The 144,179-nt window shown below is 36.4% G+C and overlaps 1 protein-coding gene across 6 annotated transcripts; it reads right to left on the reverse strand.

The window, feature by feature from the left end:
- Positions 1-3,429: 3,429 nt before the first annotated feature.
- PCDH17 (protocadherin 17) lies at positions 3,430-95,886 on the reverse strand. Of its 6 annotated transcripts, none has more exons than XM_030962422.1 (6): positions 95,299-95,886; positions 90,563-94,069; positions 66,478-66,536; positions 66,151-66,320; positions 18,488-18,562; positions 3,430-10,575 (listed from the first exon to the last, which is right to left on the reverse strand). In XM_030962422.1, the coding sequence occupies exons 2-6, from the start codon at positions 93,188-93,190 to the stop codon at positions 9,893-9,895; spliced, it is 3,615 nt and encodes a 1,204-aa protein (XP_030818282.1). In that variant the 5' UTR covers positions 93,191-94,069; positions 95,299-95,886; the 3' UTR covers positions 3,430-9,892. The 6 variants fall into 6 exon arrangements, with proteins under 6 accessions (XP_030818282.1, XP_030818275.1, XP_030818256.1 ...); XM_030962415.1 differs by having other exon boundaries at positions 3,431-10,575; positions 66,151-66,323; positions 90,563-93,623; XM_030962396.1 differs by having other exon boundaries at positions 3,431-10,575; positions 66,151-66,323; positions 90,563-94,062.
- Positions 95,887-144,179: the final 48,293 nt, after the last annotated feature.

Consider the following 144,179-nt stretch of genomic DNA (forward strand, 5'->3'; position numbering starts at 1 on the left):
TGCTGGGGAGGCAGCACTGATGCTGTGCCAGGCCTGCTCAGCAGCAGCCAAAACACTGGTGTGTTTTTAGCACCTTTCTAGCTACCAGTGCAGAGCACAGCACTGTGAGGGCTGCTGTGGGGAAAATGAACAAACACATCTCAGCCAGACCAAATACCCTGGAACTTGCACTGATTTGTCTGGGAGAAGAGAGCTCTTCAAAAGTGTTTTTGTTCGCTGTTTCCAGTCTTGATGGAAAAGTTGTGTTTTCAAGAAAAGAAGAGTGTTCTTTGTCATTCTCAGATTGCTGTATTATTAACATCACTGAATAGAGTAATTGACAGATGTGTATAAGTGTTGCTAAAATGATTAAAAGCTCTGGAAATCATAACCTGTCAGTGTTCCCCGGGAAACAAAGACCTTTCCATCTGTTAGGGGACTCTGTAAAGGATTGTAATGAGTCACCTTTAAAATGACAGCTGTCACCCTTAGGATTTGAGCCTCAAAGGAAGTGGAAAAACATAAAGAAATACATATAAAATGTCAATCAAAATATCCTTAATTTGTTATTATTTTGATCACCTCACTCTGGGCAGGGTGTGATAACTTGTAATTTTTCTGTGATCTCTACTGTCTGGATTAGGTCCAAGTCAATAGGAAAGCAGTTATGTTTAGCAATGCTTTAGTTTGATAAAGCACCCTATCCCTGCATATGTCTTTGCACATTTTCTGTCACAGTCTTCACAATGAATAAAATTTTACAAGGATAATGGCATGGGATAGCAGTACATTTGAAAATTATTTCTGAGCTGTAGAAACCCAATAAAATGGAAACTGAGTGATGGAACTGAAGGATGTGAGGGGGTTAGAACTTTTAGTTCACTTGAAAAGATGGTATACTCTACATGTACCACTATACTTTCCCCTTTTATATTTGTTTTAGTAATTGTAAGTGGTTTGTCATTTCTCTGCTTGTGCCATTTTTCCTGTTTCTGATATGTTTTCTGAACTAAGGCAGGTGGAGTCATAACATTTTCTGTGAAATAAAATGCAAATTCTGTTATGCTAATGGACCACTAAGAACTGAATTAGATTAAGCAGTGGTGTTAAATCAGCAATTATACTGCTTTTTTTTTTTCATAGCAAGATTTCAGCAGAAATAAAATTCAGTGGTAGTCACCACTAAAGGAGAAAGCCTGGGGCTGTTGATGTGCTTTACTGAATTTAGTATACATTTTACCACTACTCAGACACAGTCTTTAAAACCAAGGATGCTGAGCAAAGTGCTTTGAGTCAGCTGGTAACACAGTATATTAATTACAGCTCATAATAACTTCCATTTTTACATAATTGTTGCATGGTTGTACATGTTATGCCAAATAAAATCCTCAATCTTGACTGGTGATTGTGATTAATATTTATGCTGCTGTTAAAAATGAGCATGCTTTTAGCTTCACCGATGCCGAAGATTTTCTGGATTATTTATAAAATGCTGCAAAAGTAGTAACTAAAGAAATTCCCAAACTTAGGAAACAGGTGGTTCTTCAAATAGAGCTCTGATTTTTTATCTGTCTGCAAGAAAGCATTCTCTGCTAACACACACAGGCATTGAACCAGTATTGGTCTTTCTCCAGACCACCCTTCAAGGCTTGGAAGTGTCAACTAGCATTTACTAGTATGCCTTATAAACACTCAGGATGAAGGAAATAAAGTGAATGAGGGGAGCTGGCATGCACTTACAAGAAGTTATGGGATTCAAGATTTGGCAGCTGCACCTGGTGGCTCCTTGCAGTTGCATGTTGTCATTGCCCATGGAAGCTTGAAATTTTTCCAGGCAGGAGGTGATGTGAACATCACCTTAGACTACAGGAATTGCTGGTTATCAGCAGAGCTGTCTCAGGTTTACATTCTTGATCCCACAGTAAGCTTGGCAAATCTCCATGAAAGCTTTTTGAACAAGAGTGTTTGAATCAGACGTCCTCCAATTGTTTGTACTTCTCCTCCTGTTGCCATAATATGATGGGCCCCTGACATTTCACCTCTGCTAAAGGGATAAGATGTAATAGGAACTGGATGTCTGCCTAAAGCATAGTATTCCTTTTCCTTCTCTATCTTGATTTCTACTGCCAGCCACATTAATAGTGCAGCTGCAATGGTTTTACAATTTAGGAGTGCACAGAAGGTTATTAATAGGTGCAGAAGTAGGAATCTTTTAAAAGAGATGATTCATTTGGAAATTAAAGGACTGACTGTGCTTGCTGTCATTATACAGGCTTTTTTTTTTTTTTTTTCCAAAAGTGGGTGTTCTTTTCCTTTAGGAGGATTGCTATGTCTTACTTTGACATATCCAAAATGATGTGGTAACAAAATTGACCTTCTATCCATATTGGATCCCTAAACAAGTCACCTAAACAGACTCTGCTAAGCTAACATTGGAGCACTGAGTGGCAGTGTGGCAGTGAGCTGGTATATATACCAGGGAGCTTGGTTCACTTGCACTGGCTGATGGAGGTGCAGAAAATTATTATGGAGGCATAATTACCAGCCTCTGGAGTATCTTCCAGAGGAAGACAGCACAAAAGAAACCTAGAGTCTGAGCAGAACCCTTATTGTGGTACTCTCCACCAGCACTACAATACTTAAACTGAGGCAGAGCCAAAGTGCTTTGAAGAAGCTTATCTTGTGGTCAAAGATAAAAGCTTATTAACAGTTGCTAATCTCTGTTCTAAATCTCTTATAATGTAACAGTACTATAGTGGTGCTAAAATAGTTTCACATGCATTCTTCTCTGCTGTATTTACTATATTCACATGGTATTCTACAAATCCTTATTAAATTATATAGGAGTGCTTATACTACCTTTGTTCTCAATTTAAAATGAGGCACAAGGGAATACAGAATCATTCATACAGCCAATGCATCTTCAAGCATAGAGACTCAAAGTGTATTCAGAGTAAATACAATTTCTTATCTGATCTAAGATGAGGTAAGTCCCTAAACATTTACTCATAATGAAATACCACTACTTTGAACTGCATTATAGTTAGAGGATGTTAAAAGTCTTAGTTTTCCAGAATACACATATCAGATTTTCTTTTCTCATAATTTCAGTATTAAAAATCCCCAAATAAATGATTTTTCACTGAAGATGAAAAGGCTATATGTTTAGTTATCAAGAAAAGATTCTTATTTAGAGCTGACTAGTTTATTGCAATACTCCTAATGAGATTCCCCATTGAACTCACAATAGTGAATGAAGAATTTGTTCATAAAAATATAAGTATTTTAATCAGAAAATAAAAATATTGCTTTAGTATAGTTCAGCAACTTTAATCAATTTTTAAATCACAGAATTTAAAGAAATAAATTGAGGTCTTATCTACAAATATTATTATGACTATTTTTTATTATATGATAAGTAGTGTGAAGACAAGAAATCTACTCTAAATTCTCTATATTGGATAAATTTTCAGTGTAAAGAATTTTAAATTGACATATAAAAAGAAAGCAGTGGTGACTAAGAGGGTCACTTGTAGAAATCATTACTGTATGCAGCATCATAATTGATGCCTGTTGTAAAATGCTTAAAAAATATATGCATGGAACATTATCCTGTAGACAGTAATAACAGAAATAGATGCAATTTCCTGATGGTCAGACACCTATGGTGTTTTTATTTCAATGCTGATACCAGTCTAGTGATCCATTTTTATAGCTCTCAAATCAAACCATTGAAAAGACTGTGTGGCTGTGTGTGACTGCCCTCACAAAGATGGAAAATGTACAGGTGTCGCAAAATGTAATTGCAAATTTGTTAAGAAGTATTTCTTGTTGCTGACATTTCTATACTGCTAGAGCAATCAATTGATTTCCAGATACAACTTCAGTGTTGCTTTTAATTTGGAAAATACTGAGGATTACTGGCCAACTCTTCCCCTAGTTCTTTGGTAGTAGTTCAGTAGGTGCACTATAATAAAATTTCCATAGAGTTAGTATTCAAAGTATCAAATAAAATATGTTTATAGAAATGGAATTTTCATTATTCCTTTCCTCCGTAATCAATATCTGAATCTGCTGCCCAATCATCTATGTTTCAAGCTAGTCCTATACTATTACCTCTTACCAAGATAAATTTCAGAATGTTTTCAGACATTTTCGAGTCTTGCCCAAATCAAAGGTATTATCTCAAATGTTAAGAACCTAAAGGGGGAAACCATATCAGAACACCATTTTCACAAAGTAACAAAGGGCCCAATATATGACTACTCTGTGTTTAGGAAAAAAATCTTCTTAAAAAAAATATTAGAAATAATTTGTGTCCCAGACAGAGAAAAACGTTTCCCCAAAATTTGAACTAAATGTTTTCATAAGCCAGGCATTATCGGGAACCATCAACAATAAATAACAAAGATGCTGTGCTCTTTTCCCTGAATCATAACATATGCATTATGGAGTATGCATCTTGGAAAATTCTTAGATGGCTCATTAATTCCCTGATCCATTTCTTCATGCACTACTGAAACTAAGGTGACCTTTCACAAATCAGACTATGCGTACAGCAGACAGTTGTCCTTTCTACTGGAGAAATTTCATTTTTTAGGGAAACATTACTAACTGAAGAAATAAGCTTTCAGCTGCCTTCATGTCTTAGACTCAATAAAGGATAAGGATAGGGTATTTATCCCATGAGTGAGCACCCTGAAGCAGTAATACGTGGTTGGCTTAAAGGAGATCTGAGAATCTCGGTTTGACGGACTGGCCACTTTCCAAATGAGAAATCAATGACTGTGTTCTGGGTAAAGAAAAGCCAGGATGGTTTATGACTTGTTCATCCATATACTGTGGATCCAGCCAAGCTCTGAATCACATACAGTTGAAGACAGTAAAAGTAACATCCCATGTCCAGTGAGGTCATTAGGAGCATAAGGTACATTCTGTCAGGACTCTGCACAGACAGAGACTTGCTAGAATTTAGAAATTAGCCTGTAGAAAGGCAGATATATGTAGCCAGAAAAAGGGGAGATAACCTTGTTGGGTTTCAGTGCCTGAGATGGGCAGCTAACTAGATGCAGGCTGGTTTTGTTTCTGGAGAGGAGACTTGCAAAAAAATATGAAATGGCTATAAAGTAATTCTGTCTGCAGGAATAGCACACACCTTTATAATACCTGTAGTGTTCTGAACAAACTGAAATTCTATTTAGCTGTCAAAAGCAATGCCTATATACTTAATTACTTTTAAAAAACAACAAAACAAACAAAACTCAAAAAACTCCCCACTGAAAAAGAAAACAACCGAAAAGTTCTGGTTTACAGGCTTTACACTATTGGGTATGTCATTGCTACAGTCACACAGAAGCAGACAGAGAGGGACACACATTTTGAGGGATTGATCATAATGCATCAAAATCTGATCATAATACATCAAAACCTGACTAAACAAAAGAGGTTAATGAAAGTGGTAAATTATAACAACAAACTCATAAAACCAAACATAGGACTGAGTAATATTTTTCCCAGCAATTTGTCATTGTTTACAGCAACATGAAAAAAATTACTCACACTCCTAAGAAAGACACAATTAAAAAGTTAAAAAGCAAAAACCAATTCCTTGCATTCTTCAGGTTGTCCTCCACTTCTATACTCAAGCAGTGTTTTGATCTCTCCTGCTAGGTTGACAATCTGTAAGAACTTACAGCCCCACCCCATTTATAATGTTTCTGGTGAACTCACACCAGTGTACTAAACCAAAATATCCTTTATTCAGCTCCATGTTTCTATGAGCAAATAACAGCCTGTAGGGAGTCAGTGCATCAGCTGCTTAAAAGATAAACCTACCCAGCTTGATGAAAACTTTTCTCCACTTTCCTGTTGAGAGAAAACGGTTACACATTTCTAATAAATGAAGCAGGAACTGTCATTTTTTTGGCAAACTGATAACTAGCTCTAACAGCCGCATTGCCACAAGTTGCTTTTCCAAAGTAATTACCATCAGGCTCCCTGTGGTATGCAGTGTTTAACACATTTCTTCTGTGTTAATGAATGCAAAAGCAGGCAACACCACTATTAGTAATCGCTTTTTATTCGTAGTCCTCATTTTCCAGATAGGTCACATTAAACACAGCCATTAAACAATAGCGGTTGAGAAAATCCATACAATGTATGCTGCTTTTGTTTGGTTTTTTTGTGTCATTCACCAGTCATTGGTGCAACTTTGAGCCATATGGGGAGACAGGGGCTGATAAATGAGAATGCCAACCTGTATCACAATTGGGCCAGAGAAGTCAAAACCTTAATCAGATTTCATTCAATTACACTTCAAGTCAACAAATCTTGATAGCCAAAACTCCCATTTAAATTAATGCAATAATAACTGCTGCCTGATGTCAAAAGAAAGCAATTAAACAATAATGAGTGGATGTATGTTACGCTAGGCTTCAGACTCCTCCTTGACCTCAGCAATTTCCTTTCCATTTGACAGCAAGCAACATGAAAGCTTGTTTGAATGGTGCATCTTGCTCCACTATGAACAAAGTTTGACTTCTAGGGGTAATTTGGATTAGGAAACCTCTATCCTTAAGTGGCAAATCACAGTTCAGGAGAATCTGTTTCCTGATAAATATGCCAATTGTATAAGGAACTCCCAATTGCTGGCTTTTTTAATTAAAAAAAAGATACAGAATGCCTTATTCACTATTCACAGTGTACAGTACAAATTTATTAGTTGCTTTACTTGCCTCCTTTAACTCTAACTTTCCTTTTATACTCTTGTGACAGATATTTCCTTCCAGTCTTATAAAGCATGTGTGTAAAAAATGAGAGAAATAACTCATAAACTTTATCTTTCATTCCTGCCTCTTTCTCCAAAAGTGATAGTAGAGATACCATGGAGAAAAAAACACTTTAAAATCTTTTGTGTGCAGTGTGTCCTTCACACACAATCATGTTAATTTTGACTGAACCAGCAAAACTCACATCGTATAAGCTCTGCTGGTTTACTGGTTCATTATGTATCCATTCGAAATTGTGAAATAAATTTTTTAACATGGGATAATCTTATACTGGGAAGCAGTATGCCAGAGTTCTACAAAACAAGGCAGTTGAAAGACAAATTAAATAAAAGCAAGATTTCCTAAACTCTTCTATAAAGCTGTGAGTCATGAATTCTGAATTACCTCAGAGTGGTAAATAAATAATCACTACTAAATACAGATAATGTGTTAAACAGCTAAAGCTAGTAAATCACTAGTGACAGAGAGCCTTAAGGTAAATTCCTCTTACATTGGCACAGCCCTTTCTCAGAATGTTGTGGTTTTTATGTCTTCAGAAACATACAATGAATTGTACAATTGGTTACTCAGTGTTAAAATCATTTATAAAATACACAAATCTCCATCACTTGACTGCATTTACATACTGGCGTAGATTTTGCTGAATAATGGATCTCACTGGCAGAGCTAAAGACTTGGTGCACAGACACTGAAGTGATGGGCACCACAGAAATACGTAGAAAAGACTGATCAAACAATAAGAATCCTCTCCACTATGGAATTTCAAGCTATCAAGCTATCAAGCAAAACCAATCTTGGGTCTCCTGGCCAAAAAAGAAAAAAAAAACCAAAACAAAATTATATAACACAGACAACACCACGTTTTAGATACATAAATTGTCCAAAACATGGAGAGTAGCTTGATAAGACATGTACAAGATCCTTCCTTTTGCATGTAATTGTAGACACTTTTTAACAGGAGCTAAAAGCAAACTGTCAGAATCGGTGTCTCCCAAAGACAATTCATTGTAGCACTGACTAGCTAAGATCACCATTTAAATGCAATCCCTAGACTAAAATAGGCTGTTGGGTCAACTTTTATTTTTGAACTGATAAAAAAACTATGGCTTGTGGTATTTCAGATTGCCAACCCCTTTAAAAAATGTTTTTATAGTACAGAATAAATTTAAGAAACCAAATTCATAGTTTTTAAACAATGTGCCATAGTGGTATTTCCAGCAGAGTATCTAAAGTATATAAGGGACAAATCCTGAGCTAAACATTTTATTCTTCTGCTTCTTCTTGTACTCCGTAAATTCATTTGTTCTTTTCCAAGTTTAATTCAATTTTGAAATTTTCAAATGCAATAAAAACATTCTTAAGAAACAATAATAAAAAGTAGAAACTATATCCCAAGTTCTTTTAAGTTATTCTGCAAATATTATTCAGATCAAGTGAAAACCTGACTAAAAACAGCCCCCAGAATAAGCAGTATTTATCTAGAACTGCAGTAAGCTATTGCACATTCTAAAGAATCAGATAAAATACTGCTCATGCCACATTGGCACTGACATAATTTTCAGCTCTATAAACTTAATATCAAAACTTTTAAAATGGTGGCATCTCTGAAGAATTCAATCAAATATCCTACATTGAACAGGCTGGCTGCATGTGTTGGGGGAAAAAAAAAAGCCAAACCCAAGGAGGTTCCAGATGTTGGTTCGAGTGTAATTTTCATTATTAAACATGGGCTTGCAATAGAAGCTTCTACAAGGACTTGCACATAACCATGACTGATGGATGCATTTGTAGGCCGTTCAGTTAGCTCCATCAGCTCACTCAAACATATTTTGAACAGATTATGTACTGCAGTACTTCGTAGACCATACATTAAACAAGAGACTTTGCTCTGAGGCGCTGCTTCCCATATTCCATGGGGAAAAGGAAGCAGGAAAAAACAAAACTCATAGAGTTTGACAGCTACTGAGGCAACACTTGCCATTTACAATATAAGCCCAAATATTTTTGCAACACAACTATATATTAATTTAATAAAATACACAATATAGCTCTTATACACTCAACAATTTGGCTCATATGCACTGAATCTGCAATAAATCAATAAAAATATGTCATTTGATGTAAACACACTGAATCTTCTTACATTTGCACATTTAAATGACCATGTGATTTTTGTGGATGTCTGACATTTTCACTTTCCTGAGCTATTTTAGTGTCCACAAATGAATAAAAAAGTGTTAATAATGTTAATTTATTTTCTGTATTACCGTTAAGGTAACTCTTTTTTTCCCCAAACCTTATTTCACTTCCTTTTCTTTTGTTTTTTAACTTATCACTAACTATTTATAGCTTTGTTGGACACTAAAATGCTAAATAGATATTAAAATCTTTTTTTTTTTCATTTTATCAAGTGAATTAGCTTATGTGTGTGCAGGACAAGATGGACTATATAATTTTACATTTAGCCTTAATATGATATGTAGTGTTTCATTAATGATGAGGATATGTTTTCTTGAATAATGATCTGGAATGGTTCTTTTTGTTTTATTGTTCTTTTTTTTTCTTTTTTTTCGTATTTCATATTTGTGGCAGATAACTTTGTACATAAATGTTTACCACAAATGAATGTTAATGTTTGGTGTCGCTTGGACTACTACAAGAACTCTTTATAGGACTTTCAGTAGAAGCCTGTGGTGGCTGCTGGAAATGCACCACAGATCAGCATTATTCAACCCTGTTTTTCTTGGGGTTTATACGTAAACAGTAAAGTCAGCATCAGCTATTGAGGACAGTCTTAGAGTATCAGACGTATTTCCATTCCATCTTTCTCACACCTTCCTATCAGATTGTCAAAATGGCACTGTCTTTACATCTTTCATTTTGTTCTTGGTGTACTTGACTCTGTCCTAATGAAAGTTTGGTCAAAATGAAACCAGTGTTATCTGTCAAAAAGAAAGAGCAGTGAAAAGAACATACTTGTGGGCACTTCAGATGTTCGCTAAAAGCCTTAAAGCAGCATTGGTCTTCCTTCATTCCTGTAATTCTGTTACAACCAGGGAATTTATTTATTTACTTTCAATCAGCAGAAGAGGAATGCAACTGCCAGCCTGTCCTTATTTTCCCCCTCACTTTCTGATGGCCACAGGGTCGCTTCCCCGACAGTCCTGCAAGAGCTTGTCTATTTCTCTCACAACTTCCTCGGCATCCACCGACTCCCTGCCTAGATCCCGGGCTGAACGGTCTAACTGCTCCAGAACAGAGTCCATCTCACTGGAGTCTCGGCTCACTCGGGAGTGCATGTCTGCAAAGGCCCTAGCCATCTGATCTGATGCAATGAAGGAAGAGTCCTTTGACTGTTTACTGGGCGATAGATACTGACTGTCAGTTGACAAGTACTGGCTGCTTGCTTCAGCCAAGGCTCCTGATTTCACTTCACAACCATCCAGTGGTCCTTTTGTTGAGGTGCAAGGCTCAATGCATGTCTTGGTTGGGCTGCTCGATGCTGAGGGAACCTCCTGAAGCAGAGGACTCAGGGCACGTTTGGCTTTTAAGTAAGGTTTAACATTGGCAATGAGAATAGTGTGCTCTCTCTTGTCTTTCCCAAATGTACAAAAAGTCTTTTTCCCAGTGGGATTCACAGTTTCATATGTCTCAGTCTCAACATTAGCTTCAACTGTGGGTACAAAGAGATTTGTGCGATAATCTGCATTCTCAGCCTGACTGGCTGCAGGGAACTGTGGCATCCAACACCTGTCAGAATGACCAAGCACTCTGCATTCATCTGTGCAGTTAACACATTCTTCTTGTTCTGCAAAACAAAGGAGAAAGAGAAAAAACTCTAATTATAAGTGGATTTATTTAGGCTAATGAATAGGCGATGATCATCATATGATGGGCTTACTTGACATCTGGTTTCTTAATTATGGAGAAAAAGAAGAAGTTGCAATTAAAATATTTCAGAAGGTTTGCACAAACCTGTTAGTTGAGACAATAGATTTATTTAACTCTGTTCTCCACATATTAAAGCATTCACATAGCCCAATGGAAGTATAAAGGGGTCATTAGAGACTCATTCTCAGTGGAATTGAGCTTCATCTGTAAAATAATCTGCTGTAGGAATCTTTTAGGCTTTATTCTGTAAAACTCATGCTAGAAAGGAGTGAACCGTACTTAGGGAACTCAAAAAGAATTATAAGGATTAATTTTTCAAATCAAATAACTGAGCAGTGACTGCCTTTCTGGAAATACAAACACTTCATAAAAATCAGCAAGCTGTTTTTTCGTTTTTGTCACCTCCATTTCATTTGTAATTGCTATGTTGTGTGACAGTCACAAAATAAAAAGGTTTTCTTGAAAAGCCTACTTTTCCTGCTGAGAACAGAGAACTAGAATCTTCCATCGGTATGCATTAAATATAAGCTTGTCAAAAAGCGCATATTGCAATTTTATTAGACATGAGTATGGATCATATAATCAGTTTTCTCCTTTTTTGTTTTGGTGCAACTAAGTGAAAATGGATTAGCTCAATACATACAATTTGGAAGAATGACAAATGGTGACACACTGTTTGAACTGATGATGTCTTCAGATAGGATTTCTATATCCTTATTTCTTTCAAAGAATATAGCTAAATGAGATTCCCTTGCTACACTTTTAGAACATAAGTTTTGGTACTTATTCTACAATTCAAAGAAAACTTTCTGGTTTAAAAACCTTGGCTTGAGTGTCATTTGCATTAAATATGTTACATTTGGGCCAATATTTACTGTCTTATAATTGTACTCACAACTCTAACCAACTATCAGGAAAAAGAAAAATAATAAATAGTATAAATCCTTTATCGTCTCTACGTTTCAGTTAACTATACATTGATCTTAATAATTTTTCTTTCACAAAATAGGCATATGGGTTCAATACTCATTTTTTGAGGAATTTAGTATTTAAAAACTGCATGGAATTCCAGTTAGACCAAAAACTGTTAGCATACCTTTAAATATAAGGATGAAACACACATACAGACATGCAGAACAAGTCTTCAGAAAAGCAGAACAAACATGTTGAGCCAAAGATGGGGAGAATATAAGCAATCATCATCTTTCAAAATTAGAAAATAAATTCCTAGTAATCGTATATGATCACCTGATTAATGAATGATTGCACTGCAGAAACATGACAAAAGAAACACCAAAGATGATCTAAGGGAATCCAAGCGTATAAATCATTTTTCACATTTCTAAAAAGATATGAATAAATAGGACTTTAATTAAACTAAAATTGTATTATGTCACAGTGATGTTAAACTGTGCTAATTTGCTCAGAACTGATAGCTGTTAGTGATACAGTAGTATGAAAAAGTGTCATTCTGTATATGAGCTCCCTTCCTTGAAGGCCTTAAAAATCTAAGTCTGGTGTAAACCCTGAAAAAATACTAAAAGCAAGTGAGAATTACATACAGGGACAAGAGAACAAAGTGATTGTTGAGGAAAAGGATGTAACATAGGGGCCTTAAACATGAAATTCATAGAGGTGAGCCAGCTTCAGCTGTGTATCTGGTAAAACCATGGAACATGTCTTTCTGGAAGATATATCAAAACATGGAAGACAGGGGGGTGATTAGACACAGACAACAAGGCTTCATTGAGGACAGATCGTGTCTGACTAATCTGTTGGCTTTCTAGGATGGGTTGAATGCATCAGTGGACACAGTAAAGTCTTTTGTAAGGCCTTTGATATGGTCAAATATTGATATGGCCACAATATTCTTGGTGTTAAATTGGAGACTGATGGATTTGATGATGGATTGTCAAATCAATAAGGTAGTGGCTGGATGGTCACATGCAAACAGCTGCAGTCAATGGCTCTATGTCCAAGTGGAAACCATAATGAGAGGTGTCCCTCCAGGGTCCACATTGGGGCCAACATTATTTATTATCTGCACTAATGAGATGGACAATGGGACTGAGTGCACCCTAGAATCACAACAAACTGAGTGGTGCATCTGGTTCGCTGGAGGGAAAGGATTCCATCAGAAGGACTGACAGGCTTGAGAGGTGGGGGCCACATGAATATAATGAAGTTCAACAAGTCCAAGTGCAAGGTCCTGCATCTGAGTTGGAGAAGTCAGTATCATTACAGAATGGTGGATGGACAGATTGAGAGCAGACCAGTTGAGAAGGATTGAGGCTACTGGTAGATGAAAAGTTGGACACGAGCCAGCAGCCTGTGCTCACAGCCCAGACAGCCAATTGTGTGTGTCCTGGGCTGCATAAACTAAAAGAAAGCATTAATCTGATTTCTTTTAGTTTGTACATGAGGTAGAAGCTCTTTGATATAAGAGTAGGGAGACACTGGAACAGATTCCCTTGAGAAATTGTCGATGTCCCATCACTTCAAAGTCAGGTTGGACAGGACCTTGAGCAACCTGATCTAGTGAGGGACATTCTTGCCCATGGTAGATATTTCAAGGTCCTTTCTATGCAAACCATTCAATGGTTGTATGATCTCCAAAGGAAACTAATCCACATGCTGGTTTTAGTATCCAATAAAAACTAAAATTATGATGAAAAGCAGGAGTAAAATAACCCCAACCTGAGGACTGTAACAAAGTGGCAGAACTGAAAAGATTTTGAGGAAGAAATTTAAGTTTGTTGTGTTTGATTTTACTTCACTTGAATGAGATGGCATTGGTATGCATAACCACAGAGACAACATATGTGTGGCAATTGCTCAATGAAATGGGAGCCATACAAATGAAGGACATAGCTATACACCTCATTCCACCCATTAGTTCACCTCCACTAAAGTTCTCTGTATCTAGTTTTCTGGAGTTTCTACAGCATCAAACAGCTGCTGCTTTAAGACAGCCAAGGGAAACTGCTACTCTCACTATCACCCTAAAAAAAAAAAATCCCCAAACAACAAAACTACCTCCTCCTGCTCCAAAAAAAAAATCACTCAGAAACATAAAACTCCGCAAAACAAACAAAACCAATGTATTTTTAAAAACACATTGGATCTTCCTGATCCTTCAGAGTAGACTTGCAGCAAGTTCAGCCTCTAACTTTTAATGTGGACTTACAGAAATAGGAGAAAAAGGGGCTTTCTTCAGGATTTTCCCTAACAGTATCTAAAGTTATTTTTTCTCTCATATAGACTTCATGAGAATTCTGAGTAAAAGATTTCTGGCACTTTTAAAAGTTTACCTAAACAACTAATCAGCTTTCCAACTAACTTTTATGTTGCAAGCTTAACTATCCTTTTATGGATATTTGTAAACAATTTTGTTGCTTTATAACAAAAGACAAAAATAAAACCCTGCTGCATGTTAGCTACCATAAAATGCTCAGAATTGCACAATCAATGGACCAGTACTTTTCTCTGCTTCTCTCTTTTCAATTACTCTGTCAGAGCAAGATTCCTCTTTGCTCTTTCCTTTCTCACAAAAAATCACCCAACATTACAATCTATTTCATTATACCACAAAAAAGCCATCTGTAGCAGGAAAATTCTTTCTGTCTTTCAGGTAGTAGCTCTATGTCATATTATCTTTAAAAAATTAAATAAATATTCATATATATATATATATATATATATATATATATATGTAATTCTCTGCTCTGTACATTGACAACACACATTTATACATCCATATATATATCTATATGAAATATAGAAGTAGAAAATTCTATTTTCACACTGACTCTTTCTAGAACTCAACTGAACTGTATTTCTTTTAAAAAATAAATATTCCCTGAACTAAGATTGAAACAAACAAGCTCAGATGAAAGGTAAAGTTCAGAGAAGTTCTCAGTCACTAGAAATAAGTACTGCAAACTTATTCAGTAGGTATTCTGTTCTGTGCCAAAAGCTATGCTTTGAGATTTTCAACACTCATTAGGTTAATTTATTACAACCAAGTTATGTTTGAAGATTTATATTTTTAGCTCTCACACACATGCATACACATACATTGGTATGAGGAAGGGTCTTTCACAGTGTTTAGATTATTCATTACTGCCAACAGAAATACAAACTTTGGTGGCAATCTCTAAGTAAAAGAGATATATGTCATATAGCATATATATGTTATGTATATATTGCATGCTCTATTTTCTTCCCCCTCTCATTTCCTGTATTTTAAAGCAGTTTTTATACTTGCATTCCTACTCACTGTATTGAATAACTTTCCATTTCTGCTCCCTGGACATGGCAGCAGTGACTGAATTAAATATGAAGCCAAAAAACAGCAAAAAATACACTGAATGACCTTGATTTGAAACCCACCTGCATTGCATGAGCTTTGTTCCTCTAGCCCTGAAAATCTCGGCCTTTGTATTTAATTCTTTAGTGTCACATCATAGGGAATGGATTTTGAGTATTGATTATCATACATTATAAGCTGCTTGTCTCACCATTAGCCTGTAATTTTGACTGCTACAGCTACCACACAGCGAAGAAAATCAAACAGGGATTTTTGTACTAGTAGCAGAAACTACAAACACGAAGTGAACTATCACCACCAAGGGCCAAATTAGTACATATGAGAAAATAGAATCAATTTAAAAGTAAATATATAAATATATATATGTAAAATAGGTTATATGCTGTGCTGTTCAGCAAGATGTGCTGGTAGAGTGATATGCACCATTAGTCTTTATCTCTGCGCTTGTCTCCCTCCCGTTGAAAATAAACCCTTAACAGTGCATGTGTGTACAATAAACAGCAGCAGTCTGGAGGTTTTCCCAACTCTCTGGAGCTTTAAGGGTAAACAGTCAGAAGTGCTTTATGCACTTAGGGGAGAACATACACTAAAATAGAACTGCTAAATTATCAGCTGCAGAAAGAAAAGGAAACAAGATATCTGTAAACAACAGTCGCCTAGATAGGAAACATATTCTGGATGGAAATTCAGAGGTGGTGTAGGATGAGAGTTATACTGGCAACATATAAAATGTAATGCAAGGTATGTATTTTGGCACAGCAGTAACTTATATATTTTATTCTATTAGTAGATGAGTTATATTTAATATCTGCCTTATATAGCAATTTAAGAGAAAAAGATTTTTTTATTGTGGTATCTACAATTTCCTACACTTTCTTTATAAATACTGAACAAAATTAATTGTGGGTACTGATTTCACCCTAAATATATTGCACTATGAAGGTAATTATTTAATGCTTTAGATAGATGGCTCTTTTCAATGGTTAAAACAGATATCTTATTTTGACTCACTAATTATATGAAATTCGCATAATGATAAAAAAGAGGAAGCTCAATATTTTTTTTTTTAAGCAGTAACTCAATGGAAAAATCAAATCAATAAATACATTTTTTTTTGCAATTTAACTGGTCCCTAATTATTTAAATTATACATGCATAGAAAGCAAAAAAGCAAATTTAAAGTAAACATCAGCATCCAAACAAGTCCAAGAAATATTTTATGTACTATACTTATGGGATGAAGAACATTATAGTCTATATTGAAGTACTCCATACAATTTAATACTAAATGTCAAGATTCCCATATATGGGAAATCAGAGTATAAATACATGTATATACACATATACATATATGCTTTTATATATATATTTATGTAAATAAATTAATCTATGTATATTTAAAGTCTGATTACCTCCATAAACAGGTCTGGATACATAAATAGGCATAGACTTAGACCTACAGCTACATCTATGCCATCCTATTCCTTACAAAACCTGTAAATTATTTTATCAAATTTTATTTGGAGTTAAACAAGGCAGACAGAGTAAGATCATTATAATTTATAAGATTTGAACTGATTGTCATTCAAGTGCATTCTTTCCTAAGAACTTCTCACTCACAAAATACTCAAAAATGTAGCTTTTTATTGCCATTTGTTCATCTACTAAAGACTAAATAAGAATATGCCTAGCTAAGTACATGACTAAATATTTTAAAATACCATTAGCTTTCATTGTTTTTAATTGTCCTAGGAAAGCATATCTTTCAGACATCCTTTTTTCTCTTTCAGTGGGGGATGTCTCGTTTTTTGCTATTGCATAAACACCTTCTTCTAACTGACTATTTTTTAAAATTCCTTTCTATGAATGTGGAAGATAAAAATAAGCCTTAATTGTCAGGGATGCTTCATAGGTTGATTCCATTGACTGAAATGACTATCAACTAACAGGTCCAAATAAAAAATAAACCAGAGGACCCATTTCAAAATATATGCTCCCTTATTTTTGAAAGCATGCAGTTCCACAATACCTCCACTCTTTAAATGCTCTATTCTTCATTGTGTTACAGTGAATAGTAAAGCACATCTTTGATGATCCTTTTTTTCACATAACAAAGATCTGTCTGTGAATGAATATATATACACTGACTTGTGCAGCAAACCAGCCTTGATGTTGTGAATTTTTGTTCATTATTGAAAGTATTTCCATTTAGAATTTACTCAGTTATGAAACAAAGTGTAAAATTCTCTGCAGCTTATATGTCCCTGGTCTAACCAAAAACACAGTATTCTTTACTCTGAGGGTGGTGATGTACTGGAACAGGTGGTCCCATTCCTGGAAGTGTCCAAGGCCAGGCTGGATGGGGTTTTGGGCAACCTGGTTTAGTGGATGGTGTCCCTGCCCATGACAGGGCAGTTGGAACTAGATGATCTTTAAGATCCTTTATACTCAAACCATTCCATGATTTTATTTAAAAAACCTCCACCAACACCAGTATGTGTTTTAGACTAATAAAATAATGCTATGCTTCATATTTTCAATACCTTAAATAGATATGAAAGATCTGTATTTTCTGTACATATGTGTAAGCAGATGGACAATAAATGCCACATAATATCTAACAGAGGATGTAATTAACTCCGCTTTTCAGAACTTCAGTAATTCCTAAAATATGACCAGAAAACCTTACAGAACTTACATTAAATGGTGGCTTACTTTTTTTTCTTTTTAATTGAGACAGGCAATAGCCTTTACTAAAGAACTAGAAAGGCTATAGGTAGATATTTATTACAGGAGACAAATAACGTGTGCTTTGGCATGTCCTAAACACCGGGTCTACATGACATTTCTATTGAGAACAATCATCTAAAGCACTACCTCTGTGGTTGGATTTCTGTTTAATTACAATTGATTTTGACATAAATGAGCAGAGATAAACAAATACTTCTATACTTCTCTTGCTGTTATTAAACAGAGCTGTCTCCTCTCTGAGTATTTATATTGGCTTGTCTGTTTAAAGGCTCCTTTCAGTCAGGCAAAGCAATTATGAAGCTCAGATTAGCAAAATAACTGGCAGTAGAACAAGAGTGGACTGCCACATTTGTAAACCTCTTGGATCTCATGTTTTTCTCCTGATATTATAAATACAAGTTTCTGAGGTTTATAATTCTTACCGTTTCCCACAGGTGGTGTTGGGTTTTTGTTTAGTTGGCTTTGTTTGCTTGTTTTCTAGATACAGGATAAAGACAATATATGTTTATATTGTTATGACATAAAACACTTCAAAAGCCATAGAAGCATGATGACCTATGGATTTAATTCTAGTTCACATTTGTCCCAGACAATAAATATTGGAGGAATATTTCAGGATTACAGGAAGCACTGTGGAAAATTTAAAACATTTCTTACAGAAGTATGATTTAATTAAATGATTACAATTTAATGACAATCACATATTTTTATTAAAAACAAAATAAGAGAAAGAAAATATTTGTGTTACCTGAAAATTTTCCATCCTCACAGCGGGCTGGTCCACAGATCCCAACAATGGGTCTTTGGCCTCTGCCTTGCTGTTCTGGAGGCAAATCAGACCTGTGAGTCACAGACAGGGATAGGCTCTGCTTCCAAAATTCACAGCAATGTCAAAACTTCCGCAGCAGATAAACAGCTTCTACCTGTGACCCAGACACAGCTCATGGCCCTTGAAATTTTCCCTAATTTTCTCAGTGGTACAAACCCACAATTCTATATTTGGCAGTGAACTGAAAATATCTAACTAGTAAAAGATATGTCTCATTTCTTCCTAATAGAGGAGAAAGAAGAAAATGGACACCCAATCTTGATTTCTGCTGTTTGCCTATAAGTTGGCTGGCCCTCACTCTAATTTACAGTGAAAAGATCATACAACAGTCATGAAATGGTCATTTTGGTCTCTTCCCCATCCCACATAAGAAAGTCGTCCTAGCACAGGGTCGCAGGCAGAAAATGTACAAAGGCTACATGTGCCAGTCCTGCACTTAGCTGAGAAGCTACTGGGAAACTTTGACACATTGATAGTTTTAAACTCTAAATCTTTGTTGTAGAGCCCCAAGCTGTTTCCTGAGAAAGAAGAAAAACTAAACTGCAGTAATTAACAGAAGAGGACAGCCTCGTGGATCTTTTAGAAAGCACATTTTCACTCTTGATCAAGGCAGTGCAAAAGATATTACAGTGGCATTGTTTCAGCACTAGCATCTACAAAAGCAATGATTCTTAAATCTGAAACTTAATTGAATTTGTGTAATCATTTGCACAATTTGCATGATATTCACATTCTTTTTACTAACTTTATTGTGAGCTAGTCATAATTATAGTATCAATGATTTCCATATCTAATTTGCAGCACTTAGTAAATGCTGCATATTGTAGTGTGTCAATGCTTATAATCTAGTCATTAACCAGGACCATTGTGAGCCTGCCTATACAAATATTAACAGATTGTATAGTTAGAGACAAAAGGTAACAAGTGATTATGACAAACAAAAGCAATGAATGGGAAGAAAAGACAACATTAATGAAAATATAATCATGCTGTTGACATTTCCTAAAAATACCAATATAAAAGCTCCATAATTTCAAGGAGATATCTCCATCTGTCAGACCATCAAGCCACCAGCGATGAGCTATATGTTACACCACTGAACTTTCCTTACCAATTGCCAATTATCTCAGCATACAAATCTTTAATTAGAAGGTACCAAGCTTTTTGCTTTGCAAGCTTGCCTCAAATTTGGATATGACAACTTGTTTACAGATATTGACTGAGGAGGGTGCCACTGAGGAGAGAGACGTGACAGGTTTCTGAAGAAATCTCTATGTTCTTTTGATGGCTCTGTTTACATCCTGACTGTAGGTAGACTCTGTTTAATGGAAGTCTGTCAGCCCCTGTGTAGGAGCCTGGCTTTGCCCGAAACAAAATCAGTCCAGTGACACTCTTCGAATGCCACCTGTTTTCCTTTGCAAAGTCTCATAAAAACAATTACAAAGGCTTCATGGATGCTGAACCACTCAAAATCTGAATGGTCGCTTTGGTGAAAGAGGGTATTTTTCCTCCCCATTCCTGCCAGTGTGCCTGGATTTACATTCAAAACCTCTTTCAACAGCCATAACGAGACCATGTGGGTTTTATACTGACAGATGGGAAAACCCTACTGGGTTATCATACCCTGCTTCAAGGGTTGCTGTTGTAAACAGGTCATATACTTTGGACTTCGCGGAAGGTTTACAATGCATCTGACAGAAGAGGAGGAAGAACACTTTTCATGTTGCTGCTCTCAGAAAAAACTTCAGGTTGTCTAGACATTGTAAGGACCTCTCACTTGGACATAGAGATACAGAAATATCTTCTTACAAAGGAAAGAAACTTTTAAGAGTTTCCTGTTGAGTCCTCCCCATGCTAAGTAATGTATTCATTATCATATGATTAGAGGGTCCCTCAGACTATTATTTAGAAGATTTCTGGTGTGTTGTTACCACTTTCCAAAGAGATTTGCAGAATGGGATTACCCTTGTGTCACTTTATGAAGAACCCAAATTCTCTTAGCAATTTAAGTTTCATAATGAAATCCTACTTAACTTTCTGCCTGGATAGTGCTCCAATTAGATCAATCAGAAAGGATAATTAAGGATGTCTTTTTCAAATCTGACTCTCTAAATATAACCAGTTTGGCAAAGAGAATTATACACGTAAACAGATTCAGTACCACATTTTCAGATTCTCCATGAACAGTGGATTAATTTCTGAAAGACACTTACTGAAGATATCTAAAGAATATTCATATCCTCCTTTTCCCAAATCCTTCATCAAGAACTCTAAGTTACAGATCACCTTCTTATATTTCAAGGATTGAGGAGATTATAGATATTAACACTACTAATACAGAAGAATTTCTCCTACTAGTTACTTTTATGTGCAGCAGTTCAGCTGCTCAACTGAGACTCACCTTTTTACTTGTCATCTTTCCATTTGTTATAGCTTCAATTTCTGAACTGATGTCAGACTACTTTGATGTGACAAAAGACAGCTTTAAGAAAAATTGTCATTTTGGGGAATTATTTCCAAAGGTGTTGTCATTATGTGCTCCTTGTTTTCACTAATATCTTCACATTTTAAGCCTGGTAACTACTGGAAGGTATTTTTCTGGCGTCTAGCAACCGCTAATCTGAGCCATGTTCTTACAAAAAGTGTATTCTAGTCTTGGAGATAGACTTAAAAGCTAATTACAGATATCACCACCAAGTAAGATGCAGTCAGGGTAATTTCTGTTAGCTGTGCCCTCAGCTTACTTATCTGAACACCCTACAAAGGAAATCAGCAGTGAGGCATTAGATAAGTTAAACACTGTTCTGGTAAAGCAAGTAAAAGATGCAGCTGCTAAATTTAAAGCTACGGAAGGATTCAGAATAAGCCAGTTAACATCAATCTATTGACATTCTTTAAGAAAATCTTTACTCTGTAGAGATGATGAAGATACTACACTCCTAGAAATGGGGAAAACCTGCTATAAAATGCAGTAAAACCTACTCTACGTATGGATCATTGTCAATTTTCTCAGGGTATTTAAAGCAATCTTTTAATTTACTGGAACTCAACACTATAATATTTACTTCATTTAGGGTTTAATGTATGCTTTACAGCATTATTTTAATGGGTCCCCCTCCTCCCAGGCTTATTGTTTTAATGGAGAAAAAAGGCAAGAGGCCTGTACAGTTATTATTAGCTTGAATTCTAATTATCACAGATAATGGAAGCAGAGAAATCTGAGCCCCAATATTTGCTGCATGATTCTTCAAAAACAGCCTCTGGGTTTCCTAATAAAAATTGTAACTTTGCTTTGTTTTTCTTTAAGAAGAAGAATTTCTTTAATTCCCAAGGAGACAAAAATAAAGCGCCATATCTGAAAGTAAGGCTCAGTCTGACCTTGAACAAATTCTGTAAGGAATTAAGGTGAGAAAAATTTTTCTTGTGGGAAAGAGAATCAAACTTTTTTGTTGTTGTTTTGTTTCCACCTGTTACACAGGTGCCTGTGCTAAGGTGCGGTACGTATACCACTTCTCAGGTACCTAAGAAACAGTCTAGCAGAGCTCTAAACTTATTTGTAAGCTCTCAAGTGACTCTGCAGTTCCAGCTGAAGATGGATACAAGGCAGCTAATTTGCTACCACCAAGGGAAAATGTTATAACATAAAAACATTCCCTCCCTTAGCTTCAAAACTGTCGAGTGTCTAGGGAGCCTGACTATTTGTAGAGCTGATACTATGCATATGCTTCCCCTGTAACTGTTACATGCATACATCTGGCATCTGTCTCTGTGTTAAACAGACTTAATTGTCCCCACTATTGCTGTGTAGAAACCCTCTAACCTAGATGGGTAATGTGAAAGAAATAAATGGAAGGGTTGAGATGAATTTTTTTTTTGTGGCATTGTTTTTGCATTATTGGCAAGATTTCCAATGAACTCTGTACTATGGCTATAATAAAAATATTTTAGTTGTGCCTTCTGTGAAAATTTGGGTAGACATTATGTTTTTGTCTTAGCATGACATTTGCACTTTGAACAGTCTTTTAATCAAATAGTGTTGTTTTAACTGGAAATCTTTTTTTCTATTTATTCTTCCTTTATTTTTTTCCTGTCTTGGTTGTTTATGACCTCTCTTTTATCCACATCAGACTTCAAAGCTTTTAATCATTTGCTAGACATAGCTGAACTGATTCTGAAGATATGCCATTTTTTTAGGTGTTATTGGGGTACTCTACGTGGTATTCCATTATTCACTGTTGCCAGCAGAGTCAAGACTCAGGCAAAGCACTTGATTTCAGATTTCAATATATTTTTAAAAGATCAAAGAGCATGGAAAATCTTGTTCTTTGGTTAGACAGACCATGCAGAACAGTAATATTCTGAAAGATGGAAGTAGCTGCATAATACTAATACTAAATTGAAGGCCTTTTGAAGCTACTTTAACCTTTGTGCTAATGTTCATCTCAAAATCCCCCAGCAAAGTAAAAAAATGCTTTTAATTGAGAAAACACACAGAAATGAGTTCTTCCTGTAAAATAAGAGGGGGAAATAAAACAAAAAAAAAGTTGCTGGTTTGACATCTGAAATTAGTCGTGATAGCAAAGATGAAATATCCTCATGGTGCTTCTTCTACTAAGATATATTTCTTTGAGCAAGACTGTAAAGCATAGACTTTCCTAATCCAACTGTACCTGCCCAAGTCTATTTAGAACTCAGAGGAAAGCTATTCCTACAGCTGAGATCTTCTGAAGAGCTTGACTTCCTCCTAGTATGTGCATTAAAACCTAGGAAATAGGAAGACAGGCCACAGGTTTTTCACCTCTCCTGTTAAAGTTTTACTATCATGCAACAAGCAAACTAGAGAGTGCTTCCATTTAAACTCCTGTTTAAGGGAGAGTTCTTGTCAGTCAAGGGACTGAATAAAAGCCCACAGGATGTAGATTCAGGTGCTGTATATTGGTTTCATCAGTGACATAGCAGCAGCTATAAACAGAGTAATTTCATTCAACAAACAGAGAAAGTCACATAATCTAATTTTTGACAACTCAAATTAGGCTAAAATTCTTATGTCATCTCTGGAGATTATGGAGAGGAATGGTTTCGGAGAGCCATTTAGAATGCCAGGGAAAAGATCCAGACCTAGAACACTTCACAGACAGGTCTATCTATCTTCACATGCACCGAGTTGATGTGCTGAAGTTGTCTTTGTCTGTGTTAGGGATATATATCAGCTGGTCTGCCTTTTCCTATAAGCTAAGCTTTCCAGCACTCAGAAAATTGTCTGCTTTGTGTCTAAGAGCCGAATATTTCCTAATGTAATGTGGGTGGGATTGAGATGTGTAACTCAGCAACATGAGTCTCCTTTTCCACAATGTGCTCCTAATGAACATTGTCCTACCATTGGTAAGAAAATAGTCCCTTTGCAAACTAATAGCTAAGTGATTCCATGCACACATAAATCCTGGGAAATCCACAGAATATTTGTCAGATCAAGTTTCATGGTATTTTTCCACTGAGCTATTTTCAGGAAAAAGTGAACAAATTTCCTTCTTCCCTTGTACTGTGATAGCATGCTTATAACAAGCTCCTGCTTTTTTTACAGAATTAAGACTTATGACAAATTGCTGCACTTTGAATGCCTGAAGGAACACATTGGGATCTGATGTTCTTCATTGAGGAAAATTGTAGCTGATCCAGACCCCTCTCGCAGTTGCAGCCCTGACTCCAAATTCGTATCAGGAGCATAGCAGGGAGTGACTTTGCTGATGTATAGATTCTTCCACAATTACAGAGGATATTTGACATGGTGTGAAGTGGCATTTTATTTTAATTCCAGAAATTTAGCAAGAGAAATCCAGATGAGATGATCAACTCTGCCTCCAGAGCAAGCCAGCTTAATGTTGCCAACTGAACCAGAACAGCATCCTGCCTCCTGAAGGAATCTGGGGGCAGAGCCAAATCTTCTGTCCAGCCATACCTTGCTTTTTGAAGCCCAGGCTCTGCTGGCTCACAGACCTAGCTGAATCCTAAACACAGCAGAGTACTGGACAACTTGTAAATCTATTGATAGAGAGCAGCATATTTGGAATTCCCACAAGTTGCTGATTCCATTCTCAGAAATCTCATCTGAAAATTTTTATTTTAAAGGCTGAGTGGGACTGAGCTCTTTCATTCATTAAATCTGTTGCTTTCAAAATCAGCCCAAGTATTCCTTCTTTAGATAAATTCTCAGTTAATATTTGGCATGTACTTTTTCATTCAACAATGTTAAGTTGGTATTTCTCAGAGAGCCAGACTATGATGATAAACAACTGTCAACACCTTTGTTCATAAAATACCAGTCACTGTCCTCTGAAAAACTAATAAACTTACTTAGCAGTTATTTTTTTATTTAAGCATAATCAAGGGGAAAACCAATGATGGTAATCCTGTATCTGCATTATCAAATGATCTTGTAAAATTTTACCACAGCTAGACTTAGATACTACAGCTTATTGGTCTTCATGATATACAAATAAATTCAATTCCAGCTTGATGTTACAAACTGTCTTCAATGAGTTCATTTGCAGTTCATTACACCTTCATTTCAAGAGGTTTTTTGGAGCCTTTACTCAACAGAGAAGTAAGACTAATATTCACAAGATACACTGAGATAGAATCTGTCAGGGTAGATATTTTCATGTTTAGAGCATGGGTTTTTTGTTAGGTAAGGGCTATTAAAAAGTAAATAATTATATTAAGAAAAAGTGGAACTAGTATGGGAAAATAAAGGGCAATTCTTTGTTAGTCTAAACACTGAATAAAAAGAAGGTCTTATGTAAGTCTGATTTTCAAAACAAAAAAAACAAAAGAGAAGAAATAATATATTAAATTTAAATGTTTATGTAAACCATCTTCCCTAAAGTTTCCTATGACTAATTCATTAGAAATTAATTTGTTTGAAATCTTTATTTGAAAAAGTCATATCTAAAGTAATATATTTATTTTGCTTACTGTGAAAATCTGTTTTATAAAACAATCAGCAAATGTTGTTCTGGAATGTAATTGCCTATTAGATTTCAAAGAGGTAATCAAAGAGGGGTAAAAATGCAGGATAAATGTTTTCACACAAAGAGGGATATGTATATTTCAGTCACTTTTTATTTTATGACTTTGGAGAAGAAAATGTAGCATTTTCTATAAGTTTTCGGTGTCCCAGTTAGCCTGCTCCAACTATGATGACAACATGCATCTTTGATGACATGGATGAATACATCTAAAATTCAAGGCTTCCTCCCAGCAAAACTGTAATCCAGTACAGAAGGTCAATGACAGCCTGCCTTTTAAGGCCAACTCTTTGTGAGTAGTAAAGCAGCATGTTTTGTTAGGAATTTTCCCTCTGCTTTGCTATCTGATTTCTGCAGGGACATGCATCTATTTACCACACTAAATTCTGTTGTTCATCATCTTTTGCATGTAACATATTCTTTATTCATTTACTAGAAGTAGACAAACAGAACTGGCTTTTTTGTCAGCAGTCTCCAAAGACATAGTCAATGCAGATCTAGCTAATCCCTCCTACTTATTGTTCAGCAATCAGTGTCTGCCAATAGGATTTGGGAATCCCAAAAGACAATGTTTAAAGGGAAGGGTTAAATTCAGCTTGTGTAATGCCATTCTCTGTTCATGGATAATTAATCATATTCAAGGAATCTGTTCCATGGAGGGACCAAAGGCTGCCAATTAAAATAAATTAAACTGGACAGACAGCCATTTGAGCGAGTGAGATTTCTGCCATGATTTGAAGCAACTTTATCAATAGTGAGAAGCTATGTTGGTAGAGACAGTTCTTTTAATTTGCTCCAAAGGCCCTCATATATCTTGCAGAAAGTTGCATTTGGGAGGTCTAGAGTTAAGCTCCCTGAGAAGCAAGGATATTAAGAGAAACCTGCTGGGGTACTTTATTTAACATTAAAGTGAATTTATCAGCTGCTCCCAACTTTTTGAGAGACTAATTGAATTATCAAAGGCTGCAATGGGAAATGTAAAGCCTTCTGAGAACAGATTTGTAATATAGATAAAATCCTTAGCTCATGCCATGTGATTATCTTAAAACGTAGAAACAACCCGGGTGCTAAAACACACCTGAATTTCAGATTTCTTTTGCCTGTGTAAAGCCTGCCTCTACCCACCAAAATTATGGGAAAAGTCAAATGTTTGGAACAGGAAAAAGACAAAATTATTTTAAAACATTTATTCTGTGTCCCCTATCAATGTGTTCAGGTGTGCTAGGTGGTCACTAGGGTAAGGTCTGTCAAATTTGTTGCTCAGCTGTTCACGGCATAAATTTTAATATTCCAGTTTTCAAAGGCTTTCAGAAAGAGTATGCAATATTCCTCATTTTCAGTGAGACCACACATGACTAAAATCAAAGATGAATTCATCATTTTCATGAACTTGGGCATATAATAGTGATGGAAAAACTGTTATTAGCCTAGACAATTATTTTGTCTGTGAAAGCTCAACCTTGTTTAAAATTTTGCAAGATAATTATCTGAAAATTTATTTTTATTTTTTAATTATGTCGCTTCCACATACATATTGGAGTGGAATTGTGGAACAGATCCTGGCAAAAGAGGCTAGTGCTTGGGAGTGTGTGAGTCTGAAAAAGTTAAGGACCAAAGGCCACTTATGGCGTCCAACTGACATTTTGCAAGTGATCACTTTCATATACATAAACAGTAATGTTCACAGGGATGTTGTTGGATTTATATCATAAAGCCAAAGCTTTTTCTACTATACCTAACTTATCATATGTTTCTCAAGTACTTAATTACCCTACTAGCAATTATAAAAATACCTATAAATGGAGAAAAAAAGCCATGTTAAAATTGAAACTATGAGTAAAGCTTTCAATACCTGCATGGCAGAACAAAAGATATACAACTAATTTTGCACCTGTTAGCCTCCTATGCTTCAATCAAGTGCAGTTACAACAACCTGGAGGAAAACACTGCATGAAGAGGTGAAAAGAGATGATTCTAAGAAGTGTGAATACAATTCTATATACATACTAAATTCAATTCAGAGTTCAAGGACATTTGTTAAAACGCTTTCTCTTACCAAGCAGCTTTAAAGGTATTTGAGAAAAAGCAGGTAAAGAATCACAAATAGAGGATAATTTAATAAGATGTTATAAGGCATTAGAAAGAACATATACTGTAATCTTATTCAATGATAAAAGTGCATCTTGTCCCATGAATACAACTGGTGATAATTGCAAGTAATTAATAACTATACCAAGAACCAACAGCTTATTTCTTATGCACAAAGCAAAGCAGTCTCAACACATGCTGTGTTGTTTGCATTGTCCCTTTTATGGAGACCTTTATTTATTTTTTTTTATCTCCCTTTTTATTTATCTCTCTTTTATGGAAACCCTTTTATTCATCACCCTGTTATGGAGACCTCTTAGAGAAGTGAAGAATCCATCATTCAGTAAAGTGGACCGGGGAGCAGATCAGGAGAATATCCCTACTTTTTTCTTCTAAATAGAAATATTCTGATTTTGAGAAGGGAGAGGTACAACAGCCCCCTGAATTCAATTAATGTGTATTCTTTCAATATATGCAAATCAAATGTCTTTCCAGAGTTCCAAGGGCCTCAGAAGTAAGTCTGCTTGTCCCTGATTTTTTGGGAGTCATTTCACTGACTATCACAGATTTCACAGAATATTCTGGGTTGAAAGGGACCCACAAGGATCTTTGAGTTCAATCCTTAAGTGAATGGCCTGTACATGGATTGAACCCAAAACATCTGCATTATTAGCACCATGTTCTGACCAACTTCACAAATCTTAGTGGCTCATGTCTTTTAACTTTCCATTCGTAACCAAAGAGAAATTGAACTTTTTCAAAATTTTGAATATTTTTTGCAAGGTTGGGTGGGGCTTTGAGCAACCTGGTCTAGTGCAAGGTTTCTCTGTCCCTGGCAGGGGGGTTGAAAGTAGATGGATCTGATCTTCAAGGTCCCTTCAAGCACAAGGTATTCTATGATTCCCTGATTCTATGCTGTTTGTCCCACTAAAATACATATTCGTGACAGTTGTGTCCTCCTTGAGCTGCTCCAAGGGGCTGTTAGTGTCTCCGTGCTTGGTTCTATTCCCTAGACTGGCTTCTGTTGCACTGCCTACAAAGATAATGTGGTTATAATATCACATAGTGCCATGAGCAGTGGAACTAATTAAAGCTTCTCTTCTGAAAACTTTTGTATTGACTAACATGTCTTGGAAGACACAGTCTGTTTGAAGCTTTCTAAGTAACTGAGGCTTTGTTAATGACTCTCTTCAGTCAAGAGGCTTTGGCATCTAATAATCTGTGACATCAGTTTTCCACTGATATTGAACACTTAAATAGTCCATTACAGCTGTCTATATCCACAAAATTCGTGGAAACTTACTTTTCAGTCCTATGTCCTTGGATAGATACTGGTTCAGAAGTTCTGGGTAATCAGGGAAATGTGCAGACACAGAATGTAATTTCATGGATTTATTACTAAAAACCCCTGAAAAAATATCTAAAAAAATCAGTTTATTCTTTTCATAACTGTTGTTGAAAGACTGATTTCCCTACATAAGATTTCTTTTTTTTCCTTGAATATCTGGAACAGACTTAGGAGATCATTAGTGGTACCATAAACTGTTTATTGGCCAAGTTTTTCAAATATGGCTAAGCAAATCAATGTAAAACATGTTTAAATGACTACTCATGGAGAAGCAGATCACCCTGATTATCCTGAAGAAAGCCACTAATTATTAGATTATCCTGAAACAATTTACCAAAATATCCAGGTTGACTCTGAACTAACTCAGCCACTTCCACTCAATGTGCAGAACTGTTCTGAACTGTTTACAGGTACACATATTTACACCTTGACAAGGAATGTCAGAGTTGCATAGCACCAGATTCTGCTCCTTGCCTGCCTCCAAGGAAGGTGTCCGTGAGTGAGATAGCATATGGAGTCCTACTTAGGAGAATCAACATCATGTGTAGGCCAATGTAGATATTTACAGTTGATCTAAATCCCTAATTAGGTGTATGAATATGGATCAAACTGGCACTCCAAATAACTAAATATAGATGTAGGTTACTGTCTTTTGGCAGAAATACTTGGTTCCCTACCCTAAATACAGTCTTCTGTAACAAGACACTTCACAAAGAATTTTGTCAGTGATTATGAGCAGAGCTGCAGAAGTGGCTTCCAATTGGTTTCTTTTTGTTTCTGTGTTAGGCAAAGTCCTATTTTGATTAATCACTCCTGCTACAAAACTGTACTATTTTTTTCATAGCAGTTTTCAAGAAAGCTGTCTTGAAATTTCTTGGAAGACATGCTCCAGCTTGTTGTGCCCATCTGTGTTACATCACGTAACAACACACTCACACATGATTAATGAAAACCATACCATCCTACACAAGTCAGGAACGAACTAATTTAATTCACTTAAAAATTCCTATCCCTTCCATAAGAAAAAAAAGGTCTCCTAGTGCTACTTCAAAAAGTGAAAAGATTGCAGATTAGCTTCTGTACTCACACTTGGAGCAAAGGACAAGAAAGAAATTTCAAGAGATAACAGGACAAAACTTAACCCCAAGAGGCCAACATATCAGATCAAAACCTAAGTATTAGTGGGAAGAAAAAACCAAAGCCTGAAGAAATGCTTCTGCTAAGAAGCAATTCCATCCTCCAGCGTGAACTATATTATAGACCTCCAGCCAACAATAAATATCACTTTTTGGATACACTTTTAATTAAGTACCATCCAAGATCAGTTCACCCAAGGAAGGAAAATTTATTAATAAAAATGTTCAGGCCAACAATCTTTAAACCTAGCAAGCTTAAGCATGCCATTTTCTACATGAGTAGAAAAAAAATCTTTTAAAATGTTGAATTTGTAATTGGTCAATATAAAGAATTCAAAGCACAAGCAAAAATTTACACGTATGTACATAACATGTGATGGCAAGCATGAAGTAAAGGGAATGCGAGGTATATACCTGCTTTGTCTAAAGGCAACATCCTATTAAAACCAAAATAAAATCAAAAAGGAACCTGTGATCCTAAAAAAAATATAGCCTGCCTCATAAAACATTTTAAGCTAAACTTTTAGTTTATCGAAATTGTGCTGGTTAAATTCAGCTGCATTAGATATGGCTTTGTTGGATTGTTTTGGATTTTTTTCCCCAACTGATATTAAACAAAACTAGAAAATAAAATGTTGTTTGTCTAATAAAAAGCTCTACACAAGATTGCATTTCAGCACATTTTAACTTGAAGACTGTTTTACCAACACTTGTTCTGTCATAAATATATAGCAAAATTACATGGCTCTAATCACTTCCATAATCTCTAGTAAAGAAGTAATTCTTCTTGCTGGGAAGAAAAAAAATGTAGCAAATTTTAAATGATGTTCAAAAGTGAGCTCTGGCTAAGGTCTAACTGAAGTTGTCCCACACATCCAGAGTTTTAGTCGAAAGGAGGTGGGCTGAAATAAAAATAGCAGGACTTTTTATCCTATGCACGTCTAGAGGATCTCCTTTTAGGAATAAATTTGGATATCTGTGGTGATGAACAGGAGAAATACCTTCTGAAAAGTATGTTTGCTTTAATGAAATACAAGCTATTGCCAAATATGTAAAAAAAAGTTATTAATAAATAATTTTATTTATATTTTATTCATCAGTCTTTTGTTTCTCATCTTGATCTTCTGTTTTTTCTGCCCATGTTTCTCTTATTCTGTTCCTTCTGCAAAATGTGTAATGTTCTATCAATGCTATTTAGAGAGCTGGCATATGGCTTTCTGAAGTCACCACAATTTTATTTTTTCATTGAGAAAAAAATATCCAAAACTAAAAATAAACCATAGAGTTAATCTCCAAATCTGAACAAAAACCTGAATGGTTACCACCTTTAGTTATTTTAGTTTGAATATTTTAATGAATTCTGGGGGTTTCCCTCACGAAGTAAAGATTAAATAAATTCATAATTGTATACTGACTGCAGCTACATGACAACAAATGAGAGTCAGTCACATTCACTCACACAAGCAGAAAGCAGTAACACTGTTTCAAGCTTTATGGTTTTGGTCAGGTACAGAATTTCTCTCAGCATGAACAGGCAGGTTGCAAATGAAAACTTTCTCATTGTCAGCTGAAATTTGTGTCTTTCAGTTAAGCAGGTAATAATAAGACAAAATATTTCATGCTTTAGCAAAAACTGCCTTTTCAATACATTTAGACTAGGTAGTAATGAGCTATATTGTTCAGGGTTTAATCTGTTAAGAAAACTGGGAAGTCATTCTTCTGCCCTGCTCTCAGGTATTAAGTCCGTACATCTTTTATGTTGACAGTTCAGCTTCAGGCTATAAAATAGAAGAACCTGTTCTACATCTACTATTTAAAACAAGGGCAGAAAAACTAAACCTCCATCAATCTGCCGTCTTTGTCTTATGGCTTATCTGTGGCAAAAAATGAATCATAAGAAAGATTTGTTCTGGTTCTACAGACAGATCCATCACCCTACCAGTACCCGTGAACCATGCATTCCTGAAGAGATTGGTGCTAATGGTGTAGCTGGGATTTTAAACCTAATATAACATCAAACTACTGCTATTCATTTGCAATCTGTAATAAGAATGTATTTAGAGAAAGCCCATGCACACAGCACACCCAAAGTAATATGGGTTCACATGGTCTTTTTTGTACATTTTTACTTCTTTCAAATAGCGCACTTTCTTTTAGACCTCTATCAGGACTAAAATGAGGACAGTGATACCATTTTAAACAGGTTTTTTATGCCCAAATCTCCTAAATGCAAAATTAATACAAATATGCAGTTTCTTCGCCAAATTATTTGTAAGGTCTTCAAAAAATAACTATCTATCAAGCTCTGAGATGTGATTTTTTAAGCTGCAACTTTTCCAAAAACAAACCCTACACATCTTTATAATCTCACATGTTAATTTTGGATCACAAGAGAAGACAGCTAACAGATGAAGTATTTGCTCACCTGAAAGAAGCAGATCAACAGACTGAAGTCTACTTGTGATGGTATGTAGGGTAAGGATAGCAAAGGAAAGCAAAGTCGGGAATGCTTGAAAAATAAAATATTTTTAGTTAACAAGAAGAAAATTAAACTTTGGAGAAAGGATTCATTTCACATCTGAATCCCTCTTCCAAAATGGTCGCTGATTTAATCTTAATCCTGTGAAAAGCCATGTCTGAAAAAGTGTGGAAGCAGCTGCAATAAAGGACACAATTCTTTCAGTCAAGGGCCACTGCAGAATGTATTCAGTGTACAAGGTCTATAAAAGTATAATTCTCACTCTCACAGATAACTCTGACTTTTACAGGCAATAATCAGGGTAAAATGAAGCATACAGTGTAGCAGTGATGCAAATGTTTAGTGTAGTGCCTATATGTAGTTTCAGACCCCTTTTTTAGATAGCTCTATCCACAAATTTCTTAATGCAGTCAGACCTGCTACCAGAAAATATCAACTAAGTGGAGAAAAAAAAATCAATACATTTTTAAAAACTTATAGTTCTGTTGGCTTTAAGACATGACACAAGTGTGAGAAACATAGAAAAGATACAAGTATAGTTTAATGGCATTTATTCTGTAAAGATTGTGAAAAATATATCTTGTATGGATTATCTGGATACTTGCAGAGGATGAAAAATACAGCTAATTACATAAGCTATCAACAACTTCCCATGAAAAGAGCTTATAGGGTTTCTGACCTGATATGATATTCATTTAATCTAATTTATGAAACTGCTTGAGGAAACATTCAGCTGCTTTCTTGAAAGACTGACTTGGGGATTATTGGAGCTGTATAATTGTTCAACTGATCAGACTTAAAAAGAAACATTTTGTTTTACATTAATCTTGCAGAAATGGGCAATGAATTTGAGAAATATATTGCTGTCTAAAAGTCATGCCAAAAAATGTCTAGCTGTGAGCAACCACAACTATTTTTTTTCCTAACAATCTCATTTTCTTATTTTCAATCTTTATTCAACATCTGTTTTCTCCCCTCCTCTGTAACATAATTATGCAGAAATCCAGCATAAAACAGGTTGAGCAGTTAATAACAGGCAGCTTAAACATTTTTTCCCATTGATGTACTGCAGATGTTTCCTTCTTCTTCTTTTTTACCTTTGGCTTCTCATCTAATTTGTATACATTTCTATCCTGATCTTGAATATGCTCTCATAACATATGGAAGCACCTGAAAGTAAGTCTGGAAAATGCACGTGTTTATAAAGCTTTTATTGGATATGTAGCACATTTAGCAGGAAAGCAGAATTTGTCCAGATAATGTTGAAGGAATTTGACTGAGATCAGTAGCCTGCCACAACAAGAAAGACTTCCAGACCTTTTAAAGATATTCTGTATAAAGGCTTGTAGTCTTTCAGTACATATCTATGTATATGTATTATTTTTCTAAGATAAATTTACTTTGCTTTTTTATTTGACATAAACTTATCTCAAAAGTAGCCATGGCTCCATGATAATTATTCCTCATTTTACAAACACTTCATTACAGTAATTAGAACTTAACATCTAGCTTAAATGAGATGGCAAAATCTTATACTGTCAGATATTAAAAACTTCCACTAAAATATAAGGGATCCTCCATGCAGAGGAACAGATAAAAGATGCTGTTTTCCCCTTAATTTCCAAAGGATATTCTTATTAGGATAAATAAAGGATTCTAATTTATCTGGAATAAAAAAAATGTTTAAACCTGTTGAGACTAACTTTGGAAAAAGTACTAAAATTCTAGGAAATCTTCAGTTCACAGAAAGGAAAACAAGAAGATGCAAATTACAAAAGACAATACTATGGATTTCATTTTATGTGGTACATGTAAATAAAACACAGTGAGTGTAATTGAATGTACAACCTATTGTAATTAGAAGATTCTAAATTCAGGTTCACATAAACACCGTAATTGGAATTATTCCTTCAATGTTGATTGAGTTTATATGAGATGAATCCTAGCAAGCCTGGTAAGGAAAAAAGTTTTCCCTGTGGGCTTAATAATGTGTAACTGCTCCTGCTTGAAAACTGAGGACTAGACAACTTAGGGTTTTTATTCATACTGTCACTGATTTAGTTCTATATTCTTGGTATTGAATATTTTCCATATATTCTGAATGCTTGTGCAAAAATGTTGGTTTTAACATTTTTCAGCCTGTCTGCTGCATGAATTTTTTACATTTATTTGCACTCCATATTTAATGTATTATATACAATATGGATGAGATACTACCCTTTGTTACTGAGACACCACATAATCTGATAGCTGCTGCTGAAGGAAAAATATTATTTGCTTTCATTTTTCTCACAAGGCATGATGAATAGTTAAAAATTAGCCCAGAAGACACATGTAAATTCCTAGTTTATCTATGAAACATTTATTCTTTAAGAGGTCAAAAACCTGCAGCTTCTAAACTGTTATTTCAAAGTAAGAGAGAAATTCTGCCATTGAGTAATGGCATACCTAGTAAAGTAAGTTTGACAAAGATGAATAAAAGGATGTTTCTTAACTAAATATGAGTTTTAAAGAAATCTGAAGCATTAGTATCTTTTTCAGGGGCAAAATTACATTTAGGAAATTTACAGATTATGAAATTATTTAATTTTCCTTTGTTTCTCTGAATGATGGCTAGTTTGTCTCCAAGGCAGAAATTTAACAATCATTTTCAACTTAAAAAGAAACCGCAAAGAACAAAAGACCAAACCCAGAAAATAAAATACCCAACGAAAACCAAACTCTAATTTCAAATGTCCCTTTTTCAAAAGGTAGGAAAAAACATTTGATATTTTTTAACACCTATCTAATGCTAGAAGCTGCTTTAATAATGAAAGATTACATGGATAGCTTTTGTAATGTGCCCAGTCAAGTTAGCCATAAATATGTGCATACAAAACAGAAAAATTCTTTTGTAATGCAAAATATTACTTTGTGAAAAAATATTATTTTCATGAAGGAGTTATTCAGTATACTTGAAAGGCCTATCTTGATAGTTGCACTTTTAAATTATCGAAGTTGCAGAAAACTCTTGTTGTTCCACATTGTCCTTGCCTGCCCCCAGCAAAGGAATCAAAGCAAAAGAGGAACACTGGAAGCAGAAGTATGTGGGAAGAAACTGAAAGACATCCTGCATCTGGCATATCCCAAAATTGCCCTAGAAATCTGCTTACAACTACCTGCCATGGACTGTGTTGAAACTTACAGTGCCCTTATGCACGCCTAGAAAATTTGGACTTTTAGAATTAATCCATCCAGACTGCGATTAAATGAAGTTTATTAGATTAACTGGGGGGTGGGGAGGGAAGGAAAGTGAGAAAGAGAAAATAAAAACCATGTAGCAGCATTTTCAGTACAAAAACAAAGAGCTCTTTCATATGGGATTGACAAGACTGTGCTGTGGTTTATGGTAGAGATTTTCTGCAAACAACCATCATACCTGAAGGAAGCCTACAAGATGGAGAGACAATTTGCAAAAGCATCTAATGACAGAGGAGGAAGAATTTCTTCAAACTGAAAGAGAGTAGCTGTAGATTAGATATTAGGAAGAAAATCTTCACTGTGAGGGTGGTGAGGCACTGACACAGGTTACCCAGAGAAGCTGTGGATGTCCCAAACCTGGAAGTGCTCAAGGACAGATTGGATAGGGCTCTGAGAAACCTGGTTCAGTGGCAGTGTCCCCGCCCATGGCAGGGGAGTTGGAAGTTTTATGATTTTTAAGAGCCATCGTAAACCATTTTATGATTTTGTGAAAAGTATATTTTACATGGGTTTAATTTGCCTGTTCTTTTATTTCCCTTCTCTTTCAATACATGAAAATCAAGATTTTTTCCTAGTATTCACCAACAGCAGAGCTTTTGTAATTGCTGTTAAATAATGTTTCTTGTAACCCAGTAAAAATATAATTATGACATATACACAAGATCACTGCAAGGTTCTACCAAGATATGATATTTCTCAGAATAATGTCTTCCTGTCTTTGTGGAGGGAATTTTTCCTGACTTTAAAATATGCTTTTTACAAAGTTGACAAGGCTTAGTTAAGGTTTGCTGATATTTAATTTAAATTCTTTTCAAATTTCAATATTTGTGCTGTTCTATGTATTCTGATAATTGCCTTCCTCCTCATGAGACCTGATTTGTTTTCTTACCTCTAGATTTCACCACTTTAGAGTTTTCTGACAATGTTGTCAAAGTTCCCAGGAAAAAAGTTTTATCTGGTGTCTGCTGCTTGAATCTCTAGTCTTGTAAATACAACATTCTGCGCAACACTGTTTTTACAATTTTAATATTATAAAATATGTATTTATATACAGAACAAGCTGTTCTGGTATGGTAATTTAAAATAACACTGCCCATTTATGACTCTTTTAATAAATAATAGAAAAATAAGCAAATTGATACGCTGTTTATAATTGAATCATGCAAGGTATGTATCTACCAAAAGTCTCAAACTTCAATATAGCTATTCACAAAAAAAAATAAAAGAAATTCATCCCTAAGTAAATGGTGATCCAAAAAGTCTGAATTATGCCCTTTGCAGCTCAGGAAGACAAATAATGTTGACTGGAAGGCAGCTGGTTCCAATCCTAGCTGGAACAGATATTCAAATAAGTCATCTCTCTTTTCTTTGCAAAATTAGTATTCTAAAAAATTCTGAGATTCACCAACTCTATCCAGTCATCTAAATCTTGAGTAAGCTCAAGAAGACATTAATTATATAAAAAAAAACCTTAGCAAACTTAATATTCTTGGAATCTCAGTCTGGACTTGGGTCAAGGATTAGGCTTGGCAGTACACTGGGTGTTGATCTAAAGAGAAAGATAAGACATTAATTATTCTTATACTTCTCTACTTCAATGTTGTTGAATATTGTCAACAATGAGATCTGTCTATCTTCCTCGATCTAGGGAGAATGTGCTATACCTTTATGTCAGAAATGAGCAATAGTACCTAATTAAGACCCACACTTGTGGTGAACAGTATAATTATCAGTGTACCTTCAGGTCTTACCTAAATATGATAGTTTGATCATATATCATGTATATCACCTGATATAATTCACATGATATGGACTAAAAAGTGAACAGCTTGCATTAGATGACAGCTTTTTCTGTCTTTATCTCAGGAAAATGATGCTACATTCACTGGGGAGATACGTGGAAAACATCAGCTTATGAAGGCATATTTACTAGTTCAGCAGAGCAAATGGTCTTAAAAGACTCACAAAGGTATTGTGAAACTCTCACAACTATATTCTAGTCTCCTGGGCTGAAATTCTACCAGTATAAAGAATAAAATAATCTGTGTTCTGGGAGGGCTACATTGCTTAGATATGTAAATTGAGAAGTTGCCCTTTTTATGCTCCCTACCTAGTCTGTGGAAAAAGAGAGGTTCTGTCAGAGAGAATTTCAGTATAAATCCTTAATATAGAAATTCAAACACTCTTTAAGTAAGCTCTCTCTCTCTTTTTTTTTTTTTCCTTTGTCTACCAAAACTTAGGAACAAGAATCTTTAACCTCACGAACTTCAAAAAAGCAAAATGCAACGCATCAATACTGGGAGATGCATGTATTGAGAGCAGCCCTGCTGAGAAGGACTTGGAGTTTCTGATGGATGAAAAAGTGGACATGACCCAGCCATGCGCACTCACAGCCCGGAAAGCCAATGGTATCCTGGGCTGCATCCTGGTAGCCTGTGGCCAGCAGGACAAAGGAGGACATTCTGTCCCTCTCATTCTGTCCCTCTGTCCCTACCCCACTCTCATGACACCCCACCTGGAGTGCTGTGTCCAGCTCTGTTATTCTCAGCACAAGAAAGACATGGACCTGTTAGAGAGGGTTTACAGGTGACCCCCAAAAAAGTCACAGAGCACCTCTCCTGTGAGGACAGGCTGAAAGAGTTGGGTCTGTTCAGCCTGCAAGAATAGAAGGCTATGGTGACATCTTACAGCAACCTATCAGTATTCATATGGGGGTTTATAAGAGAGATGGAGAAAGACTTTATACCAGGGCCTGTGGTGACAGAACCATGGTCCAATGGTTTTAAACTGAAAGAAGATAAATTCAGGTTAGATGTAAGGATTTTTTCACAACAAGGGTGTTGAGTCCTGCTTTTGTTAGAGAGGTTAGACTAGATGATCTATAAATGTCTTTCCCTACCCACATCATTCTACGATTCTCTGACTGCATATGTCATGTTTCTTACCATGCACTTTATTAGTACAAAGTTGTCACAAAGAACAGCCCATACAGCCTTGGCAACAAAACTGTCTCAGCCAAGGAGAAAGTGGGAGGCCCTTGGTCCAGTCTTCAGTTTTCTGTATGACATGACATAGTTCAACCACAACTACAAATTTTAATTAGAATTTGAGTCCTTTGGGACATAGACTACCAAAAATGCATTAATTCAATGATGCACTCAGCTGTTTTCTCCTTCTAGAGAGAAAATGAGAGAACTTAAGTCAAGAGCTTAATATACTGCTGGGAGGTACTCAAAGTGTGCTGTGATGAGTATCAACAGAATGAACAGAAATATCTAATACATAATAAAAGCAGTGTAGGAAAAGGTTGACTTTCAGACAACTACCTGCTCTTTTCTTGATAACTTGGACACATTATATATATAATGTGTGCACATTATATATATATATATATATATATATATATATATACATATACATATACATATAGGCCTGGATGCTTTTAAGTTACTGCATTTTGCCAGAACAAACAACAATACAAATCATGAGCATGAAATAACTAACATGAACACAACCAGCAACCAACCATCCTGCTGGATGGCAGCACACTGGAATGAACACAGCATGAAGATTATTGTATAAAAGATAAAGAATGAGGTGGATCACAGGGCGAAGTCACTGTTACACTCTTTTCTTGTTGGACTCTTGTTTTGAAGAGTAAATTTAAGAAGTAATATGAAAAAAACAAACCCAAAACCAAATCCTACCAAAACATTAAAAGATGGTTAGGGCAGAAAGGATTTGGGGCCATTAACCTTGACAGAGCTGTCTTTGCCTTAAGCAGTCTTTGTGCTTTTATAACGTAAGCCACCAATATTCATTTGGAGACTGAGATGAAAATACAACCACATTTCAGTCATGGACTAGTTCTCATGTTTTGTTAAATGACTAAGTTAGTCACAGACATAGACTTGCTTTCCTGATGAACTTTAACAGACAGTGCAATTATTCAAATATGAAAACACTATAGAATTTTTTTTTCTCATGTATTTCAGCAATTTAGGCTGTTTCCAGGGTGATATGTAATCATCTTCAAGTGTTTTGCCCTAATCTATACAGAACTGCCAAAAGTTGCAAAGTTAGACTTCTAAAATAAGAAAATCACATTATTGTAAACCAGGACAATAGAGTATGCACAATACTTACTGAAAATTAATAAAAAAGATTAGAAGCAATGTTTCTGTTTAGAGGGGAGTGTCGTGGTTTAACCCCACACGACAACTAAGCACCACTCTACTTTGCTCAGTCACTCCCCACTGCAGCAGCATGATGGAGACAATTGGAGAAAAAAAAAAGTGAGAAAATATGTGGGTTGAGATAAAAGCAGTTTAATGGGTCAGAAAATGAAAATGAATTGATATGTAATGCAGCTCCTCACCACTCAATGACTGGTGCCCAGCCAGTTCCTGAGCAGCAGCCCCTGGCCAGCTGTCCCCACAGTCTATATGCTGAGCATTCTGCCATACAGTATAGAATATCCACATGGCCACTTTGGGTCACCTGTCCTGGCTGCGCCCCTGCCCAACTTCTTGTATCCCTCCAGCCTTCTCCTTTGTGAGAAGCTGAAAAGTCCTTGATTTTGGGTAAGCACGACTTAGCAAAACTAAAAACATCAGTGTGTTATCAACATTATTCTCATACTAAAACCAAAACACAGCATAGCACCAGCTACTGGGAAGATAATGAACCCTTTCCAAGCCAAAAGCAGGACAGAGAGTCAAACTAATGGAATGAGGTTAGCCAGAAAAAATAAAAATAAGAAAGGTAAAACTGTGTAGGGAAAAGTGGTGAAAAGATTAAAAATACATACCTTATGCAAAATGAGACAAAAGGTGATCAAAAGGAAAAATGCTAATTATAAGATCAGAGGTAGAAACAACATACCCTAATTAAAATGTAATTAGAAGAAAAGTCAAATAACAAGGTGAAAAACAGTATGTGACTATCAGGAATGATTTAAAATAATAAATAAGAAAGATTGAAAAGGTGATACTGCAAGAAAAAGCTATGCAACTCCAAAACACACGAAAAACAGGGAATGTTAAAATGCTGGGGCAGAAATGTCATGATTGGATCAAAGGATTCTGGTAAAAGTCACACAAGTGTGAATAAGAATAATGATGAAGATAACTGTACAGATTTTTTAAAAAAAATAAAAGTCAGGAACTACAAACTGCTATGATGGAAAAAAAATAAAAAAATCACAGAAATAACAATTTGATCCACTTGAAAATACCACTAATATCTGTGCAATCTGACTAAATGTATATTTCTTAATACATATTTTAGTGCCCATCAATAGCAGATAAAGTATTATGCAGATATGAATGCATAATACTAACACAAACCTAAACCATTCAGCTGTATCACAAATAATAATTATCTGGGACACTAAAAGATCATGGCAAAAGCTAATCTAATAAGTCTTCCATTATCCTTTAATACTTTAAAACTGTGCCGTGAGCTAAACAGTTGTCAAAATTGAGTTCTGTTTACACCGAGCTGAGTATCAGTGAAACAGAGATCACTGCTGAGCTCTAATTACAAAAACAAATTGTTCTCTCTGTAATCGAGCTGCAAAGGTTAGTCTGCTTCTCCTTCTGCCTGTCCTCCACTCCCCCAACAGATTTGATGCTTATTGGAGACACAAAGATGGATGAAAGATCATATGTCATTTGTTGATCAGATAGGAATTGTATGAGAGGGGACAAAATACAACCCCCCCAGATAACACTGATTAGCTGCAGCCTTGTAGGGATGAGGTCACAGAGAGCCTGGTGACTACTTTAACCTGGATATAGTATTTCATTTTAACTCAGCTAATGGCATACTCCCTTTTCTCCAAAGTGCGGTGGCTACCAGATAAGTGCAGTTCTTGGCTATCCTCCTTCTGAAGGGAAGTACAGATGGCAGAATTTATCCAAAGAGGCACAGGGAGTATCCACTGCTCAGGTTCATATGGACTTCCATCCTCCATGATGTATATGTAAGAACTGCAGTTGTACACACTCCACCTTATGCAGACATGAGCTAGCTAAGCATTTGTGGAAAGCTGACTGGTGTGCAAGTCTGCATCAGGACTGAGGTCAAATTTTGTATGGTGAAGTTCTGCCCATATGAACGTTGAACACAAATGGAAGCAAGAGAGCTCACCAATTATTATGTCTTCTAAGTGTTTATTCATTCCTGACGGGAAGAGTTAAGGTTCTATTTGTTTTGCTGCAATAAAGTCTTACATTCATAGGCAGTTTGATATCCAGCTCCCCACTTCCCTCTTGCCAATAACTTTCTTTATCACAGTCTCAGGTTAGATAGTGTCTGGCACCAATACAGATTTTCATGTCTGAATATAAAATGCTGATTGTGTACTTATAGCCATGGTTTCCTGTGCGACCACATCTCTACGTATGCAATTCACTTGTTGAAAGCAATGCTATTACAATGCAACTAAATATAACACTGCTCCACAGCAGGTATCACTGTGGTGAGAATAGCCCATCACAGTCAGATGGTAAAAATTTGTTTTACACAAGCCAGTCTCTGCTTGTTCACTGTCAGAGAAAATACATTTTGCATCATCACTTACGTTGTTTTCCTTATCTGGCATGATAGCTACAATCTATATTTCTCAGCTCTGGGCCCCAAGGACTGAAAGTATCAAAGTAGAAGGAAAGAAAATATGCTAATAAAAATGCAGTACCAACCCATCTCATGAACAGAACCAGTCTCATCTTTGATTTCCAACATGCTTACAGCTCTTTCCAAGAGAGTTGCTAAATTACTACTTTAAAAAACAGAAAGTCGGCATGAGAAAAACTCTTATTTTATGAATAACTGCTACCTAATACACATAGCCTAGCTCAGGGAAGAATACTGTTTCATTATGGCTAGTATTCACTTTTGCATCTAGAAGTCAAATCAAAGGAAAGGTTCCTGAGAAACTTTATTATGATGGTAAATCGTACTATTCCTTTGAATGATGAATTGCTAGAATGAAAACAAAAACCAAAAAAAAAAGGCAATTAAATCTACTTAATTCAACATTCTACAAAACTCACCAGATTTAAAAATCTAAGGCTCATTTAAAGCAAATGGAGTGGGTCATTAACAGCTTATTGAAGATGTCAATCAACTGGAGATGTGGTAAGAATTTAAACACATGTAAGTACTGGCAGTCTTCATGCCTGATTTTTTTTCTTTTTGTTCTACTACGGAGAAAATGTCTTTCTTGCGTCCTGTTGGAACTAGAAACTCCTCCTAATGTAGATTTGTAAGTCATTCATAATGTATCTCCTTTAATACTACGGATGTTTAGAAACATCATGCCTTAGGAGCGGAATGTCTACTTACTTTATCTAGGCTAATTAAACAAAAATTTTTTTTGCTATTATGAAGTTCAGATTTTTAAGACATGTGACCAGGTGCGTTGCAATGGCATGTGTATTTTATTTGTAAAAAATTAACTTTATAGATTTAGAATCTTTAAAATTCTTTTAATTTGTTTGTGTGTAGTACAAGACTGAATTTTCTGCTGGGAAAATAATTATTTCACAGTAGTCATTTACAGTTTGCAGGAAAAATGCATTATTGTTTGATATACCTCTAAAAATTTTAAATGGTAGAAAAGAAAGTCATTACTCTGAAAAAAGTAAAAATTGAGCAGAAATCTGCACTACTTTCTCAGCCCGGATTGATGAAGTTTGGGGTATTTACTAACAAAATGGGACTTGTAATCTGGTTAGATCTGTAAAACAAACAAAAATCACTACATAATGAATAAGAGTGGAATTTCTAATATCTTATCTGTAAGTAAATTTTATAAATAAAATATGTACTTTTAAATGCAAAGTAATATATACACATTCATATTAAGAGTTTTATGTCTCATCATTTACACAATGATAGTTTCCATCTTGCTGTATATCTGGCTTGGTAACTGGAAAATCTAACCTACTGCTTAAACTTTAGGGCTATGCTTTTTTGCATATGCAGAATGAACATTCACTCATTCTGTGTGCCAAACAAGTAGCTTACATGAGAAAGATAAAAAAACCTCAAAAGTGCAGATAGTGTAATTAATTGGAAATTATCTTGCAACCGCTTGCCTATATGTAGCACAAATTATTATTCAAAGGGTGTGATTATTTTAGAAGACATAGGGAAATATTTTTCTTTTTTTTCTCTTGTGTTGCAGCAACTGTGGAAAAACACATAATAATCTCTGTGTCAAGATGTGCCTAGTTTCAGAAAGCTATTTAACCTGCACCAGGCTAAAGTGACTGCCCACTTCTTCATTTGCTCAGATGTTTTGATGATGATTTGCACAATTTTTTTACTCAAATGTGGAAAAAAATCCATGGCATTTGTTATCTTTTTGTTTAGCTTTAAGCAGTTTTGCAGTGTGGATTCACAATTTTTTGGGCTAGGAAATGTCCCTAGTGAGACCTACCTCCTGACTGAAGCAAGTTTCTCCTTTCTTTAGGCTGTGGTTTTATAATATGTAAAACTAAGCCGGATAATTCCTGCCTGGAATCTACTCATTGTTTCTACCTGGTTTCAATTTTACAGTGAGTAGGTTCAAGTGTCTAAAAGAACATTAAAAAAAAAAATTAGTTCACCTTCCTGAACCAACTTGCTGAGTGAACATAAGTCCTCTGGTTTTTTGAAATTCTCATCTAGAGAATGGAGAATGCATTGTATGGAACCAGGATGGTTAATTGATTTAAACCAGATAAAATTGTGAATGCAAGTTTCTAATTTTGAAGAGACTATGAAAGATCCCAACCTTGCTACCAGGATCTAATACTTATAGACAATCACTCGTATTTTTATTCCTCCTTTTAATGTTAAAAATTTCCTTCTTTTGAACACTAATGCCCTTCTAGCAATGATCCTTCCTGGGAGCACTAGTTGCAAGCTTGCCCACATGCATAACAAAGACAGAGTAAGTGGAGCTGCTATGGACCACAGATTCATGAATCCCAGTCTTATATCTTCTGGAGTAGTGTCACAAAATGTAAAGGGTAAAGAACAGCTTATTCAAGGCCAGACAGATGAAGAAGGACGTGATGCTGAATGAAAAACAACATTCTGAATATCTATATGTTAGGAATATTTTCTGTCTCCTTAAATTATATATCCTAATCTTACTCAAGCAGTTCAAAGACTCAGGATCTCATCAGACATCCTTCTCATCAGAGAAAGGAACTGAAATTCTTTGGTTTTACCTCAATAAGCAGTGTCTTTTTTTTAATGACGGATTGGATAGCAATCACCAATGTGATAAACTTGTCTTGCTCATATGGTTGTACTTAGCATTATACAGAAAACAGGCAAGGACACAAGCACAGAACAAAAAAATTAATTGTTAAGAGGACAAGGCACCTCAACCTGTCATATCAAGAACTCATATTTTCCATTGGTTCTCGATTTATTTTCAATGCCAGTTCAAGAACCTGGCCATAATATTTACAGCTCTTCTGAGCAGGATGTATCTGAGGATAATTCTCTGTTCACTGCACAATGAGACAGCTGTGTCCCTCTAGGCCACCCTCATGAGTGTGAAGCTCTCAAGACTAGAAATAAAATGTTCTCAGTTGATGTCTGTCATTTGATGGAAAAGACACATCACAAGAAATAAACAGGGGCTCCAGTCAGATTCTCCTGCACTGAGGAAATAATCAAAGAATAATAACTAAAGTAAACAAACCCAGAAGTTTAAATGCAGTAAATAAAAGCAGCCACCTCTACAGGTTGGAAAGTCAAGCCTCTCATTAACACCTCCATGGCTACATCAAACTTGCATTGTGTGGATCTGCTGGGACACACCATGCCTCCTGCTCCCCATCCACATATCTAATTCCCACTCTTCTAATGAAAATCAGGGTGCAGTGAGATAAAATTATCCCAACAGAGTTGTGGGGTCCTATCCAGGACACTTTCCCAGTAAACAGTTGAGCACAGGCAACTCTCACATCAATATCTAAATGTCTGAGGTAGCTGGCTCTCACAGGCTGCAAGAAGAGGCACCTGGAATTGTGATTAAGGGTTAGGTAAGATCTGAATCCTACGGACTTCAGCATAGTGTTCTTAACAAAATTAATGTCCTGTACCTTTCTTTGTCTTTTCACAAGAAATATGACTTCAATTTTTTTTTATTTTACATCCTAATGCTTTTCACAAGGAAAGAGGATGGATTTTGTTTCCCTTGATATAAGACTTCTGTCTTGTTTTTTTTCCCCCCTGAACTCACCCTCCTTGCGCACTATTCCTTGAAGTATTTGGAAGAGCTCCTTTGGAATGAAACCCATTTCTGCTGGATTGAACAAATGGCAGGATATACTTGAAGAGTTACACGGCTGGCAGTCACTGCTGAGAGTAAAGCATATAATGCTAACTCTCAGCATGGATCAGGGTGGAATTCAAGCTCAGCTGAACAGAGTTGCAGGTATCTTTGTCTACCTTTGAGCTGTTCAACCTGACAGAGCAGTGTACCATAACTTTACATTCAGACCTGTTTTGTTCTTTTCAGTAAGGAAATCCTGAATACAGCATTGATGGCATCACTTGTTTGAATCAGCAAGCAAGCTATTAACGGGACATGTCTGGGTCAAATATTCTGCAAGTTTCAGCTGGTACTTTAACCTCTTTGTAAAACTGAAATGGAAAGAAGTTATCTTTTCCTAAGGTTCCAGATGAAGGAATTTTAAATAAATATATATTGTAATTGAATGAGAATCTGAGGAAAAAAAATGTTAAGCCCCTTAGATAAACTGCGAGACTTCTATTCTTGTCTGAGAACATGAGTGACACTCTGCGGAGCTCAAAATGTTGATTCCTTTTCTATGGATTCTTTAGCTGGCTTAATAAGTGTAAAACTGCCACAGCAGAAAACTGTCTAGTGTAAAAGCTGTACCTATGATTTCCATACAGCTGGAATCATGCTGAGCCTACCTTTGGCCTGATCCAGCTCTCATGCTGCAGATATGATTCAGAAGTCAGCATAGCCAGGATTCATGGCTGTGTGATCCTTCTTCTTAGCATAATGTTCTTTTTGGATTTTACCTTGAACTTTTACAGAAATTCTGTGAAATGGACTCTTGGTGGTTACACAAGGAGGTGACTTTTCTGTATTGCAGGGTAAAGAAGACTACAAGCTGTGCCTGTGGCCAGGCTATTGAGCTCAGTTTCAGGGTCAGAGAACCCCTGACATCGGAGTGCCATGGTTTCTTTGCACAAAGTAAGAGTATGAGGGTGTTACTGATAGGATCTGAGCAATGGGTGAATGAGGATGCATTACCAACATGCTTCTCTCATGTATAATGACCTTGTGTTTACCAGACTCAACCAAGAAGCTGCAGCAATCCCCACAAAGCTATGGCAGCCTAGTCAGGAGCCACAGTAACCCAAACAGATTCCACTGCAGTCCATAAAAGGGGTTTGAACATCAGGTGGAAAAGCATCTCAAGGCATTTATTTGATGAAAGACCTCCATAGTGAACATCAGAGCATGTAAAAGCACACCTACTTCTGTCTGAGGCTACACAGAAACAGTCTGAAAAATTGAAGAAGACAGACACAGAAGATTTGCTCAATTGCATCAAACCACTAAGTAGATATTCTTATACTCTTCTTGTTTTACTCTTTTCATTACTTGTTTTTCTAATTCTTATTCAGATCTAAAATGTCCTGATTCTCTTTACTCTTACTCAGTTTGACATTTTGGATTCACTTGGATTTAAGCTCAGGCGAAGTGACTGACTGTACTTTAAGCCTAAATAAAGATAAAAATAAATAGCTCTGCAAGGTTAATTTGGACAAGTTTTCACAGGTGCCTCACTGTGGAAAAATAGAAAAGAATTAAGATTTGTTCTAGATTGAGGGGAAAATGGCAATAATAATGTTTGCATTCCTGAGTGGAATTTTGCCACAATAGGGTGTGAAAGATCTCTAAAAGTATTTTTCCAAGGGTGAGGAGAGTCAAAATGACAAGAGGATAATGTACAGGCCTAAAATAGGCATTTGGAAAATTGTGTAACAAGGGAACAATAAAAATATCATTGTTGCCTTTGATATGTGATATTACCAAGGAAAAAATGGACATTGTCTGTATATGTATATGTACATAAAAAGGTTATCCTTAGTTGCCAAAAATCCCAGGAAGAGTGAGAATAAAAAACAGAACGAGCTGACAATAGGAAATTGGTGGCAGTTATCAGAGACAACCAATATATGGTGTGGGTGTTTTTTCCAGTAAAAAAAGGAAGTTCAACATTGAATTTTACTTGAACATTAGTTACAGGTATAACTATCAAGTCTCTCTCTCTCATAAAAATTCATTATGAAGAGGCAGACTTGAGTCAATTGAATCACAAGCAAGAGATAAAATTCAAGATGAAAAAGAGACAGCTAAGGATCTCTCTATAATTGATTTGGAATAAATGTGTCTTCTTTTTTTTCTTTTCTGTCTTACTGAGAAAGAGAGAAAAGAAAGGCCTTAGAAAGAACTGAAAATAACATCACATTTCTGTAGAGATTGCGCTTCCACTTTCTGAATTTTAGATGCTAAAGCTCATATACTCTTTTGAGTTGAAAGTTGGTAAGAGGAGGGTAAATTTTAAATAGCAACCAAGGAAATGCTTTTTATGAATGGTACATATTCAGGAAGACTAGGCATTATGCAAACCAAAGGCTGGTGACATTTGAATTGTCTACGATAATGTTTTTTAGATTGAAGTTAAATGACAGGTATAGAAAAGCTTGTAATCTCAGATAACTTATCAAGTAGAGTGAAGTCATAACTGTAAAGTGAAAAAGGAAAAAAAAAATCGGGCAGAGTAAAAGTTGGTGGTATTTGGAGAGGAAATAGCAAAGAAAAATTTCAGCAAATAAAATCCTAATTGAATAGAGAATGTAAAAATTGGTAATCAGACCAAAATCAAGTATTTACCTGATTATAAGCTTTTTTTTTTAAAGTCTAAATGATTAGAACTACATCAGCTGGTTGTAAGAGAGGAATGTGATGTAAAAGATGCCTCACAAAGGTAACAGGAAGAAAACAGCCAGTGTAACCCAGCATAATTATAATTCCAAGATACAAATTACATAAGAGTGATGAAGTACATTGTACTTATAACAACTAGTCAAAGAGTTCAGGAGAGGATAAACAGTGCTTACTTGATTTATTTTTTAGCATTCAACAGCCAGGTGGAAAAAGTAACTATAAGTTACACTATAATGGTGGCCACTAAGCTCTCAAATTTAACATCTACAGAAAAGAGAAAAAGGAAAGGAAAAAAAAAGCTACAGTATCATTTAACTAAAAAAAAGTCGGAACTACTGAACAAGACAAAGCTTTTTGAAAAGAAATTGAAGAGGACAACTAAAAGACTAAATCCTTGCAGACAGCATGACAGACTGCCTAAAGATACTATATTAGGAGTCTAGAGAAACTGTATACCACTTATCAAAAACACTTTTAAAGGACAAAAAAATAGCCAGCATGGAGAAATAGCAGACTGAAGAGGGCCATTAAGAGTAAAAAGATACTCTGAAAAAAGTCAAAATTGTGAGCAAATTAGGATAAGAAAAATGAATTAAGTCCAACACATGAAATGTTACAATATTGTAGGGAAGTATGAAAAAGGTTTTGAAGATTATTTGTTCATGACACGGAAATTAATGAGGATTTTTATCAAAAAAATCAGAAAAAAATGAAAGTCTGCCAGAGGATCGGTGAGGCTAACAAAGAATCTGCACATACAGAGTGCTGAAAGAAAATAAGGTCATAAGTACCCGCTCCTAAAAAAATAATAAATGAAAAAAAGGAAAAAAAATGTTTTCGAAAGAAGGAACCCAGGGTGATTCCTACAATGCAGATATTTTGGGGATAGAAATCAGTCATTTAAACTGTCTGGAACTAAAAGATTAATAGAGTAAAATTACTCCTAACAAATCAGCAGACCATAAGGAATCCAAATATGAAATTTGAGCATTGTAACAGTATCACTTAAACTAGCTTTGGTATCAAACAAAAGTGAGTAGCAAAATCTGAGACTGTGAAGAGCTGCAGATAGATGTCATGCAATTGAATAACTAGTGATTGGCACATGAGAATCAGTGTCAACAAATGCATGTAATATACATGATGGAAAATAGTAACAGCTCTCAATACCCAAGCAAGAGACTCTAAAACTAATCTCTGTAGTTTGGACAGTTAAATGAAGATGCCAGCTCATAATTCATCAGCAGAGCAGTTAGAATAAGATGGTATTTTGGAAAAGAATAAAGATTAAACCACAAAACATTACTCTTTTAATCCATAGCTGCTGTGTCTAGACTTCTGTATTCAGATCTGCTCATGCCATGTTCAAAAGAATATAATAGAACTGAAAAGACAAAAAAGAGCAGCAAAGATGATCAAAGTTATGAAAAGGCTTTCATAAGAGAAGAGATTAAATAGACTAAGATTTTTCAGCTTGAAGAAGACACAACAAAGGGAAAATATGAAAAGATTTTTGAATCGTGATTGTCACTGAGAAGACTAATAGGAAACAATTATTTACTGTTCCTCCTAAAGCAAGAACTAGGTACTGCCAGTGAAATTATCAGGTGGCAGGTTTCAGTCAAAAGCAGTGTGTTTGTATACACACTAAAGTTGTAGAGATTGTTGGGCAGGACAAGCTAAGGGTCTGTAACACAAAATCACAGAACAAAAATCCTCACAGGTTTGACAAAAAATGCCCTTTTTTAAATTTTCTTGCATTCTTTTCTTTAGCCTCTTAATTGTAATTGTCCTGAAGCCTCTGTGCAAACGCTGGAGTAACAGGAAATTCCACAAGGTGACTCAGATGTGGCATTTGGGTGGATGATTGAATTACCTTCAGCTGCTGTAAGTGAAGGACATACACATACTACTGTTGTCCTAGACTGCACAATGAGTCAGAGTCTGTTACTCCATGTGTAACTTCCACATCTCAACCCTTTTTAGGTGGGGTTGTTTTCAAATGCTTTTAAAGCCCTACAGATTAATATCTTATGTACCAAAGAAAATGTTTAAATCAGTGTGGTAGTTGCTGAATCAGTGCTTGCACTGCACCTTCCCAGCAATTTTTATTACTCTTGCTTTCATATCCATTATTCTGAATGTCAGGGAGCTATTTTTAAGTACTAGCTTAGTTCACTTTAATAAAAGATATTAAATTATCTGTACCAAAAAATTAAAAGAATTCCTTATTAAGAATTTAATTTCATAAAATCAAATGCATATGTACCTGCCAGCATGACTGCTCCAGACAAGCTACATTTTATAATCTACACTGGAATGGTGAGATAGAAAACGAAAGATGAAACCCAAATTATGAGAAGTCACAGAAGGAATACAGTTAAAAATTTCATATGCCCAATAGAAAATTTACCTGCCTTTTCAATCATGCTTTTATATGTCCAATATTAGTACTAAGTAACTGCTTTAAGCTGAAAGTCCTTCCTTTTGAAAATCCCTTCTATTTTTTCCAGGAATACAATAATCATAATACTGAATTTTTATCTTTCTCAGGGTGAAATTTTCTGATGGTAGTAAATAAAAAACTTAGTTAACTTTCAAAAAGCTGAGGAATCTAAAGCCCAAATCAGAAAGAATATTAAGGGTTAAATTGGCCTGTATTAGCTCTATTGACGCAAGGCAAGGTATAGAGATATTAAAAGTTGTGCAAGGATGTAAATTGAAGAAAATGTTACACTATTTTCAGTAATAAACACTTTGGCTTTCCTGTTCTTCGAAATAGATAAACTTAGAATATTTTGTGAACTACAAATTTAGCTGTAAATAGCAAAACATAAAGTATTATATAGGACCTAAATCTAAATTATATTTCCTATAATTTCTGAAATAGTAATCTGTAGGCATTTCAAACTGTCTAATTAATATTTTCACAAGAAATCATTATTTTTTATCTTAAAATGGGGGGGCATTTGTTCATTTGTTTTATAAACTACTTCTCTATTTTCCATCCTTTGTAAAAGTAGTTAAATATTGGAGAAACCAACCAAATAAATTTTTTTTTGTGGGTAAAAAATTAGTAAACTGAACCATCAGAAGAAAATACTCAAATTTCCCAAAGCAAAGGGACTGCCTTGAGAGAGTGAAAAAATAATCCAGATGGGATGGTTACTCTGCTACTTGTTTTTATGTTAACAAAGTTGAAATAGCAAGCACAAAAGCAGAATACAGTCATAAGTATTTGAGTGATGCACAATATAGAGGATTTACTTTCTGAGATAGTCCTGAGAGGCACTTACAAAGTTAAATAGTCATAATTAGGGTTAATCTGTACATGAGAAAGTGTGTAACATATTCCTGACAACAGCATTCAATTTGCCAAAAATGCAGTTCAATCTTTCTCTGTGTGAGCCTTGCAGGAAAGCAGACTATGTTCTCTATCAATAACACTGATGCTGAATAGCAACTTGTGAGACCAGATCTATATTGTGAGGCATTGCTGGCAAAGATATGTCATCTAGAAGTGTGAAAAAATATATGACAACCCCGTTTCTCACAGCTATTTGGCAGAAAACTCTGACATTCATGTAGTTATGTGAATATATATTTAGTTTAGTTTATCTCTCTCAGGGGCACAGTGCAGAAAGGTTAGAAGCACACCTCCTTGTGCCAGCATGTGCAGCACCTCCAGCAGCTGGCTCTGCTGATGGAGCTGAGAGGAGAGTGGCAGGCGTACTCATGCAGATAAAGCTCACCTTGCCATCATAGTGGCACACCCTACAGTGGGTGTGATAAGACGGGATAGAATTGAAGTATCTTAAACAAATATTTACTTAGATTTAATAAGATTGCTCCTGTATGTTTATGAAATGCCAGTTGATTCTTGAATGTATTTGCTGGGGATTAACAGCTATTCCAGAATCCATTGCTATTTAATGAACATACAAGAACTGTCTTAGATGTTATAAGGAGCTAGGCTTAAAAAGTTCATAAATTACTTCCATTCACCAAATGATAAAAATTTACTGAAGATTAACATTATGTAAGGTACAGATACATTACACAGAGATTAATCCTTAAATTAATATATTTCTTCATCCCTTGGTATTTAATTAACTTAAATTAAAATAGTTCTAGCAATCAGATAAATAGGTTTATTTCTTTTGATTTTAAGAAGTCCATATAATCCTAGACTATGCCTCTTGTGAGTCATTTCAGTAAGGCATTTCAGTACATAGGGCTTTTTAGAAGGTTGATCTCAGATTCTAATTTTAAACCTCCAACACACCATACTCCATTGCTTCTGGCACTACCAATTTGGCCATAAGAATCCAAACCAAAAGCCAAGTAGATAAATATTTAAGCGAAGCATAAAAAATAATGCATCTTACACAGTCGCCTGATTTTGTGAGGGAAAAAACAGTTCTGCAAATATGTGGATGAGGGAATAATAGGCATGCAAACACAAATCATATTTCTGCCATGGAAGAGAGATTCAACACCTCTACAGCATGACTGATGAAATGGGAAAGATTTGCAAAATAAATTCTTGATGATGTCTCCAGAATAAATTAGGGCTGGAACAATTAACACCTAGAACACAAATAAGAAACACAGAAGCCCAAAACTGGAATAAACAATAGTCAGTCTGCGAAAAGCTCGTTCCCTCAAAACCTGAGAAGAAATTCTTCTTTCATAGGTTTAGGTACATACAGTTATTTATATCAGTTAGTCATCTTTTACTGACAGTAAAGAGGATGTGATTCATCTTAAACAGATCAAAAGAATCATACTCTGGAAGTACCTCACACTCCTCAGCAATTCTAGAGAGCTCATCAGCTAACCAGCTATAAAGAATTAGGGCAACTAGCTCAGATGTAGGTGAGATAGTAGGTGAAATGATAGGGACAATGCTCCTGAGAACATGTGGCTGCTCTTTTCATCAACAGGGTTGAAAATGTAGAGGTTTGGGAAGCATTCTGTTCCTTTTTTTGTAACTAAGAAAACCTTCAAGTCTTTCTATCTTCTTGTATTTATAGAGGGCTAAAAATCTAGAAGAAAACCGATGCCTTAGTTTCAAATCTATTTTGGAAATGTCTAAATGAAGATGCTATTAACTAGAATGTCCTGTATTTCATCCAGATTTTGAAGACTACTTTTAGCTGTCTTAAACATTTTTCTTAATTTTTTTTTTCTATTTTCCAGAGTATTATGTTCACATATCTAAAGGAAAAATATCATCCAAGTTTTGTGAATTTTTTTTAATACAAAGTCCTATGCAGAAAAATTATATTACCTGACATTTAATTAAAAATACAAAGTTATATTTTGTAGATTTATAACAAAACAAAACAAAAAAATAGCATACTGTGTTGATTCAATATGGGCAAGGTGGTACGGTTCTGCTGACCATGATGAATTTCTGCAAAAAAGCAAGCACTTTTCTGATATGAAATGTTTCCAGCTTAGAAATATTTAAATGCAGCTCAACTCTAGGAAAATTACAAATTTTTATCGCTTTTTGGCAGAGAATTAAATTTAGAAAAGAATACTACCTCTAACAGTTTCTTCTTATGAAATCTGAATGTTTTGATTGCTTGTTTGGTTTTCTTTTCTTCTCTGTGTTAAATATTGTGTTCCCACACCCTTAACTTCTAAGTTATTTTTTTTCTTTTTCTTCCTCTAACTCACTCTGTGAGAAGTTTCCATACTACTGCATATCAGAAAAAGACATTTAATAAGTTTACAATAAATCTGAGCTTCTACTGACATCTGAATCTATGTCTTTAAAGAATTTAAAGTAATCTTTTGGTTCTAAGTAGCAATGAAGTTCTCAGGCTTTAAATAATGGCTTATTTTGAGGCTTTAAATACTGGCTTACTTTGCCATACTTATGAAGGTTACATATCTCCTGAAATCACTGTAAAATAATAGTGAATTAGTAATTGGGGTAAGATTTCTCAATAACAAAAATAACAAAATAACAAAATAACAAAAGGAAGGTAAGTTCACACTAATCAGTAACTGTCCAGCCTGTGTTTGGGAGTTTCTTTTCTTGTGCCAAAATTTTAAAAATATATTTCTGCTATTCTCCATAAAATAAGGAAAAAAAGTGAATGCACAGAAAAAAAAATAAAGAAATGAAAATATTCATTAATAAAAAAGAATGAATAAACAGACTCTAAATGTAACAAAAATAAAAATATTATCAATACTTTTGTATAAACAAAAGGTATCCATAAGAAAAATTCACAATTTTATATGTGATAGGCTTAAACATCTTCTGGGATTTTATTTTCACTGTCAATATAATGAAGGAAAAAAAAATTGAGAGAAGTTTTATTTTGGAAGTCCAAATTACTTGTCTTATTTTCTTATTGCAAACATGAATGCCAAAATAAGTTTGCTTTGTTTTGTCTGGGTGTTTTGTTGCTGTTGGGTTTTTTCGGTTGTTCTATTTTTTGGTTGGTTGGGGTTTTTTTTGTTTTGGGGTTTTTTTGGGTTTGTTTGATTGTTTTTGATTTTTGTTTGGTTGGCTTTTTTAAAATAGTTTTAATGGTCCAGTTCAGCAATGGGCTATGGTTATTCATGTACTCTGGTACTCCTGAGAAGCAAAAAAGCACAACACCAGCAAGTAAAGCTGAGTTTAAAACTTTCCTTACAGCAGTGGCTTCAATGTTCACTGTAGCTTTTTGTCTCCATCCTTCTCTACTCCATGTACTTCCCCTCAAAAAGAGGCAATGTATGTGAACTTTTCTAACAACAGCAAAATACTATAAGGATAAGGGACAGAATCCTTGCTTCAAATCAAATTAGCAATGCTGAAAAGAAATATGACTTGTTAAAACTAATCAGAGACATCAAATGCAGGAATATTCCATAAAGTGCAGGAATACCCCACAGAGTGCAGGGATATTCATATTCAGCAGCACACACAGATCCAGTATACACTTCCCAGGGCCATGAAGATTACAGATGTGCTGCAAAAGTCTCTCCACAGGGTCAGAACAGACACAGTTCTGTTTCTGTTTTCTTTTTTATGTTTGATTTGCACCTTTTGAAAGGTTGTTTGAGCTCTGTAGCTGTCTAGAAATCTTGTCAATGCATAACCTAAACTGCACTTTTTATGTAAGAACTGTATTCATTTGTTCAAATAAAAATTGGGTCAGATAGTGCTATACATTATTAAATAGATATTTTAAAACTTTATTTGTAAAGTACTGCTTTACAATTATATAGTCTATTTTATTCTGACAGCTTTTGCCTCGGAATTATTATTCTTTCCAAAACAACCTTTATGATGAAAATTGAGTGTTTTGTGTAAACAGATTTGTGAATTGTTCTCATAGTTGCTGTTTTAAAACAAGAAAGCAAAAAATTAAATTTTCTATAATGTTAACATTTATATGGATTACAAAATTTCGTTTTCAGGGATATCAGTTAATGATATGTTATTTTTGTATTTATGAGTATGTATGTGGACATATATAGACATGTATACTACATATGTACAACACAATATTAATAAAACGGTATTAATAATAATAATAATAATAATTATATATAATAAAATACTACTAATTTTTTATATGTAATTACATGAACATCCCCTCTAATTTATATGAAAAAATTTATGAATTAAAAAACCTGGAAGATAGGGTCCTAAATTAAAAAAAAAACAACAAAACTATGCTTTTCTTAAACAAAGGGGTATTATCTGTGTCATAGTGTGACTTGTTTATACTGGGCATATGCTCTTCTCCATTTCACTCTGCAGAGGCAAGCAGATGGAATTAAATATAGCTTGGCATGCAGCACAGGGGCAGCCATGGAACACTATTTTTTAGTACCATGCAGGCATTACCAGCTCTATATACATTAGAGATGAAACACAAAAAAGGGCATGTCACCTTCAGGAAAGGGTAGTAGTCAGGGAACATCTGTTATACATGCAGTGCTCCCTGTAGAAAGAACTGAAACATGATGAAATATGCATCAAAAGTTCCCTATGCACTGAGGTACATTAAGTCCCTTTCAAACCATACGAAGCCCACTTGGGGAAGGGAGGTTATTTGAGTGCAGCAGCTGGAATAGGAGAAAGCAGCAGCAGGGAATGGAAACCAGCTGTTCTGCCATTCTGGAGATCTGGTTGGGCAGTAGGTGCACAGAGGCTGATCCATGGCACCATGTATCACTGGAGTACAGAGACTTTGTCTACAGAGACACAGACTCGCTAAGTTCCACTAGTCAATCGTTCTGCAGCTCTGTCTCTGAGCCAAGACCATGCTAAATGCTGCATATTTTTGTTGGGAAGCACTATTAATCCACACTCCCTGCAATTCTCTAACATGGTGAGTTCTTCAAGATGAAGATGTTCACAGATAAGAGGATGAGGAACAGATCAGAGCAAATCTTGTCTTTCAGTGTGTTTTACTCAGGATTGGACAGTGCAATAGAGCCCCATATTTAATTTTGGCTTTTAATTTTGGCATTAAAAGCAGGACTAGAGTGGATCCTCTGGCCCTGGACAGTTTAAAATAAATGTAGATTTTCACTGACAAATGTGTATTTAATCTGTTTTAAAAATCTCCAGGAAAGGGTATTCTTTAACTTACAGGGGTAGCCTACTTCAGTGCCTACACCTCTTTGTAATAAAGTTCTGTCTCAAATATGACTTAAATACTTCTCCCAGAAAATTAAACAAAAAGAAAAGAAAATGCAAGCACTATCCTGTTTATAACAACTTCATATACACAAAGACCTTTATTATGCTTCACTTCAGTCCTTGTTCATTTAAACACACACAGATTCTAAACAAACACCTCTTTCAAACTTCACCTACAGGCAACGTTTCACAAACCTTTATTTTCTGCTGTTATTATACCTCTTTTTTGATTTTGAATCCTTCCAGATCTATCTCTAACATATGCCCACAACCTGCATACTGTAGATGTATCCCTAATTAGAGCACGCTGTGACTCTGGCCCAAATTAAAATAAACCATGTTTCCCCCTCTGGAAGCCATGGCATAGGAGAAAAGTAGTATATAAACAGAAAAAGGGCCATGAAAAGGACAGTCTCTATTAGTGTGCACAGACATTAGGAGATACTCTTTGTGCCAGAAGAACAAAATACAATTAGAAGTATTCCAGCTAAAGCATTGCTGAATGGAATAATTAATTCCTGTCTCTTATTTAAGACTTCTCTTTTGTCTTCCCCAGCTGGACATAGAACTATTGATAAATACAATCATTCAGATTTCCAACTAATATGTGTCATCTTCATGGGAACTCCATCTGCAGAACATTGCTTCTTTTTGGTGAAAAGAATGTGGCTGCAATATGCAATGGGATTTTGTTAAATCTTGTCCACTGTTGTGGTTTATCATATCAGTATTTTCTGCTGACTTAATAAGAGGAGATACATAAATCATAAAATGATGATTTAAAATGATGAAGAGAGAAGATGTATTTATTTTGCCTTCTCTATATTATTGAATAAACACACATACCTTCATACATATGGGGGTTTTTTTAATACTCTAATTCTGTGTAAGCTAAATTAAAAGAAACCTGTTAGTACCATTCAAGGACATTTTCAGACACAGAGCAAGAGTAAGGAATAGACTCTCTAGTCCTGTTACAATAGTTTCCTTGATATTAAGTATTCATCCAATATATGAATATATGCCCTAAAATATTCATTAACAAAAGTAAGCGCAAGTAGTGAACATCCATTTATCACCCAGGAAAATGCATAAAGCCTGATACTATGAAAACTCTTTATTTTCTGATTTCCTTGTTTCAAAAGTTGTTGATCTTTCTATGCCCCCACTTTTCTTTCAATTTATAAAAAGAATCTGAAAAGAAGAAATGTTAGCTGAAGATAATGATTTTGACATAGAAGGACCTCATCTTACTGAGAACTGCAAATCCTTCCCTTACTCTTCTGGTGGGAATAAAGTGAAAAGATAACTTATGGATTCTAAGCCTTTCAAGAACAAACTGCAGTACAATAACTGTGCTCAGCCCCAGGAAAAGCAGTGTCAAAACAGAAAGTACAGAAAGGATGTAATGAGATTTCCACTAGTGACAGGGGAGGGATAGTCTGCTTTGTTGCCTCTGAAGTAAAGCAAAAAGAGATGAGCACCAACAGCTACAGCACCAAATATTAGAATCTCAGATATGAGACTTATGGTAATAGACTTGTGATCTTGAAGTGCATGGTATGAATTAATTTGCAAATAAGCTCATCAAAGAAAACTCTTCTGAAATTTATGAATACTTTTATTGGTGCAGTCATGAACTTTTCAGATGTTAGTAAGGGCATTATCTAAATTGATTCGATAGTGAAGCATCCAATGAAAACAAAACAGGTCAAAAATACACATAATTTTCAACCACTGAAGTATTTTTAAATTATAAAATAAGTAGAAATATTGTGGAGAAGAAATGAAATTACCGAAAAATGTAGCATGACACACCAAATGGTGCATAGATGAAGTTGTACTGAATGGCTGTAATCCCTCTCTGCCACAGTGACATATTTGTGTGTACTGAGGGAGAAAGCTCTTTCTGTATGTTTTGAAAGTCAGTTATAGAAATTTGCCCCCCTTATCTTTGGCTAAATGCATTAATTGTGGGATGTGCTGCTCACAAAATTTCACAGCTACCGGACATATGATGGCAATAATCTGCCAGGTGATGAAACATGCACCTGATTAAAACCCCAGTTTGGCAGAACACAGCACCAGTTGAAATGCAGGATAATGGGCAATTACAAACAGCAATAATAGGCTAAGGCAATCTGACGCAAACTGTATTCACTGGCACTTCAGCTGCTAGAATATTTGCACCACTCTTCTATTTTGTGTCAACAAAATAGAGGCAGAGAAGTCACGAGGCATTAAGTGAATATATCCCTTCTCCTGTAGGATGCCACTTCACTTCCTTTTCTGACTTTTCTGTTATTTTAGGACAAACATTTGCTTCCTCACACTTCTCCTTCCTTACCTGGATAGCATTGCTTGAAAACCAAAGCTGCTTGTGTACTTCTGAGAAGAGCACACTATGGTGAAGCTGTGCCTGGGAGTCCTCCCACCTATAAGGAGGAAGCACCAAACAAAGTGGATTCTGCTTTGAAGCAGTCACACAGCTTCAATCACAAATCTCGACTTGGTATAAAAATAGCTGAAATCTAAAAGACGAACTTTAATTGACTGGTAGACTAGGAGATTGTCTAAAAATAGAACCTAAACCATGAGAGATATTCAACATAATACTCTGAGTGAAGAAAAGTTGGCAGATATGAGAGTTTTCTCTTTATTTTGTCTAAATCTATCATATAATTTGCTGTAGACATTATACAGCAAAAGATATGTCATAGATTACTGGGTATTAACATGAGAAAAGCTGACAATCATCTGTACAGCAAAGGCAACTGACCTGCATTTTTCTCTGTAGTTCATTAACTCTGGTTAGAAGGGAGAATATAATTCTGATCACTCAAAAAAAAGGGAACTATTGAACATTTGCACAGTCTAGCTCAGCCCAGGTAACAAAATCTTGCAAAAGTATTACCTAGATCATCTGAAAATGCTTGAGATTAAGACACTTAGAACATTTGAAACTTTTTATTAGTTTCCTCTGATTAAAAGTGAAATATATCAATTTAAAAGTTTAATCCCAATTGAAGTTTAAGTATCACCATTCACAAGGACTTATAAGTAGTATGAGACCAATAATAATGCTGGTAATTCTCATATATTTAGAAGCACTGTTTCACTGAATGAAGTAATCACAGCAGAAAAAAAGAAAGAAGTAATGTCAGTGCTCCAGTGTAATATTGAACTTGTTATACATACCAGAGTAGATATCAAATAATGGTATTATTCTTCATAAAGCTCTGCACTTCTACCAACATTTTTAATCTTAAAATCTCATTATTAGAGTAAGGCCGAAATCAAATATCGCCAGCTTATTGATAACTAATGGTCAATCAGAAACAGTTACAGTATAGGTAAGTTTTCTTTGACCTATGCTAGTCTTCATATAGGATTATACATGTGCTTCCATAAAACACAAAACCAAAAGAAAAGATGAGAAAAATATATAGAAAAGAACAAACAGAAGCAGCAAATGCAAGACTCAATAACTTATTTTGTGTGGGCTTCACCTAAAAATTTCCAGAATTTACAGTTCTAGAAACAGATTCTACTACTGAGACATACCAAAAAAAGGAAAGAGACCCTCAATACAATTAAGTTGCTCTTATAGCTTTCCTGGAAATCAATTCATCAGATGAGATTGGAAAATGGATACTGTGTGCAAGTAACCAGCAAGTTAGCATCTTACCTGACCACATTAAAAGTTAGCAAGTAAGAAAGGATGATAGTGCTGGACATAAAGACCATTAAGTGGTGTCAGAGAAAGAAGGGCAGTCTGACAGATATTCTGAGCACAGAGAGCATGTGATAGATGTTCTGTCCAGATGAGAAAACCTATGGGAGGAAGCATTGTTGAACAAAAGATTTCACATGTTGTGTCAGCTCCTGGAGACTCTCAGCCTCCATCAGTTTCTCAGAAAAGGCCATCACCAGTTTTGCAAACTTCGAAAAGAAATATTTCTCCACAATCTTCTTTTCCTATTATCTCATTAAGCTGGTGTATTCATAGAACTCATCATTCCCAATAGCATGGAAAGCATGGGTGATTATGTCAGACAGCAGAAATGTGCTTGATGAACTTTCTGCACTTATCAGTCTAGACTGATTCTAACTCAGTTAAACAGAATGGATTTTAATTATCCAACACACTCTAGCAAGGTTATGCCAAGAAAATTAATGGATAGCCCAGAAAAATTGTGGTAAAAAAAATTTTGTAATTTCTGCTCTGCTGCAGACGGATAATGCAGGATACTTGATTTCTGGGATCAGTCTTGTTTAGAAATGGAGACTGCAAATGAACAAGTTACTACAGACTTGTTTTGTGAACATGTTCAGTGGGCAAACATAAAGGGTAACAAACTGTTCATAGAGAGTCTCTAGAACTGATATAATTTTTATTCCTAAGACTTACATGCAGAACTGCATCAGTTGTGATGCAAATGTATTTTTGTTGTGATGAAGAAAGAGCTATTATATTTTGAAATTACACTTAGTATCACTTTTTTAATGTAGATACATTACATTTCTTTTATACTAGTAACAATACCCTAGACTAAAATGGTGCTCTTTTACAGAGAAGCCTGATGGGCAGTCTTAGTCCTAGAGGAGAGTCTGACAACTATGCTGAAGACTTTCATTTCACCCTTCCTCCAAGCAGTTGCCTCTGGTTTTTTCTTTATTCTCAGGGCCCACACTATTGTTAATGAGGCAAGAGCATATGCAGAAATGGCTCTTCTATGGGATGCAGGTGTGAATGGCAAGAAACTGTGTTGAAAGAAAGATGTAACACATAGTAATAAAGCAAAAACTCAACAAAGCTACTGAATTTGGACATATTTAATCCCTTGAAGTTTTTTTGACAAACACATGAAAGTGTAGATTTACAATGGAATAAGAAAACACAGACAGGAAAGAAAAAAAAAAACAGAACAAAAGAAAAAGAAGCTAAAAATTCCTGGGGAAATCTAACAAAGACAATAATTTATGAGTAACTACAGAAAAGTCCATAACTTGGTATTCTTTACTGATTATAAGGTAAGCATATGCAGGATTCATGAAGTATAAAATTAACATCTTGCTGTTTTACTACTCCCTTGTAGATATTATTGTTTATGTTTTATGATATAATTTTCAGCTTTGGATACCTTTTAAAGAAATACAGATTATTGCTGTTATTCTTAAACCATACCAAACAAAACCATTACTCTGTTATTTAAATGCAAGAAGTGAATATTACATGCTACAACAGATGTGTTCAAAACTAATAATTCTTGTAAGACTTCTAAGTAGGGTGATCTCAAACTGTCTAAACTAGTGATAGGGTTTAAAGTATCAGCAATAGAAGTGGAAAAAATAGATAGGCAAACAAAACTAATTTATCCAAAACCATTCTATTAAAAGAGTAGCAGGCATATGGAAAAAGCTGTTTAGTGATACAGCTGATTAAGATAGCACAAGTAAGCTTAAGAGACTATAAGAAATATTCTTATGCAGAAAGTGGCTTAGATATCACAGCAAGAGAGTATAAGGCTGAGATAACTAAAGTGGGACGTGCTTATTGTAACACAAGACTTACTGTCATGATAATTTTTACAGTTTGGGGAGGTTTTCTGCTTTCCTTTCGTTAAGGCAATTCTGTAAGCATTTCATTAATTATTAAATTAATTATATCTAATTTACATTGTCTTTCTCATTTGTGAAAATGTTAAAAATCACTACCAGACAAAACTTGCTATCAGGATATATTTTCCTTGAAATCAACTATTTCAATAGTAAACTGACAGGTTCTATCATTCAATATTTTCATTAATTAAGTAAGCTTGATTGCTTTCCATCTCATGCTGAAATCAGAAGACATCTGGTCTACAAAAAATTATTTTTGTAAAATTTCCTACTTTGTTACTGAGAGAAGCACAATTGCTGTTGTGCCACCAACATACTTTTTGCCTTTTAATTTGGACTAGAGTGGCTCAAAACTGCAGTCAAAATACTGGTACAACTAGAATTCTTATTACTGCCATGGGCAGAATTGGATGCATGACAATAGTGTTTGGAATTACATGAGAAATATGTCAAACTTAACTAATTTTTAAATTAGGATTCTCACATCAAGATCCTAACTTCATAGTTAATCCAGATAATTTTTCAATAATTTAATAAGATTTAATTATTAGTGTTGTTCTAATAGCAGAAGCTAAAGTATTTTAAATATCTTTAAAAGACAATAATCAAGCCTAGAACATGGCTACAAAACAGTGAATTCCCATCCCTGCATATAATCCAGAGTGATGACAGAACCACAACTTCTGATATTGCTTCAGGCATAGCTGGAGACAATTGTTTCTAGCAAGCTTTCCATCTCCTTTTCCCAGAAAACAATTTTTCTCTAAAGAAAAATTAAATTATTTTCTACCCAAATCACATATATCATATTTCTTACCCTCCTTCAACTTGGCTTATGACTAGAGAAAACAATTTTATTCATCTTCTTTCAAAAGAGAAATATTACGTTGGGCTAAGAACCCTAATCATACTAAGCTCAATGACAAGTAACCATTGATTTCATTGGGAACACCACATAGCACCACATTTGTTACTGCGATGCCCTGAAATCCCATAAGGTGCTTGATGCAGGTTCAGTTTTCATAATATAACAATGATTTTATTATAGCACACTAGAGACGGAAGAGTTCATTCAAGCAAACAAATTTATATCATTACTATTTGTAATTATATTTGGAGGGAAGAAAAACATTTAAAAAAAGGAAAAAATAGTTTGTCTCTCTATCCCCATTTTATTTTCTTCAGCAAAGAAATTCACATAAACAGCCACTGCTGTAGATCAGTGGCTGACAATACTTAATGTCCATAATTCAATATATATTTCATAAGAACATGAGGAATTCATCTGAGTGATTGGAATAAATTTTCATGATGAATAGGGCAGCTCAACTAGGTATAATGACAAACGTAAACCTGCATATAACTCTTTGCATTATAATGAAATTAAGCAATGGGAATGGTTGGCTTAATGTGCTTACTAGATTGCATATATTTTGACCAGAATTGAGTTTGATACTGCTGGACAAACTGCAGTATTATGAACACTGGCCATACAGTCCTTTTCTAAAAAACCACTCATTTTTAATCTGAATACTAGATAGTTTCCTAGTGAAACTTTAAAAATTTGAAAGCTCTTTCATGGCTATACTTGATAGATGAAAATCCAGAATTTTTGTCTTCATGTCACACAAAACTGAGAGAATAAGACATATGCTCAAATAGCTTCTTTTAAAAAAAAACCTGCACTGCATCTTTATACAGATCAATGTCCAATTATAAGCAGAGAGTTGCTGTGGCAAAAGGTCAGGAAAAAATAATCTTTCCGGCATTTATTACTTGGAAAATAAGGTCACATATGAGGTCAACCTCCAAATGTATACAGAATAAATTATACTGCAGCATTCTAAATATTCTGCACTGCAAAAATTATATTGCAATCTCAACATAATCAGAAAAATGAAGTTGAACATGTATTTCCTGATGACTGTACTACACATCAGACTAAGCTAAGAGGTGAAAAACTGATTTTATTAATCAACAATTAATAAAAAGCTTATCAGATATTTCTGCTTAATTAGAAATATAACTTCTTATTAAGGCTGACTGATTTAATAATTTCCTAACTATCTTTAACACTGAGACACCCTCCCCACAACAAAGTAAAATAATGCAAAACATACAAAACATTTAAAAATCATTCAGTGATGCACTTCTTTATTGCTTACAGCATAAAAGCAAAACATAAAGGCAGAGAATGCTCGAGTGCTTTGCCTGTCTGATTCTCTACAAAAAACAGAAGTGCGTCTTTGGAAATAAAAGACCTCCTAATTAGATAAAACACATCTGAAAAAAAAAAAGAATTGGACACAGTTTGAGGAAATAATTATGCTTGTTTGTCAGAATGAATGTTGGCAGAGAACATTGTCATTGTCCTGATCTAAGTCATTTTGCTGTTTCACAGACAGTCTCAATCTTTGCTACGTTCACAGAATGTGAATGAAAGTATATTGAAAATAAGATTTTATTAGTATTTGACACTTCTTACGGTACTCTTAATTGTGAAATCAACATTATAAATAGGAAAATGCATCCATGAAATGAAAACATCTTCTGATTCATTTTTACTCTTGTCTTTTATGCGAAGCATTTTCTTTTCCTCTTCTCCAAACTACATGAGGAATATAAATGACTGGAGTTCTTTTATCTGTTGCAGTCGTGTCTAGTTTGAATTTCAGGCTTTGACAGAAGTATTGTATATAATATAACACAGGCAATGCCAGTGGTGATAGAGTATACCCTAATCATTTTCAGAAATACTAATTTTTTTTTTAATCTGCTTTGGACACTTGTGATTTCATTTCATGTTCATTCTGAAAGATACTGTGTTCTTTTTTCTGGGCTAGTAACAAGATTTACTGTTTTCTCTGATAATAATATCAATGGGCTATTTCTCCCTGATAAAGCGCAACTGCAATACTAATAGGTTGATAATGATGTTTTGGACTTTATGCTTTTGTAGGCATTGTAGGCTTCACTCACCTTGTTCAAGTGGCTGGCTTTTAGTTGAAGTAGTTTTCATCTTGAGTGCCTCCCTAACAGACATGTCACAGCAGGAGCCTTTGTTAGTGTCTTGGTCACTGTCAGCCTGATCACTGTCCCCATGCCCGCTGTCCCTCAAGCTGGCTCTTTCTGGATCCTTGAACGTGGAGCTACTGAAATACATATTGAAAAAAAAAAAAAAAAAAGAAAAAAGAGAGAGAGAGAGTGTTGTATTTACTTGTTCTAAGTTGAATTGTACTCTCTGGCAAAGCAATTTTGACAAGAATGCAAATGGGGAAGCCAAGAAAGTTATTTAATAGGCCTTACCTTTGAACAAACTGCTGCCTGCTGCCCATGTAATTGGGCTCTGCGGGAAAATTGTCTGTCTGTGAAAGAGAAGGAAAAAAATACGTATAGTTGTACACTGGACAAATCTCCTGCAGAGCAACAAGATTTCCTAGAGGAGAAATGATTAATAATTCAAAAATTCCCTTAATCTTCAGATTTGTACATTTTAATTAAATTGGAAAATGCTGGCATGTAATTATGTGCTCAGAACAATTAAATGATTCCGGTCCACAAATTACCTGCTAAAGTAAACAATGAAGCTCCAATAAGTGGCATTCTCTGTTAGTAACCTGACAGATGACACTGTTTATGTTTTTTCATTAGATAGATATTAAGACTGATGGTTATTGAAAATGAGAGAAAAAATAACTCTTGCATATTAAAAAAGTGAATTATTCAATAATACTAATTTTTAATCATAATTACATCATCTACTGGGATTCTGAAACTCTTACTGCTGCAATACAGTTTTGTATGCTGCTATATTACACTTGAATTGAAAAAATAAACAAAAAATCAAGAAAATTTATGGCTGATTAGCTGTGGGGTTTCTCAGATGCTACTGGAAAAATGCAAGTATGAAAATATTTGGATTTCCTCTCTTTAATTTTCATCAGTATTAATATCTATGTCAGAATAATGAGAACCACACATGAAAACAAGAATATTGAATGATCACTGCTGACAAGTAGCTTTTAAAAGAAGATACTTTCATTAAGTCTGTCATGTATATTTTTAGCAGCATGAGCCAAGTAACTGTAGAAGCAGAAGTATTAAAAGGATCCAGACCAACATGGAGTCCTGCCAAAGGGAACTGAATTCCCCTTGTATCATTAGCTGAAGTTCTTTGGGAGAAAGAGAGACTGCATCATTCAGAAAACTCCGCATACTGTACATTCACGCACGTCACTTCTTCTTGCAGCTGACCTAGCGACAGAGCTTCCACTGTTTTCTGCATCACTTCACATCACACCACTCTGCTCTGCAGCAGCTCCGGCCTTCGCAGCAGCACCCAGAGGATCAGTATCCGTAACACGGCCAGCACTCAATTAATGGAGCTGAGGGCCTGAGGTTTAATGTCACACAGCAAGTGCTTACACAGGTGACTAGGATCTTAGATATTTGGACTTCCCTGCCACTCCCCACTCCCCGTTTTTTTATCTTTGCTTTGGTTTTATCAGTAGGAGGTAATTAGAAATGTTTGCTACTTCTTGTATGGTTGTAGTACTTGAGCTTGGAAAAGAGGTAAAAAGTTTTATCCAGAATTTAAGTCACTGCTGTTTGCAACAGAAATTGGGCAGACACCTGTTACTCCCAAGGGACTTGTGAAATAGATGTGCTTGTATACCATGGATGTCTTTTTTGTTTTAGAGAAGGGGTGGAAAATATAGAACCATCTTCGGTTCAGCACGTATGTCAATGTACACTGCACTTTCTTCTAGTTTCTAAATCCTTTCATTCAAAAAATAAGGTTATAACATATACTGTGTTCACATTCATCCTAGCTTTAGTATATGCAATTAGAGAAAAAGTTCATCTTCACATTTAGTATGTATCAAGTTAGAAAAAACAAATATTGGAAACAACAAAAAAAGGAGTTATATTTCAGCATTCTTGTGTGTATTTCTCAAATGCAGCACATAATATTTTTGAAGCAGCTATAATTCTGCTGTTTCTTTTCTTCTCACAAGTTTTAAGCTAATATCTCTCTTTTGTGCAGCAAAAAGAGATATATATATATACACTCATATACAACCATCATGGCACTTACAGAACCCAGCACTTATCAACCTGAATAAACCTTTACAACTGCAGCTCTCATGTCTCTTTTTTATGTCTAATACCTCGAATAGAGATATCCAGGAAAACTGACCTTATGCTTTTACTTAGGTAAGACATCTGTCTCCTCCTAAACACAGCTGCTACCAGAATCAAAATTTCCATTTTTCATGACATTGGCAGTCAAAATGCCTGCTATAAACTGCTTTTTCATTAATTCTCTACCATTAAAAGTCAGACTTTTGTCCTGAAAATAATTATAACTCCTCCTTTTTGATGGTTCTAAGAACTTAGCTGTAAACTGGACCACTGTAAGAACCAGTCATACTTTTTGTCTCCTGCTTTTTCATAGCAAAAATCATTTCATACATCCTATATGAGCCAATACACAGATATTAAAATAGAAGATATGACCACATCTGAGCTGCTGAGAAATTCTGCATTTATGGTAATCATTAAAGACCTTTAACTAGATAATAATTTGACCAAATACCTTCATGCTGTATTTTGCTTCAATACTATGAATTGGGTGCCATGTTACAGCAATTTCATTATTACAAAAGAACAAATGTAAGTACTTGATGATCATATGCAGACACAGAGCTCAGAGTTGAATACTGTTCTTCCTGCTCTAAAAGCATTAGCCCTTCTCCTATGAATTATGAAGGTATGATGCTTGTGTTGAGCTGTAACAGTCCTCTGAGGTACAGGCAGCAAAGGGAGGATGGTTTCATATATGAAAGTATCTATTAAATTTGTGATAAATTAAAAAAAAAATCATTTTAAGGTTTGACAGTTTGGAGGAACCTTAGAAATGTAAACATCTGCTTCACAATGGATGAGAGAGACGAATGTCTAACACGTCTAACTCCCTTAAAATATATTTTTTTTGTTTTAATCCCAGTTGAAGTGAGAGGTCATATACTTAAATTTTTTACACTTTAACATTTATGGAAGTGATATTACACATTCCAGCTCATGAATTAATCATACCTCTTTAAATTGCATAGCTGTAACTCAAAGAAATAAATACTACCTCAAAAGTCTAAAAAACCTCTTGTTCTTCTCTGGATATACAGCCCTTTCTAGGACCACAAAATTACCAAAACTCCAGACTTTCAGTTTAAAGGTAGGTTACAGTTCACCTGCAGAAAAAAAAAACTAAATTCTAGTCAGCTACTCTAGCTAATCAGCCAAAATCCCTCAATGTGCCTTCGAGAAATACAAACTATCCCATTTGGTCATCTAGTGTCAGGTACATCATACTCCTGGGGAGTATTATTGGCATAGGAAAATCTTGACAACCAGCAAGATGTCCAGAGCATTAGCTAAAGCTAAATAAGATGCATCAGGTCAGAAGTGAATTTCCTGAAATTGCAGTCTGCTGCTAAATAACCAAAAATTATTCAAATGACAGCATCGTTAACTTTCTGAAGAACAGAATAAAACAAATTCCACCTTCGTTCTCACCCTCCCTCCAAAAAAAATCTCCAGGAACAATCTGTCTCCTAAAGTCACCAAAGTTAAAAAGTAAAGAAGCGTGATTTTTTATCTCTGTGATTCAAGACTGAGGAGTATCAATTACATCACCAGCAGCTACCACAGCACAGGTTCTCCAGTAGCAGGACAAATGTTATCTAAAATTAAAAAAAAAGCAGTAATGTCCACTACCATCAGAAAACTAAAGCCTATGATACCAACCTAACTGTCCAAAGCCAACTTAGAGAAGTGGCCCTGGTTTTATGGCTCATTTTCACAGATTAATGGAACCAGCTAATTTCCAACGAGACTATGCTGTTAAACCATTCAACAGATATTCTTTTTTGACAGTTGCTGTAACAGACCTTTACAAATATTTTCTTCTACCTATTTGTTCTAATATGTGACTCCGAATCAAATATGAAATTTTAGGAACACCATCATTAGTGTAATGTTGCAGAAAAATGTCTGAGGATTTCTGTACAAGCATTTGATACAGCTTTCTCAGAAGCAGAAGCTCATTAAAAAAAGCCATTTAAAAAGAGGTCAGAATGCATAGGAACCTTTCAAAAGCTGCAAAAATTTAAAAAGAAAGGGTTACATCCTTTCAGAAAATATACAGTTTGATTTTGTTACCTTTTACTTCAGTGAATTGAAGAGAAGGAAAATAAAAGAAGAGGCAAATTGAACCTGTGTAAAATATACTTTTCATAGAATCATAGAACAATCTGGGTTGGAAGAGACCTAAAATTTCATCTCCCCATAATGGATAGGGATACCTATTCTTTCCCCATAAAGGGTAGGGATACCTTCCACCAGTTCAGGTTGCTCAAAGACCCATCCAACTTGGTGTTGAACACCCCCAGAGATGGAGCACCCAGAACTTCCCTAGGCAACTTGAGCTGGTTGGATTTTCTGGTATGGAATTTCAAATGTGACAATATAATTGCTAAAGTCCAATAATGGGACTTGGAAAATCATTAACTGGACAGTGTTTTCATGAACAGCACATAGAATATCTTTCCAAGTGCATCAACTGTCTACAAAACGATTCAGTTTATTGCACCTGTCAGGACTTGTATATTATGATCACACAAGGACCTAGATAAACTAAAATTGTTGCCAAGTATAGGTCTCACATGGTATATTTGGAATACTAAATTTTGTAGATTCAGAGATAAAAACCATTCAAAAGTTTGAAAGTCAACTGTTAAGTTTCTACTAATCAATTCTGGAATGGACAAAGTTTCCAAAAGTTTAATTTAGAGAAAGGATAATGAAAAATTATAGCCAAGAACAGAGTATGAGAAACAAATTCTTCATAGGATCCATTAACCTTAAATAAACTCATAAGAAAAAAACAGTAAAAACCTCATCACTGGAAACAGCTTGAACCAGCCTGGGCCAAGCATTACACAATGAATTATGGAGAATATTTTTAGCAATGGGCTATATTAATCTCTTATCCTTTTTTATTTTTCATAAATTCATATTCACAAGGTATACGTGTTTAGTTCTGCTGAAATATTATGCTATTTTTATAGATACAAAGGAGTCCTACTGTGGCTCTCCACACACTATTTTTTTTAAATTCAGGATTAGAACTACAGCACCATATTAATTAATCAGGTTTCAAAAAATCTGCTATTGCTCACTAAGAGAACAGTAGACAACTTCACAAGTCTTCTGCTTTCAAGAATTGCTGTAAAAAGCAGACTGTTTCTTAAAACTTAGAGGTTCTTCGCTATTTTTCTCTTTCTCTTTATAATAAAAACATTTTTATGCCACAGTTTTGAAGATATCTAGCAATATTTAGTGTATTCCATACTGTTTGAATAAAATTAGAGAATTTTTTTTTAAAAAGAATTTGCAAGTCAACAGGTCTGTCTAATAAAAAAAAATCAATGCCTACAAAGAAAAAGAAGAAGTCAGAAAGAAAGAGACAGGGACAGAGAGAGAAATTCAATATTTAAGTATTCTTGACAAATTATGCCTAGAAATAATTGTCATATAAGGGAAAGATGTACTCTAAAATATGAAAAAAAGACTTAGACATTAATCAGATTTATGAATATTAGACAACTAGAATATTCATAATTTTTTTCTCTGAATTACAAGAAGAAGTATCACATTTTCTGAAATTATTTAATGCAGCTCCATTTTATGTAGGTGTTCATACCTGGAACTATAATAAAGCAAAATGTCTTTGCTGACTCTAACTTCTTTTTAATTAAACATTAAATGCAAAAATGAAATGAAACATCTCTCACCTTTATCAGACTGCCACTTAATATCTAATTCAAGCTTCTTCTGTATCTTTTCTTTAAAAGCTGAATTCCAAGTATTCACCCTTCCCCCATGAAACAAAGATCTTATATAATGGCAATCTCTTCTGGAGGCAAAAGAATTGTATTCTGCCAAATTGAGTTTTGAAAGAGCAGACAATTGTCTTCATTTTGTTAGGAACAGTGTGGGTTCAACATAGTACAATTTTTCACAAAGACTTCTCAGTATAAGACTGCCAGTGAGTGTGTGTAGTTAGCCTGAAATAGTAGTTTTTGCTTCCACAAGATTTACTTCATTAAGAAAATTCACTAACCCAACAGCAAAAACAAACAACAACAAAACCAAAAACTGGCCCTAAACCTCTCATAGGTTATTCTACTCCTTTCAAGGACAAAATTAAATAGGCTATTTAAAAAAATATCATCCTACTATGTGCTCTCCACTCTCATTCCTTTGAAAATGCTTTTGATATATAATTTATATGACTTGTACATATTTGGGAAATTTCACACTTGCTGCAAGATGTGTATTTTGGTGTTAAAAGTCCTACAGTATGTTTATGCGAATTTCTGACATATATAGCATTCTTCAAAAGCACATTGAAAACACATGGCAGTAAAAACAGTCAAATGCACAAGGCAATATCATCCATGAAGCTGCTGTACTCTCTCTTAAGGTGTTGGTTGGTGGCTCGTGTTTTCTCTTCCTCTTAAAAGAGAAAAGCAAAACTGTGAGAGGAACAGGTCTTGAGCTCTTCAGTCAATTGCACAGTGACTACTGACAAGTGAAACTCTGAGCACAGACACTACCATCCTGTCCCATAAGCAAAGGAATGCAGGTTTCCCTGTATAAATGCCTAATCCATGCACTGTTTTCACTTAGCAAGTACCATATTTGTTACCAAAATAAATTATTGCTGATTTACTGATTAAGGTGTCATACTAAGGCATTGTACATTATTTCAGTTGTTTTCACTATTTGTTTAATTAAACTATTTTTTAATTTTTACAAGAGTTCATTCTGCAATGCATAGGACACTAAAGATGGCAGAAGCCTGGGCTGTGGGAATTTAACACAGTGCAAGGATTAGAAATCACAAGGCCCAGACAAGGTTCCTTTCATCTCACTGATGACTGCACCAAGTCAGAAGACTGAAGAAGCTAAAAAGGTCACTACAGAATCACATAATTTTAAGTGATCCTGATAAAAAAAGTAGACCTGAGTGACATTCAAAAGATGAGGTGAGACCAGATCCACATCAGACTTTCTGATATGAAATAAAAGATTTAAGCATTTCAGGAACAACTTATCTCTTTGTCGGCAGGGAAGTCAGCTCAACAGAAGCCTTCAGCTTCTCTACCAGTGCAGGATGTGTGTTTTAGGTCAGACATCTCTCTCTAAGAACGATGTGACAAAGAAAAACTGTGGAAACTGAACCCAAAACTTTCTCCTATGGAAAAGGGAATCAAGATTTTCCAGACCAAACTCAAATTGCTGGGTTTTTTACAATGAATTCAGGTTTCTGAGCCTTATTTTATTTTGCACTAGAGAAACATGAAGTGCAATGAAATTAGCATGATCTCAGAAGAGAATGTAGAAAGTTGTCAAATTTGACTAGGAGAAAGGAATTGTAATATGAGTTCTGAAGTTGAACTACATTTTGGAGAAGATGCAAGATAAGAATGTACGAAGAAGTGCCAAACATCACACCACAGAAAGAGCTCAAGCTGAAAGTACAATAACATTATCACAGCGCCAATAAATAAACATAATGAAATTCCTGACACATTATTGCATTGCTCTGCACTGCCGCTATTCATTTAAAAATGATGAACACATTTGAAATAATTCACAACTTGTCAAAGGCCTGTGAGTGCTGCAGTTAGACTGGTATTGTAACAAGCATTTGTAAAGATCTTACAAGAGAGCTTTACACACTTATAGCAAAGTAAAGATGGAAGTAGGGTAAGACAAAGCAATAACTGCACCTGAATCTGCTAGTACAGTTGCATCCAATATATTTACACTGCTCACCAATGATACGTACTTACTGAAGCTACTCTGTCAATAAAAACCACATTAAGAACCTTTTGAAAGAGCTTCCCTGTCAATTAGGATGTAGATACATTCTATCGCTCCAGTTTTCCTGTCAATTTAATATACTGGATCATATTAACAGTACTGGCTTGTCAATAAGGCAAATCCGAATCCTATTAATAGAGTTACAGTGCCAATATAATCGGCTTCCCATTTATCGAGCTTTCCAGTATTTGGGAAAGCTGTGAAATGGGATTATAAGGTTAGGTTACATACATCTGTCTCTATATTACATAAATATTTCAGGAATTATATCCCGTTGTGTAAAGAAATACATGTCACCACTTTTTTCCATTACAAAAACTTCAGATGACAGAATAGTATAATAGTTTGCCATTGCTGAGAAAACATTAAATTATCCTCATTTATCACAATTTCCTGTTTTCACTAAGTAAAACTGCTATTTTATGACACAGTCTACTTGTGTGCCCCACATATAGAATTGCTAAGAGATGTAGGCACTTCACCCACCCCACTCTCCAAGCCCACCCCCGCCCCCAAAAAAAAAAGATAATATCTGCTTCAGAACACAAAAGGAAAGAGATAAAACATATTTTGGAAACAAAATACAAAGCACTCCACAGTTTCAATCTGTATTTAGCCCTTGTGCTGTGCTGTATAGTCTTTGTGGAAATGAAACATGTAAGTATAATTCTAGTGTAACAGAAACCCCCGAAATAATTACTAGAAGGTATTAGTTCATGAATTAAAAAATAGCAGAAATTCAGCAAACCTTCTATTTAATAGAAGTCTTAATGAAGTTGAACATTAGTTGCTTTTAACCACATTCAATATGAAATAACTACTTTCACTGGATTAGTAGAACGTACAAGAGACCGTTAAACCTGATTATATTAAAAAAAGAAAAAAATTAAAAAGTAATTGCATTAAAATATACTGGGTATTCTCTTACCAAATTACCTCTCTAGGTCTGACTTGAAAATACTTGAAAATATGGATTTAAGAAAGCATGGTTCAAAAATGACAGTTAAGGGTCAGTGAATCAAGCTGCCCATTATATTTTCTGGTAGCAGATGGGTGCAATGAAACCTAATGATTGAATTTGAAACGCTTTAATGCTCCTTTTATCTATGACTCTCACCATGTTGAGTCTACCTTAGTATTCCTAACAGATACTATGTTTACAGCATAACAGACTCAATTACAATTAGCTAACTAGAAGGAAATCTGCACTTATCACAATATCCAGCTTATTTTGAGAATACTATACCATGAACTCAAAATAACAATACACATAAGAGTGTGTCTTTGATAGCATTTGTCGGTTGGGTTTGTTTGGATTTTTCATGTTAAATATGAAGTCTAGAATTTAGAGGAAATTTAAAAATAAAATAGTGCCTTGAAATGTAAGGATATGATCAAAGTATTTGTTTAGAATTTAAAAATGTTTAGAACCCATTTTTTTGCATGAGAACAACTGTATCTTTCTTTCTTTCTTTCTTTTTTTTTCTTTCTTTCTTTCTTTCTTTCTTTCTTTTTCTTTCTTTCTTTCTTTCTTTCTTTCTTTCTTTCTTTCTTTCTTTCTTTCTTTCTTTCTTTCTTTCTTTCTTTCTCTTTTCTCTCTCTTTCTCTCTTTCTTTCTCTTTTCTCTCTCTTTCTCTTTCTCTTTCTGTCTTTCACATTCAATGTTGATCTCCTGGCTTATTTTTTTTTTTTAATTTTGAGACACATCGGGAAGTTCTTACTTAGCAGAAATTCTCAGTGAAGCCAGTAAGTAAAGTGAATTTTTTTTCCTATTCTTACCACTACTTATTTCCTGTTTCTAAGAGCAACATAACCCAAATGTTTTCTGAACAGATAAAAGCTTATAAACACCACACTACTGGATGGTGGAGAAGGATAACAAATTATGGCCTTTAAAAACTATTAATCTGTTTTGTACTTATCATATTTAGTAAGGAGAAAACAGAGACACTGGATATTTGAAATCTGTTAACTTTGTGTTAACATCTATCCAGTATGTTTACCTTTTTCTGTCCAACCCACACTTGCACTAAAGGCAACAATAAAACTCCCACAAGCCATGACCTGAGGTCCAGTGAAATCAATGGGTGTTTTCAAACTGGTTTCAATAGCCCTTGGATCAGTCTGCTTACTTCAATTACCAGCTAAGCGAGCCTTTACATGGTGTGCTACATTCCCACAGATACATATGTTGTATGCTGAAGAAAGTTGTATTTGAACAGATTTGTAATGGCAGTGACGGGGAAAGGTGATTAGCTAGGCAGCACATGCTGTATGCGGCACAAAATTCCAGTTCTGTGTTTCTTCCCTACTGAGTGAAAGAAATTAGCAACAAAGATGGAGCAGGATTTGGTTCTGAAGCCACACTGCCTGCACAGAAAACACACACAAAGAGGAACACTGAAGCTTTCTTCCTAGGTGGTGATCAGAAAAAAAGGGGTAAATCTAGATCACCTCCTTTTCTTTAAAGCTGTCGCCTTATCCCCTTCTCTTTCTAAAATCCCACACCAGAAAAGCAATGATTCCCTTAAATTCTCTAGGAATTCAGAAAAATATCACAGATGTTAAAACTTACATTTCAAGTTTTTGTCTCATTTCTTATTTAGGTCATGCAACTCTTTATTTCAACTTTTTCTTTAAAATACTCAACAAGGTATTTTCTAAATATTTTGTGACAAGATACAAAGCCCTACTTTCACACAAATACCTTTGCATAATTATTTCCTCTAAGTACTAGGAAAGCACTAAATATGCTGCCAAAATAATGGCTGAATTTATGACAGAATAGTAGATCATCAAGCTTTACAGACTCACACGGCCATGCAAGGAGATTTTCAACTGTAAAATGGTGATGAGTTGATTTATTATTTGTGACATAAGATAAATAATTTAGGCTTGCACAAATTTAGCAAGAGGTTCTGTCCCTAAATATATTTTAAAGTCATAACAGTCATGTGTCTATGATGAGGTACCTCATAAAATGGAAAGTTTGACTGAATACACCATTGCACCATGAGCATAGTAGCAGTGGTCAAGTAGACTTGGGCAGAAAAAAAAAAATAAGGCTATTCTTATACAGGGCTGTGTGCATGCATCCACAGCTCTGTCACTTCAATGTTAACCTACTGCAATGTCTTCTGATAGTACTCTATGTTAAATTGATTCAAAACAAGTAAAAGGAAAATTAGCTACCTTTCTTTATAGGATCACCTCATCTAGGACACAATACCCACTTAACACAGGTAATCTCTAACTTCACAGGCATTTAAAAGCTGACTTTGACCTGTAAGTTCTTAAAAGACTGGGAAAAAAATGTTCTGGATTGCCCTTCTCATTATGGCTTGCCATATCAAGACTCTGAAATCAGGTCTTTCTGTAAAATTAACAAGATCCACATAAGATATGTTCTCTGCAAAGATTCCAGGATTAGATAAAGTCATTGTTCTGTTCCAAAGCAGTGTTGGTTTGTCAATATCTAGGACTCTGCTGCAGGTTTCACCAGGGATGGAGTGACTGAACATGAATGCTAATATTTGACTGAGAGGTTTGTTAGAACACAGGGATTTAATGATGGACTTCCTCTCTAATTAGCAGGGTGCTCAGCACCAGTATGTGAGCACTTTTTTCCAAAGTAGAATGCATTGAACATCAACTGAAGGATGCATATATATTTTACTTTTTAAAATTTTATTTATGACCTCTCAAAGAAAATAATTAATGAAACCTTCTCTAAATAATGTCCACATCACAGATGTCCCCAGGTTGATATTCAGAAGCGTGCATATGTGGAAACCTCTTTCAAACAGGGAAAAGAAAACAAAACACTCCAGGTGCGGTGTAAGAAATTTCAAACAGAAGTTCATGCAAAATGTAAAATAAATAACTTGGGATTGTTCATATTGCTCCTCCTGGATACTCAAACCAGATCATGTGTAACACAGACTAATGCTGCTCCCTGCAGGTGGATCATGAGCCCATGTGAAGCCACACCAACTTCCAACTTCACTGGAATTCAACATGGAGTTAGGTGCTTAGCTGCAGAGAGTGATCTCCAGGAGCACTGCCTTTGTATGCAATTCATGTAGTCATATGCACTCAAAACTTGTTTACAGGTAGAAAAACACACTGGAAGATGAATTATTTCCATGGGAATTTGTTAATTTATATAATTTCAGGGTCATCTTTGTTTACTGGTGTTTCATGCATTGTGCTATTTGGAATAAAACAAAAGCTATAAAATATTAAGGAACTACCTGCAGCTTTATTAATGTCTTGATAAATTCCTAAGAATTATTAAACTTGAGTTTGTTTGGTGTTTTTATTTAAATCTTTTGAGGCATAAAGCAATAAAATACAAAATATCCTTCTAAGCAATGCTCAAATCAACAGCAAAATCTTCCACTTTCCATGAAAACAGAAGTGGTATCTTGCTCCTAGGATGCTGTGGATCACACTTCAGCACAGAGACTTTGCAAGGCAGTGGTATAGCATCCTAGTCCTAAGGGTTTATAGTAGCATTCCTTCTTTAACCTTAGCCACAGGATAATAAACAGCACCAATATAATGATAGTCCAAGCTACCAGTAACCTTAAGAATGTGCAAGGAATAGACTGGCAGGAATTAATCTGCCATTTTCATATATCTGCCCAAGGGAAGCATTGTAATTGCAAAAATTTACTCTTAGACTGCTGAGACTCATAGTAATTATGTTTCTTTTTTAATAGAAATAGCCACAGGTAGTAACAAATTGGGTTTTGAGATGGGGAACTGGGCATGCATTCTAACCCAAATTACTATGTAATTGTCTTTATTATAAAACACTATAGAAAACCCAAAACTTAAATCAGAACAAAAACTTTCCCTTTAAAAAGTGTTCTCTTCCCGTGGCTATTCAGCATGTGCGCCTATTTCTTCATTCACAGGTATCAGCAAGACAAGTATAACTGCAAGTAATTTATCTAAATATATTTGCAATTGCCAACCAAAACTCCCAAAGCTTACATTTGTTTAATAGAAACAGCTTCCTCTTGCTTTACAAGTAGGTCAAAATCTGGAAATCCAGATATTCATTCCTAGGTTTCCTTTGCCAATATCAGGGGATGAAGGAAAGTCTATTTGTGGTCTATACATATATGAAATGAACTGAAATTGCAGTTCTCTTCAAAATTCTGGAAGGTTGTTTGAAATAAATGAGCCCAGGAAAATACTTAAAATTAGTTATTTCACGCTTGAAGGAATTATTATTTTGTTACATCACATTGTTGCAATAATGAGAGTTATACTTTTGGGAAAGATCACGTATGTGATGGTCAATGAATACATAATAAAATAAATTGATACAGTTGCTTCTGTCCTTTGCAATACTATCGCGTGTTACACCCGAAAAGAAGCTACACGTGGTTTAAATAGACAAAATACATGTTCAGATTTAGACAAAATTTAGACTGTATATTGAAAGATATAACAGACAACATCTTGTTTTCACCTCCTTTTCACTCAACAGCTACAAAGCTGACTGATATATTTCTCGCCTTGGAGCTATGAGATGCAAATTATCATGTGATTTTTAATAACTAATGCAGGCTATGGAATCAGTTAGGTGCTGCTTCTTTTCACATGTTGCATGAATTATACTTCCTTTTAATCATCACTCTCAACCCTGAAGTTTGATAGCAGGATTCCATCACAAAGTTGGAAATGAGGTCCTTCCTTACCAATAGTCTTGCCTCAGGAAAAATATGACAATATCATTTGTCTCTAAACTTGATGCTTTCTAATCTGCAGCAAAAGGTGCATGTTGACAGCATCTTCCAAAACACTGCTACACAGCTCTGTACAGATCATACGCAATTATTAAAAAAAAAATTAGATGCACATTGCTCATTAATAATGCTTTTTATCCATCTAGATGGTTCTTTTGATTCCATTCTGCTCTCTTTTCTGAATATATCCATGTATGCATGTGTACACAGTTACATATCTGGCCCATAGCCTAGAAATATAATAGTTTCTAAGCTGTCTGGCTGTCATTTTAAAAAGGCTTTTAATTTCATTATTTCCCAAGCACTCTAAATTCCACTATATTCTTATTGTCATTTGATCCACTGAAATGTTGAAGAGATCACAAAAGAACACACTTGGTGCTTTACAGCTGTGGCTGGATAATCTGGCTCATGATCATCAAAGCTGGATTGTTTTTATGATCTTCAAATCTGCATATCAAATTACTCAAGTCTCTGCAAGAAAGCAAGACATCAGGACTATCTCAACAGAATATGAGAAAATGTAGTTGGAGGCTAAGTGAAACTAACAGCTTTTGCAGCTTTGCAGTGTTCTTAAAGCAAAGGAGAGAAGCAACAGGGAGCAGTTCAGGTAACACAGAATAACAGATTCTGGGCTGAATTCTGCACATGCTTATGCACATCAGCAACCCCGCACCTGTAAATGATCTATTTAATTTTATGTTTCTGTTGACCTAAATTAAAATGATCACTGATTACGTGTTTTAAGGATCCTACCCTGAAAGAAATATCATTAATTTAATTATACATATATATGTATATTTCCACAGGCCTCAAAATTACTCATGCACTGACTAAAGACATGCTTTTTTCTAGATTTGCACAAAAAGAGCATTTTTGACTCTGCTGGCAGCCACTCAAATGCTGAATCTGAGGTACATCGTTAAGACAATGTTCTTTTCTTTGTTACTTTTAAAATTTTATAGAATTTAAATATTTTCATTAAGAATTAATGAACATTTGTTTAGCCCACTTCAGCTTACCTTTTTTTTAAACTGATTCGTAGCTAAACAATCATAAGTGGTTGCTTAGCAATCAGCGAAGAGCGAGACAGAAATATAGTAAGTAAAGAAACTGACTGACATGTTCTGTGTTTGAATCATAGTATTCACTAAAAACAACAGAATAACACCAAGAGAAATTTTAAACAAAATTCTCTTAATTAAAGAATACACAAAACTGTCTTTGGGAACAAATTATGCATTTAAAAGCTACAAATTGTTATTCACATGTCTGTCGCTATAAAAAATTCCTGTAGCTATTATTAAAAATACATTAAAATCCTTCAAATGTTCATGAAACCATTATTTACTTTTTGTTTTAATTCAATTGTCAACTGTGCTTCCAATGATTTTAAAAACAGTATATATCTACAAAGCAAGCAAGAGTTTACAGCTTTGAAGACTTGAAATTGATTTTTAATGCACCAGCTTTCAAACACTACAAAGGCTGCTCTCTGCTGATAAAGACAGTAAACAAGAAATTGTCCTTTAAATGTTCCCTTTAATGTTTTTCTTTAATTAAAAATCAATCAAAAAACATTGCCACATAAAAAAATAAAATTAAGACATTAAAAATGCTTTATGTTTTTGACACACAACATAGTCAAACCAGAATGAAAACTTATGATGTTACTTTTGTTTACTTGTATTAGTTTAGACTTTTTCTTGCATTGTAAACATTGTTAATCAAAACATAAAAGCATGTAAAAGTAGTTCATCACTTAACTCAGGTCTTTTTATAGAGAAGAAATGCTAAAAATATGATGAAATTAAACTAGAAGTTATAAAAGCATTAAAGTAAAATACTTTTAAAACATTTTAAGATTATTTTCATACAGTTCTATCCTCTAATCAGACTGAAGCTTATTTATGTAAATTAGTTACAGCTAGAGTCTCATTTATCTAACCTGTATTTATTCTTTGATCACAAAGCTTGTGAACTTAAATGGTCTTTTATTGTTATGATTCGTTTTCCCATAATCATGGGTTTAACTGCCTGATTTTTTTTTGTTTTGTTTTAATAAATATATGCACATGCACCAATCATATTCAACAGTACTATGCTGGATGCTCAATGAACTGTAAGAGCCATTTCAATATAATAAAAGTGCCTGGAAGTGTTCCAGGGAAAGGCCTGGAAATATGAATAATCAGAGTGTCACTAGAATTAGTACAGGCAATACACACCTCGTACACAGATCAGTAGATGGTCTGAACCACCCTCTGAAAATAGCTCTGCATGACTATCACTGCAAGAACCTACAATGCATCGACTAGAGGTCTCACCCACACAGCTGAAATGATGCATTTACATCCCATGACAAGACTTTTCCTTTCCCCTTTGGAGTTCTCCTTTGGCAGGCCACAGGGACTGCAGCACAAAGCCACCCAGCAGGGAACAGGATGAGATTAGGAACTTTTCTGTTACGGGTTAAAGTACTTCATGAATGTGAGAAACTCTGATCTGATACATATGCCACAAAGCCGGTAGAAAGGTCCATGGCTAAAATCAAATATCTTAATTTGAAGGACTTAACACGCCTACATTGCTTATACCTTATTCTATTGAAAATAGACCAGTATGGGACTGATGGTCTGGAAGGTTGGAAAAGGAGATACACCCTCAGTGAACCAAAGTGAGATACAAATTTATTTTTATGCTGTTCCTCTGTACAAATGACCCTAGTAACTGGCTGAAACTATGCAGTTTTGTCTTTGTATGTAGAGGGACTCCTCAGTTTTCAGAACAAAAAAAAAAGAGATTTCATGTCAAGCAAGTGAATGAATTGATCTGGTACCTTTCCCTACAGGTAATACCAGTACCTAGTGGAAGCAAGCCAGAAGGAGAAAGAGATGGTTCTTGTGTGACCTTATTAAGAAGGAAATGTATCAGTAGCCTCTGGGATTTAGCTAGAAAATATATGACTGCTCAAGAAGGTTATTTAAAGCACTGTCTAATATCCTAATTAACAGGGACATTCATAAGAATTTGCTTCTTCTTGAATGTAGTACTTAATACTGAGTATTTTATCAAACCTGCTTAATAATTTACTTTTTTTTCTTTCTCATAGGATTTACAGTAATTAATCCAGAATCTTCTTCTGTTAAAAAAAAACCAAAGTCAACAGCAGACTGAAAAACAGAGGTTGCATTATGACAAATAGATTAGTAGGGCTTAGAATGCACCCTGGCTAAGAATTATGGCAGCTGCACATTACTCTATTTCATCTCATCAACAAAAGCAGTGACTTGTTAATATCCTTGATGCTCCATTAAAAACTTAACAAATAAAACACTTAAGGAACTTTTTTCCCCAGTAATTTTGCCACTCTTTCTAGTACGTTTTTTCTATTACTTTTCTTTTTCCTCTTTTTTCTATTAAGGCAAGAGCCTGAATTCCCCTGAGAGTTTTACTTGTTTCCTGTATTTTTGAACGCTTTAGCATTAATTTTACCACTTCTCTTACAGCTGAAGTAGCCATACAATTGAAAGCATAAAGCTTTCAGGCTGCCTGCTGCAAAAATTTGTCCCAACTGCTCCACACTGACCTTTTGACATCAGAGGATTGCTTCTATGTTTTAAAGATAAAAACAGAGCTGTGTTTCTGCTCTGGTCAACAAATCCTTGTTTAAGTTCTCATCATTGATTTTTTTTACTTATTGGAAAACATTAGTATTAACTAATACAAAACACACTAGTATTAACTAGTGTCAAAATGTTTTTTCTTCATACATGCAGGTGCTCCTCAGGCTTAAAGAAGTATCTGAAGAATCCTGCCATGCAACATATATGTTTTCTTCAGAAAAAAACAAAGCCAAATCCAAAAAACAACCCACATACATGTAGAATGAGTGCCTTGCCTGGTAAAACCTAAAACTAATTTAACTTGACACTTTTAACTTTTGTAGAAAGAACAAATTAGGCATGATACTTAGAAAATGTAAATAATTAGCTGATATGTTAATGCTTTCTGAGGAGGAAGGTAGTGAAGAGAAAGAAAAAAAAAATGCTGGGGAAAAAAGACCAAAAAAAATTTTTTTTAATTAAATCACAGCTGGTTCCCATCCAGATGTTGTGACTTGGGAGGAATATTTTTAATGACACTTTTGTCTTACCAGAGAAACCATACTGCGTCTATGCTTTCTAATACCAAGTAATATTTGTGAATATTTCACACATACCTATTGCTAATTTTCCATGTAAAAATATTTACTGATTTTTAATAATAATGCTGCATTATTCACAGTTTCAGAAATATATGAAAACATGTGGTAACATGTTCAGCAATACGTTCAATGGAGTATTTGATTTCTTTTCCACTGTACATGTGATTATTCTGGGTTAACCATCAGACTTGATGGTTTACAATTGGAATCCTGAAAGTATTGCCCAACCTAAGCCATTCTATGATGCTGTGTTACACTTCACATCATAGTTACAAAAACATCAAAATTCCAATCTCATTAATTGTTTGTAAAGTTGGCATAAGGAAAAAAAAAAAAAAAACAAAACACAAAAGCCTCAAACCTCAAAATGAAGGGCCCAATCATACTATTCTTAGCTGCACTGAATAGAGGTCTCATCACAATTCACTCTTGAACCACCAAAATAATTTATGAAGTCAAAATTATGCTATTGAGTGAATTATGAGTAAGAACTTCCTTTTCATCAACATGAGCAAGGATAATAGAAACTTTAGAAAATATGTTGTTAAAGATAATTTTTCAAAGGATCGATCAGTCATTGAAATTGCACTGATAATCAGAAAATTGTAGGGATCTTTCCAGCTAAGTTTAGGCAGTGGCAGTGAACACAAAGATGTAGAAAGCTCAGACAACTTTAAGAGCAGTTGAGAGCTGTGACACTCAATCTTACATAACTTGTTTCATGTCTTTTATAAAACAGCAAGCTCTACAGAGACATTATTATACTTATGTTTTTGTTAACAAGAATTTCTGTTCTGGAAAGACTGTTTTCTTTATCATAATATGTATATTCCACTTTAGATTCTTATATTTTTTTCTCTATCTTTTAAATTTTTCTTTATTGCAGCTCTTCATCTTGGAAAGTTCTTTAGATTTCAAATAGACCTGTATATCAAGAATGATCCTTTTAAAATAATGGTGCTATAAATATCACCAGCAAGGAATTCAGATCAAGATCAGAACAGATGTAACACAAAAAAGGAGTTCAATTGTGCTTCCTCTGTCTATTTCAGCAGCCTGTGCACATGCCACAGTGAGTGGTGTGTTGCCAGATCTGGTCCTAAAATGTATGTGTTTTATGCCTCTATATTGTGCAGTGCACCTTGACCAAAAAAAAAAAAAAGCTTAAAAAAAGCTTCATAGATGCATAGGAAAGGTTTTGTCCTGAAATTTTTACATAGTCAACTCTAGGATGGACTTCATCCAGCGAATGAAACTAAAGCTGTAGAACAATGTAACGCCTTGTTCACAAATGTGCAATGTACAAAACCAGACTGTACACAAAACTGCAGATTGTATTAACAAAAATGCAAGCATTCAGAGGATTTATTTTGCAAAACATCTAGCCTTGCAAAACGCTGTTAAAGCCACAATAATGATACCTAGGCAGGTAGTTCAAGAGTTGCATGTCACAACTCAGTGCCTTAAGATACAGCCCTAGAATATGCAGCGGGGAACCTCTGGAATATATAGAGTACAAACCTGTAAACTTGTAAATGTTTAGTGCTTTAATATCCTCTTGGTGAAAAATGTTACCTTGTACTAGTTCTAGTGAGAACGGAGAATAATACTCCTCAGTTGAAGTAGGAGATATAAAAAAACATATATACCTCTGTTTTCAGATAGGAATTTAAATCACTGAGGATGAGTGCAACTTCTCTGATGAAAGCTGCTTCTCCTTATATGCAGCAGATGCAGATTTTCTTTTGTAATCTTGAAATTTCTGAGCAGAAGATTCTCAAAGAATGAAATAACATATTTAAAGACAGAGCAGCATAATATGGCTCATGGGTTTTTTATTTCCCTTGAAGACTCTATCTTGTTAGGTATTACCAGACACCTGGAGAAGAAGCTGCACTGGGACTTGACACTAATCTATTGACACATCATAAACATCAGGTGCCTGAAGTATTAAGAATTATCTGTAGTTTATCTTTAAATGCTGTGGGAGTGCCTGGTACAGCAGATAGAGCAATCCCCAGCTTGAGAGCTTCTTTCTGCACATTCTTTTTTAGCTGTTGTTTAACAAAAGCTGTGACCACCTCTTTTTTATTCACACCTACCTTATTCCTGATACATTTACAAAACTCCCCAACTGCACCACAAGTATAGCAATAAATAATTTCTAGGATGACCAACACTACTCTTGCATACTGCAGACAGTTTTCTACACTACTGATATTTCACATTGAGGAACCAATTTCTGGTACCTACTTGTGTAAAGAAACTATTTGTTTTCCTTTATCCATCTACTCTTACCTATTGAAAATCTGCAGGAAGAAGTTGTGATTTGTTCACACAGGGAAAGGCAAACTAACTAACTAAAAATTTTGGTAGGAGAGATACACCTACATGTATGTTTGTACTTTTTTTTTTTTTTTCTGATGTCTGCACGTCAAAATAAAGCAAAATTCTGTTTCTTTTAGTCAGGTGAGTAGGTCACCAGAATGAGATGAGCCAAATTTTCTCTAAGGTCTAGAGTGAACAGAAATCTTCTTTCATCCATGTTGAGTTTCCATTTTCTACTGCTTTCCTTCTTCCCAATAAAAATTAATAGTTTGGCTGTTAAGTGATACAAAAGTCACATGGAATTTTGACCCTGGCAATGAGAATTGTACAGCACTTTCCAATATTTAAATATTTATAACAGAATTTTGCTTGAAAACATTGTTTCTAAACTATCTTTAGAAAATGATTGCTGAAGATAAGAACAATATAACATGGGTTGGTGAAGTGTAAATGTGTAACTTCCCAGTATGTTACCAAACACTTTTCTTAATGCACATCAATCTCAGGTGCACATTAAATCACAAATGATCAATTTTCAAAGGGCCTAAGGACTTGCAAGTCTCTTGCACCAATAAAAGCTGAATGTATACAGCATCCTCGTCTGTCCATCCAACATTTCATACATATATGTATGCATACATGTTTAAATTATTCCATTTTATGGTACTGAAGAAGTTCATTGATTCATATATAAGTAACACAGGCAACTGTGGTACATAGGTGGATGCTGCAAAGCAATGAGCAAACACACAAGGTGACAAATTCTGTGATTAGTGTTAAAGAGAGGCAAGATTACACCACTCTTACCCATATCAGGAAGTATTTCATTCAACTGGTGGTCCTTTTGGGTCAGTCTGAAACCCCTAGTCACTAAGTAACACTTTACTCCACAGGTATTTGTTGATATAAATTGGGTTATCTGTATAGTAAAATACTATTCATGAGAAATAAGGGAACCATAAGGCCCATTGGCTTCACTAGATCTTACTAGGAAGTGAAAGGAAAAAAAAATGCACTCCTAATAGGAGTGAGAAAATTTGAATCTTACTGAGAAAAAAATTACTTATTTGCTATTAAATATTAATAGAATCAATTGGAGGTACTAAATAATAATATAAAATTTAGCATGTATATACATCTCCATATAATATGTACATATATATACACACACACATATATATGTATGTATATATAATGTTTTAAAGATTATTGTGCCATTAAACATTTGCCAAGAAAATGAGAATGAAGAAATGCAGTTCCATTGTATGAATTACATAGTATGAGATTATCATGTTTCAAAAATGTATCTGTAAAAACTAATCAGAACATTTGTTAGAGAACCCTTACACAATTGTTAACCTTCCCTTTACTGAGGTACTGAAGAAAACTGCTTAACTGGTTTGATTAACTAACAGAGATGATAAAGCAGCTGGATTTTATTTTTTTTTTCCCACTGCCTACACCTTTGACTCCTAACTGTGTAAGTTACATATGCAGACACAGGTTTCTTGGAGTGATTCAAGATATAGTAGACCCAGAGAGAGGGCTGATCCTTTACTATTTCTTCTGAAGTCTGCAGCTTAAATTTTACATGAGGCAGAAGTACAGGACCAGACATAAAGTACTGCCTACATTCTAAATGCAAATTTTATATAAAATTTACTCCAGGGATGTGGAGATGGAGAATACAAAATGTATTTTAGTAATGCAAAAGTACAGTGAAGAGGATCAATTTTCTCCTCTAGCTACTTTAAATCTGAGCCTTTTCTAAACAGAAACCAAGTACACTGTTTCTGACTGTGTCTGTTTTGTCAATACAACTACAAAATATAGTATCAGTAAGTATGCTTGAACAGGTTGTATACTAGGTAGAACTGAATGTTTTCTAATCTACTGACTGGACCATGAAAACCTCCAAAATACTCTGTGTAGATAATGAGGGAAAAAAAGACCAGCATTAGATATATGTTATGAGGAGTTTCAGTTAACATTTTCCATAATTGTCATAATGAAAACTCTTATAGAAACCACAACACACTTTTTAAGTGAGGAAATTCCTCTTTTAGCTTTATATAGATTTCAGGAAAAAAATCATGATTGATCTTATACAGTGAACACTGTAAAAAAGAAGGAATCATATTTTCCATAGGGATTTTACACTACAAGTGAAACTTTACTATTCAGTAGCATCAATACATTAATTAATTGCTTTATATAGACATTACATGGTTGTAGGAAAGTATAATTTTCTGTCTTTTAGTAACTATTACACTTGTCAGTAGGAAAAAAATGTGGAGTGTTTCCTTTTTAGCTTTCTGACAACTCCATTTTACAGTAAAAAAAAAGTTGACATTACTTAAACAAGTGTCATGGAAAGTTATTTGTTTTTTAAAGCATGAGTAATAAATCAAATTATCTCTGGTTGTGCCCTAACCTAAACTCTTTCCTAAAGTGTCACTTTTTGTTAAAATCAATTTCAGATTTTAAGTGTTGCTCCACTCACCTAATTGATAGCAACACAAATTCATGATAGGCATAAAATGAAATTGTTTCTGTGACACAAGTCAATAGTCGCTTGAGGATTAGTTTACAGTGACCTTGTACAGGCAGTTTTTTTTTTCATTTTTTTTTCCTTTTTTTTCCCCCCACTTATAAATGTTCCATTTCCAGGTCATCGATTACTTGAATTTTGGTTCTTTAATCTGTCAATTACCACTGGCCATTTCTATTCAGTTTAAAGTATTAGATACAGCTGGCAAGTAGAACATTTGGTGTTCACAGATCACAGGGCATGGTTACTCCAAGGTATTATGAATCTTCTTTAGGTACATCAAGTGACTGCAGTGCAACTTCTTTCCCACTAGCTGCATACACAAAATGAGTCTGTGTCACTTCTGATACACTCAGCTCATTCCCCTATGACTCAGAACAGCATATCAGGAGAACCACAGGATAAAACAGATATGACATTTCAAATATATTTAATAGTCATTATCCAGAGCCTGCTTTCAATCCGAACGTTAAAAATCACTTTGGAACATACCTGTAGTGTTTGAACATTAAGCTGCATTAATCATGAAGTAATACTTTAAATTAAATCAACTGGAGCCAATTTCTGCCCTCACCTTCACTCTGCAAGTTCACTGGTCTGAAATAAATCTTCTGAGTTTCGACTTTAAACTACCTGCTAAAAATTAAGTCATTCTTTGATTAGTATCCTATATCCAGTGGTCCAAATTCTGCCATTTCTCACATTCACAAAAGTCAGTAGAGGACAGTGTGGATATAATTGGCAGCAGAATGCAGTCCAGCTACAACTTCTAAATGAGCTTTGGTAGAAGACAGAGTGTGTAAGTCTTTCCCTATAAAGCAATCATCAATGTTGACTCAGGCTACTGGAAATCTGACTAGTTATTTTGTTGGTTTATGACAGGATGTGAGTTTTGTTAACATTTGGAAGTAGGAGGGAGTCACCACATACATTTTCTTTCTATTGGACTAAGCAGAATTTTCAGCACTGAAAAATTAGTTGTTTATGGGAAGAGGAGGAGGCAGTGGGGCCCCAATGATACTGTCAAAAATATATTTATGGATATATATTCTGAAGAAGGAAATTTAGAAAAAAAATAAAACATACATCTTGGAATGATAGTTTATATTTATATACAAGATTGGAGGGCTATAATACACTGCTGCAATAGATGTCCTCAGTGTGCAATTTCTTCCCTGTCCTGTTAGTTACTGCAAGTGGTAGGACCACTTCAGAAATGCCATCCCTCTTCTCCACCCCAAACCAAAGAGAAGTGAAACCTGTGGAAGTGCCCACCTCTGTCTGTCAGTCTCCTGGGAAAATACCCCACGTGCCTCAAATGAGCTAAATGCCTGCCCACACTCTCACATGCACCTCTTAGGCACTGCCGTAACTCTGTCTGTGTTTCAGTGGGCATTTTCTTTTGAATCACATGGGAAGCATCAATGAGACAGCAGAACCAGACCCACCAGATGTTGTCTGGTTCCACTTCTCCTTAGTGACTTGTGTTGGTTCCTACAGTGGTGCCTTACAGCAGATTGCACTGCAGAAAAAAGGGAAAGTTAAACCAGTGTCTAAAGTGAGGTCCAGGGTATTCTAAAAGTCTCCTACCTGAATTATGGACATCCGGCTCGGGGGAGCCTCGCTGGCGTTAGTCCCTTGCCCTGTGAAGCTGGTGTGGCAGCCCACATGTCCCTGGGGTACAGTCAGGTTGTTGGAGGCGGGCTTCAGGTACATCACCTCAGACCTGGGAGAGCTGAGGGGCAGGCGGGTCTGGTAGTCAAAGTACATGGGTGAGGTGGCCAGGGATGGGCTGCTCACCACGTTCATGACATTGAGGGGACCCCGGCTGTCCTCGCCCTCACTGGGCACCAGCATAATGTCATTCTTGCTGATCTTCTTCTTCTTGCCCTTGCCCCCTCCACTGCCACTGCCTCCTCCTCCCCCGCCACTGCCTCCCCCTCCTCCCAGCTGAGGGTGGCTATACTCGGCAATGCGACAATTATAGGTGCGGATCTCCTTGTTCTCTCGTTTGCACTTCACAGCAATAGTGATCATGGCAGCCAGCAAGATGATGGAGACAGTGCTCAGTGTCACAATCAGCGGCAGCGACAAGTCCCAGTGCGGCCGCCGATGCTGCTCGCCGTTCACCTGCGGCTCGCCAGCCTCGGGCAGGGGCCCTGCCAAGGCCCTGACTATGAGCTTGGCCACAGCAGAGAGGCTGGGCTTGCCATGGTCACTGACTTTTACCACCAGTTCAGCCACAGGGCTGAGCTCCTCCCAGTAGGGGTGCAAGGTGCGTATCTCACCACTGGTGGGGTCCATCTCAAAGAGGTGCTCCTCATTGCCTTCCACAATCTCATACGTGAGGCGCCCACTCTCCCCAAAGTCACTGTCCAGGGCGCGGACGGTGCCCACGGGGTAGCCCACCCCAGCATTGCGTGGCACCTGCAGCTCAGCAGTGTCGTTGATGAGGGCAGGCAGGACAATGAGGGGTGCGTTATCGTTGACATCGAGCACAGTGACACGCACTGTGGCATTGCTTTCACGGTGGGGTGAACCCGAGTCTTTGGCCAGCACGCGGAACTCAAAGTGCTTTGTCTGCTCATAATTGAAGCTCCTCAGAGCATAAATAGCACCATTTGTAGGATTGACAGAGACATAGGTGTAGATGGAGACATCTCCCACATGCCCAGGCAGAATGGAGTAAGACACTGTCCCATTTTGGCCCAAGTCAGGATCCTGGGCCAAGACTGAGCCCAGGTACTCTCCAGGGATGTTGTTCTCAGGCACCTGCAACACATAAAGATTTTTGCTGAAGCGGGGTGGGTTGTCGTTCTCATCAAGGATCCGGACAGAAAATGACTTGGTGGAGTTAAGTGGGGGATTGCCCCCATCACGCGCCACGATGGTCACATTGTACTCATCCTGTGTCTCACGGTCCAGGGGTCGGTCGGTGACCACAGTGTAGAAGTTGTCATAGTTCTCCTCCAGGGTGAAAGGAACGGCACCAGGCCCGCCGCCACCACCCAGCACCCGGCACTGGAGCTGCCCGTTCTTGCCCGAGTCTCGGTCGGTCACCCGCACCAGGGCAATGACAGTGCCTGGTGGGGCAGCCTCACTCAGAGCTCCCTGGCGAACAGAGACAAAGCCAATGGTGGGAGCATTGTCGTTGCGGTCAATGAGGCGGACAGTGACCTTGCAGTGAGCAGGGATGGGATTTGGCCCCAGGTCCCGAGCTTGGACATCAATTTCAATGAGGCCACTCTCCTCATAGTCCAGGTTGCCCTTGACACGGATGAGGCCGCTCTGTGGGTCAATGCTAAACAGGTCACGGACGCGCTCAGGTGCGTAGCCACTGAAGGAGTAGAGCACCTCTCCATTGGTACCCTCATCGGCATCAGTGGCATTGAGGTCGATGACTGCCGTGCCTAGTGGCGCGTTCTCTGGCAGCTCTACCACGTAGGAGGCTGCCTCAAAGATGGGGCTGTTGTCGTTGGAGTCAATGAGGCGCACATTGATCTGCACCGTGCCTGAGCGTGGTGGGTCACCACCATCCAATGCTGTCAGCACCAGGGTGTGGTGACTCTGCTCCTCACGGTCTAATGGCTTCTGGATGACCAGCTCTGGAAACTTTGTGCCATCACCACGGGACTTCACATCGAGGGAGAAGAGGCCGTAGTCGTCACGAGTGAGCAGGTAGGTGCGCAGACCATTGTCCCCAGCATCTGGGTCGTGGGCGCTGGTGAGGGGGAAGCGGGTGCCTGGTGCAGCATTTTCAGAGATGTCCATGTCCACTTGGTCAGAGGGGAATGATGGTGCGTTGTCGTTCAGGTCCTGAATCTCCACTTTGATCATGCAGATCTCCTGGTCATTGGCGAACACCTCGAGGGACAGCTGGCACTTGGCACTGCGCCGGCACAGCGCCTCACGGTCAATGCGCTGCTTGGTGTAGAGCAGCCCGCTCTCCCCGTCCACGTCCAGGAGGTGCGGGGCTGAATTCTCCAGCACCCGGAAGGTGGACTTGGGGCCGCGGCTGCCCCCGGGGCCGCCGCCGGGAACGCCACGCTCCGCGGGCAGCATCCCGCCTCCCGGCGCGCCTGCCGCCAGCCGCGCATCGCGCCCGATGTTCCCGATGACCGTGCCCGCTCCCTGCTCCTCCGGCACCGAGTAATTCAGGTTCTTCAGCGACAGGGCGGGAGCCCAGCAGAAGAAGAAGCAACAAATGGAAAGGTACATCCCCGAGCCGGGGTGGGGGCGGCAGGAGCAGCAGCGACGACCAGGGTTGTCCCCGTCTTCTTTGCCTCCTGAGCTGGGGTTGCTCTTCCTCCTCTGACGGCTCTTTCTTTCCTTTCTTTTTGGTTTTGATTATTTTTTTCCCTTCTCTTTCCCCACCCCTATATTTCAAGTTCCTGAACCTGTTGCTCTAAAACATCTGCAGAGACACAGGATGAGAGGCAGCAAATAGACCATGTAGCTCAGAGGGAGGGAGCAATCGGGGGGGTCGGGGGGAGGGGAGGGAGCAGCTTCGGCAGCGTTTCAGCAAGAGCTTGCCGTGCTTACAGTCCCTTCGCAGTTACTTCGTCTGTCCAACTTCGGCAGTGGGAGGGTTTCAAAAATCAGAAAATTTGCAAAAGATCCTCTCCTCCGGGCAGGCGATGTGTTCCCGATCCTTGAATCCCCGCAGATGTACAAAGAATAATAAAAATAATAACAATAATAAAAAAACGGCGGCAGTGGTTGTTGTTCTGAAAACGATCAGAAATATTTCTTAAATATGTGTATTTATACATACATAGAAGAAGGGGATGGCCACAGGTCTGTAGCAGAGGTAAAAAAGCTTATTTGCTACTCATCGCTTGTGATGCGATTGATGGAGTGGAGGGGTAGGAGAGAGACAGAAGGGGAAAAAAAAAAGTCTCAGCTTGTTGTTGAAGCCCTCTTCGTGTGCAGTGAGCGGCAGTGAAATGTCTGATTGCACCGCGGGGTTGTTGGTTTTCAGGGAGTGTTTTGCTGCATTTAGAGATCTAATCTTGCATTGCTTGCGGCGGAGAGCTGCATCTCGCTGCCGTCGGTATTTCCCCCCTCTCTGTCTCGTACACCCTGGATCACTGTTTCCTTCCCGAATCAGAGGGAGAGGGAATGAGGATTGCAGGGCAAGAGGGGAAAACAAAACACATTAAAAAAAAAAGCCCAAAACCCAAACCACTCCGCCCCCGCCCGCAAAAACTAGTGTTCGGATTTATAGCTTCCTTTCTCCCCCTTTACTAGCAGCCTCCCACCCGTCGTTTTGGGGTGAAAAAATTAAGAAACCCACCAGTTCACCTCCATCACTAGCAGTAAATGTATATTTTGAGAGAAAGCTCAATCAGCAGCACGCTTGGGTTTCTTTAAGACAGGCCAGTAGCCGCCGCCACCACCACATCCTTTCTCTCCGTGTATCTATGCGTGTGTGCGTATGCGTGTCTGAGGAGCTGCACTTTTCTCGATGCAGTTTAATTCCAGTTTGCTTTTCTCTCCAGCCGAGAGGAAAGCAACAGGCAACCCATGGCTGGACGCATAGATTGAAAAAAAAAAAAAAAAAAAAAAAAGAGAGGGGGTGGGAGGGCGGGGGAAGAAAGAAAAGCCACCACACACACACACACTCTCTCTCTTTTTCTTAGTCTCGCTAAAAGGGAAACAGTCTCTGTATTCACAGGGCTGCGCTATCAAGTGCCTCTCTTTTCTTTCTATTCAGCGTCTCTTTCCAATGACACTGCCGCCTAGCCCTCTTCATTTAGGGGAGGTGAGAAGAGGAGGAAAAACAATCCTGGCGATGAATAAAGTGGGAGATCTTTTAATCGATTAATTCGCTTATATTAAAACCTATACAGTTCCGCGATCAGTGTGATGCATTTTTTGCAGTCCTTTCAAAGCTTTAACAGTCTCTCTGAGCATCTTGGTACAGGGGAGAAGAGCGGCAGCAATGCCAGATGCGTTCCCCCTCTGTGATATACACCTTTCCTAGTGATACAGGGTATAGGTAAATACTGGGGAAGGGTAGCAAAATATTATTTCAGGTTCTTTTAACAACCTGAAATAAATGAATGGCAAATCCAGAAATGCAGGTGTTTCAATCTGCTTGGATGAGTCAGATCCAGCGGAACAAATCACATTCACTATCGCCTCATGTTCCTCCCTTCACAGACATTAGTTGCAGCTTCTTCCTATCGCTTCTCTGACTCACTCTATAGACAGGAAAGAAATTAATCAGATTTATATTTTGGAAAGGAAGGAGGGAAGAAAGAAGGAAAAAAAAAAAAAAAGAGAAGGTGGGGGTGTCGGATCCAGCTACACTTTTACTATACCTCTTTCTCCGGGAGACTGAGGATCAGGAAAACAAGGCTGTTATCCACTCACTGGCACAGAGGCGCGTCTGTCTCCTGCTTTGCTGAGTGTTTTTAACCACCTTTCCTCAGTGTTATGTGTGAAATATATCAGAGATCTTTCACATTAAAAGGAAAAAAAAACCGCAATAAAAACATAGGTTTCCAATACATTGCTCACAGATCTAGTTCCGAGTCTCAGTTCTGCACTGTTTTTTCTCCTTTATTTGAGTCCGGACCCAAAGTACACAGTTAATTCTGCAACGTGTGGCAGGGAGGCTTTCAAACGCAAAAGAAGAAAAAACAATTATTCTTCTCTGCCTCATTGATGGGTGGCCCCTTGCAAACAGACGGTCGCCAGTCTTAGCCAGGCAGCACGCGGAGCGAACGCCGATCCCCGATAAACCAGATCCATTTCACCAGCCGCCCGCAGGTAAGTGGAGAATTCAGTGAAAATTCAACAGTTGGAGCCGCGCTCTGCCTCGCTCTCTCTCTCTCTCTCACCCCCCTCCTCGCCTCCCTCACTGCAGCACTCGCGGGGCCGCCGCGCCGCGCCGCGCTCGCCCAGCGCCGCTCTCCGACTGCCTCTATTCACCTCACGCCGCGGCTTAAACATTGATACGGATTCCCCGCCAGCCAATGGGCGGCGGCGGCGCCGGCCGGCCCCGGCGCGGCCCGGCCAATGGGAGGAGGCGGGCGGGGGGCGGGGCCGCGGCGGGCGCTGGGTGTCATTGATTAGATCGGCTCCGAGGGGGACGCGGGGCGCGCGAGCGGCTCGCGCGGGCTGCGGTGTCTGGCCGTTCGCGCACCGCAGCGCCGTGACCCCGGCCCCTTACCCCTGCCTCCCTGCCGCCCTTGTTTATTTATTTATTTGTAAGACGTGTTAACAAGTCCTCTGCGTTGACGGGTGGAGAGGCAGGGGGGCGCGACGCCCCCGAACTCGCCCGAAGCACCGCGAGGGCGAGGGCTTGGCTCCGCCGCGCCCTCGAGTGACCGCCGGCCCCGGGGTGCGCGGCGACAGAAGGGGCGTGTGGGTGAGGGGACCCCCACCCCCCCTCGCCACCTCCGCCCTGGCCCTGCGGGAGCGGCCCCGAGCGGGTCTCGCCCTCCCCGAGGGGCAATGCCCCAGGGCGGGAGCGCATCCCCTGCCGGCGGGGAGCGGGGCGCTGGCAGCCGCGCCGTGAGGGGCCGGGGGCCGCAGCGGCGCCCGCCCCTGCCCCCGGCGCGCAAGGGAGGCTCCCGGCGGGAACGGCGGTGGCGGGGGGAGGACTGAGGCTGGAAAGGTGCGTGCTCGGATTGCCGGAGGGCCGGTCTCGACCCGTGCGTACGGAAATGAAGCTGCCATTTGTGACGAGCGTGTAAGTAGCAAGAATCATTTAGGGGAAAGGAGAAAAAAAAATATTAGAAAAAATAAAAAAAAAAAAGGGAAGAAAATCAACTCTGGAGCACTTATAAGACGTTCCTGAATTATTTTAGGAGCGTCTCTTAAAAGAGTCAGTTAAGGCAGCTGCTCGTTTGCCTTGCTCAATAGACTAACCTTCAGCCCTGAGTTATTATGTCCATAAATATAATATGACTTGGAAAAAGTCTTGCAGATTTATAAATTCAAATGAATGTTCTTTCCAGACCCATCTTCTCGTCCTGAGGACCTCTTTGTAGCTGTGAAACAGATAGTTTGCCATCCAGAGCGAGTCTGCTGGTAACCGTTATAGAACTAATGCCGTGTTAAAATGCAGTGTATAAATAAACTATACATACATTAGTGGCAGCAGAAAACCACTACTCTCGGCCGAGCCAACTTTCTGTGTGAGAGCGACGGACAGATGAAATAAAGGATATGTTTACAAAATGGGCTTTGCTTTCTGCATGAGGGCTTCAGATTGGCTGAGGGAATTTGGCGTGCTTGGCTAAGTCACGTATTTGGAGAAGTTCCCTATAAAAGCAGCACAGTATTAAAAGTGGAACAAGCACCAGCGTAAGCCCCTGAGCTACCCGGAGACCTCGGTTGACCGCAACTCGAGTCCTCTGCTTTCCCCTCCTTATTCTGCAGCTTATGCCAAACCTTTAGGTTGTCTCAGGATGTCCACAGATTTTTCCACGCCAGTTCTGCTAATTGAGGGGGGGAAAGGGTCATTGCAATTATGTAATGGCTCCCTCTAGCGTGCCAGAGGTACTGCTGCATTTGGGGTATATCCCGTGAGCGTGCATCCTGCGGGGCGTGAGTGCGCGTGTGTGTCTGTGTACATACACACTGTGGGCTGTACACTGTGCCTAAGTGTGTGGTAACATGTGGTAACACTAGTTTCCTTTCAGAGCATGAAAACACCAGTAGGAGTAGAAAAAATAAAAACAAAATGGTTTGTATTACAGTGGCATATAATATGTAATACATTTCTGATAATGTTTCTCATGTTTAGTTTAACAAACAGCAAACAGCCTCGAAACCCAGGATGAATGTTCCTTTTTTTTTTTTTTTTGAGGAGATTAGTGTCTTCATCACTTTTTTTTTTTCTTCAGCCTGGTGAGTACTTTTTTTTTATGTGACTCAGCATTACACAATAAATACTGATTCCACAATGAATTCAATACATTTGAGGGCACTGCAGTTTGTAAAACAAGTACTTGGGATTGAATTAAGGGAAAAACTATATAACCCTTTATACAAGTAACTGGAGTCTTTGCTTGTAAAATCTGTCCTTTTTATCAAACATCTTGCAGCTTACAACAATCCATTGATACCAACGTCATGCATGGAATACTTAGAGGAAAAATAAAATCTGAAACACTAGCACTGGATCTTCAAACCTCTGACTGAGTGCCAGGTGATAATGATAAATGAAACTCCTTGCTCTACAAGTCACTTGGTTTTGTGGTGTTAAGTTCAGCAGAGCTCCATGTTAATAGTCATTCTCAGGTATGGCTGATTATTAATTATTTCTAATGATTTCTTGGAAATCATGCCATCTTTACATCTTTACAAATTGTGGCTCTTAAACCCAATAAAGTCTTAGATGCCTAACTGGAAAAATACACATTAAAAAATCACACTTGCTTATGAATATATGCCTCTGTCAGGCTGATGTTTGTTGCATCAGACAGTTTATAACAACAAAATGGCATTTATTGATTTTAATCCACCTGTGCAAGTAATGAATATTTTATTAGTTCGATGACTTTACAGCATATCTATAATACTTTTTCGTCAATTTTTTAGCACAGATTACATATTTGATAGCTTAGACTGGCATCATAATTTCATATTCATTCATCAGAAATGGTTGTATTTTTCACAAAGAGTTGGAAATGAAATGTATGATGGTAATGCGCATGAATGCAAATAACACCTATATGTTGTGCCATGTCACTATATATGGAATATATGGTTTGTATTCGTTGCTGAAAAAACAAACAAAAAAGAAAACAAAATAAAAAAAGTGCTTATTAACAGCTTGGAGAGAAAGCTGGTGTGTGGAGAGGCTAATACATAGAAAAATCACAAATCCTTAATAATAGAAATACACACATAGAAGACTTGTACTGTCTGCCAAATCAATAAAAGCACATTAAATACTCTGTGAAGGAGAAGCTCAACAGAGGAGCAAAGTCCAGTATAACAGCCCTAAGAATTAACTATGTATGGAGTTAAATTGTGCTTTGGAATGCTACTTTTCAATACTTTAGGTGTTTGTTTATTGGAAGCTATAGTTTGATGTTAACCTAAATAACAAGTAGTAACAGAACACATCTCCAAACATTTATTGAAAACATAACAACAGTATTCAGTCTTTTTTTATGAGGTGTTCATGATGAAATCCAGTACTTTATTATTCTATCTTTAGCAAAGACAGGTAAACCTTTCTTCTTTCAGAAAAAAAAAAAAAAGGAAATAAATAAGAAATACCCTCGGAAGTGTTGAAATGAAAATCTGTTGTCTTGGTGTGGAGGGTGCTTAAGCATAGCACAGAAGTCTTAGAACAAATAATCCCTAAACAACTAATAGAAAGTAGGAAGGCAAGGAAAAGATCAATATAGTTAAATGTCAAGGTTCAGTATTTAAGGTATTTGAGACTAAAATGTATCATTGGGAAAGCCCAAATCCAATCAGCTTGAGAACAATAGAAAGAAGTAAAATTAAAAAGGCCAAGGAGCAAATTTGAGGAACAAATAATCCATATATAAGACAATTAATTACCTGCTAATAAACAAACGTGCTTTACCTGTGTGAGGAAGCCATGACAAAACTGTCCAGCCTATTATTTAGCCATAGCTGTAAACCAAAAAGTACTGAGAACTTATTTTTCTGTACTCCAATACTCATAGAAAATGAAGCCATTTACTCAGGTCAGCTTCTTTTTAGTAACAAAGATGAGATGTGGACATGTTTAAGGTGTCAGTGGTGATTTTCTTAAAGAGCAGAAAGCATCTAACTAGATGGTAGTGATCAAGCATTCTTACAGAATGTGAAAATGAGGTAAATGAACTGTTAAAAATATGCAGTCATTAAGACCAGTTACTATATTTGAAGATTAAAATGTACAAAATCTGTTTCTCTTTTAAAAAGACTAAAAGGGTGATCAACAAATTGTAGCGATCAACAAATTGTGGTGTGGAAAGATTTATTTTTTGTAGCAGTAGTACAAAATGGATTAAAATAACAATTAAAAATAGAAATTATATTGCATTTAGAGAAATGTAAGAGAAGTACTGTCCAGAAACTCAATGAAATCAACAGAAACCATTCCACCAATTTGATCCATCCCATGGTAGCAAAGTAGTACAACTTGCATAGACAAAGACTTCTTTATGTTTGTTAGTATTGTTTCAAAGTTGTAACAGAACAACAGATGAAACTCCTTTTGTTGCTCTGTATGTAAGCAGTTTTATGTCAATTTAATTGTGAGGTCACATCAGCAAGACACGTTCAAGAGAGAATTGCTGAGAAAGGGAATACAAAATAACAGGGCAGTAGATAAAGGCAAGAGAGGGTAAGTGTCTGCAAATGATGTTAGTGGGCTAATGGGAGGATAGGACCCAAGACGAAAGAGGAGTAGGAAAAGGCTGCTGAAGCAGGGCACAGGACGATTTAAAAGGCTTCAGGCAAACTGAATTAGTGAGTAGGAACTAAGTGTGAAATTCTCACCGAAAGAATTGATTCCTATGGCTTCTATGTAGCCAGGAATATTATGGTTACAGTTGTACCTGTGTCATTTTGGAAACACAAACAAACATACACCCACAAGCATTTATTGGGCTTACAGTAAGGTGAGTTTTAGGCCAGACGTGAGGTCGTAGGATCTGTATTTGTATGCCTCTTTTCAGCCACATTATTTAATGATTATTTAGTACAATATACAGAAACATTTCTCGCTTTTTTTTTACAGTGAAAACAGGGCACACTGAGATAAAACCCAGCGTGTTTCAAACAGATTAAGAAGTTTTCTTAATGAGTTTTTTAAAAACAATTTCTTTAAGAGCAATTGAAATACTGAAAACTGGTTTCCTACAGGTGTGTCTTTTAATTTTCTCTCTGCCACTAGTACCAGATTCCTCCTGTGTCTGATGGTTGCCCTGCAGCTATGAGTGGCTGGCTGAGAGGGACATGCTGCTGGGCCAGGCAGCAGCTGCCTGGAAAGGTACAACAGCTACCTTTACTTCTCTCAGGGTATCAATTTATATTGCATACATAGCCACTCACTGAAATGAAATTTAAGCTAAAACCACCTTTAAACCATTTGCAAATTTGATTGAAATTGTCCAGTAGCTCAGAGAGTTGCTGGGCAGAATGATGAAGAGACAGAGACACTCAGATAATGGTCAAGGGGGCTGGTGTTTTTACTTGCATAGCCTCCTTTAAAAAATGAAAACATCTTAAAATAAAACACTTCAGCCATTTGATTATAACATGATGCCAGTGCTGGAGTTAGGACATGGCATAGTGATATGATCATATGACTTGGCATGCTAACATAATGCACACACTGCCAGTACCAGTGAGATAGGAATATACTGTAAATACAGACACTAGATCTTGTGAAAAAGGAAAGGAAATATCTCTGTTTTCAAATAAAGGATATTGTCCAAAGAATTTTAAAACTTTTTTAAAGCAAATATTGTATGGATTTTTCTCAAACCTGACAATTTTTGTTTGCACAGTAAATTACATCAAACCATATAGAAATGAGCAATATGCTTTACTTCACTGAATAATGAAGTACTTCTCTGATAAAAATCTGTTTTGTGAATTCTTTGTGACAAGTTTGTTAGCAATTAGAACACATAGACCTGTCATTAATATAATGATTTAAATATTTGTTTAGACATTTATAAACATAATTAAATTTTATTAAATACTGGGCTTAGTAGATGGAATTAATTTGATTGCAGTTATTGCTAATGGTTAATGTCTCCTATGTCTTTTAAAGATTATGTGGCAGGACAGGAGAAGTTTTTGTTGTCTTGTTCCCCTTTGGCTAAGGCTGCACTCTGGAAATATTGTGCCTTCCTTGGGAATGGTCAAATAAAGAAATTTAATGCAGGATTAAAAAGGAGAAGGAGGAAGGGGGAAAGAAAACAAAATCAAGAGTGAGTAGAAACTCCAATAAATGCTGAGAAAAGCAGGGAACAGAACTGCTTTATTAGTCTCAGAACGGAAGGAAAGAAAATATTCCCTTGGGCTTGGGGAGTGGACTGTGCATAATCTGCAAACCTGCCGAGCTGCCAGACTGGGACCATGCATGGAAGAAGACCTGGCATCTCACATCAGCACGAGCCAGTGGATGTTCATCTACACCTTTTCTATTCTGTCTAATTTTGGATGTTTTATCAAGCTTTGCTTTGAGTAGTATCTTATCTTTGAGATTTAAAACTTTCTTGGGCGTGATGATAGTGCTAGCTTTAAGGAAAAGGTAGAAGCAGATCAAACTCAAAGATGTGGCTAAATTATTTATATTTTACAGACAGAAGTACTGATAGAGGACAAAGTTGGAGAAGCCAAAATCATAGAATCACAGAATGATTTGGGCTGGAAGGGGCCTTAAAATTATCTAGTTCCAACACCCCTGCCATGGGCACAGACACATTTCACTGGATCAGGTTGCTCAAAGTCCCATCCAGCCAGGCCTTGATGGCTTCCATGAATTGGGGATCAGCAAGCTCTCTGGTCCACCTGTACCAGTGCCCCATAACCCTCACAGTAAAGATTTTTTTCCTAATATCTAATCTGAACCTACCCTCTTTCGTTTTAACACCATTCCCCCTTGTTCTGTCACTATAGGCCTTTGTAGTCAAAGTAACATTTCTAGACATATCGGATTATATGAAAGATCAGGGAAATCAAAGAAAATGGAGACCCTAACCTTAAATTCTTGATAAATAAAAGACCCTAAAATTCTTGATAAATAGATTTCATGAGAGCTGTTTAAGGGCAAAATCATGTGCTGGAACTCTAAGAAAAATATCCTACCTTTATGGTTATTCTCAGTGAGATTTGGTATGGAACAAATAATTTACTTCTCTTTGTTAAAAAGAGCAATATATCAGACAAAATTACTGACCCAACGGCATATAAAAAAGCTACTGGAAATCTCATGCTTCTTGTGCATGAAGGTCCCTAAGAATATCATTATATTAGTATTATTAATAGTAATTAATACATTGGAATTCACTGAAATCTCAATACAGCTTGTCGCTGAATCTCTTCTCTCTTCTCACATTTCAGTATTAAAATTTCTTAGGAGCTAATGTTTACTGGCCGTAGCCAAGGAAGTGTGGTAACGTTCAATGCATCACTTTTTCCTCACAGAGCACTGCTTAGAGATTAAAAACTGTTAACATCAGTCAGATTTGTGAGTATCAACAATTTTCATGTGAAGTAAGACCAGTGTCTTCAGAACTGATACTGCCAATTTCCAGTATTGGTAGAAAGCAGAAGATTGAGGAAGACTCCAGAATAATTCACATGTAAAGTACTAGGTAATCCTCATCCACAGAAATTCACCAGGTGGGATGAAGATAAAACTTTAAAACTTTTGAATTCCAAGTGCAGCTGGAAATCAAGTTCCAGTTCCCTGAAGAGAGTAAGCCTGAACTGTAAGTGCCAAGTAATCTGTATAGATCAATTTGCAGGAGATAAAGTTCATACTGGAAACAAAACCAGTAACAACAACAACAAAGGAGTTAAACCAGATTTCTGGTAATTAGTTATTTCCATTTTTTTTTTCATTTTAGTTTTTCTAAGCTAGCATTTTGCACCGCCTGACAAAATTTCAAACTCTTCTAAGGGTGTATGAAATTTCTTATCCATTGAACACTATAAGATTCTACAAGCTAAATTTACCTGTTATGCAACCCTTTTGTTTCCAAAGTATTCCCTTATTTAGTTATGCAGTTAGTAGCTCTACTTTAAACATGACTGATTGCAACTCTGTAAACAATTCTGTTGCTAAATCTCTCAGAGAGATGGAATCCCATTTACTCTCTCCTAGCTGCAATTTCAGAAGATTAGAAGGAAAAAAACAAAACCTGAAGTAAAAACAAAGAACCCAAAACAGGTAATGAAACTGTCTTTGCACCCTATCCCAAAAGTTCAGGGACACAACTAGGAATAAATTATGATGATAATAAAAAAAAAAAATCTGTTGAGTCAAGTGTTACATTTGTATGCCTTTTAAAAGGGAGCAACATCTTTAGACTTTTTGTACTAGGAACAAAACTGGATGGTTAGCTTCAATAGACGCGTAAGCTGGCAAAGAAAGTTTTATTTGCCAGCTTACGCATCTATTGAAACCCACCATCCAGTTTTGTTCCTACTAACCCTTTTCATTTGTCTACTCCTGTGTGAGTTCCAACATAAACAAGACTTGTAAACAGCAGACTATAGATAAGCTTTCAAAATGTTGTGTGGCATTTTGCCCACATATCTGTCAAGTAAAAGGTTAGAATCTTCATTTTTTAAAGAAAAACATACCAATTAGCAGCAAGGCAAGGCTGTCTAGAGCATGAGGTTTTCAAAGTTTGACACATCTGTAGGTGCAACACAAGCCATTTATTTGTACGAAGCTCCCTTTCATCTCCTGATGAAAAGAGAGAATCCAGGGAGGGGCCCACCTATGAGGAATTTGCTCTCAGGAATTACAAAATAAGGTTCTTGCCCAACGTGTCCAGTATATCTACAACTGGGTAACGGGGTAGGAGATTATTTTTTGCCTTGTTTGACTACCAAATTGAGGTTTCTATACTGGTTTCAGTGGCATAATCACCAAATAGGATTGTCAAATACTCTTATCCCCACTGTGCAGGAAAATAAGGGAGACTTGAGGGCTTGCTTCCTGGCATGGGCTAGTGTGACTTCAGGTCACAGCAAAAGCTGGAGAGTGATGACAGCAGCCTGTGAGGGGCCACTGGTCCCTGTCCGGATGGGGCATTGGCAGCTGGTGCTCAAGGCCATGCAGGACTTTGGCTTCATCCCCTCAACACATTGGCCATCTGAGATAAGCTGAACTGACAGTTGGCTGCCAGCACAGAGCAGTAGGGGTTTGTGCCCCCCTTAGAGCCAGGGGTAAGCGAGAGAGGAAATAATGTTTCTAAAAGTCATAATTCCCTTCTCTGTTTGCTCCTGGGATGGTTCTGCTATACATCCCCCTTTCTGCAGGCAAACTGTTGTCTTACAGTCTTGTCATAAGTGATTAGTCAGAAGCCAGTGCTATAAAAAAGCCAGAACAGAATGTAATAACCAAGGTGCAAAATTAACATTTAAAAAATCCTAAAACCTGCTGCAAAAACAAAAACAGATCCTAAAATAAAATATGAAATATTGTGTCCTTAAGACCATTAAAAACGCTTAGTGAATTTTTCTATCTTTAATAAAGACATATTAAACAGGCTTGATTTTTTAAAAATTGTTTAATGTCCATGTCCTGGAAATTTTGTCCTTTAAGGCATCTTAATGATGAATGCATAAAACAATTTTTTTACTCTTTAAAAAAATGCATATGTTGGATAAACTATGCAAAAAATAAAGACAAACAAAGAAATCTATGCAAATATATATCTTGGATAGTATTTCTGTCATTAATGTTGATGTGTTAGGTACCAAAACAAGTTTAGTTTTATATAAGAAAGTGTATTCATGGTTGCTACCCTGAGGAATTTAGTGTCAGTAAATTAACATAAATGAATTGCTACAATTTTCTGTTTTATTATAATTTCTAAAATTGTTAGCAGACTTAACGCTTCTACATACATCTAGAGATAACATCTGAATTGCAAATAAATCACTACAAAATATATGTTGCAGACAGTTTTATTTAATGTGCAGAGGCATTAAATATTTAAAGGGCTAACTTCTGCCATTTGCCTATTTCACTAAGCATGTCCACTGTGGTGCATAAAGGAGAGTCTACTATATTGGGAGGGGTAATATTTTAGGATAAGATTTGTTTTACACTACAGGTATTTAATTTAGAGCTAATGAGTCAGTTATGTTACTAAAGCAGCATAGTTATTTTAAATGCATTTATTTAGATGTAGGGACTATATAATTAGGTTTTTTATCCTTGTTTTACTCTGTATTTCTTAATAGCTAGTTCCTGTTTAACATGCAGTAACTCATATCAAACCTAAATGAAATGCTTTTTGGAGGATTGTTCTTTAAATCTTTACTGAAGAAGTAAAATTTGCTTTTCTAATTAAAAACTTATTTGAAAAGACAAACTAAGCACATGTAAGCATCTCTAAGGCACAAGAACACACCATTTGGTTATGGTGAATGATGATCATGATCACTTATATCCTGTTTGTGTAATGCTGTAAACACACCCTCACTGCCTGGGAAACTCTGTTTGCCAGGGTACTACAGGACATGCATAATGCTCATTGCCACCACCTGACATGTGAGGGCACAAAACCTGTCTCAGAGCACGCCAGCCAAGTTCAACATCTCACCCTTATCTGAAGGTGCTTAATGACTCAGGGTATCAAAAAGACTGAGTCCTTTGTGACGACTGGTTGACAGTTTTGGGGTTTTGTCTCATTAGAACAGTCTGACATAAATACAGTTTATCTGGAGAGGGACTGACATCTTTGGTGGACAGACTCAATACAGTGGAATGAAATCTCATGAGAAACAATGACCATTTTACACCTCAGGAAGTTTCTGCTTCAGTTGCAAGGCTTTTCTCTTTACTTAGCTTGCTTTAATGAAAATATATGCAAAATTTGTATGTAGGTAATTTTAATTTATAAAGATGAAGCGGGTCACACACTTCTATTTCAAGCAAGGGTGCCAGAACAAAATTAAAGTAGATTAATTTGTAGTTCTTGGTGCACTGGTATTAGATGTTCTCATCCTACAGTGATGAATGTCTATCAAAAAACCTGCGTGTTGGAGAAGACCACATACGACCACAAGAAAGGTAAAATAATTGCTAATATGAGGTGTCAAACTGCATGAAATGTATTACGTCACAAAAATGTCCTAATTCAGATATTATTGAACTCCTATTACAATACATAATCATGTAGAGAACTGCTGAAGAAATGTATTTTCAATTGCTTTGCTGTTTTTTTTCTCTAATGTGGTGTTCCTGATCATTGTCTCTGATTTTTAAAGGCTGTAGTCATGTTAGTATAGCATTCACTTCTTCAGCAGAAATAAATTGTCTCTATGATATTATGACTGTAGTACTGATTCTGCTCTTGCAGACCAAGTAGCTGCTTGTTGCATTTTCCAACTAAAAGTTCATTAAAGCATAACCAGATTTCAGCTTTCATCTGTGTGATCCTGATATTATTTGGCTCATATGATGCGAAAATCACAGAAGTCCCTATGCAATTGAATTTCTAAAGAAAAACAATTTTTCATTAACTTTTAATCACAACTTCTTTCAGGGATTTTTAGTTGGATTTTTTTTAACGAATGAGTGAGGAGAATTCTAAAGTTTTGCTTGTGACTTTTCTAAAGCCTTTCATGTAGCTCTTTGGTTTACAGATTTTATGAGAAAGAATTCACAAACAGGGGCCATTGTTTATTGTCCTGTAGTAAATAGCAGCTTTCTTAGACAACTGGCTACAGTCCCAAGGAAATTGGACCCAAACCTCTGAAAAGCCACTTATCATAGAGTAAATGCATGAAAGAAAAATGTCAAAAATTCACAGGAGGATTTTGAAAGACCTCAAGAGATCAAACTATTGTCTATGCTGTCTAGCTCAAAGAGTTTAAAGTAAGATACAATACAATATTACACCTGGCAGATCTAAACAATACATCACTAAATGCGCTCGTACTCAAAGTGTAGGGCCTCTACTAAGTAGTGAGTAAATTCAAATATTAAAGTAAATTTGAATATTAATGTCTATATTCTGTTTGGAGACATTATTCTTTTTCAATAGATTCATTTAAAGTTGAAGCTGTGGGTGCTCTCTGGTAGATTCTAATACATGTCGTCCTTCCAGTCAGTGGACCGAAAAAGAAAAATTACAATAATTAGTGCTCACACCTTATCATATAAAGGGAACAGAGGTGGTTACTACACAGAGTTAGGCAAATACCAATATGTTGGGGGACTTACTGTTGTGCATAAATGACATGAATTTAAAATTATTAAATCTCTTCATAGTTGGCTGTAGTATAACCAAGGCCTAGCACTTACCCTTCTGAACAGAACAAATCCTCATTGGGTTTAACAGGTCTTTTCCAGTATTAAACATATTTATGCAATTAATTAGGAAGAAAGAGATGATAAAAACATGACCTTTTTTACTTCTGTGAAGTAAATATCAGGTGTCAATATTAACAGTAATGCAGCTAACATTTCTAATGCATCAAGACAACTATTTGGAATATTGACCTATGGGATAAACAAGTATTGAGATTTTGTCATCCCTTCTAAATGTCACATCACTGACAGGGAGAAAATTGGAATGTTAAATGGAAAGCTGCTGTGTTCCACAGTAACAAGGAAACTGAGACCTATGGGCTAAACAACAGTGCTTGACTATTGTCATATCTTAAACTAACTTCCTTCCTTCCTTCCTTCCTTCCTTCCTTCCTTCCTTCCTTCCTTCCTTCCTTCCTTCCTTCCTTCCTTCCTTCCTTCCTTCCTTCCTTCCTTCCTTCCTTCCTTCCTTCCTTCCCCCCCTCCCTCCTTCCCCCCATAGAAATTTGCCATTCACTATGGAGACAGCTAAAGTACACACTATGGTACTCACACTATGGTACTATGTCGTGCTCACCTATACTAAGATTTAAAAAATCACCTCAAAATAGAGGTGATTTTTTAAATCTTAGTATAGGTGAGCACAACAATGATTTTAGTTTGGGGTTACTAATTTGTAAGATTTCTACCATACCAGCCAGTAAAAAATTATCCTATTAAAAGGTAATGTAAATTATTTAAAATTAAGTATGTAAATATACTTGGCTGCCACACTGAAATTCTGCTTCAATTTCGTTCAGAGATATACTGAAAAAGAAAAGATAGTCAAATTTCAGTGAAATTTGAATTTTTAATTTCCTTTTTCAAATACAGTACTTGCAATCAAAATATTTAGATTTGGTCATTATCAACACTAACTCACTAGCACCACAAAGTGGGAGTAGAGTCTCTGGTACATTTTTACTAAAACCACTGCAATTACACCTGACATTAGCAGGTGTGGTCAAATTTAACAACATGTTTTCACTACAGGTGTCAATATTTCTAGCATTGTTGGTGTATTTCAAAGAAAGAATAATAAAAAGAACTTCTACCAACACTGTTAGAGCAGATAGATAAAGTTGGCATGTGTCTCCAGATGTGTGGATTATGTGTCACAAATGTGAAAGCATGTCTGAGTTTAAGCAGCTAGTGACCAGTGTTGTATGTTGAGCTCTCAATCAGATAAATTCCTATATCTCTTATAATGACACATTTTTATCTCTTTTGCTGTTCAAATTACTTTGATAAATTGGAGAGGGGGATTGTTTTCCCACATTTGGTAGCTTCAGATACAGAATTTTTAAAATTATTTTTCTCATTTGTATACACATTACACTTTAAGAAGCATATGTCTAATTAATCAAGTTAATTACACATCAAGATGCAAATCTTGTGTGGCCAGGGGTTTTTTGTTATTTCTTTTGTTAATTCATTTCATAGCTAAACTAAAAGAAATTTATCACATGCACTGCATTTGCTTCGGAAAGAGTCACTGATTTGCTGCTGCAAGTTTTTCTTTGAGTTTCCCAGTGCTTCTATCAATAAAATTGATAGCAGTTGCCCTTAGATGTTTCTGCTATTATAATACCATCAACACTAAAGATTTACAAACATTAATTTAACTGACAATAGATTATAGAATCTTGTTGCTTAATAGCTGAATTATGGGGAAGATTTGTGTGATAAACAAGCTGAAATGCCCCTTGCCTGAGGAAACTCCTAGGAATAAAAGGTTCTGTTGTGTTTGTGGGGTTTTTTTTGTTGTTGTTTTGTTTTTTTTTTTAGGAGGGGAGAAATAAAACTGCTGCCATAAACTTTTGCCCAACATTTTTAATTGATATATGCCTTGCCTAAGATTTCTTTCCCTAATCCACTTTTTTTTTTTGTGCTTTACAAATTTAGGTGTACCTGTAGGTGCTGTTTTGTTGAAAGGCACAATATTTATTTCAAAATGAATGGTGGCGCTCTCTCTCTTGTGAGAAAGTCACAGAGCTCAAATAATTTTTCAGGGGTCGCATCTTAATGAGAATCAAAAGTTTACTCCACCATAAAGTTCAGGCTGTGATTTAAATACATACCAGCTTGTTGTGGTCAGCCTTCAAAATAAAGGCAATCTGATGAAGGAATCAAATTTGTCAATTATATCTGACTCACACATAGTAACCACTATTCTTTTCCTTTGCTGCACTATAAATCTGGAGAAGAAGAGAATTGGAGACATTTCTGTTGTTTCCTCAGTATGAATATATTTAAATGCTACTTTGTATATTTATTTACAGTGTGATGCAAGTGGATGAAGTAAATTTCGTAATTATTTTGTCAACTTCATTGTTATACCTGCAGCTTCACAAACACCTCATATTTTCAAAAACAAGCCTCTTGCTCCAAAGCACTCATAAACAAATTTACACAGAATGAGCAAAGAAACATGAAAGAGGAGTGTTAAGTTGGTTGGCAGGTTAGAGCAGAGACGATATTTTAGGCACTGTAAACAGTTTTGGGAATAGAAAAAGGAAGTCATGCATGAGATATGGATACACACAGTAAGCAGGACTGTATCAGAGCCAGGAAGGAGTCCTGGTTAGTCCACTTAGTCCACTTGTGGAGTAAGGCAGACTCTTGCAAAGGCTCAAAATTGAAGAGGAGAAATTTGACATTGTAGAGTAATGAGTCAGAAAACCACCCAAGGGGCTGAGAGAGGACTTGACATGATCAAAGTCATGAACAAGAAAGATAACCTTGGCTACAGTGTTTGGAGTGGACTGGAGGAGGGAGATCAGAGGAAGAGGTTACAGTGGCTAAGAGATTAGAGGAAGAGGTTACAGTGGCTAAGAGGTCACAGCAGGTGAGAGATAATGAGGGCATGAAGCAGGCAGGAACAGAAGATGAATAACTGAAGATACTGTAGATAAGTCAGAAGAGATGATTTGGCCAAGGAGCCCAAATTCAGATATTTGAAAGTTGATTATGTAAAAAAAAAAATGTAGTCAACACTTGCAAAGCTTTCTAGATCACCTATATTGTTATCTGTCTCTATACATTCACATGTGTTGATAGACAACTATTTCCATATTTTGACTGTCGAGAAGGAATATGGAAATCAGGTGATGCAAGTTCATTTTGCTGAATCTACTATTTATTAGGCCTGTGATCTTGGATAGGTGTTTTCTGTTTGCTGTGCTCTAGTTTCTCTCTCTGTACAGCAGTGAAAGGAGTTATTTCCTTTCTTTGTAAATTTATAGATGAAAAAGAATAGACACTATTCAGAAGACTTAGAATTCTCTGTAGAACTCAATTCAGTTAGGAGATGCCATCAGACCACTCCACATGGACACTTTCACAACCACCGCTTGGGTTGCAATGGTCCTTTTGTAGTGGCAGCGTCCCAGTACCTGATACTAGGGTGGGTCCAGATGTGTTTGGAGTTGCAAGAAAGTTGAAAATGACTGTGCCTAAGTAGGTAGTTTTGACTGGAGGTGTCACAGCTCACAGGTGTCTGAAGCCATCAGAACCAAAATATATTTGCAGATGCTCTTCGCCTACCATTTGGCTCTGTGGATTACATGTGGCTTTGAAACATATGCTGTCAAAAGACAGTGATGGCATTCTTCTCTGAGAATGCTTCATTCAACATGCCAAAGGTCTATTTAATATATTGGTAAAATAAGACATAAAGCAGACAAAATACTTTTTGGGAATTTCACTCCAATATATTTGGAATGTCACAATTCTAGTTCAGAAAAACTGCAGACAACAAATGATCATGCCATAGAAGACAGAAAGAAAAAAATATAGCTAGCAGATTAACCATAAGCCTAGAAAAAAAGAGCACCTCAGCAGTAAACACAAATATAATAGTGACTATAATTTTTGCTAAATCACAGTTGGACTCTTCACTGATGAGTAAAAGTAAAAAAGAGTAGGAGCTGGTAAAGAATATTCTTTCCTCTGAGGCACTTCTGCCTTAACAGTGTTCTTTGTACTGCTGGTACTGAAGGTAAGACCCCAGGAGGATGAGGAAAAGGGGCAAGGTCCTTCAATATAGTGCTGAATGTGGCTATAGTTGCCAGTTTTCACCGGCTGAAATTCTGAATTCCAGAATTCCTGTGGAGATAATTTCTGTGGCATACTCCTCCTGGTTTTCTCCCTGTAAGCTATGAGTATAAAAACCTGTTTGCAGCATCCACTGTTCAGATAAATCAATATTTAGGAAAAAAAAAAGAGATTAATAGCATTTAAAACATTAACTGCACATTAAAAGAATGGTCCAGTAAATAATATATTTTGAATTTACTATAGGAAATCATGCTGCTAGAGAGCAGAAAATTCTTAGAGGGATAACGATCACTCAGGAAGAGATATTTCTAATGTGGTAAAGGAATATAATACAGAAAAAAAATCTGTTGAACATGTAAGATAAACTTTTTGACTTCCTAAATTAAATCATTGCCATTTGCTGCTGAGACAATTAGCAGGTGTCAGTTAGAAGACACACTAGATTATGTACCCAATTACTTTCTCTTTTTAGACAACAGTTTGCAGTCACAAGAACGTGTGAGGAGTTTTAATCAAAGATTAGAACTTTTTAATTAAATACGACCGTATGTGACTAGTCATTTGACATTAATTACTGTTTTAGTTGGATTCCTTTTGATTTGTAAAAGGCCCTGAGCACTGCAAAAATTATGTCACATCATAGAAACTGCTGATTATTAAAACAAAAAGTTTTCTTCATCAGCCCATCACTCTCCTGAAAAAGAAATGTAATTTCAAAACTGAAGCGGCTGGCTTAGAGGAGACCAGTGAGTTTTGAAAGCAGAATAGCAGATGGTACTTCAGCTGACTTCCCTTAGAAGGGACAGTCTGAAGGCACTTAGTTGTAATGATTGATAAGGTCTTCTATCAATGCTCAGCAAAACTTTCAAGGGGCTAAACAGCTGGCATGAGGTTCATGTGGAGTTTTAACTAGCTGACTACCCTTTGGGGTGTCTTAAAGCTAACTAGCATCCTTGATATTAATAGAGGACATCAGTCAAAATGAAACGCTCTTGCAGAAACTGATCTGAGACTTCAAGTAATATTTTAATTTGTTGGCCTACAGAGAGGAGGATAAATGTTAGCAGTGTCCTTGTGAGATAACTTTAAATTCAAATCCAGTGGTGGCATCAGTATTTGCGAGTCCTTTTGTGATTTTGGCTTTTTCATACACTCTACTTATTCAGAGTAGAGTGGGAACAATGACAATGAAAATCCTTATCTGAACAGCCTGCAGAAAGAGAAGGAGGGAAAAAAAAGAGATATATAAAAGGAGTAGGAATAATTCTTAGCTCATGTAAAGATTAGGGGTGAACTTAACACAAACACATACTCAGAGTCACTGTGCCTTTCGTGGTGAACTTTTAGAAAGATTTGTATGTCTGAAGGTGAATTAAGAAAGCCCTAACCTGTAGTGGCACAGTGCAGTTTCTGAACATGGGGCTTGAGTGCATGTATCTGTAGCTCTTTTCTTAGCCTACTGAAATGGTGGTCAGTGCCGAGCTGCAGGGTCTGTCTAACAGAGCTCAATCCTGGAGATGACAGCTTGCCTGAAACTCAGAGTGGGCAATTGATATCTCACAGAGAAAGTTTGGAAATGTTTGAACCAGTGATAGTCTGATTGCCAGCACTGGACTTGTGTGTCCCTGTTTTGCCGCAGTGTAATCATTGTAATCATACTCACAAGTTTTAAATTGGCAAAGCAATTAAAAGCCGTTTTCAGACCCCAAATTTAAAATGCCCTGTGCACTGAGACTCCTTTGTGGGCAGAAGTATTGACATGATAGAAAGAAATAATATTACTTAGAACTAGCTAATCTCCACAAATTGATACTGGATTTACATGCAAGTCTGCTCCTTCTGACTGTCAGCACAGGAGGTTAATCTGCAGTTTGAGTAATAGTTAAATGGGGTAAATTTACTCAAAGGAAAATTGAAGTCTAGTTTATAACCTGGTCTGAAACTCAACAGATCAGAGTTCATTTCTGTGGCAGTCTTCCTATATGACTGTGAAAGAAACATCTTTCAATTTCTTTGTAACTCAATTTTCTAACTATAGAAAGATAGCAATGCCTTTCTGCTTCACTTAGTAGATGGTAGGACTCTGAAAAGTTATCTGTTACTGGCATTGGTGCAGTGCCTGGGACAAACAGATGCTCCTAAATACTATCGTTATTTCTACCATAAATTGTATTTATGCCTATTTTTCTAGTTTAGCCTCCAGCCTGCTACAGTCTGAAAATCACTATGGAAACTGTGGTAGTAAATGTTGTATTTAGCAACCAGTCTTCATACCATGTCTAGGTTAAATTTTTTCTTAAAATGATCTGAATCACTGTGTATTTCCTATAGGAGGGCAACCTCTCCTTTCCTAGACAGAACAGTTCACTCCATTCAGATAAAAATATTCCATTTAAAGTGAAAAAAAAATATGAGTTGCGTATGAAGACAAGCACTGTTGGAAACTTTAGCTATAGTATGAATGAAAAAATGTGTGCTTTATTATTGAAGAGATATTATTTTTCAAGGAAAAAAAAACACTGAGGAGAAACACAAAATTATCATAGCATTTTGTATTCACTGCATCAGTTATTTCCCAAAGAAAGCCTATCAGTTAAAATGATGAATTTTAACCTTTACCAATTCTTCTAGAGAACATTCAATTTATATTCTTCAGGCACTTTGCTACTTGTTCACCATACTGATGCAAAATTATTGTTTTTGTAATATTTATAAAGATCTAGTTACAAGTTTTCAAGGACATATTTCACTTTTTTTTCCCAAATCCAAACCCTTTAGTATAAGTTAAGAAACAAATGGAATGAAAGTTAATATCTGGTATACTTATATGCCTTAATACATTATTATTTAAATAAAGTATTATATCGAACACAAGTCTGGTGATCAATAGAAAATACAAAGGTCATACTATCACAGAGTACAGAAAGCTTTAAGAGATGAATACCAATGAATAAACATTTCTGCATAGAATACTTTTTCCTCATTTCTCCTATGAGATCAAATAATGCCCATATGAAATCAATGGTTTCAAACTTCCTTTATGAAATCAATGCTGTAACTGCTGTTGGCAGAACTAAACTTGAAAAAACAAACAAGCTAGCAAACAAAGAAACAAAAAGCCCCGGGTTTGGATATAGGTTCAGATATTAAGCTTTGTTTAATTTGTGTCTCAAACAATTTCTGTAGCCATGGAGTTAATCTTTCTTTAGCCACTTTAGGACTCTGGGCACCCTTTTAAAGAGAGCAGTAGTTTTATAAATTAATACTGAAGCCCTTGATTACTGCTGCAGTGTTGCAGAATTAGATGCTATCCTTGCTCTGCAGTCTAAGGGTGTATTGGGTGATAGGCCTGAGATGCAAAACTGCCAGCACACTGAATGAGAAATGGTGTGTAAGAGGGCCATGAAGAAACAGGATGATATAGAAGTTTACTTGGCTTCTGTTTAGATCATTTTTGTGGAGTAAGGTTAGCAATTGTAAATTCTTAAGATAATTTTCTTTTACTTTTTTTCTCCTTATTTTCTATTAATTAACTTTTCAAAATTATGTTTCTGCTCCTTCAAAATGAGTGGGCCATGTGGATCTCTGTAGGAGATTTTAGATTTTTTCTGGAGAGCAATTGAGTAAGCACAGAGGTAGGAAGGGCAGGGGTTTGCCAAGGGTGAGAAGTAGGAGGCAATGAGAGTTCCAGCAATGAATTGGTATCCTGCAGGTCAGGAATACTGAAAGCATTGTTAGAGGCTTCAGGGATAACAGAAGCAGTGTCCCTACTAACTACAGAGGACTGTGCCACTTGCTCCAGCTGGGAAGCTTCCAGAATGATTGAAATAAAATACAGAAGCAAGGACCTACCTTTAAGATCAAGGAGGAACTAAAGTGGGGGAAAATGGTTTTGTTTATAAGTTAATTATTTATTGAACATTTTTTAAATCATCCTAGTAATTTTGAGTCTTTCTGACCAACAATTTAGCTATCCTAGTTGAAAGAATTGATGAAGCCTGTATTTTCAGTTTCTTTCAGAGAGGTCATTCTAGCAGAAACATCTAGACTGGTCCTCCTCAAAGATTTGGCTGATCTGGGGTCCTGCCAAAGTTTTTTGTAGATATTCCAATATATATGAAATACTCAGAATGTGTTTCAGGCTTTGCTGTGAAGCACACTGAGTAGTCTCTGTTTTATGAAATTTTAATCTAATTATCAAGACACCTACCAGTTTAATGCTGTGAGAAGATTGGTGTTAATATGCATGGCCTCTGGCAAGAGCTTAGTTATAAGCGGGATATTACCGGTGGAAATGTTAGTCACCTCCTAAGTGATATCAGAGATTTGCAAATGTCACTGGTACAAAACCTTCCCACATGGAGACCTAAAGCAGTTGTTGTAGCCTAAGAATAAGCTCCAAAGAAAAGCTTGTGTGCTTGTATATGCTATTTGCTGTATCCCAGGAACTGAATTTTGCTGAATTAGACATCTAAGAACAGAATATATAGATCCTGGAGTATTAAACAGAGAGATTTCAAGATCAGTCAACTTGAAATTATAAAAATAGATGTCTGAACACCCTTTCAGTTTAAGATAACTCTGAGACACACTTAGCTGTCTGCATGAGGCTGGACCTCACGTAGGAGTCTGCCTTTCATATGACTAGCTCAATGTTTAGAGCAATTGCCACAACAGCTGGAGATTTGCAATAAAACCTAGTTCTCCTACTCTGTAAGGCACTGCACTGAGTAGAGTCAGATTTGCATTCTGGTCCATAGTCTTGCCATCACCATAACTTTTTTAATCTAATGGCACTTTAATGTAAATTGGGTAGGGAAGTCAGTGCCCAGTTCCCCCTGCTATTGAGTACTTCAAGCACTGTGCTGTATTCTTCCACAGCTGTTGTATGTAAGTGTATAATTCTTGCTTGGCACCCAAGCTCTTCTGAAGAAAAGTCTGATTTAAGTATGTCTCGGTTCTTTCCTAAAGTTAGTTTGTATTAAGTTTGAGAACCTGCCTTAGAATGAACAGCAGTTGATTTGACTATCAATCATTTAAATAATTTTTTGAGAAAAGTTAATGTGTATTTTCTCTATATTTCATTATTGTGCAATAGGGAAAAAAACCTTTCTGTGACAATGACAAAAGTGCACAGATCCATTTTAAGCTTGGCTAACTGACACAGGAAATATTCTATATCTATAAGTAGATAGCCAGCAATTTATTCATCCACATTAGAATGAACAAGAAAATGAAATAAAGAATTCCCCTGCAGAATTAACGGAAGTTCTCAGTTTGACAGAGGGGATGAAACTGTAAGACAATAACATTGAATATAGTGATTTTCTACTGCATTTACCTCAGGCAATAGCACAGTGATATTTAGACAAGTTAGTAATTATATGAAAGATGTCAAATAAAAAACATTCAAAATTCAAATTTATATAATACTCTGTGAGATATTTTAGGGCTTCTAACTTGTATAAGTAGGTAACACAAATTCAAAGACCATTCTTTTTACAGGATATTGTAAGAGTTTTGGGTGTTGCTGGTGCATCTTTGGTAAAAAATGAAGAGTTCTTAGACAGATTTAATCTGATGTCTCTCATTTAATGTCAAAGTCAGTACACAGTACATCACTTTATCTCGAGGGAGATGTTTCACCCTGTATTTTTGCCAGTGTTCGTAATTGTTAAAGGGATGGATGAAAATACATTTTAATCCCTGATATGGGGTGCATAGAAGACAGGTGAAGAATTGTGCCATAGCAGCACACCCCTGCACTTCAGGCAGTGCAAGTAAGAAAAGTCTGCAGCTTTTCTAAAGCACCCCATCTGAAATGTTTGTACTGCAGAGTGCTTGAATTAATGGTTTCACTCCTTAGATTGATCCCTATTGCACTATACTGCTTCCTAACATAGACATACCTTGTAATCCCTAAGTCTTCCACCAATCTATCGCAAAGTCATTACATTTATAAATATTGTTCATGGGCTGCTACTGGGTTTGTAACTCTTATTTAAAAATAAGAAATAAAGAAAAAGTCATATTTTCTTCCTTTCATAAGCTGCTAAATTTGTGTCAGATACAACTAAATAAACAGGGTCTCTCAGTGACATCCAGGCAGTGGTGTATCAGAGCTGCCACCTGTTTGCACATCTGACGAGGGTTTTTTCCTCAAGACAATCTCTTCTGCAATTTGGATCATTGTCTGAAAAAACTTCTGTGATCAAAACAACAGAGATTCAAACTTTAGAAAAAAAGAGTTTATGTTAGAAGGAAAGGTATTAAGATCCAGGAACATCATTGATGGGAAATTTATTGGTATTCCATTGAGGACCTTGATATAAACATCATAAACAGCATTGTGAGGGAGCACCGGTTCAATGGAAGATCATGATCTGAGTAAAATAGGATACTGTGGATAACTACAGTGTTGAAGGAGAATAAAAATAGTTGTTTCAAGTGCAGTGTCATTATCTTAGAGGACAATAAAGTGGGAGCTAAATCAGATGCAAGAGAAAAACAGAACCATGATCTAGCTGTAATAGCCTATCAGGGAACAAGACTCCCTCATGAAGCAATTACAAACCTACTATGTATCAGGTAAAATTACTTAGTAGAAACTGTAGAAACAGATAAATAGTAATATCTCCATATAATGACCGCTAAGTTTAAAATTTTAATTTGTGTTTAAATCCTACAAACTGCTGAAAATATTTTTATATTCTAAGACATTTTGCAGGATTCTTTTTTTCTGAGAAGCAGATGACTTGGAGTGCTGAGATTCTTCTTTTCTTGAAGAAGTAGAATTTCCCATGGAAATACCTACTGAATTTCTCTATTAGGGTAAAAGAACTAGGAATATAAATATTTGATGTGTAGATTGTTGAAAAAAAACCAAAACAAACACAGATCTTGTGCTGGAGGCAAAGGGATAAGAAGAGAACCACTGATAGAAATTATCACTATCCTCCTTTGCTTTTCATCTGCTGGCCCAAATAATTTAAAACTGTAATAACAAGTAAACACATATGTGCTAATTCCATGAAGGAGAAATCCACTAAAAATGAACATAAATAGTGGTTAGGTCATCTGTCATTTGTTGTGTATCCATCTCCCTTCGCCCTTAGACCAGGAAACCCCTGTATGCCAACTACGAATAAACAAAAGGCACAGTGAACAATATGTGGAGTAAGAATTAATTATCAAATTAGAGCTCTCATTATTCATTTTTAAACAAAAGACTTGGAGTCAAAAAGAGCTAATGTTTGAATTTCAGTAATGAAGACACAGCCAGTAGGAGTGACATCTTCCACCTACACAGCCTTGTCAGCCTTGGTGCATCTAGAATATGCATAATTCAGAGCTCTGCAATAACACTTCTCTCTGATGGGTTTCTAGTCTGTCTAACATCAAGCCAGTATCAAGAGGTTAGGAACTACTGTCATGCATGAGGTGAGTCATTTGCTGCTGAGATCTTGAAATTAAGACTAGTTATTTACGCATATATTTTTGGCAGCCTTAACTGTTCCGGTATCACAACCCAGAACTCTAGGAGAAAGAATCTCTCGGCTTACCCAGCAGAAACTTCACTGTTCCCTGCATACTCACTGTGGCATTCCTCACAAAACAGAATGAATTGTGTTTGTTCAACAGAGCAAAGCCTTCAGGCTAGTCCAAATTGTCAGTGTCTCAGAGAAATTCTTTGGAGTCATCTTGCCATGAACATTTTATCTTTTTTAGAGGTAGGGGACTTTTCCTCTTGTGAACAAATCTTATTGTTCCCTGATTTGGAACAACAAGGTTCAAAAAGAGAATATGTTTCAAAGAGCTGCAGCCTGTAGGCAAGTGGACAAGCAATAAAACCCTGCTTATTCCCACCTCAACAATTGTTAACACTAGTTGAAGTCAGGCAGTACCTAACCTAAGTGATTTTTTAGATGTTGTATTATGTTGCATGCAAATGATAGAGCATTGCTACAAAACTCAGAAATAGTTTTCACTGGTAACTTGTGAATAGATAATCATAGAATCATATAATCATTTTGATTAGAAGGGACCATAAAGTTAATCTGGTTCCAACTCTCCTGCCGTGGGCAGGGACACCTTCCCCTAGACCAGTTGCTCAAAGCCCCATCCAACCTGGTGTGTTACCCCTAATTTGTAAAACCTGTCACCCTTTTATGTCTCTGTTTAGATTTCTTTCTCTTTCATGTCTTTTCTTCATCACAATTTTTTGTGGTACTCATTTTCTCCTTTTTCCAGAATTAAAAACTTCACTAAGTAGTCCAGAATAGGCTAGGTTGAGTACTAGAAATACTGTAAAGGAATATTTTTAACCCAAGCAAGTACATATTTTCCAGCTTCGAAATTATATGAATGAATATTTACTGAAAGTACTTTGTCAAACATGACATCAAGTAGAAAATATTGAATGAAAGATATATTTTTTTTGGGCTCAAATGTTGTGATATTTAAGACATTCCACATTTTATTTTATTTTATTCTAAAATTTTCTAATACATTATTTCACAAGCATTAACATAAAACTTTTATTGGAAGCTACTAATTATTCCTTTTAGATAACCACATGGGGCCATAATTAAAAATGGTAATCCATTTCAAAATGTACATGCATATAATGAAAACACAATTCAAATGTGTTGTCAGATAACAGGATTTTAATACTTAAGCTTAAGGAAATAGATATATTTTCTAAAAAAAAGCTCAGAGAGCATGATATTTCTCAATGTTGCAGTTGTTCTCTGCTATCCAGCAGTGAAAACAATAATTATTATCAGTTCTTCATGTTCTTAGGGTTGGCATTGGTATTTGTTTGCATGAAGAATGCAACCATGCAAAAGCACAGTAGCACTTTAGAGGAAGAGAGGCTGCCAAAGTCTCTGGTGAGGCTTGCCAAAAAACCACTCACAGTAGGGTGTCTCTACTAGCTCTCTCTGTGTATATAGGTCCTGCTCTTAAGGATTATCACCTGCTACTGAATAGAACTATTCATTGAGGCTGAGGGAGTGTCTGAAATAGGCTCAAACCTTTCAAAATTGCAAAGTTGCCAACACTCTCTCTTTTCTCAGGAGTCTCCTGACTCCTGGTTAACTTGGTCTTGGTGCCATGTTAATACTACTATCCAGCCTTGGAACTGGAGTCAGCTTATAGCCAGACAGGTAGAATTCATGACAGATGCCTGTGCATCTTTACATCTATCTATGGATGTATGTCCTCAGTCTTTCAATGTCTGTTAAAAAAAAAATCAGTCTTCACAGAAAATTCTGTTCTGTTTATGCTGTTATCCTTCTTTTTTTGTTTTATATGAGACAAGGTTAATTGAGCCCAGAATAAAAATGGTATAGTGAACTCAGATATATGTCATTCAGCTGAGAGTAGGTAGCTAGTTCCCATGAATAAATTCTTGTTCTGATGTTAAAGAATTCAGATTAAAAGAGTGAGATGCTGATTTTAAAAGCCTAAACACCTTAGGAGAATAAACACCAAAGGGAATGATTTTGAAAAGTGATAAATTGCACTTCCTACCTTTTGAACTGTAGGCTGGCAGTAAACCATTGTTCAACTAAGAGATTTTTAAATCTTGAAGCAATTGATTCCTCCTCCATACAACAGTGGCCTAAATCACTAGTGACCACCTGAGACACCATCACAGTTTGGTGGGGACAGTTGCTGAAAAATATTTGCTTTGGCTCTTGAAATTAAGCCATTGTAACCAGAAAAGACCATAGAGAAAGTTTTCTGACTGTCCTCTGAGTGGGACAGAAATTAAATTATTTCTTTATATCAGAATGCAAATGTATTGCCTATGCCATTTGGTTGTGAGGACAATAGTTCTAGAAATACAGACCTGAAATAAAAAAAAAGTTGTATTTAATTCTTCCAGCTAAAAACTAGGAGGGAGTTACCCATAAACTTTCTTTCTATTCCAGTACCCTGCGTCTTGCTTCTTGGAGGTTCCACCTACGTCTGCAGGCAGGTGGAACATCCTCCTTCCTGTGGCTGCTGTTAAATTTATGTAAAAAACCCCAAAACAAACAAAAAAACCCCAACAAACAACATAGCAGTATTTTCAGACTTTTCTGGAGAAGTAGATATCCCACTGACTTACTATCTATCTCCTGATTAACCCTGGACTATATCTGGGCAATTGGCATATATCTTCAGTATCAGGGCTGAACAAGTATGGCCACTTTTAGCAGTAGTAAACTTTAAGCCTCATAGGAAGGTATTTTATAGATTTACGTATAGTAAGGATTAACAAGTGATGAAAAGAGAGGACCTAGATAATGATCTGGGCTGTAGTCAGGTTTGGGCTTCTAAATCTTAATTTAGACTAACCTTAAGTGATCCCTAAATTCTTTCAGTTTCATTTTAGACCTAAATCTTATATTGAATCTGGCCCATAAGTTCTAGCTCTTTTTTAGATCTGGCTTGTGATGTTAGGCACCTAAACAGACTTTTTTCCTTTGAGTTTTGAATTTTTTTTTAAATGTTTCTGCATGGAAAGCATCTGTGATGATTTATATATTTTTGTAGTAATCCCCTAATTCATTAGGAGCTGTTTCTCCATTCAGAGGATTACTATGTAAATATATGTGCATAAATCTAGGGAAGTTAACTTTTAAAAGGGACAGATCCTTGGATTTTAGAACCATTTTTATTTGCAGTGTTGTTTCCAGCTATGATAAATAAAGGTCTGAATTGCAGCAGAAAATGTGGAAATCAAGACCCTTATCCTGCTCTGAATTCCAAGTGGGCAGGAGGTTTGCTGACAGCTCAGTGCAGGATCAGAGCCCTAAAATCTGAACTTACAAGGGCTGACTTTTTTTATTCCGCAGTGTTCAAATGGACTGCTTAAAAACCCTATAAATGCTTCATCTAGACAGCAGGGCACCATTTCAGGAACTGATTGCCCATTATAGTACTGACAATAAAACAGGAAAATACCCCAAGGGAGAAGGAGCAGGGCCTTATGACTTTCCCATTGAACTCAATGTGAAACTTATAATTTCCTGGCCCCACTTTGCACAATGTGTCAGTTTTCAGTGGCCATTGCATTATGCTCCTAAATCTCTTTCAAGGAAATCTGAAATGAGGGGCCATAATATAGTGGAAAATGAGAGAAAATCATGGCATAAATCCGAGTTCATATATACTAAAGAATATATATATTTTTCTTTATATTTTCTTCCCTCTCCCCCAGAATTAATCAGTTAGAAGTAATACTCCTTTGATTTAAATTTTCTGTGCTAGATTGTAAATATGTGCTTGCAACACAGAGAAGTGAATATGTCTGTTTAAAAGATCTTTTAAAGTTATTTTTTGTTGGAGATATTTTTAAAGAATCTCTGAAACAATATATTCAGGGAGAACAAATCAGACTCATACACAGACTCATACATTCTCCCTGTGTACATCACAGCCAAGAAACCAATATATATACCGTGCCTCCCCATGATGAATCTTCTCCGTGAAACTTGCAACACTTTGGTAGCAGAGAGCACCTGTCTGGATAATGTGAAGGGATAAGGGAGTATGTTGAACAAGGGCAGAGGGAATTGGGGAGGGATGCAGGAGACACAGATCTAATTGAAGCAAAGCATTTTATTAATCTAGAGTGCTGTCTCCAGGCATGCCTAAAATCTAAATAATGATACTGAACTTCAAAGGCCCTATTCTCCATTCCTTGTGCACTCACTACTCCTGTTTAAGTCAGTGGAACTTCTAAGTGGATAAAAATGCAGAATCATACTGTGAATAAGATGTTAAGAATCAATTAGCAATAAAAAGCTGTTTACAAGAAAAAAAAATAAAAGACAAAATCTTAATGTCTGTTTGGTCAATTCGTTCCTATCTATTAGAAGCATGAGTAGCTTGAACATCAAGGTGTGTGATTTTGACCCTCTGGAAAACCATCTAAAAGCCTGGATTGCATTTGAGACTGTATTTTTTTTACAAATTATTTATTCCACTAGTCTACTCTGCTGGTGTTGGGCAATCAGCTTACATAGCACATCAAGGATAGTACAAAATTGTGCAGCTTCTCAGGTGGGCTCAGGGATTTAGCTCGTGTGTTTTAAAACTCCTCTGTTGTTTCAGCATCTTTGCATATTGAATTATGTTAATTTCACTAAGTAAACATTAATTACTTGATGGTTTCAATGGTTTCATGCTTTGAAGCTGTAAGGTGTGATCATTATTAATTATAATATGTACTATTGTTACTTTATCTATTTTTTTAAAAGTCAAAGAGACATCCTCTCTTCCTTAAAGGCAAGCACTTAGAGAGAGCCAACCCAGCTCTCCATGTGCCCTTTCAAGGGCTGTGCATGAGGATGTCATTTACTGAGACAGGGGACACGGTGTGAAATACTGTTGCACCCAAAGCCCAGTTATTTTCAGAACCCCATATCCAAGGTATTTCTCATTTTTGCCGTCCTCTAGCAATATTATCAAATTGGACAACCTAGCACTCGGCTCTCTGAAAAGTGGAAAAGAGATTCTTCTCTACTTTCGTGAGTAATTTCATGTATTAGGTAGAAGGTAATCACTGAATATTCTGTGGGCCACCATACTGAGCATGATTTCATACGGTCTGGAATTGTCCCCTTAGTCATTTGGGGTCACCTGTCCTGGTTGTGTCCCCTCCCAACCTCCCATACACACCCAGCCAGCCCCCTTGCCAGCATGGCAGTACTAACAGAAAAGGCCTTGGCTCTGTGTAAGCCCTGCTCAGCAAAAACAAAAACATCTCTGTATTATCAACCCCATGTTCAGCACAAATGCAAACATAACCCCATATCAGTCCACTGTGAAGGAAGCTAACTACTCCAGCTAAAAACAGCATAGTGTCTTTCTTAATAGAATTTAAATATTAAAATTAGCAGGAAAATGCTGATATTTATTTCAATTTGAAAATTTTTATGGCAGATTGTTTTAGAACCCTTTTCTGTCATTAACGAAGCTTAGTTAGCCTGCAGAGGTTGGCATAATGCATTGCTAATAATTGGCCACTTTTTATAAAAATGGTATTTCATAGAGAAATGGGAGTTCATCCAAATCAATAGAATTTCTGAGAAGATATCTCTTTTAATTAAATTGATTAGGTTTCACAATCACAACAAACAGGAGGGGAAAGTATTAAGATTTATTTGCTTTGTTTTATAACTAAACCAAATTAAACCAAAATTGCTTTCTATATGAACTAATGTGTTTGGTGTCCAGGCACAGGCAGTGGGGTCTCCAGGGACCACTGTGAGAACAGCCCAGGGCTGCCCCAAGCTGCACACAGCTGGATCCAGGCAGCTCCAACCCACCCACACAGGGCACAGAGCACAGCTGGGTCCTCCATCCAGGGGTTCTGTGGCACCTTGGGCAAGACATGTTTAAGAAAGTGTAGAAAGTGTTGCACAGCAGCTGTGTGAGAGAGAAGTGAGAACAAGCGAGAGGAACAGCCCTGCAGACACCCAGGTCAGCACAGAAGGAGGAGATGGAGCTGCTCCGGGCACTGAAGCTTACACTCCCCGGCAGCCCCTGGTGCAGACCATGCTGAGGCAGCTGTGCCTCTGCAGCCCATAGAGGACCACAGGGAAGAGAAGATCCACATTATAGCCAATGGAGGACTCCATGCCAGGGCAGGTGGATGTATCATGGAGAAAGCTGAAACTTCTGGAGAGCCACACTAGAACTGGAGAAAAGCAGGAGGAGAAAGGAGTGACACACAGGAGCTGCCATGGGCTGACCCCACCCCTCCATTCCCTGCCTCATGCACTGCTCAGCATGAGGAGGAGGTCCAATAGTCAGGAATGAGAAAGAGAGTTTGAACCTTGAACAAAAAGGGATCGGGAGGGAGTGGGATTGGTTTCCTTTTGTTTCTGAGTAACTGAGTCTATTTTTAATTGGCAATAAATTAAACTTCCTCAAGTAAATTCTGTGTTGGCTGTGATGGTGATACCTTGTGAAAACTGACCTAGAACAGAGATTAGAGCTAAAGAATAAAGTAGGTATTTATTAAGAGTCTTCAATAGATCCACCTTGGGCAGCACAATCCAAAAGGGCCACAAAATGGATGACCAGTCAAGGGGTCTCACACTTTTATAAATTTTGGTCCATTAGCATATTGGAGTTAATTGTCCAATTACAGCTTTAGCCCATGGAGTCCCATCCTTCTTGTTTCCTCTCTTCAGTCCACTGTTGTTTATGCTTTTGGGCCTGAGATCTGGATCAGATGTCCTTGGGTCCCCAGCTAGAGGAGGAATTGTTTTATCTACCTATTCTGTGAAGAGAGCTTACTATGCCCTAATATGCACCCTAGACTTACAGACTAAAGCAGAACAGAAGCTGAAAAATATAAAAGCTAAAACCTGAGGCATCAGTCTATTTTTAATTGGCAATAAATTAAACTTCCTCAAGTAAAATCTGTGTTGGCTGTGATGGTAATTGGTGAATAATCTTGCCTTCATCTTAGCCTATGGGATTTTTCATATTATTTTCCCCCCGTCTGGCTGTGGAGAGCAAGTCAGAAAGTGGTTGTGTGGGCACCTGGCAGCCAACCAAAGTAAATCCACAATAAAATTAAATATTTTTGCCTTAAAAAAACCCCAAAATTTGGTGATTTTTACTGATTTCTATGATTCTAGGAAAATTTTTCTTTGTTCATAAAAAAATAAAATCTAAATTATCTTTTTTTCTCTCTCTTTTTTCCTCTTTTCCTTTTTCCCCCGAATATCTCTTCTTCAGTATTCTCTAAACAGCTTGTTATTCAATTATTCATGCGCCTGCACTTGGGAATTTCATTCTGGTTTCAGACCTCTGTTGCCTTCTTCACATTAGAGGGCAGAGAATCACATCTCCGATCTTCAAATTTCAATGGTCTTCTATATACCATTGAAAGAATGAAAAAAAATCCCTTCCCTTTGCTCTCAGTGACAAAAGAGCAGCTGTTGTTTCCCCAACATTCCTCTTCTTAGAGTAAAACACACTGGAAAGGTATTGGAAAGTGCTTTTTTACCAAATGCTCTTCTCTGCAAACTTTTTCTCAGGGGAGAAGAGAGAAGTAAAGAAGCTGCTAATGCTAAATTTCTGAAATAGTTCTGTAAGCAAAACATCTAAGAATAGTACAGCAGTATTTGTTAGCCAAAAAGGCGATGTGGAACTAAAAGAGTTCCCTAAACTGAATATATTATTTTACTATCACAGCTGACATTTCCATACTTGATGATTTTCAGGTGCAACCTGACCAAAAGTTTTTATGCAATAATTAATCTAATATGCACATTGAAACAATCCTGTGAAGCTAAGAGTCCATTTAATGGATGAACACTTTCTTTGGTCTGTGCTGCAGCTGAACCTTATTCAGTAAGAAAGACACTTCTCTATCTACAGGTAACTTCAGCACCATGAATGGACACTTATTAATATCATGTGATAGAAAACTGGGGAGGAGGAAGTGAAAAAATAATCATTATCTTTTAAACTACAAAGACTATATAAGGCATGCCAGCAGGGATGGGATGAAGCTAATGCTGCGCACCACGGAACCAACCAGTACATCCAAAACATTTTATCAACATTGATGCATTTCCTGGCTATGTGGAGATTACAGTGTAGAGAGAAGTTCCCGTGAGGGTAAATTGGAGAAGACTGTATGCTGGGAAAGAAAAGTTGCCTGTGGTAGGTGAAATGTATGAGCAGGAACTGGTGTACTGAAAAGTTGTAGCTAAGGTCAGCAGTGGGTTGTTTTTTTCTTTTTAAAGATTGTTGGAGTTTTTCTCATGTGGCAGTAGGTCACAAAAAATGAGAGCAAAGCTGCTGGGATCTGGTGCTGGGGGATAAAATGGCAAGATATTTTCATTGGAAATTTTTTTTGACATCTTTCAGGGCCAGTAAGAATTCTAAACTTAGTCATTACTGTTATTGGGCTAAAAGATTCACTGCAGATGAAAAAAAAAAAAAAAAAATCAGCCTATAATGCAGTCCCATTCCAAAGAAATTTCTCTGTTTTTGTTAATGTTTGCTTAATGTCTACTAGCACAGTAGATGTGTTGTGGAGTAATAACTACTTAAATTATAAGACATAATAGAATGTCACTTATAGATTTTTTTAATGATTTTTATGCTATTATTTAGATATATAAAGAAGTAATACTTATACAGTTGCTTTTTGGACATCAGACTACATTACAACAAGTAGATAACTAATTAAAGCTGGTGGTCTGTTGTTTTTGCTCTGCATTTTTCTATTAGTTTTCCTCATTGAGTTCTGGCCCAGATCTTTTTTTCACAGATTAGCAGTCTGAAACAAGCATCTGCTTGGAGAAAGCAAGAAGAAACTAGATAACAAAAAGAGGGAAGAATTTAAATACACCCAGTGATACAATGCACTAGGTAACTTAGTCCATATTCACAATTCTTTAAACTCATGTGAATCTGCTTCACAAGTTCTTTGGGTAGTTGAAGGTGGGCATACTCTGGCTATCTAGCACTGAGCACATTGACACAGATGTCAGGGCTGAACTTCCTTGTGATTGTTATTTGCATCCAGAAGTAGAGAAGTTTTTCATCCAAAATCATTTTAGACACTCAGTCAAGAAGGCACAGTATACCCTACTACCATCCTGGGTAAATTGACACATTATACAAGTGTGTACAATTACTGCTGAATATTTGATGCAGACATTGTGTCTGGAATTGTCTGGGACTTCTCACCCCACAGCATTCTAGACATTTGGATACAGAAACATTCTCTGGTCCAAAGTACTTTCTACTCTGCATCATTTGGAAAAAATGAAGAATACAACTTTTCAGAAAGTGTATTAAAGAATCCTATTAGAGAATGGTGTTCTATTTTTCTCCCTTCTATCTTATGAAGTTATAAAATATTTAATCTAATATTCAGTTTTTGTGGCACGTCTGTTTTGAATTGCTTATGAGTCGCACAAAATTCCTGAGATGAAGAGTGCTCTAAAGAACATTTATTTACTCTTTATCCCAACTCAGGCCAACTCTCAGCCTTGAGAGAGAGGAGCTCTGCATTTCTCTATAACATGTTGAGACAATGCAGAGCCAAAGGAGAATTTCAGACCCTGGAGCCTGAGCTATTTCAATGGTTCACTGTCAGCTGTTTGAGCAGTTTGCCCAGATTTGTTAGATTTCTTTGCTGCAGAATCTAAATACTGTTACAGATGGAGTAACAGGTTCCTTAATTTTTTCACTGCAAAGAATTAGTTCTTTTTAGAAAGATAGAATTTTAATAGCTTGATCTTTTCAAAGACAAATTAGCAGCAAAAACTTGAGTTTAAATTATTGCATTTCTACAATTGGAGGTAATGGTAAGATCAATCATGATAGTTGAACATGAGAATTTATGCAATGTTTGAAATTCTACACATAAGCATTGTGCACTGACAAATACTATTACTAAACAAAAACTATATGCATGACACAAAGTACTTTTTAAAGAAGAAAGTTTCAGTTCTTTTCTTTTGTGATACAGAATATAAAAACTTACCATTCATTTATTAATTTTTCAGCCTGCTTAAATGTCTTTCCCATTTATTATTAGACCTTCTATGAAAAAGAATTCTAGATGATAAAAACATTTGTTCTGTTTTTAATAAGGGATTCTTAATTTAGAACAGCATTTAATTCTAACTATCGTTGAATTAATACAAGTTTTTAAAAATTTTCTGGAATATGATGCCTTCTTTGTAAAGTTTTGTCACATCAGTGGTAAATATTTGACTTTTTTTTCTTGTACCTTTTATTCTTTTATTTCTTTACAAGCCCCAAAAGTTATTGAAGATAATCTGTAGCTGAAAAATACGAGCAGAAGCTTCTGCTTTCCGTTGTCTGTGCACATCAACCCACTGCACAGGAGCAGATGATTTTCTGTGACTCCATAGAGGATTCCATATGGCTGTCATATATCTCTTTGAGTGTCCAACTACTTAATCTATTTAGTATTATCAATAACTAGGAGTGGTTTTTATGTAATGAAGTCTTTCCCACATCCATCAAGATATTGTTTGAATTAAGTGATTCATCTCCCATTATGTATTGTATCAGCTCTTCATATTCGCTGATCTATATTCTGATTTTCCTCTTATGAGTGCTCATCAAAAAATACAGCACCACATTTTCAGTAACAGCAGTGTTTTTCTGCATTTAATTGTTACTATTTATTATGTTTGCCATAACTACTCTTGAAAGATAATGCTCAATAAGGTTCTCATTCCAAACTTGCTAAACTTTCTTATACATTGAGGAGTATAATTTTACATGTATAATTGTTGTTAAGTGACCATACATGGATTTCCAGCAATTCAGTGAATACTAAGAAAATATGGATGTTATATAAAAGTAAATTGCTTGAAAGCTGGATGAAAAGCAAGTATAGTTTTAAGAAAATGCTCACTGGTAGAAAATTACTAGAAAAGTTAAGTCCTCGATACAATTTATTTGCAATAGAAATTGTAACATTATGAGACCTGTTTATTAAGGATAATTTAGAAAAAGAAGAAACTAGCCTTGAAAGAATTGAAACAAAAAGAAAGTTTTTGAAAGGATGAAAAAAGGAAGTTTTCTGGGATATCACAGAATATATTTTTTTCAGTAACCTGCTGTCATCACTTTCTTTTTAAATCTCTGTTTTCTTTAGAATCACATTTACTTTTTTTTTTTCATTCTGTAGCTCTCTTTTTCCTAGTTTGCCAACTTACCTAAATTTATCAGAAACACAAAAATCAGAGTGAACAAAAGAATTACCCCCTTCTGTCTCTGCTTGGACAGTATCTGCAGCTGTTATTATACATGTAAAAGTGAAGCTTGTAAAGAGGAACTGATTTTGTTTCCTGTATAAATAACAAGTAAGCTCACCAATGGAATTAAAATTTTTAAGAGGAAAGTACAGTTTTAAGCCAGCATCATGAAATTGCAATAGACTTTTCAGTACCTTTCCATTGTATTTTTTGTCACTGTTTTAAGCCATAAATCTTGCAGCTGTTGTTATTTAAATGCAAATCCCTCGATGGGAAATTAGTATGAAAACATATAAAAGAAGCAAGTGGCCATAACTGCACAAAATTAACATAATTCTAACTGAACACTTTTCTCTAAGAATCTTTTTCTTTCAGAGACTTTCAGATTTCCAAGTCGAAAAAAAGAATATGCCTTAGGTGTTTGTTTCACATCAGCAAAATTTACTCTGGGTAATTAATTAGAGAAACCACATTATTGTCAAGAAAGATTGTCAAGAAAGATATTTGTTGTTTGTATAGAAAATAAAGATATGTATTTTCAGATATTTTGGTTTCCTTTCTAGTTATTAACCAAGAGTCAGAAAATATCTGGTAAATCAGTGCTTAAAGTAGATTAAGTAAGACATGAAATACACACATTAATGAAGGAGTAGGATTTTAACTTTCCTTGTTGCAGAGATTTTTGTTACTAATCTACTTTGTCTTTCATTTGATGAAGACAAGCAAGGTAAAGCAAGGAGTGAAGGTCTTTATAAGGAACAGTAACTTCAATTGCAGTTATAAACCAATTTCAGTATTTTCTATTATCTTGTCTATAAAGCCATGTTTTCTTATTACAGTTTCAAAATAATTAATCAGGGAAGAATTTACCAAAATTATCAGGCCATATCTACTCTCAATTAGCTTAAGAATAAACAGGGCATTAGTTTTATTTTAATTCAGTGCTGGCACCAAAGTAATATGAAATGAGAATATAGGATTAAATGTATTCAACTATAATGACCTATACTCCAAAATTATGAACAAGTTATGGTGATTTATTTGATTTAAAGTGTATTTGTATTTTAATTTTACCCTTTCCTTTACATTTTAGTTTAACTTTCGTTATCTTTACATTTACCCCGTCTTTAATTTTCAAAATGTCAAGCCCAAGAAGTCTTATTTGACTTAGAAATAACACTGGATTGTAATTCTATATGATTGCACACTGAAAATATTTCTATTAACACTACCCTTCTAATTCAGAAAAGTGGTTTTTAGTTGTTGACCTTTACAGTTTTCCTGATTGGTTCACAAATAAAACTAGTTTTCTAAAGGCGATCTAAAATTCAAACTGAGATTTTTTTTTTTTTTTTGACCAGTGGCACATCCCACTGAAAAAGCAAAAACCAAAACCTTAGTTATTTTCTCATTGTCTTCCTCCCAGCGTACCTGTGTATGTCAGCAGCTTGAGTGAGACAAAGGGAAGTTTCATGTAGACATACAGCAGTGTTTGACCTTGAAATGGAATCCTATTGTGGTCACATGGCTGCTGATGACTTGCAGATAGAAAAAGAGGCATGGCATGTCGAGGAGGAAAGAGGAAGGGTGAGATAAGTGTAATGAAATTAACTGAAGAGAGAATGTTCTTCATAGTTGTTTGAACTTCAAAGAAATACTCAAATGTTTCCTTAAATGTGTGATTATACTTAAATTTTAAATTAATATTTAATATATTTTCTTCCTTTTTTTTTGCCTATACAGTCTACATTGCTTGTTTTCTGATACTCTTCAAAACTGAGCAACAGGATTAACACTTAAAGACCTGTAATTCCACTTAAATCAGAACATAACCTCCAGATGAACTCTATTTTCCAAAATTTTCATTGATGACAGTTGATCAGAAGCATAGAAAACCCCCAAATTTCTCCTATTTTAATGGACACTGCACACCTTCCCCCCCTCTCAGCATCTCATTTCTATTTCTTTCTTACCTTCGAGAGGACTTTTACTTTTCAGGATCTGGCCTTTCCACTATCATTTGCTCATCATATTTAGCTGAGAGTGCAAATATTATCATCCTCTAAGGTTACTTGCATTTGCATGCCAAGGTTGTATTGTAAAATGACATTTAGCAGCATTTAGTTTTTTGGCTGCCATTTCTTCATCTTGCATAATACATTTCTCTTACATCACAAGGCGAGGCCCAGGAAAATTGTAAAGTTGGAATACACCTGTGGGATGACAGTGTGACAGACAGCTGTGAAATAAATTCAGACTTATGGCGAGCAGGTTCAGCTGCAACTCCTTAAAATGGCATTTTATAATGTGGCAGGCTTAAATGGTAGACTGTTGAACAACCACAGAAAAAACATTACCTCATGCAAAGACTGTAGTACAAGAGGAAAAATGACAACAGTGTGCAAAGCTGCAGCTGATCCTACTTGCCATATGGGATGCCGCTCACTGTAATAACACTTACATTCTTTCCATAAGTGTCCTTAAATATCAAGGAGTGAATAAGGCATTATGCAAATTGCAAAAGGAATTTGTAATCATATACATTATGAACTTTGTACTTTCAGGAATTATTTTACTCTTACACTAACAGAATACTCTATAAAAATGTGCATGTCTTAGAATATTCCCACAACTAAATAATTTAAAATTTGCCTGCGCAAATGGCTAGAAGCAAGGCTTCCTTAGTCAATATAAAACAAAAAAAAAAGTCCCAAACCATGAACCCATGAACAAATAGCTGCTATAATTTCTCTCCCTCTCTCCTTTCAAGATATGGTGATTTTCACACAAATATATTTTCCATATGTTTATATACATTTTTGATAGTATTCTCTTCTTAGAAATCCTGATGAGAAACCAGATAACTCAAGTTGTTTGAAGAATGATAATTTAGTCTTTATCTCAGATGTATGGTAAACTGTTCAGCTGTTCATTATTTCTCACAATGCAAAATCTAGAGAGCCCTCAATGCAAGTTTCATACAGCAGTTTTGGAATAAACAAAGGAAGTACTTTGTCATATCACGCCTGTAATTAAATTGTGGAACTCATTGCTGCAAGATGTTTCAGGAGCCAACAGTGTAATTAGAATCCTAAAAGGACTGTGGTCAGCCCCATTTTCTCTATTGAACACAGAAGTCTGGAGCCTTCATCTCAGGTAGTCCCTCAGGCTTTTCCTGCTGCAAGTGCATGCCAGGAGAAAGGACACTCTAGGCATGCCCGTCCCTCATACTCATGACTGTTGAAGGAAGGATGCTGGACCTGGTGAGTCCTTGTCCTGATATGATCTGCTGTTTTATGGTAGCTACATTGGACTGAATTCAGGTCCAGCATTGCATTATTTCCCGTGTCTTTCACTGAATGCCAGAAAAAGGGAACACAGGGGAAAAAAATTACCTGACTTTGTTATTTTTTTAATTTTTTTTTCTGTCCCTCAAAAAATACAAAAGCAAGCTGAGTGTGAGGTAAATATAAATCATGAGGTTTCTTATTATTTTAAGAATAAATGAGTTTCTAGATATAAGCAAGTCACTTTCTGCTCTAGCAGTCAATAAGGGACAAATTCAGTGCTTTATTCATTATGTGAACAAAGGATTGTTTTAACATTTTTTTCTGATTTTAATTTCTTCTTCATATACCCCACACTTCCTTTGTGTGGAACCAACCTTGTCCTGTGGAGTCATGAACAGAGATAAGAAGTTAAATATATTTTTTACAGTTTACAGTTGCTAAGATCTTTCCTGATAGGGAAGTATTTTATCATCAGTAACTTTATGAGAAATCAACCCTTCTCCTAATTTTAAAGGTAGTTTTCCTGTCTGTACAGTGTTACTTAAGCAGAAATCTTACAGGTTTATCTGTTACATTCTTTAGTACCATTGTGACATAGCTAGTGTGACAAATCAGTTAATGTGCACTACTAAGAAAAATCCTGCAGCAATAGGAAAAAAAAATCAACTTGACTGTACAAGTTTCTTCTGTTTCTAGATTATACAGAATTATCATACTCTAGGTGCCATTTAGGGAAGTGAAAGTGGTCTGAGGCTAGGATCTGAGATCTTAATAAGGTCTCACTGGGTGAGGCATGCTCAGCACACATCATCACTTCTGAGGTGGTTCTTATAGGATGAGGTCTACTATATTTTCATTTCAATTCTTTGGTAGATTTTGCATATTCTTTTTTTTAACTTTGCAAATGAGTGGAATATATACCAATAAAAAGTAGATCTCAGTGTAGGAAATGTCAGTCCTATGCACAAGAGTTGGGACATTTTTTTTCCCCTACTGACTGACAGATCAAATTCCTTATGAGACTTCTCTTAGTCAGTAAATATCCTAATGCTTCTCTTCACACTTTTCATGTCCTTACTGTCGTGTGGCTTATGGGAACTTCACTCATTTCAACTTCTTCCCACAGCTTTTATGACCCTGACAATTTTCTGTGATCAGTTTGTAGGATTATATTTTTCTACAAACTATTTCCTCAGAAATGACAAGTTTCTTCTGCCAACATTTCTGTCATCACTAATAAAGGATAGCACTGGAGAATGCCCTTTTCCACAGTTTAGTACAGTATCATTTCTTGCCTCTCTCTGTTCCTTCTTGGTAATACACTGACTGAGCCAGAGCAACTGACCTGATGGTTTCATCATCTGGGATTTCAGACCTGTCTTTTCAGTCCCAGTACTTGTAGTATCTGTGGATCAGGGTCAATATCAGTCCTTGGCAGAGTTTTTACATTTCAGGGTACTATCTCGTCTGCCTGATTTACAGATAGTTTCTCAGGAGCTGACAAGAGTGAGCTTCAAGTAAATTTTCTTCAGCTGTAACATTGGAAGAAAATGTTAGTCAGAGCAAGCAGATTATCTAAACAGAGCCTGATGAGTCTGTGTCCCTGCTCATTGATCTTTCTTAATCCACGTTTGCTTAATTCATTCTAATCCATGACCTTTGCTCCCACTTTAGCTTTGCAGTGTCCCACATTCAGCTGCACATCAGGCCACAGCAGAGTATCAGTGCATTCTTCAGAAAATTGTCATCCTTGGCCATTGCCAAAGAGAGGTGACCTGGGCAGCAGCCAGGTTAACTGGTGTTTCTTTACAGAAGATTAAAATAATAACAGCTGTAAAAAGATTATACCTTGTTAAGATTAGAGTTCTCTCCCAATGTCGGTGTGCCAACGATTTCTTGGGTGCCAATGATTTCTTCTGTTTTAAAAATTGTCTTTGAAATGATAAAATAAATGGCAATTGAATGATAGAACATAGCCAATGCATCAGCTATTATATATTAGTATCAGAGAGTGGCTTTGTGATAACAATATCATCAGAAGTGAAAAATTTAGCTCATAATGCAAAAGTTTGTAAAACATGCAGAAAGCTGGAAGCTTTGGTGAAACAAAAGGATGATTTTTACTGAAAGACTAAAAGACAGGGATGAACAACTTTGGATTTTTTATACAGATTCCACCAATTAACATAAAGTAGCTTCTTCATTACAAGGTTTCTTGCATATTAGCACATAACAGTAAAATGTTGTATTATATAAAAGTTTTTCAGGTGACCTTCAACCTTGGAAATGCAGATAAATTTTATTCCAGAGTAGAACTGTGAGTCACTACATAGAGACGACCTAAAACAAGAAAAGTTTTATTGGGGCTTTTTGTTTGGCTGTTTTTTGTTTTCATAGACATTCTTTGTATTCTTTAGCATCCATTTGGGATACACTCCTTGGAATCTCATTTATACTCTTCTGCCTGCCTTCATTTGCACAGTGTATCATATACAAAATGATTGTGTAGCTTCAAGTCTCTCCAGTGTAGTTTAAACAGGTATTAACTTATGCATCTTTAAGCATATTGAACTTAGAACGAGAGTGGGCCAACATAAATTGAAGTGGACAATTAGAAGAAACACAGGTAGAGCAAGAACAAAGGAACAACAAATGTAGATAAAAATGTTTGACAAAATGGTTCTGAAGAGTTACATGCAACAGCTCTGCAAGCCCTAGGGTAGTTGCACAGTAAGTTGAACACATAGTACTTCACGTAGCAAATAGAAAATGACACTTGCCAGAATCTGACCTTGACAGAAACATTTGAGTAATATTTGTGGCATGATCAAACAACTTCCTTGTTATTTTAGGCAGTAAGAGGTTTTCTAGAAAGCTCTGTCTGCTAGTGTTTATTATGCTCTGTGTTTTCATAAATAGAAGAAGTTGTATGTTGGAAATATATGGCATTTAGTTTTTACCTTTTTTTATCTAGGTTCTTGTTTGGTCTGCACTAGATGATTGTCTGAGCAGTTTACAAATATGAATTTCTTTACTTTTTCAGGGAAACATAATAATTGTTTCAAGACAGAAAACCGAAAACTGAGGCACAAAGAAAATGAAAATAAGGTCTTTAAAGGTATTTAAGAATCTAGAAAACACACTGGGCAGAACTGAAAGGTTTCAGTCTAAGAAAATGGCAGGATGGCAGACTCTCCATTCAAGATAAATTATTTTTTTCAATTTAATATCCTGTTACTACACATGCCAAGCAGATTCACCATATTGCTTGTGCTGGGAAGAAAGGATATGCGAGATTTACAAGTAATATTTAGGCTGGCAGAGATCACAGATGAAAATTCTTCTGTGCTGTATCCTCTTGGTTAAATCACTTTTCCAATAAAAAATTCATCTGCCATATTAGCATAGAGGACCGCCAACTCTGTCTCTTGGAAAAGGAGGAGTTAGGTGATGAATTTGGGGGTCCCTTACCACTAAGCCTCTATTGTATTTTGTGCTCAAGAGTAGAAACATCATGACACCAAAAGAAAAGTAAGGGAAAAGCAACTTGGGCATGCACTCTTATTTCTGCTACCTACTACTATTTGCCTTATTTCTATTGCCTGTGAACAGTGAGGACATGCCTGTCTTGTAGTTTCTTTTCCCTAGCATTCAAAACTTTGAGAACTAATAAAAATTTCATAAAAAAACAACCAGATCAGGTTTTATAATTACTCAGGTCTATGTTCTGGCCTTTAAACTGCCATATCAGTTTTCCCGTTGACTCATTTACTTTCTCCATGATTCTTATAATCTTGGCTAAACATTGGGGTTATGTCAGCAGCTGATGTGGTGGGGTCCCTTTATTGTATTGCATTCCCACATGGTCTGTAATCAGAAAGGTACATGCCTTGCTGGGATCGCTATTGCTTGGATAGAAGTCATAGTACCTCTTTCGTCCATTTCCTTCTTGTCTCCTGCCTCACCTGCTGACTCTGGTTTTGGGATTTTTTTTGGTTGATTGAGTGGATATTGTCAATCTTTTCACCCCTGAAACACCCGACATTGCTATGAATTGCAATTGGCATGGTTATCCCTGAGATATAAAGAGAAGCGAGAGTGAGGGTTGTAGCACGTAATCACCTCACTAAGGTACCCAACCATCTAAACATGTTTAAAATCAAGGACTTAATTATTAAGACTGGAGTTGCCCTAGGTTTTTCCATAGTACAGCAAAACATGCTTCTCCAGAACAGTGTCTCTCACTGGGAGTGAAAGAGTCTCCAGAGAGATTCTATATTCAACCTCTTAACTCAGCTTTTAAAATTATAAAAAGAAATATATACTTTTAAAGTTTATTAGACATTTGAATCTAGGTGAACTGAATTTGACCTTTTTATATTTATTTTGCATTAATTATCCTACTATTGATCCTTATAGAAATGTGTGATTCCAGTGGCTTTCTTGTAGTTCATTTGTGTTATTTAAGTATGAGGTAATTTGTTCCTCCTGCTCAATTTTGGTCTTAGTGTACTGACTGCCTGTGGTTTAAAAATGTTTGTTTGCAAGTTCTCATCTGACCCAAGCATGTTCTTCCTAAATTAAATCCAAGTATGTTTCTCTGAATTGCACACCCCAACAAATGTTTTTTTACAGATTAAAGGGGTTTTGCTCCCCCTGCCCTGCCCAGTCCATTATTGTCCGCCAGGCTGGGGAACTTCCTACACTCCCGTATCCTTCATCACTGCCTCAAAATATGTGATACATGGGCACATTTTCATGCTGTAAAAAATGTTCAGGTGAGCCAAAACACAATTCTCTCATTATTTCTGACATGTTATTTAAACTTCTTTCCTCAAACCTCAAATCAATAATTATATATATCTACACCACGCACACTGACACAGTCAGACAAACAGAAATACAAATAGGTATTTATATACACACTCCCTCTCTCTCTCTTTATTTAAAAATGGTTTGTATAAACTATGTGAGGCCCAGAAAGGATCTAAAGCCAAGAACTGTTCATGCAAATATGACTAATCTGCCCTAGAGGAGACTATTTCTGAGACTGGCTGCCAGGCTTCCCCTCCCTGGGGTGGATGCAGTTAGAAGAGCAGATCTAGTCTGATTTACTACAGATTGTACCCACAACTTTTCTATATTACAATATATTGCATGTCACCAGGCTGTTATTTTGTTCTTCTTTTTCTGTTTTTTTATTTCATGTAGCTTTCTCATCATTTTACTGTAAGCTCTTTAGGGCATGGCTTATTTTTACAAAAGACTTGTAGAGCCCTTTCCATTAAGCAAGACCATCAAAGCAATGCATTAGTCCCAAAAAATATACTGGAAGCTGCTTTAATTAGCCAAAAGAAATATATTTATAGTACATTAGATGTAATTTATTTGAGGAAAAAAGTGCTTTAAAAGATACAAAGGCTAGAAGTTTGGGGTTTTTTGGGGGGGGGTAGGGTTGTGTTATTTGTTGTTTTTTCTTAATAATCTCAGAGGAAAATTTATGTAATACTTCATTATTCACAATCTAATTAATAAATATTTCCTTTAAAAGATCTTTATGGATGGGTACATACCTTGGATATGAATACCTGTAGGGCTGAGGAAGTCCAAGTTCTTAATAATGGATTTCTTTTGAGCATACTGGAACCATAACTTAAATTTTTGCATTCTTAAGGCAAGAACAAATGAAGGCAAACAATGACATTTGCAACAAAGTTAAAAATATGAGACACCTCTTCTGTCTGCATACCCTTTGGAAAATATTAGCTAATTATATTTAACATAGAATGAGAACATAATTCCTGCTGTTTTGACAAGTAACAAATTGCATATTATCACTTTGTAAATAATATTATTAAAAACAGTTGTCCTTGTCTGTAGTCTCTTCTTCGTAAGAAAAAATTAATTTGAGGCCCGTCATTCACAAGATGTGCATTAGAATATCAAAGCAGCAGTCTGAAGATGCTGGAAACTGAAAATCCTGTACACCCTCTGCACAGAGGGAGAAATTTGGTGTTGTAATAAGAAGATAAAAGTAAAGGTTTGTGAAGTCTATGGTAGCAGCATGATCCCTTGTGATAATCAGATTTTCAGTCATTATTAATTTGACTCAGTTATTCCATTAATAATATTATCTTGACTATAATCTAAGCATAATATTGGTTTCCATTGAGAAATATAAATTGTACATTAATAAGCGTTTTTAATTTTTATTAGTTTACTAATTAAACTGTATTACTCGTATTTTTTATTCTTAAAAAATTCCATGGAGACATTAATTTTAATTCTTCATGTTTAAACACATCGTCTTTCATCCAAAGATCCAAAGGTGCTTCACAGTACAAATACTAATTTGTACTCTATGAATGATCTCACAGCAGTCCAATGAGATCTATTACTAACTGTTATTTTTTAAGGCTGTTTTTCAAAGTAAAATGTTCACATCCTTCAACAGGATATAATAACATGAGTATCTACATATTTGCAGAGTTCTTTTCAAGTCAAGGGATAACACTTGCTGGTAGCACAAAGATTCAATCCATGCAGTAACCTTACTGAAAGATAACAATTCACATTAAAAGTAGGAAGGTTTTTTTCCATTAACTTCAAAGGGGTCAGGTTCTCATTTAATAATAGATAATGGTAGGAGTGTCAGAGATATAGAAAGGGAACAGTCAAAATCATCAGGTATTCTATCTACCAGTGAGATGCAGAATGCACTCACACATAAGTTTGATATGTAGGTTAAGTTGTTTCCTAATTGCATTCTTAATGTTTGTTTTCTGTTAAAAAAAAAAAGTGTGTAAGAGCATTGCTTCCTTCCAATGTGAGGCCAGACCAAATGCTGGATCAGTTTGGATCCTTAAAGCTAAGAAACAACCCAGCAGTAAGAACCTGCTTTCATGGAGACGATCCAGTGGAGACCTCTGTTGATTAAATGCCATTTTTGTAGCCACTCTTCAGAATTGATGAGCAATCAAGTGAGCCATGACAGCAAATGTGACTACAGGAAGTTAATGGACTGCTACCATACATGGCATCTACCTTTTTATATTCAGGTACATAAAAAAAACACAGCTAAGTTTTACTTTTCTTTAAACCATCTACAGTGATTTATTTTTCACTTTTTTTTGTCCAGCTGGAATGCATGGAGCTCTACTTGGGAATGGATGAGGAACTGACTGAGACCTTATGGATCAGGATTACAGAGAGGGGTGGGAGAGGTGATATTATAATGGGGATCTGCCACAGGCCCTATGACCAGCAAGACTGAAGAGATGAGCCCCTCTGTAGATAAATCGGAGCATCACAATTCCTGGTCTGAATGGGGAACTCCAACCAGCCTAATGTCTGTTGTAGGGACAACATAGCCAGGCATAAGCAATCCAGAAGTTTACTGAAATGCATTGATGACAGCTTCCTTCTCCAAGTAATACAGGGGCTATGAGGAGAGGTGCTGTGGGGGACCTTAATCTCACTAGCAAGGTTGCTGAGGATTGTGAAGGTCAAGGAAAGCCTCGTATGGAGTGATGATGAAAAGGTGGAAATTGAGATCCTTAGGGCAGGGAGCAGGGTGTGCAGCAATCTGACTGCCTGTCAGCCTCACCTCCATGCCTGGTAAGGTGATGGAACAATTCATCCCAGATATCATCTATAGGCACATAGAGAAAAAGAAGGGTAAGTGAGGGGGATTGAGAACTGACTGAATGGTAGGTCTCACAGGGCTGTGCTCAGTGACACAGAGTCTAGCTGAAGGCCTGGAACTACCAGCGTTCCCCAGCATTCAGTACTGGATCCAGTCTTGTTCCACTTAATCATCAAAGACCTGGATGAAGGGGCAGAGCACACCCTCAGCAAGTTTGCAGATGACAAACTGGAGGGAGTGGCTGACACGCCAGAAAGTTGTTCTATTCAGTGAGACCTGAACAGGCTGGAGAGGAACCCAGCCAAATCCATCAAAGGCAAATTTGGGGTCCTGCACCTGGTTAGGAGCAATCTCAGGCACCAGGACAGGCTGGGGGCTGACCTGCTGGAAAGCAGTTCTGTGGAGAAGGACTAGGGGGGTCCTGGTGGACATCAAGATGTCTGTAAGCCAGTACTGTGCCCAAGCGTCCAAGAAGGCCAATTTTTTCTGGGCTGTATTAGAAAGAGCATCGCCAGCAGGTCGAGAGAGTTGATTCTGCCCCTCTACTCAGCCCTAGTGAGGCCTCACCCAGAGTGCTGTGTCCAACTTTGTGCTCCCCATTCCAAAAAAGGAGAGAAAGAAAAAGAAATGTGGCAGAGAGCCCAGCAGAGGGCTCTGAAGATGATTAGGGGACTGGAGCATCTCCCTCAGGCTGAGAGAATTGGGCCTATTTAGCCTGGAGAAGAGGCTGAGAGGGATCTTATAAATGCATTTAAATGGCAGAACTCAAGAGGACTGAACCAAATTCTCTTCCGTGGTGCCTAGTGACAAGACGAGGGGCAACAGGCACAAACTGAAACATAGGAAGTGTCGTCTGAATATACGGAAAAGTTTTTCACTGTGAGAGTGACAGACATGTTCTCATGGAAGATGCTGCCCAGACTGGTTGTAGATTCTGCTCCTCTGGAGATATTCAAAACCAGCCTGGACACAATCCTGTGCAACCTGCTCTAGCAGGGAAGCTGAACAAGATGATCTCCAGGAGCCTCTTTCCATCCCAACCAGCCTGTATGAATCAGTGTAAAATACATGACTAAGAAAAAGAAGTATGTATACCTGAAACAAGGTCCTTGGGTACAGGGCTTACCTTAGGGTATTGCTTAAGGCTCTCTCACTGGAATCAGAGATCAGGTGCTTGGCAACTCAAAGGACTGAGTCAATTATGTTAAAAAAAGGCAGTGGAACATTCATAAAATGCATGTAACAGCTGCATGAAATGGCAATATGCTATTATTACAAGGAAAATAAAATGGATCATTATAAATGAAACATGCAGAGGATTGTTATCAGCAGAACAATTGTTATGTATTGAGCCATCAGAAACACCCACTTGGAAATCCTTAACAAAATGCTTAACATTTTATAAATAGAATTTCCAGGGAATTTAGAGATCAATACAACTGTCTAGCCACCTTCCACCTGTCTGGAACTGCCTTCCAATAAGAGTAAAAGAGGGAAACAATTTAAGTAGCTTTAAAGTGGAGCTTAATACATTTTTGAATGGATTATAGGAAACAGGAAATGCCTGTTAGAGCAGAGAATAGGAATCAATGGCCTGGGAGGCCTTTCAGTATCATATCTTGTGCTCCAGAAACCTTTTTCTGTTGTCTTTTCTCTGGTAAGCATAGATTCATCACAGAAGACAGGTTTTAACAAAACACCCTGTTGTTAAGAAGTTGTTCTAGCTAATAGCGGTGTTTTGTGAGCATTTACTCTTCAAACAACTCTAATATTAACCCTGTTGTAGTGGAATAGGAATGCATACTTCATGAGTCACTCTTTGTAATCACCAGCAGAAATGTCTAAGATCAATAGCTAACATGCAGCAGGGCCTTACAGTGAATTAGGAGCAGTGTGAAAACAGCAGTTGCTCTTCAGTGTGCCTGTGCCAACTGAAATCAGATGAAATTTGACCATTTATTTTCTTTGGTCACAACTAGAATCTACATATACACTCTCAGTAGGAAGCCCTATTAAAAAACAAATAATTTCTCGGGTTAAATCTGTGTTTATTCATCCGCCTTACATGCACCTCCAAGGAATATCTACACGCAGAAAGAGGAGAAGAAGCCCTCAAGGTCAAGTGGGGATCCAAGGGAATTCTTCCTTTTCTAGCTGAAGAACAGGGAAAAAAAAACAATCAATGCAAATTCTTCTTGGCTGATGTGCCGCAAGTTTCTCATTATGGTAATTAGTGACGCATGAACACTGTTAGACTTCGCTGCATGTTATATCCCTTAATGCTCACTATTTACTGTAGTGCCCAGGGGCCCTAATAGGAACACTGAGCCGATGCAGCACAGCTGGGAGGCTGACAGGGCTGCAGGAGGAGGAAATGCTGCTGCTGGTCTTGTAAAGGGACCCAGGCATC

Source organism: Camarhynchus parvulus, chromosome 1 (genome assembly GCF_901933205.1).
Source record: "Camarhynchus parvulus chromosome 1, STF_HiC, whole genome shotgun sequence".
NCBI lineage: Eukaryota > Metazoa > Chordata > Aves > Passeriformes > Thraupidae > Camarhynchus > Camarhynchus parvulus.

Excerpts from the sequence above, each read along its gene's own strand:
- PCDH17 (XM_030962415.1), bottom strand. The coding sequence starts at position 93,190 with ATGTACCTTTCCATTTGTTGCTTCTTCTTCTGCTGGGCTCCCGCCCTG. Across the intron at positions 66,537-90,562 it reads GCCGGATGTCCATAATTCAG|ACAGACAATTTTCCCGCAGA; the intron begins GTAGGAGACTTT and ends TCTCTTTCACAG. Across the intron at positions 66,324-66,477 it reads AGGCAGCAGTTTGTTCAAAG|TAGCTCCACGTTCAAGGATC; the intron begins GTAAGGCCTATT and ends TATGTATTTCAG.